Source organism: Bombina bombina, chromosome 4 (assembly GCF_027579735.1).
Source record: "Bombina bombina isolate aBomBom1 chromosome 4, aBomBom1.pri, whole genome shotgun sequence".
NCBI lineage: Eukaryota > Metazoa > Chordata > Amphibia > Anura > Bombinatoridae > Bombina > Bombina bombina.
In genome coordinates this window covers 938,405,183-938,549,361 of record NC_069502.1, presented here as the reverse complement: position 1 = coordinate 938,549,361, position 144,179 = coordinate 938,405,183, and the positions used below count along the sequence as shown (strand labels likewise).

Genomic DNA, 144,179 nt, shown 5'->3' with positions numbered 1-144,179 from the left:
AGCTTGTTGTACGTGCTCATGCACGATTTCCCCATAGAGATCAATGGGGAGAGCCGGCTGAAAAAAAGCCTAACACCTGCAAAAAAGCAGCGTAAAGCTCCGTAACGCAGCCCCATTGATTCCTATGGGGAAACTACATTTATGTTTACTATTGAAATTGGGGAGAATATGAGACCCTCCACAACAAGTATACACTTATAGCACTCCTGAGTCCTAAAAGGTGGGTAATCCCAATATATATTAATAATCACAGACAACTGATGTCAATTCTATTTGAATGACAAAATGGGTCAGATAGTGGTGAGAGAATAAATGAAAATATAACTTTTATTAGTTAAATTTATTAAAATTATCACACACACACAATTAAAACTACGGATAGGGGGGATTTTCAGCGTGTCGTACAGATAATAGATGCTAACAATATAGCATAATAAATGTCATAGTCACGTCCGATAGTTGAATATTATAAGGAAAAAAATAGCTAATAAATAATGGCTATAATATAGATCAAATAGTAACAGCCAGACCGGTTCTGTCAGCAGCATGCTGCATTAAGCTAATGCCTTATGTCCTCCATTGTGCAAAGGTAACAAGGTTGGTAAACCACTATACCAATATCAGAGTATTAATGAAGATATTCAGTACAGGGACACGCTGACCGTTCCCCACTAAGCGCTTCCTAAAACACAGGAGCTCACTGGACTCCTCACCATTGCCCTAACATGTTTCGCCCTATATTAGATTTCACGTTACCTACTTTGACAAACATTCCGGTGTCTTCAGATGTTAACCATCTTATAATCTATGGGGTTAATAGGCTCATTTCAAGTGCACACTTTATGGTATTTAACTCTATTACAAATACAGCATTTATAAGCAGGAACTAAACACGGCATCATTGGTATCTCATACTGCAGCTACAAACCCAGTTACCAACGCTGACTTTAAACTTCATTCCTTGGATAGTTAATTACAAGCATATATCTAAACCAATGGATTGTAGTTGATTTGTTGTTTAAACTGAGAGTTTTAGCTAATGCAGTTTATACTTAGAGTGGGCATTTAATAATCTTTGTATACATAAGCATTGATTTGCCAAAACCGGCTATCTTTATGTTAAATCAATATGATATTAATTAACCCACCCATATGTAATGAGACACAATGAATTTCCACTATGCTTAACCCTTTATGTGCCTTTAAACCTAAAAACCACCTTTTTACTATATACCCTCAAAACAAATGCCTGTGCATAAGTGGGGGCTTGCTGTTATATTAAGCTAACAAGCTTAAACTCACGTACTGACTACATGTTACCTCAATAAATCAGAGCTACCTCCCACTCAGATTTTTGATTATTTTTCTGTCACAATTTCATAACAAGCATATCGCTCAAGTAATAACAATACACAGTAAGCATGTTACTATAGTAGTTACTTTGTTTCATCATAAGCCAGTGGTTTAGTTGCAGTGTATTTATTGGGAATAATACGTTACTAGTATCTACCTTAACCTGTTATATACTGAATTTATCCCAATCTCTGGTGTACTACAAATTTATAATAAACCCAAACCACTGTTCAAGGGACATAATACATGCAAACTGTCGCCTAGATTTAGAGTTTGTCGTTAGCCGTCAAAACCAGCGTTAGAGGCTCCTAACACTGGTTTTGGGCTACTGCTGGTATTTAGAGTCAGTCAGGAAAGGGTCTAACGCTCACTTTCCAGCCACGACTTTTCCATACTGCAGATCCCCCTACGCCAATTGCGTAGCCTATCTTTTCAATGGGATCTTTCTAACGCCGGTATTTAGAGTCTTGGCTGAAGTGAGCGTTAGAAATCTAACGACAAGACTCCAGCCGCAGAAAAAAAACAGGAGTTAAGAGCTTTTTGGGCTAACGCCGGTTCATAAAGCTCTTAACTACTGTGCTCTACAGTACACTAACACCCATAAACTACCTATGTACCCCTAAACCGAGGCCCCCTTACATCGCCGCCAATCGATTACATTTTTTTAACCCCTAATCTGCTGCCCCTAACACCGCTGACCCCTATATTATATTTATTAACCCCTAATCTGCCCCCCACAACGTCGCCGCCAGTTACCTACAATAATTAACCCCTAATCTGCCGACCGCACAGCGCCGCCACCTATGTTATCCTTATGTACCCCTAATCTGCTGCCCCTAACACAGCCGACCCCTATATTATATTTATTAACCCCTAATCTGCCCCCCACAACGTCGCCGCCAGCTACCTACAATAATTAACCCCTAATCTGCCGACCGCACCTCACCGCTACTATAATAAATGTATTAACCCCTAAAGCTAAGTCTAACCCTAACACCCCCCTAAGTTAAATATAATTTAAATCTAACAAAATAAATTAACTATTATTAAATAAATTATTCCTATTTTAAACTAAATACTTACCTGTAAAATAAACCCTAATATAGCTACAATATAACGAATAATTATATTGTAGCTATTTTAGGATTTATATTTATTTTACAGGCAACTTTGTATTTATTTTAACCAGGTACAATAGCTATTAAATAGTTAATAACTATTTAATAGCTACCTAGTTAAAATAATTACAAAATTACCTGTAAAATAAATCCTAACCTAAGTTACAATTAAACCTAACACTACACTATCAATAAATTAATAAAATGCAATACCTACAAATAACTACAATTAAATAAACTAACTAAAGTACAAAAAATAAAAAAGAACTAAGTTACAAAAAATAAAAAAATATTTACAAACATTAGAAAAATATTACAACAATTTTAAACTAATTACACCTACTCTAAGCCCCCTAATAAAATAACAAAGACCCCCAAAATAAAAAAATGCCCTACCCTATTCTAAATTTAAAAAGTTCAAAGCTCTTTTACCTTACCAGCCCTGAAAAGGGCCATTTGCGGGGCATGCCCAAAATAATTCAGCTCTTTTGCCTGTAAAAAAAAAACAATACCACCCCCAACATTACAACCCACCACCCACATACCCGCAATCCAACCCAAACCCCCCTTAAATAAACCTAACACTAAGCCCCTGAAGATCTTCCTACCTTATCTTCACCATGCCAGGTTCACCGATCCATCCTCCGAAGTCTTGATCCAAGCCTCTGAAGTCTTCATCCAAGCCCAAGCGGAGCCTGGCGATCCATAATCCGGCTGAAGTCTTCTATCAAGCGGCAGCTGAAGAGGTCCAGAAGAGGCTCCAAAGTCTTCATCCTATCCGGGAAGAAGAGGAGATCCGGACCGGCAACCATCTTGATCCAATCGGCATCTTCTATCTTCATCCGATGACGAACGGCTCCATCTTGAAGACCTCCGGCGCGGATCCATTCTCTTCTTCCGACGTCCAACTGAAGAATGAAGGTTCCTTTAAGGGACGTCATCCAAGATGGCGTCCCTCGAATTCCGATTGGCTGATAGGATTCTATCAGCCAATCGGAATTAAGGTAGGAAAATTCTGATTGGCTGATGGAATCAGCAAATCAGATTCAAGTTCAATCCGATTGGCTGATTGGATCAGACAATCAGATTGAGCTCGCATTCTATTGGCTGTTCCGATCAGCCAATAGAATGCTTCCCCAACGTCGCCGCCACTATATTATATTTATTAACCCCTAAACCTAAGTCTAACCCTAACACCCCCTAACATAAATATAATTAAAATAAATCTAATTAAAACCTACAATTAATAACTAAATAATTCCTATTTAAAACTAAATATTACCTGTAAAATTAACCCTAAGCTAGCTACAATATAACTAATAGTTACATTGTAGCTATCAGGTTTTATTTTTATTTTACAGGCAAGTTTGTATTTATTTTAACTAGGTAGAATAGTTACTAAATAGTTATTAACTATTTACTAACTACCTAGCTAAAATAAATACAAATTTACCTGTAAAGTAAAACCTAACCTAAGTTACACTAACACCTAACATTACACAACAATTAAATAAATTACCTAAATTAAATACAATTAAATAAATTAAATACAATTACCTAAATAAAAAAGAAATGATCAAATATTTAAACTAATTACACCTAATCTAATAGCCCTATCAAAATACCCCCCCCCCCCCCAAATAAAACCTAGCCTAAACTAAACTGCCAATAGTTCTTAAAAGGGCCTTTTATGGGGTATTTAGCTCTTTTTCCTTGTCCAAACCCCTAATCTAAAAATAAAACCCACCCAATAAACCCTTAAAAAAAAACTAACACTAACCCCCGAAGATCCACTTACAGTTTTTGAAGACCGGACATCCATCCTCATCAAGCTGGGAGAGTCTTCATCCAAGCGGCAAGAAGTCATCCTCCAGACGGCATCTTCTATCTTCATCCTTCCGACGCGGAGCGGCTCCATCTTCGCGGAGCATCCTCTTCTTTCGACTCCTCTTGAAGAATGAAGGTTCCTTTAAATGATGTAATCCAAGATGGCGACCCTTGAATTCAGATTGGCTGATAGAATTCTATCAGCCAATCAGAATCAAAGGTGAAAAAATCCTATTGGCTGATGCAATCAGCCAATAGGATTGAGCTTGCAATCTATTGGCTGATTGGAACAGCCAATAGAATGCGAGCTCAATCCTATTGGCTGATTGGATCAGTCAATAGGATTGAAGCTCAATCCTATTGACTGATTGCATCAGCCAATAGGATTTTTTCACCTTTAATTCCGATTGGCTGATAGAATTCAGCCAATTGGAATTCAAGGGACGCCATCTTGGATGACATCATATAAAGGAACTTTCATTCTTCAAGAGGAGTCGAAAGAAGAGGATGCTCTGTGCCAGATGTCTTGAAGATGGAGCCGCTCCACGTCGGAAGAATGAAGACAGAAGATGCTGTCTGGATGAAGACTTCTGCCCATCTGGAGGACGACTTCTTGCCGCTTGGATGAAGACTTCTGCCGGCTTAGTTGAGGATGGATGTCCGGTCTTCAAGAACTGTAAGTGGATCTTCGGGGGTTAGTGTTAGGTTTTTTATGGGTTTATTGGGTGTTTTTTTTTTTAAATTAGGGGTTTGGGCAAGGAAAAAGAGCTAAATGCCCTTTTAATGGCAATGCCCATCCAAATGCCCTTTTCAGGGCAATGGGGAGCTTAGGTTTATTTAGATAGGGTTTTATTTGGGGGGCTTGGTAGTGTGGGTGGTGGGTTTTACTGTTGGGGGGTTGTTTGTATTTTTTTTTACAGGTTAAAGAGCTGATGGGCAATGCCCCGCAAAAGGCCCTTTTAAGTGCTATTGGCAGTTTAGTTTAGGCTAGAGTTTGTTTTATTTTGGAAGGGCTTTTTTATTTTGATAGGGCTATTAGATTAGGTGTAATTAGTTTACATATTTGATAATTTCTTTTTTATTTTGTGTAATTTAGTGTTTTTAATTTTTTGCAATTTAGTTAATTGTATTTAATTAATGTAATTTATTTAATTGTAGTGTTATGTTAGGTGTTAGTGTAAGACAGGTTAGGTTTTATTTTACAGGTTACTTTGTATTTATTTTAACTAGGTAGCTAGTAAATAGTTAATACTTATTCATTAACTATTCTACCTAGTTAAAATAAATAAAAACTTAGCTGTGAAATAAAAATAAAACCAAAGATAGCTACAATGTAACTATTAGTTATATTGTAGCTAGCTTAGGGTTTATTTTACAGGTAAGTATTTAGTTTTAAATATGTATTAGTTAGGTAATAATAGTAAGTTTTATTTAGATTTATTTTAATTATATTAAAGTTAGGGGCGTTAGTGTTAGGGTTAGACTTAGGGTTAGGTTAAGGGGTTAATATATTTATTTAGTGTTAGTGATGTGGGAGGCCAGAGGTTTAGGGGTTAATAACTTTAGTATAGTGGCGTCGGCGATGTTGGGGGCGGCAGATTAGGGGTTAATAAGTGTAATGTAGGTGGCGGCGACATTGAGACGGCAGATTAGGGGTTAATAAGTGTAGATAGATGTCGGCGATGTAGGGGGCGGCAGATTAGGGGTTAATAAGTGTAATGTAGGTTTCGGCGATGTCGGGGGCAGCAGATTAGGGGTGTTTAAACTCTGGGTTTTATGTTATGGTGTTAGGTGTAAACATAACTTTTCTTTCCCCATAGGAATCAATGGGGCTGCTTTACGCTCCTTTATTGCAGGCTTTTTTTCAGCCGGCTCTCCCCATTGATGTCTATGGGGAAATCATGCACGAGCACGTAAGACCAGCTCAAAGCAGCGCTGGTATTTGTGGGTGGTATGGAGCTCAACGCTGCCATATTGCCTGCTAACGCCGGGTTTTTGCAAACCTGCAATAGCAGCGCTATAGGGAGGTGAGCGGTGGAAATAACTTGCAAGTTATTGCCGAGCCGCTCAAAATGCAAAACTCGTAATATGGCCGTATATTATGAAACATTGTTACATAAAATAGTAGCAATAGAGAGATCCTTTTTCTATAGCAAACGCATCATAGATTTAAAGTACCATTTAATGCTGTGATTTTACTCTTAATAAAGATTAAATTAATTATTCAGTAGTTTAACCTATTAGACTAAAATTGTCCAGATTCCAAATTTAAAAAAAAATCCTCTGTCGTGGTCCCGTGTCAAATTACGCTTCCTCAGAGGGGTTGGTGGTGAATTTAATCTGAGCATCAAATGGTATTTTGATTCACAATATTATAATGAAGGGTAGGGGGGAATCTAATTTTTGCACAATAGCTTGAAAGTTAAATTCAGCATCATAGAGCAATAGTCTATGATGCATTTACCATGTTAAAAGGATCTGGTACTATTTTAAAGGGGTAGAAAGGTCAAAATGTGACATAGAAGCAGTTTTACAATAAACTTTCATTAGCAAAAATGCTTCTAGTAAAAGTTTTTTTCTGCATCAGACACACATATCCTGTGAGGGGGTCTGGGTACCAGTATTCAAGCTCAATAGGTAGTCCACAGCACCATAAAATCTAATCCATCTTTATTAAGAACAGACTAAAAACAATGCAACGTTTTGGGGAAACCCCTTATTCATGCAGGAGCTCAGTAAGCTGCTGTGTTTGGAATAGAGTTTGAGTATTCAAACTCAGAAATCTGAAGATGATGTTTATTGTGTCTGTCATAGAAGCCACTACTGACTCTATGAGAAGGTGTAGCGTTCGAATACTGATGCATGGGCCCTCACAGGATATGTGCATATGCTGCAAGAAAACAGTAACTGTAAAATTACTTTTATTAGAACCATTTTTGCTAATGGAAGTACATTGCAAAAGTGCTTCTATTTCTAGTTGGAATGCACCCATCACAATTTAATTTTGACCTTTCTATCTCTTTAAGTAACAATGTTTCATAATATACAGACTTATTTATGAATTCATTAGTTGGAAACATTGTATCTTCTTTATTTATCTAAATATGTAGTGTCTTTAACTGTAGGGGGCCGCAGAAATCTTTCTTCTGTCTTTCTTTTATTGATAGGATAATAAAAGTTGCGTTTTCCTTTATAAGGGGGGCAGAGCTGACCACTGGAGTAGCAGGACATAAACTGCAGGAGCTCCCAGAATAAATTTAGATTTCATGAGTTTGTCTCATAAAATGTTGTATTATTTTCAATTTACATCCAGAATCATAATAAGAAGCCTTGTCTGAGGATGTTTTTTTTTTCTTCTTCAAAGTTTAATTTAACATTTTTATTGAGGTTCCGGAATAAAAAAAAGAACAAACAAGTTAAGTATAATACATATTAGGTAAGTCCATCCACTTTACAGAGTATGCAGAGAACTTCATATATAGATGTCCTGTAAGAGTAATCCTCCAGTGACTGGGGAAATACTGGGGAGGTGAGAGGTACCTCAACTTTTTTTTTTATAGTTCCTTGGTGAAAGTCAAATGGCCCTGTACTGGAGATATGTGTTGACTGTGGGGACTTTCGACAAAGTACACAAAGAGTTATACAGAGTATACATATAATAAACGTAATACAATAATTTACAAAGTTACTGTTGTCTCCGAAGCCTAACAATCTAGTTTTTTCGAGGAGGTATATAAGAAAGATGCAAAAATGTTGAACTAGACTTCGCTTGTTTCCAAGGGGGGGAGGAAAAAAAATGGGAGGGGGGAATAGGACATGGGAGGGAGAGGGGTGGGGTTTTATGGGCCAAAAGGGTAGAGACTTTTGTTCTACTCTCTTACAATTGTCCCAGGGAGCCCACATTACTGAGTGTAGGTCTATGATCCATCTATTGAGGAATACTGCTTCTTCTATTAACTTAATGTATGAAAGAAGTTCAGACACCTTTTGGATTGGGAGTGCCGTTTGTTGTTTCCAGTGTCTCGCTTTCGTTAATTTCATTGCCATCATGAGGTATATAAACAGGAGTTTCCGGGGCTTAGGGATCTTAGGGATTTCTGAGTGAAGGAGATATGTTTCCAGACCCTCACTGGTTGGGAGTGAAAGGAGGTTGCACAAGTGCAGTACTTTTCTCCAGAGTTACTGGGCAGCTCCACCATATATGGAGGTCATCCCCTTTTCCCCTGCAATTTCTCCAACATGTCAAGGGGTTTGTTGGAGATATTTTATGCAGTCTGCTTGGGACCCAGTGCCATTGCGTCAGGAGATAAAAGTATAGCTCAAAGAGCATCACACAATGTATAGATCGTCTAGTGTCTGCTATAGCCCTCATCCAGTGTTTAGTCTCTATCTCTTTGTTGAAGTCTTTTTCCCAAGCTAGTATGTTGTGGGATTTCTGTAAGGTTGGGCATTCTAGTAGGCATTGATAGTGTATTGTTAGCGGTTTATGTCTCTTAAACCCTGCCTTCCATCTTGTTTCCCAGGTAGTCATAGGTCTGGGGTTCGTGCATAGGAGCCCCCAGCTGTTTAGAAGGGATCGGAAGCGCCCCACTTCAAACTGCAACTTGATGGGGATATTGTATTGGGTGATTAATTCTAGAGGGAATGCCAAGCAGAGTCACTGTGTAAGTCGCTGATTATTCTGATGTTAAAGTTGGTCCAGCTATTAGGGTTGAAGTCAGGTAGTCCGTGTAGTAGACCCCTGGTGCTGTGTAATAGAGGTGGTTGAGGGGCGATCATGGCTGAGTGTCGTAGTGTGTACCATTGTGCTAAGCAATCTTTGATTATTGGATTAACCAAGGGTATTGAGAATTTACAGTGTTGCGGAATCCAGATGAGATCAGGTAGTAGGAGGTGGTGGGGTAAAGAAGCTTGTTCAATCTCATACCATCTGAGACATTCACTAGGAGTGCCCCATCCGGATATGTGAGCAAGCCTAGCTGCTTCATAGTATAGTTTAAGGTTAGGGAGGCCAAGTCCTACCTTGTCAATTGAAGATTGCAGGATCTTGGGCGAGATACATGGGTGGTAGTTTTCCCAGACGTAGGAATTTAAGAAAGATTGGTAGGTGTGTAGTAGTGCAACTGGTAGTTTAAGTGATAAGCATTGGAGGTGAGTTTCAGGAGTAACATCATTTTGAAGGCTGAAATCCTACCCATCCATGAGACCTCCTTAAAGCTAGGGAGCGAGGGGGAATGTTTGAATGTATTAAGGAGCCGAGTGTGGTTGATGGTCACCACTACGGGAAGGTTATGTGAAAGATGAACTCCTAAGTGTCACATTGAAGATGGTGAATAACCTAATTGTACTATCTGAATCAGTAGATGTGATCTTCACTGATTGTGTTTGTCAGTTCACAAAACAGATTAAAAAAGAATGGGCAGGGGGAACTTTCGGGCAGCGTCCATGTTCAGACGCACAACTGCATGCTGCTCCAGCTTTTCAACAACTTTTCCTTAAATAATACATTCTAACTGGGCTGCATACAATATAAAGTATAGCTTTGAAATCTTTATCAGAAGACACATCTTATGCACCTAGTCTGGAAAGAAACCGCTCCTGGCATCATGGCTCGGAGCCATTTTAAGATCTTGGCCTGCACAATACCCCCCCCGGCGGGACACCTTAGGGCCCTGTCGTTAGGAAGCACGTCTTGTGCTTATAATCTGGACATTTACTTTTCCTAGTACGACACAATACCTATTTGGACAATTACAGTCTGCTCCATCCTTGCCTATAGTGTGTCGTTACACATATATCATGGAAATCCCCTTGTTTCCTAGAGGAGCTACGCAGCGTACTGGATGGTCACCATGCTGCCTTAGAGATGGAGCTCCATACAGCTTTTTTTGGTGAGAGTGCTAATCCGCTCTAGGTACCCGAGATCCACATGTTAAAGAGGGGGGGAGGTGGCACTTTGGGGCCCCAGCGCCTGCACTCCACCCTCGGCTTATCGGAGAGAGGCAGTGAGCATATGGTCAGAGAAACACCAACTCAGCTTGACTTCACGCCGCAGAAGGGTGCAGCGATCGCCATTGGGAGCTTCAATAACTTACCTCAAATCTCTGCTACTACATTGCAGGCACTCAGGGCAGAAACAGGATCGCACCAATTTGAGCTCCTTACCACATACCGCATACCTCCCCTCAGCCATGATGGGACCTTGGATGTCCCATGGTGACGCAGCTCAGCATTTGGTGTGGCTGCAGTCGCATCAATACTTCTTTTGGGATCCAGGAGGCTTTCTCTTCCTCTATGACTGTAGGACAATTTGGCGTCCGACCCCTGGAACTATGGTGAGAGATTGATTGCCTGCTCGTGAACCAGGCATGGGGTAAATGTTTGGCCATTAACTCTTCTGGAAGACTGGGATTTATTCACGCTGATGTGCGGAGACCTATTACTTATTGACTCCCAATAGTTATACTTAATAAAGGACAGAGTTGCACACTCATTACAGAACTCATTCCAATGTTTAATATCTATGGTTAAAAGTTCTCTTAGTTTCTTAATGCTCCATAACGTATGTAATATAGTTGAAATGCATCCATTAGATGAATGTCTCTAACCTGTTTCCATCTGAGCATTTACTATTTCATTTCATTTCATTTACTATTTCAGTTATACTTCTAATTTTTAATGGAAGATCAGTTGCACATGTATTGTTTTTCAAATATCACTGCTTTCTGTACCCTGATGCCCTATCATTTGGGGGACTGATCTGTGTTATGGGTATAGGCAACTTGTCAAACTCCATTCAAGGCACTTTAGCTTTTTTTTTATGGCTGATTAGTAACCCAAATTTACCTTTAAAGCACGCTAGCACTAGGATTGGTGCAGGCTGGACCTGCTTTGACAATATATATCAATTCTAAGTCATGGGAACATCCCTATAGGGTAGCTCCTGATATATAAGCTAATTGCATTGATTTTGTCATTTGCATTGTGCTGGTAATTTAGATTGTATGCTTAGATAGTATAGGACCTTCCGTCTTCCATTATCTCTAATATTTTACTATTAGCATGAAGACTCTAGACGTATAATATGCCCTGAATGGGGTACCCTTCATTTTGCCAGTCCCATCTAGATTTAAAAGAGTGAGACTTGTTGTTATCTACCTTTGTTGGCGTCACCTATCCTATATTCCAACATCTTATGCACCTCACAGATATATTTCCTTGTTATTGATGATCTGGCCCTAGGTTCTAGTTCCACAACAACCTGGTTTGGGTATAGCTTTAATTTTGGTTAGAGAGCATATTTATAAATTTCGAGTTACTAGTTTTGTGAAACTTATACCCAGATTTCAAGAGTTTACCTTAGTTTGTATAACACAGTAATGATGCGTCCTTTAATACATTTCAGGATGAGGGGAGTAGTGAAGCTTATCCTTTTAGGTCAATATATTACTGGGTATACTTTTTGGCTATTTCCTAAGGGGAACCCTTTTATATAGGCGTTAAGTTTTATGTCAATATCTATTTTCTGTATTAAGAAGCAGACGTTTGCACTTTAATAAGTTGTGTCTATTCTAATCATTCTAGTTATCCACTATAAACAAAAACAAAAAAGAGGTTTATTGCATGAGGTCCAAGAGCGGCCTCTTCTATGTTTGAGTACCCTCCCTAACTTGTATTTGTTTCATAAGGCCCAAGAGTGGTCTTCTGTGAAATTTGGAAGGTCAACATTCTAATTGACATCTTATTCTATCATTGCTTATAGAAATCAGTTGTCTATGTTTACTGTATTTAACTCCAATCTGTTGTATGTCATGACATTAAAACCTCAATAAAAAATATAAAAAAATAAAAATAAAAAAAAGAATGGGCAAAGGTGAGTAAGAAAATAGAGGCTTGTGTATTAGTGTCCCCACACTCGCAAATAGACCATTTCCCCAGGGTGTGCATCGCCTCTGAGCCCAGCTGGAGATGTCAGATATTAGAGGAATTGAGGAGTTACAGCTCCACAGAACAGACAATATGCAGCCAGGTATAGCCTGATCTCCCCAAACTAAGTTTGGAAGATTTTACATTCCCACCTATCTCCTACTCCAATATGCTGGGACAAGCAAAGAGGACTCTGCCTATTTTGAGTGAGGCTCACAGTGGAGCCAAGAGGTGACAGACCACTACTGAGAGAATTCAGAAGCTGATTGGCAGAGTCGGAAAACTTTATTTTGCAGTGGACTTTACCAAGATTTCCTACATCAGAAAGTGAGCAGTAAATACTAGGTCTTACACCTGCCTCATAGCAGGATTGACTGCCTTTCTTTTTGAGCAGAATCCTCTCTTAGTTCATGATAAAATAATAATTCATGAGGGCTGCTGTTTGGTTGCCAGTGGCCGGGGCAACGAGACATAATTTAATCACAATAGTCAGTCCTGATAGTGTCATGAGCTTTCATTCTATGTCTGCTCTTTAGGAATCCTTAACCTATTTAGGTATGCATGCTGCAGGTTATAGATCCAGGATATAAATAATTATTAAGCATAGGGTTTATTTCTAACCAGAAATAGCATATATTTTGCTTGTTTGGATTTTTTGCTTGTTTGGATCTATGACTACTGCCACTCGGCAGTTTAAAGATAATACCTGTCCTGATGAAGGCCCAACTGAGGGCCAAAACGTCGACCATGTATTAATGTTCTAGGAATAAAGAAAATATTTGTCTCTATACAAACCCTGAGAGTGCCCTTCTTCTACATTGTTCTTTAACTATCTCTTATAAGGATTGCACCCAGGTTGTGGCTGCTCCACCTGGTTGGAGTGCTGGGCTATACGCTATTTTGACTTTTGAGAGATATATATATATATATATATTCTAGTAACACTATCTGGCTAACCCCCATTTTAAATACTTTATGTCCATAAGAGGCCTAAAGTAGGAGAGAAATATATGCTAACTAGTCTTTAATATAAAATAAAAAATTAGGTTACTAAAATTAAAGCTTGTGCAATCATGGCACAAATGGTTGTAAATGCTTCTCTGGGATCCCCTTTGTTCAGAAATAGCAGACATATATGGCTTTGGCATTGCTTTTTGGTAATTAGAAGGCTGCTAGATGCCGCTGTGCACCACACGTGTATTATGCCCAGCGAAGAAGGGGTTAATTAGGTAGCTTGTAGGGTTAATTTTAGCTTTAGTGTAGAGATCAGCCTCCCACCTGACACATCCCACCCCTGATCCCTCCCTGACCCCTCTCAAACAGCTCTCTTCCCTCCCACACCTCACAATTGTTCCTGCTATCTTAAGTACGGGCTTTTTTTCCCATCATTTTTTTTTAATATATATAATTTCTGCAGTGTAGGATCCCCCTCCCCCCAACCTCCCTGATCCCCCACACATAGCTCTCTAACCCTCCCCCCTCTACTTAATTGCCGCCATCTTAGGTACTAGCAGCTGTCTGCCAGTAACCAGTTTGCTGCAAATTAGGCATTTAAAAATATAAATAAAATAACAATACCCATTTTTTTTGTAATGTAATGTAGAGTGGCCCTCTCTGCATCAATAACTCTGCAAATCTATTTCTGCAGTGCCCCACTCACAAATCTACTTCTGCAGTGCCCCACTCAATAGCGTGATCTTGCTATTTTGAGCGAGATCGCGGCAGAGAGATGCCCACTGTACGACACTGGTCTTTAAGGGGTTAAGTCAGTAGCTTGGAGTCTTTATTTTATCTAATTTCTAGTCCTAGTATCTTCATCATTTTTGGTTCATCACCTGGGTAGTGCTTGCTGATTGGTGGCTAAGTGTAGGCACCAATCAGCAAGCGCTTCCCAGGGTGCTGAACCAAAAATGGCCCAGCTCCTAAGCTTACATTCCTGCTTTTTAAAAAAAAATACCAAGAGAACAAAGAAAAATTGATAATAGGAGTAAATTAGAAAGTTGCTTAAAATGGCCTGCTCTCTCTGAATCATGAAAGGAAGTATTTGGGTTTCATATCCCTTTAAAACTTTACAAGCCACCATTTTCTCCAACATAGCAATTGATCTTCCTTTTCCTGCTCAGAACTTCTTTTCAACTTGATATTTGCAGTCTTTATCCAAAGCCATTTACACCTCCATTGGCAGCTTGACTGCCCAGAAACTACAGTAAATTGTGAGATCACCATCACCTGAACTTTAGATTTATTTACTTAAAGGGCCATAACAGTAAAAAATGACATGTTCTAATTTGACCCTGCACTACTGCTTGGAGTACGTTAGGATGAACCTGGTATTCTATTGAAGACTTTATGCTGTCATGCAGTAAGTGACCAGCTTCTTTTGCTGGAACACTGACAGTGGCTTCCACCTTGAATAATCTTAATGCTTTATTTCAGAAGGTAGGATAGAAATTCTGCTGCACTTCCTGCATCTGAACCAACATTCTCCCACACAAGAAAAATTTGTGTTTCAGTATGATGTCTGGTCCTGACTGAGTTAATGCGTTCCTTGATTGACAGTAATCTGGATAGTGTACTTACTCCTTTTCATTAATTAGTACATTTAAAACCTATCTTCTGAAACTGAATGCTGTGTACTCATCTTTTTTCTGTGTTTTTTTTTTTTCAATGTGGTGTCTTTTCTTTTCAGTAACACTAATTGTATTGGTTGGTTGGATTTTTCGTACTCCTGTTTATCTTATACAGTAAATACACTGATAATAAAAAGGCCCTGATATCCTGCTATACAGTTGGAGCTAAGTGCGCTGGAGCTGACGGCAATCCTCTTCCATAGGTAATCCCTTCAAATAGGGGTATAGATTTCGGAAGAACCAAATTCACAATAGTGTGATATCTTCAAACATAGGTAAAGCACTAAATGGAAAGACCTCACGAGATGGATCAGATTAAATGGCCTTTATTTTGTCTTTATTTTGATGGAACAGCATCAAAATATAGAAGAAGTGATCATAAAATGTGTTTTAAAATAAATGAGCAGCTTTAACAGTATATGGCGCTACGCATTTCAGCAGTTGAAACAAATAGTCACATACTGTCAAAGCTGTTCAGTTTCATTAAAACACATTTTTAAACTTTTTTTTTTATTTATTAATTTTTTATTTTCAAAGATAAACAGAGATGCGTACATACAACAAATCAGATCACATTTTACCACACAAGAAGAACACTGAATAGGGAACAACACGACTCAAAAGTATCATAATCACCTTATCATTTTTATGATAACCTCTTCTATATTTTGATGCTGTTCCAAATATGACACTATTGTGATTTTGGTTCTTCCAAGATCTTGACACCTCTTTCAAATAGTAACTTAAACATTCCAACACTGCTACATACCTCGTACAAGCCCCAGGAGAGACTCTGGTTGGCAGCACCTACCTACAGGAAAGTGTTTTGTTTCCATATTGCATCAATTGTGCTATAGCAGCTTTTTACAATTTTCAGTGCACTGTTTCCTAACCATGGGGTTGAATCCAATTATGTTGATCTGTTTTTTGTGTCACCGATGTGAATTTTTCAACATCTGAACAATGACAATACAAACAATAAGACCATTTCTGTATTCGAGAAATATCAGATTGGATATTGGAAGTCAAACATTTGATGCATCAAAATCAATGTCTTCAGCAATCACAATCCATTTAAACACAAGTTATAGGCTAAATATCGACAACAAAATAGACACATCAAATTTAACAATCAAAGGCTCTTGATAAATACTCAGATAACATAGATTAGAAAAAAATTATAACCATATTGGCCACAAATCTGCACATGCTCATACTCAAAAAAACAAGATGGTACTGCGTGCCCAGCCCAACAATGGTAACAATACTGAATACCTTATCATCAATACTTAAATGTAAAAACACGAAAAAGCATAACTACAAATATATATATATATATATATATATATACTAGTGTTCTCCCCAGGACCTTTTTAGCAGGTGCAACACCCGGCTGATATTACTGACCACCCATCTAAAATTTTAGCCAATTTTAACCCCTTAATGACCGCAGCACTTTTCCATTTTCTGTCCGTTTGGGACCAAGGCTATTTTTACATTTCTGCAGTGTTTGAGTTTAGCTGTAATTCTCCTCTTACTCATTTACTGTACCCATACATATTATATACCGTTTTTCTCGCCATTAAGTGGACTTTCTAAAGATACCATTATTTTCATCATATTTTATAATTAACTATAAAAAAAATATATAATATGAGGAAAAAATGGAAAAAAACACACTTTTTCTAACTTTGACCCCCAAAATCTGTTACACATCTACAACCACCAAAAAACACCCATGCTAAATAGTTTCTAAATTTTGTCCTGAGTTAAGAAATACCCAATGTTTACATGTTCTTTGCTTTTTTTGGAAGTTATAGGGCCATAAATAAGTAGCACTTTGCTATTTCCAAACCCCTTTTTTTCAAAATTAGCGCTAGTTACATTGGAACACTGATATCTTTCAGGAATCCCTGAATATCCCTTGACATGTATATATTTTATTTAGAAGACATCCCAAAGTATTGATCTAGGCCCATTTTGGTATATTTCATGCCACCATTTCACCGCCAAATGCAATCAAATAAAAAAAATCGTTCACTTTTTCACAATTTTGTTCACAAACTTTAGGTTTCTCACTGAAATTATTTACAAACAACTTGTGCAATTATGGCATAAATGGTTGTAAATTCTTCTCTGGGATCCCCTTTGTTCAGAAATAGCAGACATGTATGGCTTTTGTTGTTGCTTTTTGGTAATTAGAAGGGCGCTAAATGCCACTGCGCACCACACATGTATTATGCCCCGCAGTGAAGGGGTTAATTAGGGAGCATGTAGGGAGCTTTTAGGGTTAATTTTAGCTTTAGTGAAGTGTAGTAGACAACCCAAAGTATTGATTTAGGCCCATTTTGGTATATTTCATGCCACCATTTCACCGCCAGATGCAATCAAATTAAAAAAATCATTAAATTTTTCCCAATTTTAGGTTTCTCACTGAAATCATTTACAAGCAGCTTGTGCAATTATGACACAAATGGCTGTAAATGCTTCTCTGGGATCCCCTTTGTTCAGAAATAGCAGATATATATGGCTTTGGCGTTGCTGTTTGGTAATTAGAAGGTCGCTAAATGCCGCTGTGCAACACACGTGTATTATGCCCAGCAGTGAAGGGGTTAATTTGGGAGCTTGTAGGGAGTTTGTAGGTTAATTTTAGCTTTAGTGTAGTGTAGTAGACAACCCAAAGTATTGATCTAGGCCCATTTTGGTATATTTCATGCCACCAGTTCACCGCCAAATGCAATCAAATAAAAAAAAATCGTTCACTTTTTCACAATTTTTTTCACAAACTTTAGGTTTCTCACTGAAATTATTTACAAACAGCTTGTGCAATTATGTCACAAATGGTTGTAAATGCTTCTCTGGGATCCCCTTTGTTCAGAAATAGCAGATATATATGGCTTTGGCGTTGCTGTTTGGTAATTAGAAGGCCGCTAAATGCCGCTGCGCATCACACGTGTATTATGTCTAGCAGTGAAGGGGTTAATTAGGTAGCTTGTAGGGAGCTTGCAGGGTTAATTTTAGCTTTAGTGTAGAGATCAGCCTCCCATCTGAAACATCACACCCCCTGATCCCTCCCAAACAGCTTCCTTCCCTCCCCCACCACAGAATTGTCCCCGCCATCTTAAGTACTGGCAGAAAGTCTGCCAGTACAAAAATAAAGGGAATCTTTGTTTGTTTGTTTTTTAAAATATAGCATATTTACATATGCTGCTGTGTAGGATCCCCCTTAGCCCCCAACCTCCCTGATCCCCCCAAACACCTCTCTAACCATCCCCCTCTGACTTTTTGGGGGCCATCTTGGGTACTGGCAGCTATCTGCCAGTACCCAGTTTGCAGAAAAAAATGTTTGTTTGTTTTTTTCCGCAGTTTATTTTCTGTAGTGTAGCTTCCCTCCCACATACCAACCCAACACCCCATGATTTAGCTTTGTTATTTTTATTACATTTTATAAACCTGATCCTATAGTGCATATTTTCTGTAGTGCAGCGTTCCCACCCGTTCCCTCCCCGTGCACGCGCCCGCCCCCTCCCTATCGTGCACGCGCGCGCCCGTGCGCGCCCCCGGTCATCCCCGCCCACGATCCCGCCCCCCCTGCACATCTCCAGGGCCACCCGCCTCCCGGTCCTGCTCCCACCCACCAACGAAGGAAGCCACCGATCTCCGGTGCAGAGAGGGCCACAGAGTGGCTCTCTCTACATCGGATGGCCATACATGGTTATTGCAGGATGCCTCCATATTGAGGCATCACTGCAATAACCGGAAAGCAGCTGGAAGCGAGCAGGATCGCTTCCAGCTGCTTTCCACACAGAGGACGTGCAGGGTACGTCCTCAGGCGTTAACTGCCTTTTTTTGAGGACGTACCCTGCACGTCCTCGGTCATTAAGGGGTTAAGCTAAAATTAGCCAGTATTAAAAATGTTAAATTTTTATTGCACAAATTATCATTAAATACATTTATTTTAAATTTATTCAATTAATTTGTGCTTTGTATAGATGAAAATTATATTATATTAGCCTGCCCAGAACTACAGAAAAAAATAAACAAATTATCAAAAATAAAAAAAATAAACCTAATCCCTATGAAAATTAAAAAGTTCCTCCCAAAAATAAAAACACCCCCTAATTTAATGCTGAACTACCAATAGCCCTAAACTGGCTTTTTGTAGGGAATTGCCCTAAATTAAACAGCTTATTTGCAGTTACCAAAAATTCTAAGTCCCCCTTAACAGTAAAACCCACCACCCACCAAACCCCCCAAAATAAATAAACCTAACACTAAAAATCCTAAAGTATCTATTGCCCTGAAAAGGGCATTTGTATGGGCATTGCCCTTTAAAGGGCATTCAGCTCTTTTGTTGCCCATCCCTAATCTAAAAAAAAAAAAAAAAAAGCAAAAAAAACAACCTAAGTCTAACCCCAAAAAAATTAAAAAAATTAAACCTAAATTTAAATTAAGCTAAAATTACAGAAAACAAAAAAAATCGAATATTACAGAAAAAAAAAACCCAAATTATCAAATTTAAAAAAAATTATTCCTAATCCCTATGAAAATAAAAAAGCCCCCCCCCAAATAAAAACACCCCTTGCTCTAAGAATAAACTACCAGTAGCCCTTAAAAGGGCTTTTTGCAGGGCATTGCCCCAAGATAAACAGCTCTTTTACATTAAAAATACACAAATTCCCCCCTAACAGTAAAAACCCTCACCCACCAAACCCCCCAAAATAAAAAAACCTAAACTACCCATTGCCCTGAAAAGGGCATTTTTTGGGCATTGCCCTTAAAAGGGCATTTAGCTCTTTTACAAAATGCCCACCCTAATCTAAAAAAACAACCCAAACATTTAAAAAAATCCTAAATCTAACCCCCAGGTTGGTACTCACCGTTCCTGAAGTCCGGCGGAAAATGTCCTGTCCCATGCGGTGAAGTCTTCTTCCAAGCAGCGACCTCTTCTTTCTTCTTCCAGGAACATCCGGTGCGGAGCAGAGGGTGGAGCTGAAGACCGATGACCACAGAGCTGAAGACCGGCGACCCTGGAACTGAAGACCAGTGATCCTGGAACTGAAGACCAGCGACCTGCGGAGTCATGGAGCGTGGAGGATCCTCTTCGTACGATCGCCGACACCGACGTACACTGGATAGTGAATTCAAGGTACGCGATTAAGAATGGCGTCCCTTGAATTCCTATTGGCTGATTTGATTCTTCAAATTCAAATCAGCCAATAGGATGAAAGCTACTCAAATCCTATTGGCTGCTCAAATCAGCCAATAGGATGAGAGCTACTGAAATTCTATTGGCTGATTTGAATAGCCAATATAATTTCAGTAGCTCTCATCCTATTGGCTGATTTGAAGTTTATTCTTAGATTAGGGGGTGTTTTTATTTGGGGGGGGGCTTTTTTATTTTCATAGGGATTAGGTTTAATTTTGTAAACTTTGGAAATTTGTTTTTTTATGTTCTGTTTATGTTAGCCTTTTTTATTTTTTGTAACTTTAGTATTTTTTTGTTTAGGTATTTTTTGTTAAGTTAGGGGGTTTAGTAATTTAATTAGTTATTTGCGTTGTGGGTTTTGGAGGTTTAAGGGGTTAATACGTTAATTAGGTTTATTGCGATGTGGGGGTTTTGCGGTTTAGGGGTTAATAGGGTAAATAGGTTTATTGTGATGTGGGGGTTTTGCAGTTTAGGGGTTAATAGGGTAATTAGGTTTATTGCAATGTGGGGGTTTTGCGGTTTAGGGGTTAATAGGGTAATTAGGTTTATTGCGATTTGGGTGGTTGACGGTTAAGGGATTAAGGGGTTAATTATTTTATTATTTTGCGATGTGTGGGTTTGTGGTGTATGTGTTAATACTTCGTGTGGTAGGTTCAGGGTTTTTTTTGTTATACTTCGTGCTGGCGGTGTTTTTTTGTTTTTTTTTTGTAATGCTCCGTTTGCCTTCACTGCATCCCGGTGGATTCCGAAAATGGCAGGGTGGTGAAAGAATCTTTGCTGCATCCAGGTGAATTCTTTTGGCTGCGTGCACAGCCAACATTCTGTTGGCTATCTTGCTCTGCCAACATTACATTGAGGATGCGTGCGCAACTGCTGAAGGCGACAGACATTACAAACGCAATTATAGTATAGGTAAACACCACTCTATAAACTTGTAACACATACAAACGGACTACAGTAATCCCCAATGAAAGAAGACACTCACTGATAGTGGCAATGTTACTTGTGAGCATTGGTAAGCAGGCAGACTAACAGGGAACTGTCATAAGAGGATTCAGTTTTCAGTAACATCCAGCCATTATCAGTCCTAAAACGGTACTGTTGTGGAGAAAGTAGAAATGAAAATTGTGTGAGTTATCAAGTTCGTCTGCGTTTGAGTTGATAAGACTGTTTTGAAAAAGTAAATTGTAATCATTTTTCCAATATTGATCAAGAATTTCAGAAAGATTACAACAAACCCCATATGTTTTACTACTATGTATTAGAATACTCTTAATGCTTGATTCCCCACTACTTCTATCCTAACCACCATCCCTCCACTGCAACATACTTTAATACTAAAAACTCCTATGTAACCTCTACAACCATGAACATCTACCCTACACTATGAGGCCTATTTATCATATGTCTGTCAGACCTGATCCGACAGTGTGGATCAGGTCTGACAGACATCTCTGAATGCGGAGAGCAATACGCTCTCCGTATTCAGCCTTGCACCAGCAGCTCTTGTGAGCAGCTGGTGCAACGCTGCCCCCTGCAGACTCACGGCCAATCGGCCGCAAGCAGGGGGGTGTCAATCAACCCGATCGTACTCAATTGGGTTGAATTCCGGAGATTCCTGTCCACCTCATCAGAGAAGGCGGACAGGGTTATGGAACAGCGGTCTTTAGACCACTGCCTCATAATTGGTGTTTCTGGCGAGCCTGCAGGCTCGCCAGAAACACGGGCCCTCAAGCTCCGTATGGAGCTTGATAGATAGGCTCCTATCTCTCCAACAGAGGCTCATTTTTGAAAATGGCACCACTAATCCACAAACCTTTTTGGGTAACCTAATTACAACCCCAATCACGAAAAAGTTGGGTCAGTATGGAAAATACAAAAATAACAACCAAAAAGAGTAATTTGAAAATTCAATTCACCCTGTACTATATTGAAAACACATTATTAAAGGGCCAATAAAGCCACAAAATAATGTTATATAATTCTGCACATAGTGCAGAATTATATAACATCAGTTTAGCGCCGGCTTTCTACCTGAAAGGATTTCAGATAAATTTTCCTACGAAAAGTACTTTTACAGTACGCCGCTCCTGGCTCTACTGAGCGGGTCTGTTTGTTTTCCCTAAGCACATCGGGCATGCTGTCTATTCAAAGCTGGCCCGATCGCGCCATTAAACTCAATATAGTAGGAAAATTTCTCTAAAGACCTTTCAGATAGAAAGCTGGCGCTAAGCTGATGTTATATAATTCTGCACTATGTGCAGAATTATATAACATTATTTTGTGGGTTTACTGGCCCTTTAATACATTATTTTATGTTTGCTTTGTGAATTTAATGTATTTTTGAAAATATACACTCATTTCAAATCTGATGACTGCAACACGTTCCAAAAAATTTGGGACGGAGGCAATTTAGGACTAATAGCGATATGACAAGTTGAAATAAGAAGGTGATGTGAAACAAGTGAGGCAATCGTGAAATCATAGTATATCAGGAGCTTCCAAAAAAGGCCTAGTCCTTCAAGAGAGAAGCGTCAGAAAATAATCCAACACTTTAAGAACAACATTCCCCAAAGACAAATCGGTAGGATTTTGGGCATTTCATCTTCTATAGTGTACAATATAATTAAAAGATTCAAGGAATCCGGTCAAAACTCGGTGCGTAAAGGGCAAGGCTGAAAACCACTTCTCAATGCATGTGATCTCTGATCCTGCAGACGTCACTGTCTCAAAAACCGTCATGAGTCTGTAATATCCTGACATGGACTCGGGAATACTTTGGTAAACCTTTGTCAGTTAACACCTTTTGCTGCTGCATCAACATATGTAAGTTAAGGCTTTACTATGCAAAGCAGAAGCCATACATCAACACTGTCCTGAAGTACCGCCGACTTCTCTGAGCTTGGTCTCATCTGGGATGGACAGTAGCACAGTGGAATTGTGTTTTGTGGTCCGACCAGTCAACATTTCATTGTTGAATTCTCTGGGCCAAAGAGAAAAAGGACCATCCAAGCTGTTATCAGTGTCAGGTCCAAAAGCTAGCGTCTGTAATCGTATGGGGGTTTGTCAGTGCCCATGGCATGTGTAACTTGCACATCTGTGTGGGCACCATTAATGCAGAAAGATATGTATATATTTTGGAGCAACTTATGCTGACATCCAGACGTCATCTTTTCCAGGGACGTCCCTGCATTTTCCAGTAAGTCAACGCCAAGTCACATTCTGCCCAGATTACAAGCGCATGGTTGCGTAAGCAGAGAGTGCGGGTGCTAGCATGGCCTGCCTGCAGTCCTGGCCTGTCTCCGATTGAGAATGTGAGGTGCATTATGATGCGCAAAATAAGGCAACGAAGGCCCCATTCAGCTGTGCAGCTGAAGACATGCATCGTGGATGTATGGGGGAAAATTCTGCTTATTAAACTTAAACAACTGGTGTCTTCACTAGCCAAACACTTAATAAGTGTTATTAAAATAAAAGGTGATGTTACACAATGGTAAACAGTTGACTGTCCCAACTTTTTTGGAGAGTGTTGCAGTCATCAGATTTGAAATGAGTGTATATTTTCAAAAATACATTAAATTCACAAAGTAAAGCATTAAATAATGTGTTAATAATGTGTTTTCAATATAGTACAGGGTGAATTGAAATTCAAATAACTATTGTTTGTTTTTTTGCATTTTCCATATTGTCCCAACTGTTTCGGAATAGGTTGTAAACAATTAGGATTGTTACAGTGTCTATTAATATAGAAGAACCCTAATGCAGTGAGTATCTGAAAAATTAAATTCTGGTGTTGATAATGTTCTGGAGGTGATAATGTTGGTTGGGGGTTAGCAGTGAGATGTTTAAGTAGAGGAGTTAGCTTTATTAATAAGGGCAACATATGATTAGGTTATGTAGGGAGGGCCATTTAGAGAGAGTTTAAATTTAAGAGTAGGGGATCAGACACTGGGTATTTTTGGTTTGGGGGCGTCATGTTTAGGACAGTAACTTTGATAAATCAAAGGATAGTAGGATTAATAAGCACACATGCAAAAAAGAATAAAAGCAGTATTATAACATTTGCCAGTCCCAAGTAGCGAACTAAAAATAGCGATGCACAAAAAACAAGTACAAAACTGCACACAGAATGCTAAAAGGCTAATTTAAAAATATAATATTTAATTAAATAACCCCATAAAATATATACCAGTATATATCAACACATAGCACATGAATAATAAAAATGAAACAGTCCATCATCCAGTGTGAAACAAATCTGTTGTGTGGGTCAAATGTATCCTAAAAGACAAAAGATAATCCCCTCATGGTGAAGTATATTAACATATATGGTCCCAGCACCCACTGGAACTACTTACTGAATCACCTGGGTAAAAGGCATTGAGGTCCGTTCCAGGACTGTGTTGCCGCTCAGCTCCCGAAACAATCCGGTGGGATCCTTCTAGTCTCCACCTAGCTCTTCAGTTGAGGACCTACGTCACCAGGATTATCCACTATCCAACGCTTCACACAAATCTTTGTAAATCTATGTGGAATTTCTCTTATAATGTCCGGAAACAAATTACAATGTAGCCACCGCAATAAATTACTTTGTACCCAGCTGTCAATAAGATTTCATTAAAGTAAGCACATGGAGCTCTTCAACGTATAGTAAAGGTTAGCTCATTGTTCACCCCTTAAGCCATTTGGACGTAGGTACTACATCACAAAGTACTTTGTCTAGCGTAACCTGTTGACTTCTGGCTCATGGTGCGGTCCCCACTGTCAGCTTTGACAGTAAAGACTGCAGCCAGAAGCAGAAGGCATCTGCCTTCATATAGTATAAAAAACAACCGATCATTCTTCCTTTACCATATGAAGGCACTGTGTCACTGTCTGTATTGATTTGCGGTGATGCCGTGGCTGGTGTGGGAGCCAAGGATGGCGGGTGGGCGGCGCATTGCAGGAAGGGGGAGGGGAGGGTTCCCTACACTACAGAAAAAAATGTTTGTTGAGAGAGGACAAGGGATGGGCCACTACACTACAGAAACAGGTGAGGCCTGTTTTGGGGGTGAGAGGGAATCGCTACACTACAGATTTTTTTTTTTATTACTAAATAATACAGAAAATAAAAAAATAAGAAAAATAGGGAAGTGAGCAGTTTGGAAAGGGGGATCATAGGGTGGAAGGTGTCAGATGGGAAGGTAGTCTCTTCACTACAGCTAAAATTAATCTTACAAGCTACCTGATTAACCAGTAGTAATAGTATGGAGGTTATGTCAAACACCTTTTTGACAGGTGGACACGCCCCTTTCTCCTCCCTTAACCCCACCCCTTTCTACTCCCACTTTTACGCAACTTTTTAAAATCAATTTGATATAAAATTAATATAAAAAGGGATTTTGATACAAATTTGATATAAAATTGATATTAAAAAGTGTTTTTAATACGAATTTGATATAAAATTGATATGATTTATTTTTAATTAGGATCTGGATTAAAAGGTTATAAGAGGGTATAAAGCTTAATTATTTTGATATTGTTGATTAGGAGATTTATAAAAGACTATAAAGTTTAATGTTATTTAATTAAAAAGGTGTAAAGTATACTTTGATATTGTATTCTATTAAAAGGGATATAAAATCTTAATATATATATATATATATATATCTCCTCTATAATGTTCAATAGGTTTAATAATGCATGTCAGGACTTGCTATGAAAAGGAAATAAAATGTAATAGGATTAAAAGGGGTATAAGAGTATATAAGAGTGTATAAAACTCAATTGTTTTGATATTTTCTTTTATTAGGAGGTTATAAAAAAAAAAGTGGGGGGTAATGTTTGTTAACATTTGTTATAAGATTTCTGGGAATCAAAACATTTAATTCAGTATTGCACATATCAAAATCACTTTTTTATATAAATTTTATATCAAATTGATATTAAAAAGGGGCATAAAAGTGGGAGTAGAAAGGGACGTGGTTAGGGGAGGAGAAAGGGGCGTGTCCACCAGTCAAAAAGGTGTTTGACATAACCTCCATACTATAACTACTTTAACCCCTTCACTCCTGGGAATATTGGAAGTGTGGTGCGCAGCTGCAGTTAGCGGCATTCAAATCACCAAAAAGCAATGGCAAAGCCATGCATGACTGCTATTTCTGAACAAGTGATATATAAATAATTTCAGTGAGAAAGTTTATGAAAAATTTAATGATTTTTTTTAAATTTGATTGCATTTGGCATCAAAGCGGTGGCATGAAATATACCAAAATTAGCCTATATGAATACCTTAGGTTTTCTACTAAAAAAACATAATTTATGTAAGAACTTACCTGATAAATTAATTTCTTTCATATTGGCAAGAGTCCATGAGCTAGTGACGTATGGGATATACAATCCTACTAGGAGGGGCAAAGTTTCCCAAACATCAAAATGCCTATAAATACACCCCTCACCACACCCACAATTCAGTTTAACGAATAGCCAAGTAGCGGGGTGATAAAGAAAGGAGGAAAAAGCATAAACAAAGGAATTTGAAAATAATTGTGCTTTATACAAAAAATCACAACCACCATAAAAAAGGGTGGGCCTCATGGACTCTTGCCAATATGAAAGAAATTAATTTATCAGGTAAGTTCTTACATAAGTTATGTTTTCTTTCATGTAATTGGCAAGAGTCCATGAGCTAGTGACATATGGGATAGTAATACTAGACGAGTCACTAGTGTGGGAGGGATAAAATAATAACAGCCATTTTCCGTTGAAAAAAATTAATCACAACCCAAAATATAAGTTTATTCTCATAATGAAAAGAAAAAAGTTAAACATAAGCAGAGGAATCAAACTGAAACAGCTGCCTGAAAAACTTTTCTACCAAAAACTGCTTCCGAAGAAGCAAATACATCAAAACAATAGAATTTAGTAAATGTATGCAAAGAAGACCACGTGGCTGCTTTGCAAATCTGATCAACTGAAGCTTCATTCTTAAAAGCCCACAAACTGGACACTGATCTAGTTGAATGAGCTGTGATTCTCTGTGGTGGGGCCTGACCCGACTCCAAATAAGCCTGATGAATCAAAAGCTTTAACCAAGATGCCAAGGAAATCGCAGGCGCCTTCTGACCTTTACTAGAATCAGAAAAGATAACAAATAGACTAGAAGTCTTCCTGAAATCTTTAGTAGCTTCAACATAATATTTCAAAGCTCTTACCACATCCAAAGAATGTAAGCATCTCTCCAAAGAATTCTTAGGATTAGGACACAAAGAAGGGACAACAATTTCTCTATTAATGTTGTTAGAATTCACAACCTTAGGTAGAAATTTAAATGAAGTTGGCAAAACTGCCTTATCCTGATGGAAAATCAGAAAAGGAGATTCACAAGAAAGAGCAGATAATTCGGAAACTCTTCTAGCAGAAGAGATGGCCAAAAGGAACAACACTTTCCAAGAAAGTAGTTTTATGTCCAAAGAATGCATAGGCTCAAACGGAGGAGCCTATAAAGCCTTCAAAACCAAATTAAGACTCCAAGAAGGAGAGATTGATTTAATGACAGACATTTTGCGCCCTCGCGAGCCTAATTTTGCCCACGAAAATTAATGAAAAAGCAGTCAATTGAAAAAAGATTATACCCCAGGTAAGAAAAATATTTTCCTAAATTAGTTTTTCTCCAAATATTAAACTGATAGTCTGCAAAAGGAAATATACATAAACCTGACTCATGGCAAATATAAGTACAATACATATATTTAGAACTTTATATTAATGCATAAAGTGCCAAACCATAGCTGAGAGTGTCTTAAGTAATGAAAACATACTTACCGAAAGACACCCATCCACATATAACAAATAGCCAAACCAGTACTGAAACAGTTATCAGTAGAGGTAATGGAATATGAGAGTATATCGTCGATCTGAATAAGGGAGGTAGGAGACGAATCTCTATGACCGATAACAGAGAACCTATGAAATAGATCTCCCGCGAGGAAAACCATTGCATTCAATAGGTAATACTCCCTTCATATCCCTCTGACATTTACTGTACTCTGAGAGGAATCGGGCTTCAACATGCTGAGAAGCGCATATCAACGTAGAAATCTAGCACAAAATTACTTCACCACTTCCATAGGAGGCAAAGTTTGTAAAACTGAATTGTGGGTGTGGTGAGGGGTGTATTTATAGCCATTTTGAGGTTTGGGAAACTTTGCCCCTCCTGGTAGGATTGTATATCCCATATGTAACTAGCTCATGGACTCTTGCCAATTACATGAAAGAAAAATATATAGAGAGTTAATAAGTAAATAAAAAAAAACAATGTTATATTTTTTTTTAAATAGAGTGATAGCAAAAATGCTAAAAAGTATCCGGTATTTTGAGCAAGTTTTTCTCTAAAATGTATGTTCATTAAAGGGACACTGAACACAAATTTTTTCTTTTGTGATTCAGATAGAGCATGCAATTTTAAGCAACTTTCTAATTTACTCCTATTATCAATTTTTCTTCATTCTCTTGCTTTCTTTATTTGAAAAAGAAGGCATCTAAGCTATTTTTTTTAGTTCAGAACCATGGAAATCACTTGTTTATTGGTGGGTGCATTTATCCACCAATCAGCAAGAACAACTAAGTGTGTTCACCAAAAATGGGCCGGCATCTACACTTACATTCTTGCATTTCAAATAAAGATACCAAGAGAATGAAAAGAATTTGATAATAGGAGTAAATTAGAAAGTCGCTTAAAATTGCATGGTCTGTCTGAATCATGAAGAATGAAGGTTCCTTTAAATGACGTCATCCAAGATGGCATCCCTTCAATTCCGATTGGCTGATAGAATTCTATCAGCCAATCGGAATTAAGGTAGAAAATATCCTAATTAGTAGAATTAGTTAAATTGAAAACTAAATGGGTGGGAGAGATATCTGCAATAATATATGATAAAAGGAAAAGAGGAGTTGCCATATTGTTTAATAAACAACTCTCTTACCAGATTATATCACAGGTACTGGACACAGAAGGAAGAGTTCAGATTTTAGAAATTCTGATTAATAAGTGTCATTTCATTCTGTGCAATGTATATGGCCCAAACTCCTTGGATAGAGGATTCTGGGAGAATCTGAGTTTGAAGTTACTCCCTTTTATCGGGAAAAATATTGTTTTGGCCGGAGACTTAAATATGGCATTCACCCCTAGTATAGACAGGTCTAACCTTATGCAAAGATCTAGATATAACAGGAAAGCTAAGGTTTTACAGAATCTGCGATATAAGCTTGCACTTAAATATATATGGGGACTGCAACACCCTGATAGTAAAGAGTACACCTGTGAGTCTAGGACATTCAAATCCTTTTCACGAATAGATTACTTCCTAATATCTAGTAACATGCTGGGTCTGGAGATTAAATCAGATATAGACGAGATTGTTATCTCCGACCATGCAATTATTTCCCTGGAGATTAACGCAATTTGTTCCCCAGGCTTATATAACTCGCGTTTTTTTCCCCTCAATACCTAGTTAATAACTCCAAATTCAAGAATTGGTTACAAGTCAGATGGAACGAATTTTACCAGTTTAATGCTGCATATGCCGACAAACCAGAATTTCTGTGGGAAACAGCAAAATCAGTCTTGAGGGGTGAGATTAAAGCTTATCTATGTAAATGGAAAGATTTCAGATGCTATTAAACAGGCTAAGTCAAATAAGACGTCAGGTCCGGATGCTCTCCCATCTGAGTTTTAAAAACTTCTACATGACCAAATCCTTCCCACGCTAGCGGCGCTTTTCAATGAATACTATATCAAAAATCAAATGAGGTCGAGGTTCTTCTCAGCGTCGAATGTGGCGCTGATCTTAAAAAAGGATAAAAATCCAGAAATATTGTCTTCCTATAGGCCTATATCGTTATTAAATCAAGATTATAAGCTTTTAACTGCTATTATTGCATATAGACTTAAGCATATACTGGAGCCATTAATACATCCGGATCAAGCAGGCTTCATAATCGGAAGAAATTCGGTGAAGAACCTCCGAAAAGCGATGCTGGTTATTGATCATTTTTGGAATAGATCAATAAAGAAAAAGTCACACTTTAGCACAGATTTAGCCCTACTCACAGTCGACACTGAGAAGGCGTTCGACTGCATAGTATGGGACCACTTGTTTAGCGCGCTTAAAGGATTTGGTCTTATAGGGACATTTTATCATTTTATACGTGTATTATATCAGACTCCAGCATCTGCCATTATTGTTAATGGGGAAGTAACTGAGAGTTTCACTCTCCAACGAGGTACACACCAGGGCTGTCCCCTGTCCCCTCTACTTTTTAATCTATCACTAGAGCCACTGGCGATATTATTAAGTAAAGAGCTAAAAGGAATTAAGTTAGGGGATGAGAATCTTGTGACATCATTATTTGCAGATGATATTTTACTTTTTTTAAGCAATACTAAACAATCCATACCCCAACTGTTAAAGATTATTGAAATATTTAGCTCGATCTCAGGCCACAAAATTAACTGGGGGAAATCAGAATTGCTTTGGATTCATAAACCTAAGAACCATACTTTACATCCTTTTAAAGAAGTACAAGAAATTAAGTATTTAGGTATCATTCTAAGTAAGAATCCTTCACTATGGTATGATTTAAACTTCCGGAAATGTATGGATATGTTCGAACAGAAATTAACAGCATGGCATAATCTCCCCATTTCTCTCTCTGCGCGAGTAATGTTAATTAAAGCAATCTTATTTCCAAAATTACTGTACTTATTCCAGAATCTTCCTCTTTTAATTATTAAAAAAGACTTAAAATTTTTACAAACGCTATTCACCAGATTTATATGGCATGGGAAGAAAGCCAGGATCTCACTGGTTAAATTATCATATCTTAAAGCACATGGTGGCTTGGCATTGCCTAATATTCAGTTTTACAACTATGCTGCACTTGTTAAATTTGTACTAGATTGGATATCAGAAAAAGAATATGTTTCCTTTCTTGAATTAGAAACACATCTGGTAGCTCCATTTTCTCTGAAAGCATTGATCCATATTTCATTTGCGAGTTTGCCAGTAAATGTGTCATATCTATATACATTTAAGTATATAATTCTGGCATGGCAAAAAGTTTGCTCTGAGCTACATATCAACTTTCGTAGATCCGAATTTCTTCCTTTAGTAGGGAATCCGGATTTCCCTCCGGGGCTTACATATAAAGTTTTTTCCACATGGGCCAGGAATGGCCTCAAAAATGTAAAGGATATATGCGTAAATGAATCCTTAGTAATCAAAACATTTGCAGAGTTGAGATCTAATTTTAATTTACCAAAAACTTTCTTCTATGCTTATCTCCAGGCACAACACTGGATCGGGACTTTACGAGAAGAGGATGAAACTAGACCCTCATTGGGGGACTTAGACGACGTGATTAGATTATACCACGCTGGGAAAGTTTCCATCTCAATTCCCTATAATTTGTTCATTAAGTATCATGGGTTGTTACATATTGGTGATTTAGAGAGGAAATGGAACAAGTCCCCCCTAAGTTTCACTAGAAAACATATTCTACAAAGCTTTAGATTAATTTATCAAACTCAAGTTTTTATAGATTGGAAGGAATCGCACTTCAAGTTAACAAATCTATTATACATTACACCAGCCAAAATGACAAAATGGTATAAAAAAGAAGTTAAGTGTCCTAAATGTAATGCTAGGGATGCAGACGAAATACATTGTTTCTGGAGCTGCCCTAAAGAGTCGCAGTTCTGGAGTAAAGTATGTTTTTGGGTGAATAAGGTGAATGCCTGCAGTTTTACTCTCGAGCCGAGACATGTCTTTTTCCTTGTAAATCATGAGGAACCTTACTCGAATATCAGGCTCATAAACACAATAATTTTAGTGGGACGCAATGTCATTCTCAGGAATTGGAAATCCTCCCAGGAACCTAAATTCAAGGAGTTGCTAAACAAAATACATAACCAGATTACTATGGAACAATTTAATTTAATTTAAGAGACGCTAGGAATAAGTCAATACAAAGATTTTTTCTTAAATGGGAAAAAGTAATATTAATCCTTCCTGTAGATGCACAACTACAGCTAATTGCCCCACTTAGGGGATCTACCTGGTTTATTCAACAATTGGAGCTTGGTTTACTTCCATCTAATTGGCAAGTATAATTTTTTTTCGGAGGGGACCTCTTTTGCTTGTGTATTTTTCTGTTTCTCTTGTTGTTTTCCCCATATCTTTCAATCTCCTCCCCCTACATTCTGGGGCTTGGCTGATTGACCATCATAGGAAGCCCCAGGTAGTTAGCGAGGTTAGCTGCTATTAGCATCAAGATTTAGATGTTATCTTTCTTTTCTGCATTGACGCTTGCACCATGGTTGGTAGTTTTCCTTTTTGCACAATGGTTTATACCTATTAAGTTTACTAGGTGTTAATTCACTGTGGTAATGAAGAAATGTTTTTTTTTCTTTTGTTTTTCCCCTATTATGTAACTAAAATGATGACAATTGACTTCCCTTTTTCTTTCTGTACCCTGGATTGATACTTCAATAAAAAATAAAATTAAAAAAAAGGTAGAAAATATCCTATTGCCTGATGCAATCAGCCAATAGGATTGAAGTTCAATCCTATTGGCTGATCCAATCAGCTAATAGGATTGAGCTGGCATTCTATTGGCTGATTGGATCAGCCAAAAGAATGCAAGCTCAATCCTATTGGCTGATTGCATCAGCCAATAGGATTTTTTCTACCTTAATTCTGATTGGCTGATAGAATTCTATCAGCCAATCGGAATTGAAGGGATGCCATCTTGGATGACATCATTTAAAGGGACCTTCATTCTTCAGTTGGACTTTGTTGGAAGAGGATGCTCTGCGTCGGATATCTTGAAGATGGAGCCGCTCCGCGCCGGATGGATGAAGAAAGAAGATGCCGCCTGGATGAAGACTTCTGCCCGTCTGGAGGACCTCTTCTGGCCGGCTTCGATGAAGACTTTGCCCAGCTTCATTGAGGACTTCGGCTGGGTGAAGACTATTCAAGGTAGGGTGATCTTCAAGGGGTTAGTGTTAGGTTTTATTAAGGGGGGATTAGGTGGTGGGTTTTAATGTTGGGGGGGTATTGTACTTTTTTTTACAGGTAATAGAGCTGATTACTTTGGGGCAATGCCCTGCAAAAGGCCCTTTTAAGGGCTATTTGTAATTTAGTATAGGGTAGGGCTTTTTATTATTTTGGGGGGCTTTTTTATTTTATTAGGGGGATTAGATTAGGTGTAATTAGTTTTAAAAACTTGTAATTATTTTATTATTTTATGTAATTTAGTGTTTGTTTTTTTCGTACTTTAGATAAAAAAATTTAATTGTATTTAATTGTATTTAGTTTAGGTAATTAATTTAATTATAGTGTAGTGTTAGGTGTAATTGTAACTTAGGTTAGGATTTATTTTACAGTTAAATTTGTCTTTATTTTAACTAGGTATCTATTAAATAGTTAATAACTATGTAATAACTATTCTACCTAGTTAAAATAAATACAAAGTTGCCTGTAAAATAAAAATAAATCCTAAGCTAGCTACAATGTAACTATTAGTTATATTGTAGCTACCTTAGGGTTTATTTTATAGGTAAGAATTTAGTTTTAAATAGGAATAATTTAATTAATGTTAGTTATTTCATTTAGATTTATTTAAATTATATTTAAATTGGGGGTGTTAGGGTTAGACTTAGGTTTAGGGGTCAATACATTTAATATCGTTGCGGCGACGTTGGGGGCGGCAGATTAGGGGTTAATAAGTGTAGGTAGGTTGCGGCGACATTGGGGGTGGCAGATTAGGAGTTAATAAATATAATGTAGGGTTCAGCGACGTTGAGGGCAGCAGATTAGGGGTTCATAAGTATAATGTAGGTGGAGGCGGTGTCCGGAGCGGCAGATTAGGGGTTAATAATGTTATGCAGGTGTCGGCAATGTCGGGGGCGGAAGATTAAGGGTTAATAAGTGTAATATTAGGGGTGTTTAGACTCAGGGTTCATTTTAGGGTGTTAGGTGCAGACATAACTTTTGTTTCCCATAGGAATCAATGGAGCTGCGTTAGGAGCTTTACGCTGCTTTTTTGAAGGTGTTAGGTTTTTTTTCAGCCGGCTCTCCCCCATTGATTCCTATGGGGAAATCGTGCACAAGCACGTTTTACCTGCTTACCGCTAACGTAAGCAGTGCTGGTATTGAGGTGAGATGTGGAGCTAAATTTTGCTCTACGCTCACTTTTTTGCGGCTAACGCCGGGTTTCTAAAAACCCGTAATACCAGCGTTGTCTGTGGTGAGCGGTGAGGGAAAACTGCGCGTTAGCACCGCACAGCCTTACCGACAAAACTCGTAATGTAGGCGAAGGTTATTTATAAATGTTACTCAAAGGGACAGTAAAAAATTAAGTTTCATAATTCGAACAGAGCATGCAATTTTAAACAACTTTCCAATTTACTTCTATCAAATGTGCTTCATTCTCTTGGTATCTTTTATTGAGAAGTAAAACTAGGTAGTCACATATGAGCTCACGGGTAGGCAATAAATGTGTGTCTTTAGTACTTTAAGGGACATTCCAGCTAAAATTGGAATCCATATGGATGAATTTCAGATTTGAACAGAAGCATTTTTGTAATATACATGTATTAGCAAAAATGCTTCTATTAAAAACTATAGCTGTTTCAAAGGTGTATTTAAGTATGCACCGTGCACCAGCATTTTAAACACAGCACTTGGTCAGAGAGCCTAAGGTGCTTGTACCATCTAGAAAAAGGGGGGGGGGGGTGATGGCACTCCTATAGGTATAAGGGGTAGGGCTTTTAATCGTACTGTCTTGGCCTTATTGATAATACATATTGCCCTTGAGGTGCTGTGCACTAATTTTAATTGATTCTCATACAAATAAAGAAGTTGCAAAAAAGTGTACACATAGATAGCACTCTCTTCCCTAAAGTCTTAAATTATAGACGTATGTGTGGTTACTTTGCGTAAGAGAAAAAAACTTATTAAAACATCAACTTTATTTGTAATAAATTAAAAATTGGGCTCATTTAAAAACCCTAGAAAACTAGTGGTTGATATGTATAATTCCACCTAGGTTGTATCAAATCTAGTGGAATATAAGAATAAGAATGTCAGATAGATGTAATTCTGGTTAGCTCAGGGTATTTATACCTGTATAATGTAATTGAATGTATGCTTACAATAGGGCCTATTTATAGTCCTTGTTACGTGTTGATAAGATATAAATGTAATATTCAATTACTTATGTTTATTACTCAGTTTGTCAAAGCAGTTGTCCTCAGAGTACATATATAATTTTATTCAAAGATAACAAGCTATATAACTTGTCATTAGTTATCAACTTATAATCGGTTTACAGAAAAATCTTGTTAGTAGTCTCAACAGCAAAGGTGCTATTAGGTAATTGTAATTAAATATCAATATAGAAATATTCTTGTATAAGACCACTGTAGAGTGTTAGGTCATATCTAGTATTTTACTGATTATACTTTAATCTTCTATATAAGATATCATAGTAATTCTGTAGATAATAATTATGTAGTGTTTCAAAGATAAGTTCAGTAACTCCTGATGTTATGGTCTATATTTGAACTTGGTAAATTTGTTCCCTGTGACCACTTGTACCATCTAGTAATGACTCAGTTTGCTAATTGCTGATATGATACAAGCCCCACTGGCGCTCTCAGCAGCTGCAGATTTTAAAATGCTTGTGCACTAAGAATATCTAGCTATGCTTCACATGCATGTCCAGAGAAAAATTTTAACACTACAACAGTGATAGTTTTTACTAGAAGCATATATGCCAATACATGTATATTGCAATTATGTTTTAATTTAAAGATGCCCTTTATCTTTGTGCATTTAGATTTTGACCAGAATGTCCCTTTAACTTTTTAGCACTGTTATGATATTCTATTCCCTCCTAACCACGCTGGGCTTTAGTGCCGCTAGGACAAAATAGAACGTCCTAGCCTTTTGGCTGTCCTAAAGCCTACGGCGCTTCCAGGATGTGATTGTGGTCTGGAGAGCGTGCTTAGCGTCATAGGGATGCCCCCCGACCCGACCCAATCCCATCATTGGTCCCTGTCATCAAAGGGTTAATGGAAGCAATGTTTTTACAAATTGTATAACAAAGCTACAAATTAAGTTGCAAAACACTGCTGCCATAGAGTACTAAAGATGTGCACACTCCTGAGCTCTTATAAGCCTACCTAATTTTACTCTTCTTCAATAAAAAATACCAAAATGTCAGTATATGGCCGGGTTATAATACAATATATTTAATAATTATTCTTTAAAATAAACCCCCAATAAAAATGCATATACCAAGACAATAAAATTAATGTAAATTCCTGAATTCTTTATATTAGTTAAAATTTATAGACACATTGAAATATATTTGTAGAAAACCAGATATGAATCAATACTATACACATTTAAATTATTAAAATATGCTATGCAAAGATCATAAAAGTTTACCTTTAGAACTAGCCTTATTCACAATTGAGTTTCATTAAAATCTCACAATAATATAGCAAGATGTAAGCCACTAACATTCAGAATTATACTTTAACAGTGCTTAATTAAACAATAGAACAATATACACTCTAATTAAAACACCAAGAGTTATATATATATTCTTAATGTAAACAGTCAGTTTAAATGCCAATGGCCTCTATTTATCAAGGTCTGGCGGACCTGATCTGACAGTGCGGATCAGGTCAGCCAGACCTTGCTGAATACGGAGAGCAATACGCTCTCCGTATTCAGCATTGCACCAGCAGCTCACAATTGCTGCTGGTGCAACGCCGCCCCCTGCTGACTTGCGGCCAATGGGCCGCCAGCAGGGAGGTGTCAATCAACCCGATCGGGTTGATTTCCGGCGATGTCTGTCCGCCTGCTCTGAGCAGGCGGACAGGGTTATGGAGCAGCAGTCTTTGTGACCGCTGCTTCATAACTGCTGTTTCTGGCGAGTCTGAAAACTCGCCAGAAACACGGGGCCTCAAGCTCCATTCAGAGCTTGATAGATAGGCCCCAATGTATCTATGTTTAAATAAATTCTTATTTACCTACAGTTAAGACAAATTCTAAAATATATTTATATATTTGCAAAGATAAATTACTTAGCATACAAAAGACAAGCTAAACACTGTACAGGACTATGAAACACAAGGTTAAAATACAATTTGTTCTTTTAGACCTGCTATTTGATTATAATTACTAAATACCTTTGATTTGAATATTACTTATATTTAGCAACCTCTTATACTTTACCAAAAATCACCAAATCGATATTCAGCTTCCAATATTTCTCAACAGGTCCAATTTCACCTCAGAATACAAAAATAGAGTTTTGCAATGTGGAGAAGTAAGGGTAGCTATTATGCCTTTTAATAACTGTATCAAACGCAGCCAATTTCAGTTACCAGTTAGCAGACAGACAGCAGCCACCTTTTACTATCATATGCTTTGGGTTTTATCCTGTGATATAACCCCACCCCTTTTTGTTCTGTACCATCATTGGTGAATTGGGTTGGCCCTTCGGATCTGAAATCCCATAGGTCAACTTAGGAGACGCCTCCTTTCATTGACTTCCTGGCAATGCATGGTTACTATGGAAACGCATCTTTAACAGTCAAATCTTTTGGCTGTAATACTGGATTTTGGCCATCGGGGGCAGCAGACAGAGACAGTTTCATTTTAATTGTTTCTATACAGTAAAAACATTTCTTTAAAAATGTTCATTTAAAATGCCATAATTTCTTTATATTAATAAGTTACATGTTTAAATACACATGGGTCACACAGTATAATTTTTCCTGATCATTTTAAAACCAGATGTGAATGTATTTCACTTATAATGTATAAAATGCATTTAAACCATATTTTCTATGAAACAATTTAAGGATTATAATATCTTTATCCTGGATTCAATTTCCTTCTTCAGCCATCCGCTCAACATAACATACATGCTTTGAGATCAGCAAATATATGTGGTTTTCACACAATTATATCTACATTGGATGATTATCCCATACAGATTAATATTTCATATCTGTATGTTTCTTTTTAAGTGTATAAAACACATAGGATATTATTTAAAATACCAATTATCTGTGTACTAACTAGGTGCCTGAAATGAAAGAAATAATTGTTAGAAATGTTAAACATTCATATATCTATTTGCAATATTTATCAATCTCAGCAAATATTTATCTAATATGAATGTTATTTGTCTCTGCTTCTTAGGTCCACAATCTCCCATATTCATATGAAACCCAGCATTTTACACATTGTTCTACAAGAGACAAAATTATATCAGCTGTATATAAAAAAAATTGAATTCAATTAGCTACACTGTAAACATGTGTTTTTGCCTGGCCAAACTTCCATTGACTAGAATTTGTGGATTCAAACACAATAGGGGCCCCATATCTTTGCATAGATTTAAGCCATGTCTGATAAGTTTATCACTCATTTTGGGTATACACATCTGAGGGGTTTCAAAATGCTAATTTCGCTTTTGAAGTAACTGTCTGTTAGCTCATAATATGTTAGCTTATCAGGAAATAGTGCAGAACTTTGTCTACAACAGAGGTTGGTGGTTTAACATTTGATCATCAAGTAAATGTTAATTATTACTTTCCTGGGTTTTAAAACCAGTTTTCATTAAAGGGACAGTCTACACAAAAAAAATTCTTATTTAAAAAGATAGATAATCCCTTTATTACCCATTCCCTGTTTTTGCATAACCAACACAGTAATGTTAATATACTTTTTACCTCTGTGATTACCTTGTATCTAAGCCTCTGCAGACAGCCTCCTTATCTAAGTGCTTTTGACAGACATGCAGTGTAGTCAATCAGTGAAGACTCCTAAAGAACTTCACGGGAGTGAGCACAATATTATCTATATGACACACATGAACTAACACTGTCTAACTGTGAAAAACTTTCAAAATGCTCTAAACTAAGAGGCGGTTTTCAACTGTTTAGAAATCACTTTGAGCCTAGCTAGTTTTAGCTTTTAAAAATGCCACCAAGGGAACAACGTAAATTTGATGATAAAAGTAAATTGGAAAGTTGTTTAAAATTGCATGCCCTATCTGATTCATGAACGTTTAGTTTTAACTTTACTGTCCCTTTAACTGACCAAATGCTTAGTTTCTTTGTTCTCACCTGGATGCATTGTAATCAGGAAAGGGAATCCTCACGCTTGATCCAAGATTTACAACACACAAAAATATAGATGGTTTCAGAGTAGAAATAGGGGTCAGTGACAATCTGATAGGGATTTTAGCTTCACACCTCAGCAGGACATCTTTGGAAACAATCCTTTGTTTTCAGATGTGGAATACATAGAGTGTGATGCATGAGCATGCTCAAACTTACTAGTTGAGAGATTTCATACTTACTTTATCTTATATATATATATATATATATATATATATATATATATATATATATATATATATATATATATATATGTGTGTGTATATATATATATATATATATATGTGTGTGTGTGTATTTTCCACTGACATTTACAGATGCCCAGACAAAAAGAACTAAGCAAATTTGATAACAGAACTAAATTAAAATTCTATGTTCTATCTGAATCATGAGAGTTTAATTTTTCAAACCATCCAATGCTCAAATCAACTGAACAATTGAAGATAAATTGATTTAATGATAATCTGCGTAACAAAGTTTGGAAAAGTATGTTAACTCATTTTAGATGGGTGGCTGGAAAAATCAGCCGGGTGGTGTGCCCATTAAATCTGGGTAGAACACTGTTAAATAAGAATAAATAAATTGCTGTAAAACCAAAACCTTTAAAAAAACAAGAGGGGTGGAACATTCCTTACTTACTTAAACGATTCTTGTGAAAGGAACTAAAAGTGCAAAAAAAATGCTCTAATATGTTGAGGTTTCTATTATTGCACTACTGCTGCCTTGCATCTATGTTTGCGTGATTTATATATTTTACATTTCCTCCAAGTCTTTAAGTTTATATTTAAATGTTCGTTTCCTTATTGTTTTCAGACATGGTTTTACGAAACAAACGTACACATAGCATACATTTTAGCTGGAACATATTGTGGAAAACGGCCCCAAACAAGCAACACGCCCATGAAAATACCCACACAGCTGTAAAGTCATATTTAAAGGGACACTGAACCCAATTTTCTTCTTTCGTGATTCAGATAGAGCATGCAATTTTAAGCAGCTTTCTAATTTACACCTATTATCAATTTTTCTTCGTTCTCTTGCTTTCTTTATTTGAAAAAGAAGGCATTTATCCACCAATCAGCAAGAACAACCCAGTTTGTTCACCAAAAATGGGCCGGCATCTAAACACATTCTTGCATTTCAAATAAAGATACCAAGAGAATGAAGACAATTTGATAATAGGAGTCAATTAGAAAGTTGCTTAAAATTGCATTCTCTATCTGAATCACAAAAGAAAAAAAATTGGGTTCAGTGTCCCTTTAATTGTCTTACACAAACTGTTACTGCAGTTAGAAAAAAAATCCTCCTACAATGTAATTATGACAGCCTACCACTAGAGGGCACCGTATACATTTTTTTTCTACCCACGTCAACAGACGTACTCCTGGCAGCTGACGAAAGTGGTACGTGCCAATACCAATGCAATCAGAAACCGGAAAAGCTGATGCGTGGTCGCTATGGAAGGCCCACGTGTGTCTGCATTCGCTATATATCAGCATGAAACTAAGCAGCAGGTCAGTCAGTGCAAAGTTTTAATCAGTGTTTATCGTCGTAACAATTATGGGTTAAGATAAATAGGGCAACTCAGAAATCAATCACAGAGTCGGGGGCAACTCAGAAATCAATCACAGAGTCGGAGGCAACTCAGAAATCAATCACAGAGTCGGGGGCAACTCAGAAATCAATCACAGAGTCGGGGGCAACTCAGAAATCAATCACAGAGTCGGGGGCAACTCAGAAATCAATCACAGAGTCGGGGGCAACTCAGAAATCAATCACAGAGTCGGGGGCAACTCAGAAATCACATAGTCGGCACAATATTGGGTTGCTGCAAAAATATTTACGCCAATGCTGAGTGCGTTATGATCTCAGCTTATGATCTCAGCATTGTACTTTGAAATGCTGTAGTGTTTTCATGATATGTAATTACCGTTATTTTCCAGACTATTTTATTAAAAACTTTTAGAGATAATGTAGGAACATTGGTCACTTTCATTGAACATATTATCCATGCAATATGAGTGAGCGTGTGACATCAAATGCAGTAAAAATATGAATACTTTATTCAAAATCTATGAATAAATATATCTGATCTTTATATGACTTCACTGTAGGTTATCGGTGAATACAAATGGGTACTGCAGTGCCAACCAAGTCACAGTCTGTATTATATGTAGTAGCTTTCATCAATATACACAATGTAGCAGTAAATAGCGCTGTGGTAATAAACCCAAATTCTGTAACACCCATGACCTGTAACATCTTGTGCCAGAATTCAATAAGCTGAGAATCAATCATGTAAATCAGTGATGATTGACTAACTTCCTAACACAATATTTTAATTTTTATATATATATATATATATATATATATATATATATATATCTCCTTTAATTAATAATATATACCAGTGTTCTCCCATACCCATTTTAGTATGTGCACCACCCGGCCCAAATTATTATTAAATTAATTTAAGTTAAATTATGCAAATAATTTGTTTGTTTTTTTGGATATCAAAAATGTAATAATATTACGAAGTATTACACTACCCCCACCTGGCTACTTTATAATGCCACCCAGCTAGCAACATGTACTGTGGAGAACACTGTATACAATAAGTCCAGTGGTACAGGACCACATTTAGGTTAGGGTGCAGCGTTTACCTTCTATCTGCTGTTGTTTTTTTCCAGAAGGCCATATTCAGCAATTATTTAGCAAACAAATACTGAATCCCAAAAATATTCCCATACCTACAAATAAGCATCCTTTTTACTGCATTTGTTGTTTGCGCTCAACAAATAACTGATAATAATAATAGCCAATATCTGCCCACCATTTGCAGACAACAAGGCTGGTCATGGTCTTAATGCTATTAGATACATCTAATAAGGGAAATATATGCAGCAGAGTTAGTCTTAAAGGGTCAGTAAACTTACAAAATAATGCTATATAATTCTGCACATAGTGCAGAATTATATAACATTATTTTAACAGCAGCTTTCTAATTCAAAAGCATTGCAAGATTTTTTATTCCAAATTTGGACTTACCTGGTCTCCGCTCCAGGATCTACTAAGCGGGTCTAGTTTTTAAAAAGAGCTTTGCGGGCGCGCTGTCTAGTCACAGGGTGCCCGATTGCGCCATTGAACGTAATGTAGCTCGCTCCCACTCTGGTCTGGTAGCGGGAGCAAGCTACATTTGGTTCAATGGTGCAATCAGGCGCTCTGACTAGACAGCGCACCCGCAAAGCGCTTTTGAAAAACAAGACTCGCTTAGTAGAGCCTGGAGTGGAGACCAGGTACGTCCAATTTTGGAATAAAAACATCTTGCAATGCTTTTGAGTTAGAAAGCTGCCGGTAAGATAATGTTATATAATTCTGCACTATGTGCAGAATTATAGAACATTATCTTCTAAATTTACTGTCCCTTTAATATGTCAGCAGGGTGAATTTCAAGTTCTAAGAATAATAAAATCCTCTATTTACAAAGCTAAAATAAATAATGAAAGTAAATTGCAAAGTTGTTTCATTATTCTTTAGAATTTAAAGGGCTATAAAACCCAAACGTTTTATTTTGTGATTCAGACAGAACATACAGTTTTAATAAAAGTTTAAATTTACTTATCAAATTTGCATCGTTCACACAGTATATTCTTTTTGAAGAGATATCTGGGTATGGAATAAAATTGCTATCAAAAAGGAAAGTATGTGTGATTCTTTATCGTACATAAATTGTGACATACAAATCTAAATGTACAAATACAATTATTTTTTTGGAAGTGCACTTTTCTTTTATGGAAATATAATATATATATATATATATATATATATATATATATATATATATATATTTTTTTTATTTTTTTTTAAAGTACAGTTTGTTTTCTTTTGGAAGTACAATTTAAAAAAAATAAAAAATGGAATTACACTTCAGCATGTATCAAAACACTGTAAAAAAGAAATGCTAGTTCACATTTTGCTAAAGGACTTGTGATGTCACTGCAGTCTTTTTTGCTTTCAATTAAATGTGGAGAAATTTTGAGAATTATCACTTTTAAAATTTTAAACCGTGTTGTATGTTACATGATGTTAAAAGTTTACCTGAGATGATGCTATTGTGTTTTGTTGTTTCTCCACATTTAATTTAAAGCAAAGCAGTAGCTAGTTCCCAAGCAAACTGCTGAACTGACTTGCTGTGATAGAAAAATGGGAACTAGCATTTATTTTTTATAGTGTTTTGACACATGCTGAAAGTGTACTTCCTAAAGACAAAATTGTGTTGTATATCAAAAAATAAAATTGTACTTCCAAAAAAAACAACCCATTGTATTTCAAATTTAAGATTTGTATTCTAAAAAAATGTATTTCCCACAAAAAAGATGTATTTGTAAATTTAGATTTGTATTTGTCACAATTTATATATAATGATAAAGAATCACACATTTGCCTTTTTGACAGCAATCTTATTAGGGGTTGACAAAAAATCGGGGCAGACAATTTTTAGGGCTGATATGCCGAATTCCTTAAGGTATCGGTCCAAAACTCTTGCTGCAGTCTCTTCCAATCTGCTCCTCCGTTTTTTGTTGTTGTTCCTGTTATGTTTTCACTTGCTTCACGACCAGCCAGGGTTTCCACAGGACAATATACAGATTAATTTCAGTTGCTTATGTTATATTTATATTACACGTTTGTGATATCCTACGCTGATGCTAGAACTCGTGAAATGCTATCGCACACAGGGGCGGAGCACTTTTTTATGCAAGTGTGAGACCTACTAGGAAAACATTTTATTACTTGAGTGACGTGTCTGGAGGGGCCTTGCACGTGTAATAGAAATAAGTGAGTAGCGATATTTATTAGTATTTAGATTTATGACATTGTGTAGGCGTATTATTGAAGACCGGAAACTCAACGAGAATAAGACTGAATTGTAGGCATCTGCGCCAAAGTAGCTTTTATTGTTATATTGGGTGGTTCGTGTGTTAAATTGACTGATTTACGGATTGCTACACTAAGGAAATATAATTAACTAAAAAAAATTAGAATGTATTTCCCTAACCTTGGCAACACAGGGCTTTTTCATCCTCATAATGTGCAGACACGTTTTATTCTACAGCATGGCTTCTAATTGTAGATTGTTTGTATTCTCAGCTGACCTGCCAACTTTGCAAAATGTTTGCTAGTTTGTAAGTCTTATGAAATCACAGAAGTCACACTCTACAGTATTGTACATATCATTTTTATCTTTTGTACTGGAAGATTAATCTTGTTTAAACAAATGAAGTTCAGTGCTTTGGTAAAAAATGTAATAAGTTCAGAATGAGATGTGATTATTAAAAAAAAAAAAGCATTGCTTTGTTGTACTTTGGTAGTGTCATTTTGCATTTTAGTACCTTTTTTAATTTGACAGAAATAACTATGAGCCTTGATAAATGTAATCTGGTTTTGGATATCACACCCTGAGCTATGTGATTTTTACATACCTATACTGTTGTCCAGAGAACAGACTTCAAATAGTGTTAAACCGTCTGTAACTTTACAGTTCTGCAGGAGTAGCGTTTTAAACCAAAATATTTCATTGCATTTAAAATTATATATGGTGATGCAGGGCTTCCTGTTGGGGGAAGAGAGCGAGTAAGACGCTGAGGCTCTTGGTCTCGATGTGAACGAGACACTCACCATCCCCCATCATAGTGTGTCTTGGCCGGCGTGGTAGCCGGCCTGGACAGTGGATCTTTGGGTCCTTGAGGCGGTAGTCTTGCTTGCCCAGTGAGGCTTTGTGGCTGAAGCAACTCCACTACTCACCGGCATATACAGATTACAAAACTACAGACATTACCTAAGGCTCTCTGTACTTTTTGGGCACTGCAGCTCAAACTTACCAACTGGCAATATTACCCTCTACAGCCTCTAAAGCCGCATTACAGCTCTGCAAGCTGCACTACAATTACCTGGTTAACCAGGGGACGGGCAAATCCCGCGTCCCCTGAGCATACATAGCAGTCATTGTAACTGGCATATGGGACCCTCAGTCGGACCTCTGGTGAAGCGACTAAGCTGCACACACACAGCCCAATAGGAGGGGACAACGTACAAGCAGGCCCCCCTTGCCGGGTTCGTCAGTTCTAACCGTTATACTCCATCTCATTGGTCCCGGCGGGGGTGACGCATATCGGATGACCCGGAAATCGCACAGGCTTACTGAAGGGCCATAGACGGCGGTGGCGACCTAAGATAGACCAGCCTGAAGCTGTTTATTTGATATACTGCATAACAGAGCTGGACATATTGGACCCAGTTATAATTTTGGGTTTACCAGTAGGCCAATAAGTATTTAAGGATTGGTGCTTGTATAATTTGGGGTGTCTGACTCCAATTCTTTGCATCTATATATTCTTTTGAATTTCATTTGTAATCTCTGAGTGTCAAGTAATGCTTAAAGGCTATTTTGTCTAAATAACGGATCTAGTACAAGGGTCTATATTGTATCTAAAATACCTGAGGCTGACTGTTACCTACTATTTGAGCATATAGCAGCTGGTATAGATGATGGTGGCCCAGCCTGATAGGGCTTTGTTTCTTTAAAGTTGCACAAGAATATATACACAGATATTAATTTATTTTGCTTGGACTGCACAAGCGTATACTGTCACTAATACATGATTGAATATATACTAAGCTAAATGCTTAGTAGCACAACTTTTCATGGTTTGGTTTGAGAATCACTGTTGATATAAGATATATGGGGTTTCAATTTATAGCAGTAATAATTTTTAATCTACTATAAGGTTTGGAACTCATTAAGGTAGTGTGGCATGGGGGATTCACCTATATCCTCCTTGCATTTATAGTATAAGTACACAATGCTTTAACTTTATGATTGAGTTGGCACTAATTTAAGTGGTTGGTTTATTGCACATTTATATGCTTATTTAAAACAAAAATAAGAAGAAAAAGAAGGGAAGGGAATTCAGAAACGAGAGGGGGAAAGGGTTATTTTTGATATAAGGCACAAGTGGTTAATTAGAAGCTATAGCAGATATAATAGCAGAAGCGTTTGTAACTCTTGGATTCTATTAAGACATCCTGGCTTAGAGATCTATCTGTATTCTTTCCTGCATATACCGTTGTTAGCCAATAATATCCTTTGACTAGTATTTATTGCACTTACTCACTACATACGATAGGAGGTTGAATCATTTTTGGTATAATTTGCCACTTTGGGAAGGGCCCATGGAAAGATACATAGCTCAAGCAAAAAGCTGTTCCCCAGTTATGCCACCAAAACAGAAAGACAAAAACGGTAGTAAGAACCTTGATTCTAGCTCTGACATTTTGCAGGAGCGTAGTGCTCCTACAGTAGCTAATTTTGACATGTCGGAACTAGTGTCTGAAATTGCAAAAATACTTACCCCCCAATTAGATCAAGTTAAGAGAAATTAAGACAGAAATAAATAGCTTTACGAATTAAATTCGAAAATTTGCATCTAGGCTAGATGAAGTAGAGACAAGGGTCTCAGACCTTGAAGATAAGGTCAATGTGCAAGAACCCAATCTGATCGCCCAGAGTAAGATGTTAGCGACTTTACAAGCTAGAATAGAGGATCTGGAGGACCGCTCCAGGTGGAATAACCTCAAAATCATTGGCCTTCCTGAAATAGCCGAGTTTCAGGATATAATGCATTTTGATTTATCTACACTTCCACATTTGCTACAAATACAACCCCCTATCCTGATATTTCAGATTGAAAGAACCCATAGAATAGGCGTTAATAGAGGGACTGTGGAGGGTATCCAGAAACCTAGACCGGTCATTTTTAAATTTGTTAATTTTCAGGACAAAATCCTTTTTTAAGACATTATAGAAAGTTAAATCCTTTTATGATTGGACTGCACAAACTTATTTTTCAGCTGAGACCCTTGCAAAAAGAGAGATGTCCCCCTTTTTTTGTTAAACTGATGAATGCGAATTTTAATGTTAGACTGATTTATCTGGCTAAACTTATTGTGGTAAGAGAAGGGAAATCTCATATGCTTAATAATATAACAGAAGCAGTATGTTTCTGCAAATCAGATAGATTAGATTAGGTAGACAGAGGCTGGTTGTAAGATTAGTACAGATAGTAACGGAGCCACTGACTACGAATGAGTCTGTGTTTATAAATGGTTTGTCAGGGTATTGTGTGGTGTGGTGTGTACTCCCTTATTATTATTATTTTTTTGTACTCTATATAGTTAAAGGGGCAGTCAACACCAGAATTTTTGTTGTTTTAAAAGATAGATAATCCCTTAATTACCAATTCCCCAGTTTTGCATAACCTACACAGTTATAATTATACACATTTTAACTCTGTAATTACCTTGTATCTAAGCCTCAGCAGACTGCCCCCTTATTTTAGTTCTTTTGACAGACCTTGCATTTTAGCCAATCAGAGCTGTCTCCATGGTAAATTCACGTGCATGAGCTCAATGTTATCTATATGAAACACATGAACTAATGCCCTCTAGTGGTGAAAAACTATCAAAATGCATTTAGATTAGAGGCGGCCTTCAAGATCTAAGAAATTAGCATATGAACCTCCTAGGTTTAGCTTTCAACTAAGAATACAAAGAGAACAAAGCAAAATTGGTGATAAAAGTAAATTGGAAAGTTGTTTAAAATTACATGCCCTAATTGAAACATGAAATGTTTTTTTTGGACTTGACTGTCCCTTCAACATTGAGTAAGGTATTTAATGGGAATAGACACAATTAATCTGCTATCATGGAATGTGGGCGGGATAACCTCCCAGATGAAAAGGAAGACAATAATTTAACAACTAGGCAAATAAAAAAACGGATGTTGCATGTGACTCCTGAATGTAAGACATTGTTGTGAGCATTGCACCTTTTTATTACTACATTTTTACCTTATCATTATGTGATGTTACAAAGGTAACAAATGTATTAAATAGACATATTAAAAACTTAACAAACTTTTTTTTTTTCTCTGCAGCTTATTTGAAATGCAATTTTCATCTGCTGATATATATTATACATTTTTAAAATGTATTTTAAAATGAGTTGCAGAATTTTTTTCACTAAACAAATCTCATTGCAGAAAGTGGAAAAAAACTTCTCCCTCTGGGCTCCAGATATGTGCCGGCTCCTGATCTTATGTCCCTGCTTTTTAACTAAAGATACAAAGAGAGAGAACATTTTGTCAGTATATGGCTGTGTTATAATACAATATATTTAATCATTATTCTTTAAAACAAACCCCCAATAAAATGCATATTATTTGGAGGCCCTGCTGAGATATTTTGTCGGTAATGGCAAAAAGACCCTTCCATGATGGAAGAAATTTCTTATCCTTAACCTGATCTCTTCCAAAGTTATAAAGATAAACTTTTTAATTTATTTCATATTCCTTTTTGGACGTTTTGAGATCATAATAGGTTTTAGTGGCAGTTTCAGCCTTCTCTAAGTTCCTTTGAGCAAATGCAAAGGCATATTGCAGGTGCTTTCTTAGGTTCTCCACATATTGATGCGTATTGGCAGCGTTTATCAAGCTCTGGTCTGATGTACAGTACAGTAGATGCTGAGGTAGAACCATTCTTCTACCAGTCATCAACTCAAAAGGTGACATCTTGGTAGCACTACTTGGAGTTGCTCTTAATGCCATTAGGACTAGAGGTAATTTTACATCCCAGTCTTTACCCGTTTCACTCACAAACGTTTTGAGGATTTTAAGACCTCTGAACTTGGTGGGTACTACCCATTGCTGGATGCCAGTTTTGGAGGTTCTAATTAACAAACCATCCTGTAACTTGAATTGTTATCTGGACTTCATTAAGATTCTAAGATCTTCCTTGCCAATTTTGAGATGGGGTTGCTTTCAGAATCTTCTATGTATTTATAAAAGATGCCTACAATTGGGTCTTCTTTTTGACTAGTGATCAGGTCCTCACTAGAAGAATCCTGACTCCATTATACCAGGTTAGGCTCACTCTGTTGTTTAGCCTGGTTTCTGATAATGGCTTCTACCTGGACTGCACCCATTAAAGGGACAGTATACTGTAAAATAGTTTTTCCCTTAATGTGTTTACAATTGCTTTTTTACCAACTGCAGAGTAAAAAATGTATGAAAATTAGCTTTTTAAGGCTTATTTGTGTATATTAAAGCTCTGATTTTGTGTTTTGAAGCCACAACCTAATAAAATGGGTTGAGCTTGTAGGTATAATCAGATCTCATTACTGTATCACATTGTGTACATATACCTGCTTCTTTATCTTATATCTGTCCTTAAAACAATCACCAATACTTTTAGAGAACAATGGAAAATCAACATTTTATTACCTTATCTCTGCTATATCACACTGGGAGTGTAATTTCTTCTGCTGGCTGTGTTTACAAAGCTTATCTATAGCTGGTACGCGCGGCCACAAACTTTCAGAATAGGTGGGGATACCACATGCTAAATCAACAATTTCAAATGCAAATATAAGGGTAAAGGAGCTACTTGTAAACATTTTAATACACTCCAGCAAGTAAAGTAGATCATTGGGAACAAATTAAAGGGGAGAAAATTTTTGAGTAAACTGTCCCTTTAAGTGGTCAATATTAAGGAGTTCTCCAGTTATGGCTCCTTGTTTGGCTAATGAATCAGCAAGATCATTGCCTTCCTTATCAGGACCTAGAACCCTGGAATGACTCTTGGTCTTTTTCCAGTGTATGGTTAACCCATTGGATACCACTAGGTTATCAGTCTCGCAGAGTAACTTGCCATGCTTGACTGGTTTGTTGTTTCTTTTCTGTATGCCATTCCTTTTCCAAGTTGGCAGGTTATACCAATTCCAGCGACCAATCTGCGCTCATTTTCAATAGTGGCATGGTAAGAACAACCATCAACATAAACCCAAGGTAATGTTTGGCAATGGTCCTCATTATATATTTTATATGGGAAAGCAATTGTTCCTCCAGGAATTCATCTTCTAATAACTCTTCCCCAGGATCCTTAGCAGTACAGTCGTGGAGCTCAGCAAGCCCCTGTGCGACTGGATTCTTTTTTATTTTGCTTATAGCGAATTTCTAAAGCCAGCCTTGTAAGGAAAGAGTCCAAGGTGTTATGCGGCTATTAGACAAATTCCCATCTCTTATTATCTCACTTTGCAGAGGCTGGTGGGCCGTTTCTACAATAATTTTCTCACCCTGTATGTAGCTGAGGAAATTTTGTAGAGCCCATACAGTAGATAAGAGGGCTTTTTCGCAATCGCTAAATTTTATTTCTACTGGGGATAAAGTTTTGCTCGCATAAGCAATGACTTTGCTTAAATTATCATGCTTTTGGTATAAAACAGCACTCATGCTTATATCTGTTTAACCTGTCTCTAAGAAGAAAGGTTTACCCCCTTCGGGGTACGCTAAGCAAGGTGCTTGAGTGAGTCTTCTCTTCAGCTCCTTGATGGGTGTCTCTTGAGTCTCACTCCAGTGCCATTTCACAGCCTTCTTTAGAAGAAGAAGCAGTGATTTAGCTAATTCTGCATAATTATCAATATATTTGCGTGAATAATTTGTCATACCCAGGAATGATCTCAATTCATTTAAGTTAGTTGGGTTCTTAGAATTTATTATAGCTTCCTCCTTTTTATTCTGAGGATTTAACCCTTCAGAAGTAACTTGTCCCAAGAAGTTTACACGAGAGCGGCACCATTGTGCTTTTTGTAGGGATAATTTGACACCTGGCCTATTAAGGTGGCTGAGGACGTGTTTAAGTTCTGTGATGTGTTTTTCAAAGTCTGTGCTTTTGATTAAGACATCATCAACATAAGATAAGATCCCCCTTTCCAGTGCATCAGGCATAGCCTTATGCATGAATACAGCAAATTCATGTCCTGAATTTATGTATCCAAATGGGAGTCTTTGGAATGCATACTGGACCTTTTGGAACGAGAATGCAAGCTTATGTTGGTCCTCTTCATGTACCTTTATGGTCCAATATCCCTGTACACAATCAATGGCAGTGACTATTTTGTATCCCTGCATCTGTGCTAGGCACTGGTCAATGTATGGCACAGGCCAGCCAGACATGTACACTTGCTTGTTTAGCTGTCTTAAATCAGCGCACAAACGCCATTGTCCATTGGGTTTAAGAACATCTAGAATAGGATTGTTTATAAGAGCTGTGCATGTGTCGGATTATACCCCTTTCTTCCAGGTTCCTTATGATTTCTGCAAGAGAATGATATGAGGCTAAAGGAAGTCTGTATTGTTTAACAAAGACAGGTGGTGCATTGGGATCTGTTTGGATTCTTGCAATGTGCAAGTCTAGTCCCACAGTCATAAGAATCCCTAGTAAAAATATCCTTGTACTCCATCAGGAGTTCTCGTAGCTGTCAGCGTTCATCATCACTGGAACAGCTATTAGCTAAAGATATTTGCTCTTCGACTATTTGCTGAAATCCTGGAAAGATTTCAGGCTGTCCTATTTCATAGGCTTCTTCCAACCTAGAGGTTAGATCCCCTTGATTATAATTTACATTGCCCCCATGACTCTGGGTATTGGGGTATTCTTGCGCTTTGATCGGCTGATCAAATACTAGAGAGACTTTTTCAATTTTACAGATGCCTTCATCTGAGCTGAAGGGATAACTAGAATTGTAAATAGTCCCTCTGGCATAGATGCAAATGATTGTTCTATTAATTGTTCTTCAGTTAAATATCCTTCAGGTATTATCCCAATTATATTATTCTGGAATCCAAAAGTGTAATAACTTGATTCCAGCACATGTCCTATGGTAGTTCCCTTGGATAAGGGGATATCCTGTGGGGTCATGTTATGCACAATAACATGTAGTGGAATAGTTCCAAAATTTACCAAAGGAGTATGGGTCATTGTTATACACAGATTTTGCATTCTATGGGAGAGGCAAATTTAGTGTTTCAGAAGTTTTTAATTTCTGACCTCTTTTTACCTGTAAGGGTAAGAGGAATCTGTCAGCCCCAGCAGGGATTATATCATCGTTAGACACCTGCATATTTATAGCATATGGCATTTGCTGGTTTGATTTTAGGGCGGCATTTTCATCCAGAAATACTTTAGGGTCCCCCCTTAACCTGCTCCAGAGGCAAAGGTTAATCAAATCTATTTGTATGGCATATCTATGTAAGAGATCATTGCCAATGTATATTTGATTATGGGGAGTATGTAAAACTAAAAACAGGTAGTTCGCTGATTTATTACCTATGGATATAGATAATTAACACTTAGCTGTGATATTATAGCTTTCAGACCTGTCATCCAGGCCATGGTCACAGTGGTCTTGGGGAGAAAGATTTTTAATCACCTTAGGTTGAGAGATCTGCGCTAATAAACCTTCGCTTATGTACTGTTTTAAGTTCAGTTTAGCATATTTGGTTTTACCAAGTTCATGCACTTGCATAGGGATAAATAGGTCATCCTTAACTCTCTCAATCCCTGCGAGGTATTGAGTTTGGCCTCCCCCTTTAGGAGATTTAGGGTCCCCCTTGTGGAGAGATATGGTTAATACATCGCCATCTAAGGAAATATTTGCTATCTTTCCAGTGAAATTTTAAAAGTATTATCATCAGTGCCACTTAAAGGAGTCTGATCATCTATTTGTAGGATAGTGATTTCAGGTAGAGTTATTCTTGAAATGAATCTCCACAGCATCTGGTTTCTCTTCCACCATGTGACAATTATGCCTGGTGCGAGATATAACAGATCACTAATAATTAATAGGCCTTTTTACTTGTGACCAAAATACATTATTTATGCAATCAATTATGGTGCTCAACCTTTTCAGGAGATCACTACCAATTATTAAACGATCAGTTGGCAGATCCATTATAATGACAGGGTGTCATTACCTTGTTCCCCAGTTTCAATTTTAACCATGCTGTACCGTATACTTTTAGAGAGTCACCCCCAACACCTATTAGTGAACCATCAAATTCTTTTATTGTAGGTTTGTGGGGTGTTCGCTGATTTAGCTGTGTGTAGTACCTGTGGGATAAAATAGTTGCCTGAGATCCAGTATAAATTAATCCCATGATAGGGTTGAAAACTGAATCCTGGAGCTCAGCTAATACATATTTCTCTGCAGTTTCTACCATTTCACACATAAAATTGGCATGATTACACATCTGTGGGCTTCGCCACGGGTTACCTGAATCCGCCGTGTTACCTGATGCAGAAGAACTTTCATTCTTACCTGTCCCCTCTATAATATGGTTGACTGGGTTCTTGTGTACTGCATCTGTGGAAATAAGGTTAAGAGAATGCTGCAAAGGAAGAGATTTGTTAGAGCTTCCAGGCTGAGTTTGCTCGTCATCACAGCTAAATCGACCGTTTCCAGTCTGTAGGGAGAGAATATGATTAGTACCATTATTGACATTTATTATTCCATTTGGTATATCTCTCCCCCCTCTCTCGGGTAATACTGCAGTATTTATGACTGTGCCTGTGGCCCCCACTGCTGGCCACTGGCTGTACCCCTAAAATAGGATTATTAGGGTGCTGAGTCGTAAAAGCTTGGCTCATATTAGTAAATAGTGTACATAATTGACTAACTTTCATACTGAGTTGCCCACTTGAATGGACAAACTATCTTTACCCATGGACCGATTTTTATATCCCAGGGTATTGATTCCTGGATCCTTGGGATCCCTTAGAATCATAGCTATTTCTCCTATTTTGACGTGGTTGTCTTTGGGGTTCAACTTGTTCAGCTTTAATATTTTGGGGAGCACTATTTACTTGGGGTGTCTGGTTACCCTGAGAATATTTTTGCCAATTTTGGTATTTACTTTTACGGGGATACCAATTATTTTGTGGGAGTTCATCTCTTTGGGAATAATTGTTTACCTGGGTATGCCCCCCATCTTGAGCATAATCTCTCTGCGCCTTAGCCCGTGTTGGGGGAGGGGCAGAGTTAAAACTTTGTGGGGATGGCCTGTTTTCTTAAGCCATCTCCGCAATAGGCTTTCTTTTGTTGTTTAAAACTGCATGCTCTACCTGAATCACAAATTCATTTTTTTGGGGGTTGCACTCCATTGCAAAAGATCTTTTTACAAAATGAATGTTTGAAAAGCATTTAAAACTGTAATTTTGTCACAAAGTTTGTATTGTTTTGCCTCACTGGGGCAATGGAAAACATTTAATTTTGAAATTTAAATTACAGGGTGAAATAAATAATTTCATTACATTGTTGTGTGCCAATAATGTGATCGGAGTTGTCTTAGCTATTGTGGTCATAGTGGTAACTTGGCCAGTGTGATGGGCAAGTGTTCTGTTCTAGGTTTAAGTGCCCAGATTACGATGCGTGAGTAGTGAAGTAAGAAAAGATAGTTATCTGGTGATAAGTTTATTAAGGTTTCTCTGAGTAAAAGTGGACTGGGTTAGAGGCAGAGACACAAAGTAAAACTTCAGTCGTCATGTATTTATTTATTACTATTTTAAAATATTGCTAACTCTTGAATTCAAGCTGTACCAAATCATACTATATTCTAGTGTGTATATGTTAGGGCCTAGGTTCAGTATTTTGATTAAAAAAAAAACTTAGATAAACCGAGCTCACAACTGTCCCTATTGTGTGGGATACTCATGGTGTTGTTACTCTATACAGTTGTCATTTACATTGTTCTCCATTCCCCATAAATGTCGCAAAAAGTGAAACCAGTGTTCACATAGCCACGCCCATGACATGGCCACCCTGCTTAGCTCTGCCTTGTCTGTACTGATTTCACCAACAGAACATCCATGGCTCCACCCATGAGTTTCCCTTGCTGAGCACTCAGATTCCTGGCCCTGGGTAGTATAGAGGATATAGAAGTATAGATATGTAGGAGTGCTGTTTTATCCTAATGCTGTGTTTAAAATCCATGATAATTATGTGTTGTAGTTAGGTGATGCATAGTAAAAACGTTTTACCTAATGTACTGTAACTATTGATTAGGTTGAGAAAGTTGGGTCGGGAACTTCTGTAAGAAGATATACTGCAATACATTTCATCTTTCTCTTGATTATTTTCATAGCTCTTCAAAATAAAAACTAACTTTAATTCTTATTTCGTATTATAACCTTGTGTTGTGTTTATTGCAGAACGTTGTCCCAAAGAAGAAGAAAAATGTCACCTTAAAGTTGTCACAAAAGCATAAGCTACTGAAAAAGAAAAGGAAGCTTTTAAACTCTGAAAGAGACTTGGTGTTGCACAGCAATACTAAAACAACTTCTCACAATGGACTACTAAAAGAAGATTCACAGACCTTACTGAAAAAAGGGAAACTCCCAAGCAAAAAGGCCAAAAAAGTCTGCACCATAATAAAAAATGTCACACTTGAGACACCGAACAAAACACCGAACAAAACGGTAAACATTTTATATTTTACCATTTTCCCTTAGTAATTCTGTAGGAGCACTTGTTTTGTGAGTACATTAGCAACAACTACAGTGTGTAGCGAATCTGGTTAGGGTTTCTGGTAAACAAAATAGAACAAGAGTGGCACCAACGCTACGCTAAACCCAGTCACTCAAAGCTGAGGAAATCAGTTTTTAATCCCATAATATTTTTAAACCACATAATTTGTTTTTCGGCCTATTCTCATACGTTTTTATTTTACAACTATTCTTGTGACTAGATGGTTTTGTGTCTTTGGGGCACCAGGTGTTTTATCCAGTGTTTTAATTGGTTTAATATTACTGAAAGGGACATAACAGTGCAAATGCTCGTGCATTTTATTATTGCTTTCATAAAAGGATGTGTTTTGCAGCAATGTTTTACATTCGCAAGAGCACTAGATACGGGCACTATTTCCTGTCATGTTGTCCTCCAGACATGTGCACGCTACCTATCTAGATAACTCTTCAACAAAGAGTAACATGAGAACAACACAAATTTGATAACTTAATTAAATTAGAAACTTTTTTAAAAATTGTATTCTCTAGCTGTATCATGGGTTTCATGTCCCTTGCTACAAATGGGTTAAACACATTGTTAAAATCAGCTTCAGAGCAGCAATGCACTACTGGTGCCTAGCTAAAAATATCTGTAGAGCCAATGAAAAGACACCTTTATGTAGCCACCAATTACCAGGTATCATCTAGTAATGCATTCTTCTGTCAGGGCTTCTAAAATTTTGTGTTTGGCTCCTATAATTTCTAAATAAAAATAATCCCTCTCCTAGATCCTAAAACATGTGGGTGCCAGGCTTCTCACTTGCTTCCTGATGTAATTTTTCAAACCCTAGTTTAATCAGAAATAGTTACTATAAAGGTAATAGTTATAGTATTTTTTTATTCACTGTATCACAAGAGATCTGCATAAAAATAAATGTTTAAAAAAACAAAACATTTAAAACCTGTAATGTTAGAAAAAAATATTTGTTTGCAGTCCCAGGACAAACCACTTGGAAAGCCTAATGAATGTTTATCTTCGTTTATTTGGCTCAACATATATCAATAAATCACAGTAGCAGCACTTAGGAGTGCAGGATTCTGCAGACTTCCCTCAAGCATTTAAAGGGACATTAAACCGTTGATAACAACTACAAAAGAATAGTAACTACTCGCTATGTTATTATCATCCTGTTCCTGCAACTCTTTACAAATCGGTTCTCCTGTTTTAATAGTTTAAAGGTGCCAGATAATGAAGCTCCGCCTCTTTGTACTAGGTGCTGCCATCTTGGAGCTCAGGTAATCTCACAGCCTGTGACAGAGGCTGTGCACACTCACAGATCAGTAGTATTGCCTGTGTAACTGTAAAACTGTGTAAAAAATGTAAAGCTCACATAATGTTTCATGCACAGTAACCTGAAGTACAATATTACCGCTATAAAAAGTGGACAATATAACTGATCTGTGAGTGTGCACATCTTCTGTCAAAGGCTGTGAGAATACCTGAGCTCTAAAATGGCAGCTCCCAGTACAAAGAGGCGGAGCTTCAGTATCTAGTGCCTTTTAAACTATTAAAACAGGAGAACTGATTTTGTAAACAAATATTATTATTATTTTTAATTATGCATAATAAAACAATTTATGATGAATGGATTTTATGTTTAATGACCCTTTTCCGGAAATTTTTATAATATGTATTTTTATACCATTTAGTGCTAATAAAAGTTATTGCAGGGTAATCAATTTACTGTTATGTCTTACAGACGTTAGACAATAGAATGAAGCAGCATGTTGGCCCTCCACTACAGACTGTGCTAAAAGATCTAAGCAAGATTCAGAACAGCAAAGACCGAGCTTTCAAACTTTTTGAGTGGCTTATTGCTCCAATCTCCCGAGATGACTTTTTCAGGTACATAACAACTTATAGCTGAAACAGACTCGAAAATTATCTGTTAATATTTTATAATTGGGTTTGTAACTTGTAAGCCAGGGGAAGTTATTTGTATTAACCAACCTTCCCTACCAGTTTATGACTCCACATGTTGTTTTTTTTCTTCTAGGGACATTTGGGAGAAAAAACCCGCACTCATCCGTCGGCACAATAGCAGTTACTACAATGGGCTGTTTTCCACTTCTGAATTTGACAGGATTCTAAGAGAAGTGGGTGAAATGTCATATGCGTTGCTGTTATATGATTGTGGCTCTCTTGCTAGATAAAGATTATGAAAATGCATTTTTTTTCGTTATAGAGACTATGGGGCATATCTATCAAGCTCCGAATGGAACTTGATGCCCCGTGTTTCTGGCGAGCCAAACAGCAGTTATGAAGCAGCGGTCACAAAGACCGCTGCTCCATAACCTGTCCGCCTGCTCTGAGCAGGCGGACAGACATCGCCGGAAATCAACCCGATCGGGTTGATTGACACCCCCCTGCTGGCAGCCTATTGTGAGCTGCTGGTGCAATGCTGAATACGGAGAGCGTATTGCTCTCCGTATTCAGCGAGGTCTGTCGGACCTGATCCGCACTGTCGGATCAGGTCCGACAGACCTTGATAAATAGAGGCCTATATATCACTAAAAGATAGTAGGTGCGAAATGACTTGCTGGGAAGAACTTGCTAACACACTCAAAGAAACCTCATTTTAAAGGAGCATTAAAGGGATTAAAAGGTCAACATTTAAATGTGCATGGTTGCATTTTTAAATAGAAGTATTTTTACAACATACTTCTATTAGCAAAAATACTTCTAGTAAAAGTTATTACTGTTTTTTTCTGTGGCATGCGCACATATGTTGTGTGGGCTCGTGTACCAGTATTCAAGCTGAGAGAGATAGCAGTGGTGTGCATTGTGTCTGTGATTGTGTCATACAAGCCACTGTTGATTCTCACAGAATGTGTAGTGTGGGAATACTGGTGCATGGTCCCTCGCAGCATATGTGCATATGCCGCTGAACCACAGATCCAGGGTATCCTTTGATTAAGTATAACATTTTTACTAGAAGCATTTTTGCTAATGGAAGTATATTGCAAAAATGCTCCTATTTAAAATTGAAATGCACCCATGCACATTTCAGTTCTGACCTTTCTATCCCTTTAAAGTTAGATTTTTATGTGCATAGTCTATATCAGAAATATAAGGAATATTTTAAGTTATTTTTGCACTCAAACATTTTCACGCCCACATAGTAGCTTTTCGTTAACTAAAATTAGAAGGGCAGCCATTTATTTCAAGTAACAAAATAAAGGTAAAGGAGCTATTTGTAAACTATTTCATACACTCCAGAAGGTAAAATGCATCATGTTGAACACATTAAAGGGGAGAACTTGTTTCAATGCACCTTTAAGTTGGAATAAAACAGTAATATTCAATATAATTTTTAAAGGCAAAAAATCTTCACAGATTTACTATAAAAATGTATCACCTGATGTGCATTTAGTAGTGCTAACCAAATTAAAGGCACTGGTGTGTCATTAGTAATCTATTTCATATTTATTTATATATGTTTATTTCCCTATGTCAGCCATATATCATTTACATTAAAAGTTAATGTGCATAAATATCCAGTTTCTACGTCTTTGTGCAGATATTCTTGCTTTCCTCTAAATAACAGAGTATTTCTTACTGCACACCTCTAGGATCGTGTTGAGTTTGGTGTCAACTTGGACGTCACCAGCTATACCAATGGAAAGCGTGCGACTCACAACCCTCCAGGCAGAGCCTTACCACTGATTGTATGGGACTACTACAGAGTAAGTAAAGGAGGCTTTATAACTTTTAAAGGGACAGTGTACTATAAAATTGTTTTTTCTTAAAGGGACAGTAAACACCAGAATTTTTGTTGTTTAAAAAGGTACAGTAGATAATCCCTTTATTACCCATTCCCCAGTTTTGCATAACCAACTCAGTTATAATAATATACGTTTTACCTCTATGATTACCTTGTATCTAAGCCTCTGCAAACTGCCCCCTTATTTCAGTTCTTTTGACTGACTTTTTTAGCCAAACAGTGCTGACTCCTAGGAGCTTCACGTGCCTGACCTCAATGTTATCTATGTGAAGCACATGAACTAACGCCCTCTACTGGTGAAAAACTGTCAAAATGCTTTCAGATTAGAGGCAGTCTTCAAGGTCTAAGAAATTAGTATTTAAACCACCTAGGTTTAGCTTTCAACTAAGAGTACCAAGAGAACAAAGCAAAATTGGTAATAAAAGTAAACTGGAAAGTTGATTAAAATTACATGCCCTATTTAAATCATGAAAGTTTTTTTTTTACTTGACTGTCCCTTTAAAGGGACATAAACCCCTTTTCCTTTCATGATTTCAAATTTACTTCTATTATCACATTTTCTTTGTTTTCTTGTTATCCTTTGTTGAAAAGCAGAAAGGTAAGCTTAGGAGTGTGCACATGGCAGCAATTGTACATTAGCATGAGCACTAGATGGCAGCGCTTTTTCCTGCCAAGTAGTTCTCCAGGCATGTACACACTACCTGTATACATTTCTCTAACACAAAAAATAACATGAGAACAAAGCAAATTTTATCATAGTAAATTGGAAACTTTTTTTTTTTTTTTAAATGCTCTGTCTAAATTATGAAAGAGAAATGTTGGGGTTTATATCCCTTTGGAGACACAGACAACAAACGTCTCCCTAGTAGGCTCAAGGCGTCACTAAACATTTTCAGTCCAAGATCACCCAGAAGGTATATTTTTTTAAATTGCACCAATTGCTGTACACATAATGTAATTTATTTAGTGGAATGTACAACATGTAACAAACAGTATGTAGGTTGTTCCTCTAGGGAGGTACGTGTTCGTATAAGAGAGCACCTCAATAACATAGACAATGGTACCGAATGCTCAGATCTAGCCAGACATTTTATCAATTATCATGGGAAGAATGTCAACAGCTTTTGCTGGCAGGTCATTGAGCAAGTTAGAGCTCCAGAGAGAGGAGGTGATGTTAGCAGTAAACTTCTTTATCAGGAAGCCTTCTGGATATTCCAGTTAAAAACCTGCAAACCCTGGGGATTTAATATTGAAGGGGATGTTATAAATTTTTGGCAACGTGAGACATAATATGTACTGAGGGAGTATTTTTAATAGATTATTAGTAGCACAAATTAAGATGTCAGGTGAATTTCTTTTACTGCTTGGGCTTTATGTGCCATATGGACTTTGTGTTCTTATCGTATGGTCACAGGTTGATATTTACACCTGTCTTTTGGATCGCATACTGTGAATAATCCCCTTGCAAATGTTGTCTTCCCCATTCTTTAACATTTTCCTCAAGTTCTCACTATAGAAATATGATCAATCTGTGTATAATTATATGATCTAGGTTCTCTAAGTATGGATTATGCCCATCATACCTATTTCCTATATGTCGTGTAAATAATGAATTATTTCTTTGAAAATGGCTGACAGCTTGAGCCAATTAATGCACTGAACACTGGGTTATTTAAACCCGGAGTTCCGGTGCATTGATAAGTCTATGAGTAAGGCTAACCCGTAGCCGAAACGCGTAAGATGCTTTCCGCTCAGCTGTTCATATGCTTTGACACTGATTTTAAGTGTTTTTCATTTTTGTGTTTCGAATAAAGCTTTTTTTATGATACTTAGTGCCTTGAGACTCACCTGGTCTTTGTGCATATTGCATTTTTATATCCCTTTAATGTGTTTCCAATGACTTGTTACACAAGCTGCAGATTATAAAATGTATGAGAAATCATGCCACATAGATATCATTGTGCTCACTCCCGTGGTTACCTAGGAGTCAGCACTCATTGTCAAAAATGCAAGTCTGTCAAAAAGAACTGAAATAGGGGGCAATCTGTAGAGGCCTAGATACTAGGTGATGACAGAGGCAAAACGTGTATTAATATAACAGTGTTGGTTATGCAAAACTGGGGAAAATGTTATAAAGTGATTATCTATCTTTTTAAATAATAAAAAATCTAGAGTGTACTGACCCTTTAACTAACTGTAAGTATAGAAACTTTCAGTATAGGTAAGGATATTTCAGGCAAAATCAGCTATTTCAAATGCCAATATATATATGTAAAGGAGCTATGTGTAAACAATTTAATATACTCCATCAGGTAAAATGAATAACTGGAAACAGATTAAAGGACGGAAATTATGGATAAATTACCTCTTTAAAGATATTTGTTGAAAGGGCTTTATAAGCCTATATTTTAGTTTATTTGTGCCATAGGTGTGGGACATTTTTCATACCTTTAATTAGTTGAGGAATGACAACTATATTTTTGTTTTTAAAATGTATATTTAAAAAAATCACGTTTTCACCTTAATATCACCAATTAGTTATAAAAACAAACAATATTAAAGGAAATTTACAGTTAAAAACAACTGCTTTAAATTGATTGAACTGTTTTTCTTGACTACTATTACTTTATAACTTTATATAACCACATATGTAAGAAAAAAAAAAGAAAAGAGGAACCAACAGCTGTATCTGGAAGTCTGAGTGGCCTGCGATTAGATGTGTGTATATCTATCTATCTATCTCTCTCTCTCTCTATATATATATATATATATATATATATATATATATTTCTCTTGTTAAGTGTATCCAGTCCACGGATCATCCATTACTTGTGGGATATTCTCCTTCCCAACAGGAAGTTGCAAGAGGATCACCCACAGCAGAGCTGCTATATAGCTCCTCCCCTAACTGTCATATCCAGTCATTCTCTTGCAAGCCTCAACCAAGATGGAGGTCGTAAGAGGAGTGTGGTGTTTTATACTTAGTTTATTCTTCAATCAAAAGTTTGTTATTTTTAAATGGTGCCGGAGTGTACTGTTTATCTCAGGCAGTATTTAGAAGAAGAATCTGCCTGCGTTTTCTATGATCTTAGCAGAAGTAACTAAGATCCATGGCTGTACTTCAGAGAGGGAATGGCATGCAGGTTTTCCTGCAATAAGGTATGTGCAGTTAATATTTTTCTAGGGATGGAATTTGCTAGAAAATGCTGCTGATACCGAACTAATGTAAGTAAAGCCTTAAATGCAGTTATAGCGACTGGTATCAGGCTTATTAATAGAGATACATACTCTTATAAAAGTGTATTTTAAAACGTTTGCTGGCATGTTTAATCGTTTTTTATATATGTTTGGTGATAAAACTTATTGGGGCCTAGTTTTTTTCCACATGGCTGGTTTGATTTTTGCCTAGTAACAGTTTCCTTAGGCTTTCCATTGTTGCAATATGAGTGGGAAGGGCCTATTTTAGTGTTTTTCTGTGCAGCTAAAAATACTGACAGAGACATTCAGCTTCTTCCTGCATGATCCAGGACATCTCTGGAGGGCTCAAAAGGCTTCAAAGTCGTTTTTGAGGGAGGTAAAAAGCCACAGTAGAGCTGTGGCAGTTGTTGTGACTGTTTGAAAAAAACAAAAAAAACAAAAACAAACGTTTTTGTCTTTTATTATTCAGTTTTGGGTATTAAGGGGTTAAACATCCATTTGCAAGTGGGTGCAATGCTCTGCTAACTTGTTACATACACTGTAAACATTTTGTTAGTGTAACTGCCTTTTTTCACTGTTATTTCAAATTTTGACAAAATTTGTTTCTTAAGGGTGCAGTAACGTTTTTTATATTGCTTGTAAACTTGTTTAAAGTGTTTTCCAAGCTTGCTAGTCTCATTGCTAGTCTGTTTAAACATGTCTGACACAGAGGAAACTACTTGTTCATTATGTTTGAAAGCCATGGTGGAGCACCATAGGAGAATGTGTACTAAATGTATTGATTTCACCTTAAACAGTAAAGATCAGTCTTTAACTATAAAAGAAATATCACCAGAAGATTCTGACGAGGGGGAAGTTATGCCGACTAACTCTCCCCACGTGTCAGACCCTTCGCCTCCGCTCAGGGGATGCACGCTAATATGGCGCCAATTACATCAGGGACGCCCATAGCGATTACCTTGCAGGACATGGCTGCAATCATGAATAATACCCTGTCAGAGGTATTATCCAGGTTGCCTGAATTAAGAGGCAAGCGCGATTGCTCTGGGGTTAGGAGAAATACAGAGCGCGCAGATGCTGTAAGGGCCATGTCTGATCCTGCGTCACAATATGCAGATCATGAGGACGGAGAGCTTCAGTCTGTGGGTGACATCTCTGATTCGGGGAAACCTGATTCAGAGATTTCTAATTTTAAATTTAAGCTTGAGAACCTCCGTGTGTTGCTTGGGGAGGTATTAGCTGCTCTGAATGACTGTAACACAGTTGCAGTACCAGAGAAATTGTGTAGGCTGGATAAATACTATGCGGTACCGGTGTGTACTGATGTTTTTCCTATACCTAAAAGGCTTACAGAAATTATTAGCAAGGAGTGGGATAGACCAGGGGTGCCTTTTTCCCCACCTCCTATATTTAGAAAAATGTTTCCAATAGACGCCACTACACAGGACTTATGGCAGATGGTCCCTAAGGTGGAGGGAGCAGTTTCTACTTTAGCAAAGCGTACTACTATCCCGGTTGAGGACAGTTGTGCTTTTTCAGATCCAATGGATAAAAAATTGGAGGGTTACCTTAAGAAAATGTTTATTCAACAAGGTTTTATTTTACAGCCCCTTGCATGCGTTGCGCCTGTCACGGCCGCGGCGGCATTCTGGTTTGAGGCCCTGGAAGAGGCCATCCATACAGCTCCATTGACTGAAATTATTGACAAGCTTAGAACACTTAAGCTAGCTAACTCATTTGTTTCTGATGCCATTGTTCATTTGACTAAACTAACGGCTAAGAATTCCGGATTCGCCATCCAAGCGCGTAGGGCGCTATGGCTTAAATCCTGGTCAGCTGACGTGACTTCGAAGTCTAAATTACTCAACATTCCTTTCAAGGGGCAGACCTTATTCGGGCCTGGTTTGAAGGAAATTATTGCTGACATTACTGGAGGTAAGGGTCACACCCTTCCTCAGGACAGGGCCAAAGCAAAGGCCAAACAGTCTAATTTTCGTGCCTTTCGAAATTTCAAGGCAGGTGCAGCATCAACTTCCTTCGCTTCAAACAAGAGGGAACTTTTGCTCAATCTAAGCAGGCCTGGAAACCTAACCAGTCCTGGAACAAAGGCAAGCAGGCCAGAAAGCCTGCTGCTGCCTCTAAGACAGCATGAAGGAACGGCCCCCTATCCGGCAACGGATCTAGTAGGGGGCAGACTTTCTCTCTTCGCCCAGGCGTGGGCAAGAGATGTTCAGGATCCCTGGGCGTTGGAGATCATATCTCAGGGATATCTTCTGGACTTCAAAGCTTCCCCTCCACAAGGGAGATTTCATCTTTCAAGGCTATCTGCAAATCAGATAAAGAAAGAGGCATTCCTACGCTGTGTGCAAGACCTCCTAGTTATGGGAGTGATCCATCCAGTTCCGCGGACGGAACAAGGACAGGGTTTTTATTCAAATCTGTTTGTGGTTCCCAAAAAAGAGGGAACCTTCAGACCAATTTTGGATCTAAAGATCTTAAACAAATTCCTCAGAGTTCCATCTTTCAAAATGGAAACTATGCGGACCATCCTAGCCATGATCCAAGAAGGTCAGTACATGACCACAGTGGACTTAAAGGATGCCTACCTTCACATACCGATTCACAAAGATCATCATCGGTTTCTAAGGTTTGCCTTTCTAGACAGGCATTACCAATTTGTAACTCTTCCCTTCGGGTTGGCTACAGCCCCGAGAATCTTTACAAAGGTTCTGGGCTCACTTCTGGCGGTTCTAGGACCGCGAGGCATAGCGGTGGCTCCATATCTAGACGACATCCTGATACAGGCGTCAAGCTTTCAAGTTGCCAAGTCTCATACAGAGATAGTTCTGGCATTTCTGAGGTCGCACGGGTGGAAAGTGAACGAGGAAAAGAGTTCTCTATCCCCACTCACAAGAGCCTACTTCTTAGGGACTCTTATAGATTCTGTAGAAATGAAAATTTACCTGACGGAGTCCAGGTTATCAAAACTTCTAAATGCTTGCCGTGTTCTTCACTCCATTCATCGCCCTTCGGTAGCTCAGTGTATGGAGGTAATCGGCTTAATGGTAGCGGCAATGGACATAGTGCCATTTGCGCGCCTTCATCTCAGACTGCTGCAATTATGCATGCTGAGTCAGTGGAATGGGGATTACACAGATTTGTCCCCTCTGCTAAATCTGGATCAAGAGACCAGAGATTCTCTTCTCTGGTGGTTGTTTCGGGTACACCTGTCCAAGGGCCAGATTGTCCTTTCGCAGGCCAGATTGGACAATTGTAACAACAGATGCCAGCCTTCTAGGTTGGGGTGCAGTCTGGAATTCCCTGAAGGCACAGGGATCGTGGACTCAGGAGGAGAAACTCCTTCCAATAAATATTCTGGAGTTAAGAGCGATATTCAATGCTCTTCTGGCTTGGCCTCAGTTAGCAACACTGAGGTTCATCAGATTTCAGTCGGACAACATCACAACTGTGGCTTACATCAACCATCAAGGGGGAACCAGGAGTTCCCTAGCGATGTTAGAAGTCTCAAAAATAATTCGCTGGGCAGAGTACCACTCTTGCCACCTGTCAGCAATCCATATCCCAGGCGTGGAGAACTGGGAGGCGGATTTTCTAAGTCGTCAGACTTTCCATCCGGGGGAGTGGGAACTCCATCCGGAGGTGTTTGCTCAGTTGATTCATCGTTGGGGCAAACCAGAGTTGGCTCTCATGGCGTCTCGCCAGAGCGCCAAGCTTCCTTGTTACGGATCCAGGTACAGGGACCCAGAAGCGACGCTGATAGATGCGCTAGCAGCGCCTTGGTTCTTCAACCTGGCTTATGTGTTTCCACCGTTTCCTCTGCTCCCTCGACTGATTGCCAAAATCAAACAGGAGAGAGCATCGGTGATTCTGATAGCACCTGCGTGGCCACTCAGGACTTGGTATGCAGACCTAGTGGAGATGTCATCCTTTCCACCATGGACTCTGCCTCTAAGACAGGACCTTCTGATACAAGGTCCTTTCAATCATCCAAATCTAATTTCTCTGAGACTGACTGCATGGAGATTGAACGCTTGATTCTATCAAAGCGTGGCTTCTTCGAGTCAGTCATTGATACTTTAATACAGGCACGAAAGCCTGTTACCAGGAAAATCTACCACAAGATATGGAGTAAATATCTTTATTGGTGTGAATCCAAGACTTACTCATGGAGTAAAGTTAGGATTCCTAGAATATTGTCTTTTCTCCAAGAGGTCTTGGACAAAGGATTATCAGCTAGTTCCTTAAAGGGACAGATTTCTGCTCTGTCTATTCTTTTGCACAAGCGTCTGGCAGAGGTTCCAGACGTCCAGGCATTTTGCCAGGCTTTGGTTAGATTTAAGCCTGTGTTTAAACCTGTTGCTCCCCCGTGGAGCTTAAACTTGGTTCTTAAGGTTCTTCAAGGAGTTCCGTTTGAACCCCTTCATTCCATTGATATTAAACTTTTATCTTGGAAAGTTCTGTTTTTGATGGCTATTTCCTCGGCTCGGAGAGTCTCTGAGCTATCTGCCTTACAATGTGATTCTCCCTATCTGATTTTTCATGCAGATAAGGTAGTTCTGCGTACCAAACCTGGGTTTTTACCTAAGGTGGTTTCTAACAAGAATATCAATCAAGAGATTGTTGTTCCATCGTTGTGCCCTAATCCTTCTACAAAGAAGGAACGTCTTTTACATAATCTGGACGTAGTCCGTGCCTTAAAGTTTTACTTACAAGCTACTAAGGATTTTCGTCAAACATCTTTCCTGTTTGTCGTTTACTCTGGACAGAGGACAGGTCAAAAAGATTCGGCAACCTCTCTTTCCTTTTGGCTTCGGAGCATAATAAGCCTAGCCTATGAGACTGCTGGACAGCAGCCCCCTGAAAGGATTACAGCTCATTCTACTAGAGCTGTGGCTTCCACCTGGGCCTTCAAAAATGAGGCCTCTGTTGAACAGATTTGCAAGGCTGCGACTTGGTCTTTGCTTCACAATTTTTCAAAATTTTACAAATTTGATACTTTTGCTTCTTCGGAGGCTGTGTTTGGGAGACAGGTTCTTCAGGCAGTGGTTCCATCCGCTTAATCCTGCCTTGTCCCTCCCATCATCCGTGTACTTTAGCTTTGGTATTGGTATCCCACAAGTAATGGATGATCCGTGGACTGGATACACTTAACAAGAGAAAACATAATTTATGCTTACCTGATAAATTTATTTCTCTTGTAGTGTATCCAGTCCACGGCCCGCCCTGTCCTTTTAAGGCAGGTCTAAATTTTAATTAAACTACAGTCACCACTGCACACTATGGTTTCTCCTTTCTCTGTTTGTTTTCGGTCGAATGATTGGATATGACAGTTAGGGGAGGAGCTATATAGCAGCTCTGCTGTGGGTGATCCTCTTGCAACTTCCTGTTGGGAAGGAGAATATCCCACAAGTAATGGATGATCCGTGGACTGGATACACTACAAGAGAAATAAATTTATCAGGTAAGCATAAATTATGTTATATACACACACACAATGTACATATACAATCATGGCCCAAAATTTCGGCACCCGTACATTTCTGTTAGATAATGCACCACTTCGCCCAGACAATTGTTGCAATTACAAATGTTTAGGCATTCTCATGTTTATTTCTTTTGTTTGTATTAGTAGGACACAAAAAAGAGGAGAAAAAGACCTTGCTAAAATAGAAAATGTGGGTTGTTCTATAGTACTGTATAGCATTTTGAAATGTACACATATCGCCTATGTACTATTTTGTGTATTTTCTGTATAAGTTTATTGGCCCAATAAAAAACTATTTAAAGAAAAAAACAAAAAAAAGAAGAGGAAAAAAAAGCCAAATCTGACACATTCCACGCAAAACTCCAAAAATGGACTGGACAAAATTATCAGCACCTTCTCAAAATTGTAAGAAATAATTGCATTCCGAGTTTGTGATGCTCCTGTAATTTGTAATTAAACTCACCTATATCAACTAACAGGTGCTGGCAATATTGAAATCACAATGACAACCAGTTAAATGGGGAAAAATTATGATGTGCAATGTAGGGCCCAGTGTCAGAAAGTTGGGTCTCCATCAGAGGTCATGGGTCTTACATCAGGACAATGACCCAAAGCACATGTCAAAAAGCACCCAGAAATGGTTTAAGACAAGGCGCTGGAGAGTACTGAACTGGCCAGCAATGAGTCCAGATCTCAGTCCCATAGAGCACCTGTAGAGAGATCTCAAAACAGCAGTTGGGAAAAGGAACCTTTCCAATCTGAGAGACCTGGAGAAGTTGGCGAAAGAGTAGTGCTCCAAAATTCCAGTAAAGAGGTGTAAAAAACTCATTGATGGCTACAAAAAGCGATTGATTTCAGTTATTTTTTCCAAGGGGTGTGCTACCAAATAATAAATTGAGGGTGCCAATAATTTTGTCCAGTCCATTTTTGGAGTTTTGTGGTGTCATGTGTCAGATTTGGATTTTTTTTTTCTCCACTTTTTTTGTGTCTTACCAATACAAACAAAATAAATAAACATGAGAATGCCTAAACAGAAAATGCAGGGGTGCCAATATTGTGTGTGTGTATGTGAGTATATATATATATATATATATATATATATATATATATACACTTTAAAAAAATATATATATTTATATATAAGTGGAAGAGAGATGACTAAAAGAATTGGGAAGTTAGTCTCAATTCTAATTTGATTTGCAGCAACAAAGGGTGCAGACCCTCAAAAAAGTAATTATACCAAAATAGAAGAAAGATTAGACAGGATTTTGGAAAATGCTGAATAAAGCGAGGGAATACAGCACTCTCTTAATTAATTATATCACATTTATTATAGTAATAAACACAGCTCAAAGATCTATTGCATTGTGAATGAAAAAATTCCTATACACAAAACCACATTAGAGAGTACAAAGAGAAATTGACGTGAGGATAAACACATCTCCTGGAAAGACCGGTAACGGAGTGTCTGACAGGCACGTCTGGACAACCTCATTATTGGGGTTTTCCCCGCACTCAGCTGACCGCTGACCTTTGAAAACATGTAGCCCGACGCAGGCAATTGGCGCTGGACCAAGCGCACACAGACACAGGTTCCAGAAGGCAATGCGGATAAGGCCCTTTTTAGGGTGCTAGTATGCACGAGACGGTAAGAACTTTTCCGTATCTCTTGATGTTTTGTTTCAATCTGTGGCAAACACCGGTAACTACGGTTACTATTGACTCTTGTACTACAGTCTTTTTTTTCCATCGTAGGCTGTGTGTAATCTGAGACAAGTTATTGGTTTTATCACCGACATTTGGGTATCAGGCCTAAAAGGCTAGTTTTTGATGAACTAGATACCAATATAACGTTTTCTTAAGACACGTGTTTTGATTTGGGACATTGCTTACAATCCTAGCGTATACCGCTGTATACATTCTAGTGGGTTTTGCTTACCTTTGCTTAAGATTGTACTCTCTAATTATGTATTTATATGAAACTTCATATGAATTTATATTGGCTGGCCAGCACAGTGCATAGAATGTTTTAAAGGTATGGTTTTGTGTATAGGATTATTTTCACTCACAATGCAATAGTTCTTTGAGCTGTGTTTATTAATATAATATAATAGATTTGGTATAATTAATTAAGAGTGCTGTATTCCCTCGCTTTATTCAGGATTTTCCAAAATCCTGTCTAATCTTTCTTCTATTTTGGTATAATATTTATTAGCATCAAAGGTTCCAAACATTCTGGTTGCAAAGTTTGACTTAGTGCTGATCACCTTGTCCTGATTATTTTTTCCCCAGAATGGCTGCTCTCTGAGGCTGTTAAATCCACAGACATTTTCTTCTACTGTGTGGAATGTTTTGTCGATTCTGCAAGAGCTTTTCGGAACCATGGTTGGAGCAAACACGTAGGTATCATCATCGACACGTAATCATATTTTACATTCATAGTTCATGATCTCTGGGGGGGGGGGGGGGATAATGTTTTTCAGAGGTTAAAGGGACATAAACCCATTAAAAAATATTGCCAATGTGGAAAGAATTAATAAAAACATTATTATGCCTTATAGGGATGTATTTTCAATCTTACCATTAATTTGTAGATATTTTGAATCAAATATTCTAGTCATTACACTCCCTCCATGTGACTCATTATACAAAGTCAGCCATGGAGGTCTTTACAGGTAGCCCTTGGGAGCAGGCGCCGCCATATTCTTTTTCTGCGCAGTGTGACATCACCGCTCTGTGCACACGCTATCTACATACACAGCGCTTGTAATGTGATGCTACAGAGCCAAGCATGCTAGCAGAAGGGAAGACAGGAGAGTAATTTCCATTGCAACCAAGAGTGAACATTTACTAATTATGCACACAAATCATTTAAATATCAGCTGTGATTGGTGCATGTGGCTTGCTCATTACAGAGAGTTCAGCAAGGGGCTGTCTAGCTGGAGAATTGATTGATGCTCTCTACAGGATAAGTTATATCTAGGTAAGGATTTCACTTAGAAAAAATATAATAAGGCAAATAAGTTATTTAAACTACCCTTAATGTAGTTCCTATTATAATTGTACAGAATTTCATAACCCTTTAAGCAATACAAGGCCCCATATTAACTTGTACTTGTTAAACCTATTAGGCAAATTGACGTTAAAATAAGTGGTAACAGTAATTTATTTTTCTTTTGGAGCTCTGTAAATCACAATGGGAGACCATTCTATTATTTAAAAAGTTAAGTTGGCGTGAAAGATGGATGATAGCCGTCCCCCATTCATTTAGAATAACACGCGGTTGTATGTTTCTGTTATTGATAAATGACAGGTTGTGTGCAAACTTCAAACGCATACATTAACTTGGGATATATTCACAGACTTATATCACCCAGACTGGGGGATACAGGATTGGCATTAGAGGCTTTAACTCCTTGACTGCTAAGGATGCTGCTTTGTCCTTCTTTGCATTTGTCACAGATTGTGAAGGACAACAACATGTTGTCATTTTTGAAACCCCCATTTTTCATGTTATAGTTAAGAGGTCCATCCTTATTCTTTCGGTCCTGGTGATGTATGTTATAGCATGCAATATGGACGAGTGCTGGCACAAGTCCCTTCTGCTTGTGTTGTTTGACGAGGCACTAACTGCTACCAAATTTTAACCCTAAACATTATAGATCCCTCATTTTGAAGGAGGGGAGTCTACCATTTTAAATTAGGTGTAACATGTCCCTCAAGGATGAAAGTTATCATACAAATAACCATTGCCTTGAGCACTAGTCAAAAATAGTTTCAGGAAAAGGACCTTTAATGGAGCTCCTATTTTTTTTTGTCCCAGAAGGACTTGTGGCTCATCATTTGAATTGGGAGAATCTTTTAACTTAGAGGTCACTTGCTTCCCAATGATGCAGATGACATATCCTCTGAGGGCCCATGCACCAGTATTCAAAAAACACAACTTCTCAGAGAGAGCCTGATATTCTAAAGCTTGCCGGCATGGAGAGAAATCATGCAAAATCTTTGGGATTTTTTTGTTTTTTATACTTTATATTGTAATTTGGGCGTCTCTGCTTCACATTAGGAATCCTGCATAATGAGGTAAATATCTTTCAAATTAAAATTTGTGTTTGTAACATTTTTTTAGGGACCTCTCCATACTGACGAGATGTCTTAGATCAGGGTTCTTCAAACTACGGGTTGCGACCCATTACTGGGTCTCAAGTACCGTGCCCTCTAGTAAGCATGAAACTGATTAGTGCATAAGAGCTCAGTTCAGAGGAAGTCCAGCAGGTGGCGTTTCTAAATTCTGAAAAAGCAATCATACTGGGCTGCAACTCTGGTATGAAGGAAGAAGCTTTTACTACTACTCTCTGTACTAACCGGTGGAAACAGCTGAAGGAGGAGCGCCCTGCAGGAGTACAGTTCAACTGCACATCGTATATATCTTCTGGTGTTTGCAGCAGCCAGCCCCTCCTACTTTACCTCTAAGAGCGACTGGTGTCCCAAGTAATAATTTCCCCTCCTTTCCATCTCATTGCTACTGGTGTTTTACAGTCCCTGGACCCCCCCCCCCCCCCCCGTCATTCTCTTTGACTACTCTTAAGTACTAGGAAGGGTAAAGTGAAAGAGGTGATAACATATTAGTTTTTAATTTCTTCAAGCAAGAGTTTTTGTTTTAAATGGTACCGGTGTGTACTATTTACTCTCAGGCAGCAGATGGATGAAGACTTCTGCCTGGAGGATGATGATCTTAGCATTTTTCCCTAAGATCCAGAGCAGTTCCCACAGAGGCTGAGGGGTACAAGAAACTTCAGTGTGAGGAACGTTTTCATGCTATATAGCAGTGAGGTATGTTCAGTCATTTTTTCTGGAGAGACTGTGTATTTCAGAAAGGCTGACAGTATCCCCATGAGGGTAAGGGTAAGCAGTAATCCTAAGAACTATAGAAAGGCATTACTAAGTTTGCATAAGGGGCTAATTACAATAATGGTTGACACTGAGTTTTGAATGTTTGTGGGTAAACGTTTTATGAACTGGGAGTGCTGTTAACGTTTTGTGGGCAACTTTATTGAGGGTACACTTGGCTTATTTTTTGGGTCTCAGAACCCACATGGCTAGTTTAAAACCGCTCTGGTGCGGTTCTTTGAGGCTGTAGAGACATCGAGTGAGATGGGCGGGGCCTATTTTCGCGCCTCAGATGCGCAGTTGTTTTCACTCAGCAAGCAGCAAGCTCCAACTCCTGAGGGCCCTTGTGGATGTTTTGGGCCAAATTGAAGCTTTAACCCCATATTTACTATCCCTGAGGGCAGGTAGGCGCCACAGCAGGGCTGTGGCAAGGTGCTGGGGGTGTTTTTTTCCGGATTTAGGCCTAATTTCAATCTGGTTTGCTCATTAAAGGGTTAAATTTCCTTGTGGGGCAAACTTAACTACACATATTGAGGCTGCTTGCAAAAATTTGAAAAATTTGGTGCATTTTAAAGCAGTTTTGCAGAACGTGTATGCATTTTTTCTCTTAAAGGCGCAGTACCGTTTTTTAAGATTATTTTTTTCACTAAATAAAGTGTTTTCATGCTTGTTTGTAGTCATTACTAGCCTGTTCAACATGTCTGACATTGAAGAAAGTCATTGTTCAATATGTTTAGAAGCCATTGTGGAACCCCCACTTAGAATGTGTCCCTCATGCACTGAAAGGTCAATACATTGCAAAGAACATATTTTAGCTACTAAAAGTATGTCGCAGGATGATTCTCAGTCAGAAGGGAATCAGGTTATGCCATCTAATTCTCCCTAAGTGTCACAACCATTAAAGCCCGCACAAGTGAGGCCAAGTACTTCTAGTGCGTCTAATTCTTTCACCCTGCAAGATATGGCCGCAGTTATGAATACTACCCTCACAGAGGTTTTATCTAAGCTGCCTGGGTTGCAGGGGAAGCGCAGTAGGTCTGGTGTGAGAACAAATGCTGAGCCCTCTGATGCTTTATTAGCCATGTCCGATGTACCCTCACACTGTTTTGAGTTGGGGGTGAGGGATTTGCTGTCTGAGGGAGAGATTTCTGATTCAGGAAAGATGTTCCCTCAGATAGACTCAGATATTACGGCTTTTAAATATAAACTAGAACACCACCGCTTATTGCTCAGGGAGGTTTTAGCGACTCTGGATGATTGTGACCCTATTGTAGTTCCAGAGAAATTGTGTAAAATGGACAGATTTCTAGAGGTTCCTGCCTACACTGATGTTTTTCCGGTCACTAAGAGGATTTCGGACATTGTTACTAAGGAGTGGGATAGACCAGGTATTCCGTTCGTTCCCCCTCCTACTTTTAAGAAAATGTTTCCCATATCAGACACCATTGCGGGACTCGTGGCAGACGGTCCCTAAGGTGGAGGGAGCTATTTCTACCCTGGCTAAGCGTACAACTATACCTATTGAGGACAGTTGTGCTTTCAAAGATCCTATGGATAAAAAATTAGAGGGTCTCCTAAAGAAAATATTTGTTCATCAGGGTTTTCTTCTCCAACCTAAAGCGTGCATTGTTCCTGTAACTACTGCAGCTTCTTTTTGGTTCGAGGCTCTGGAGGAGGCTCTTCAGGTTGAGACCCCATTAGATGATCTTCTGGATAGAATTAGGGCTCTCAAGCTAGCTAATTCTTTCATTACAGATGCCGCTTTTCAATTGGCTAAATTAGCGGCAAATAATTCAGGTTTTGCCATTTTAGCGCGTAGAGCGTTATGGCTTAAGTCCTGGTCTGCTGATGTGTCATCAAAAGCTAAGCTTTTAGCCATCCCTTTCAAGGGTAAGACCCTATTCGGGCCCGAACTGAAAGAGATCATTTCAGACATCACTGGAGGGAAAGGCCATGCCCTTCCTCAGGATAAGACAAATAAGATGAGGACCAAACAAAATAATTTTCGTTCCTTTCGAAACTTCAAAGGTGTTCCCTCTACCTCTTCCCCTGCTGCAAAGCAAGAGGGGAATTTTGCTCAATCCAAGTCAGTCTGGAGACCTAACCAGACTTGGAACAAGGGTAAACAGGCCAAGAAGCCCGCTGTTGCCACCAAGACAGCATGAAGGGGTAGCCCCCGATCCGGGACTGGATCTTGTAGGGGGCAGACTTTCTCTCTTTGCTTAGGCTTGGGCAAGAGACGTTCAGGACTCCTGGGCTTTAGAAATCGTAACCCCAGGGGTATCTTCTAGATTTCAAAGATTCTCCTCCAAGGGGGAGATTCCATCTTTCTCAATTGTCTGTAAACCAGACAAAAAGAGAGGAGTTCTTACGCTGTGTAGAAGACCTTTTTACCATGGGAGTGATCTGCCCAGTTCTGAAAACAGAACAGGGGCAGGGGTTCTACTCCAATCTGTTTGTGGTTCCCAAAAAAGAGGGAACCTTCAGACCAATTTTAGATCTCAAGATCCTAAACAAATTCCTCAGTCCCATCCTTCAAGATGGAGACCATTCGGACTATTTTACCAATGATCTAGGAGGGTCAGTATATGACCACCGTAGACTTAAAGGATGCGTATCTACACATCCCTATACACAAAGATCATCTCCAGTTCCTCAGGTTCGCCTTTCTGGACAAGCATTACCAGTTTGTGGCTCTTCCCTTCGGGTTGGCCACAGCTCCCAGAATTTTCACAAAGGTGCTAGGGTCCCTTCTGGCGGTTCTAAGGCCGCAGGGCATAGCTGTGGCACCTTATCTGGACGATAACTTGATTCAGGCGTCGACTTACCAACTAGCCAAGTCTCACACGGACATCATGTTTGCTTTTCTAAGATCTCACAGGTGGAAGGTGAACGTAAAAAAGAGTTCACTTATCCCTCTCACAAGAGTTCCATTCCTGGGAACTCTGATAGATTCGGTGGACATGAAAATTTTTCTGACGGAGGTCAGGAAATTAAAGATTTTAACCATCTGCCGAGCTCTTCATTCCATTCCTCGGCCGTCAGTGGCTCAGTCTCCTCAGATAAATCTGGATCAAGAGACCAGAGACTCTCTTCTTTGGTGGTTGCCACAGGATCATCTGTCCCAGGGAATGTGTTTCCGCAGGCCAGCATGGGTCATTGTGACGACGGACGCCAGCCTATTGGGCTGGGGTGCAGTTTGGAATTCCCTGAAAGCACAGGGTTTTTGGACTCAGGAGGAGGCTCTCCTCCCGATAACTATTCTAGAACAGAGAGTGATATTCAACGCGCTTCTGGCGTGGCTTCAGCTGGCTTCGGCCAGATTCATAAGATTCCAGTCGGACAATATCACGACTGTAGCATATATGTCATCAGGGGGGAACAAAGAGTTCTCTAGCGATGATAGAGGTTACCAAAATAATTTGATGGGCAGAGACTCACTCTTGCCATCTATCAGCAATCTATATCCCAGGAGTGGAGAACTGGGAAGCGGATTTTCTAAGTCGTCAGACTTTTCATCCGGGGGAGTGGGAACTCCATCCGGAGGTATTTGCACAATTGATTCAGCAATGGGGCACACCAGAATTGGATCTGATGGCGTCTCGTCAGAACGCCAAACTTCCTTGTTACGGGTCCAGGTCAAGGGATCCTCAGGCAATACTGATAGATGCTCTAGCAGTACCCTGGTCGTTCAACCTGGCTTATGTGTTTCCACCATTTCCTCTCCATCCTCGTTTGATTGCCAGAATCAAACAGGAGAGAGCTTTGGTGATTTTGATAGCACCTGCGTGGCCACGCAGGACTTGGTATGCAGACCTGGTGGACATGTCATCTCTTCCACCATGGACTCTGCCACTGAGACAGGACCTTCTTATTCAAGTTCCGTTCCAGCATCCAAATCTAGTTTCTCTTGCGGCTGACTGCTTGGAGATTGAGCGCTTGATTTTATCCAAGCGGGGTTTCTCTGAGTCGGTCATAGATACCTTGATTCAGGCTCGAAAGCCTGTCACTAGGAAAATTGATCATAAGATATGGCGTAAATATCTTTATTGGTGCGAATCCAAAGGCTACTCATGGAGTAAGATCAGGATTCCTAGGATTTTGTCCTTTCTCCAAGAAGGATTGGAGAAGGGGCTATCAGCTAGTTCCTTAAAGGGACAGATATCTGCCTTATCAATTCTATTGCACAAGTGTTTGGCAGAGGTTCCAGACGTTCAGTCGTTCTGTCAGGCTTTAGTTAGAATCAAGCCTGTGTTTAAACCTGTTGCTCCGCCATGGAGTTTGAATTAAGTTCTTAAAGTTCTTCAAGGGGTTCCGTTTGAACCTATGCATTCCATAGATATTAAGCTTCTATCTTGGAAAGTTCTGTTTTTAGTTGCTATCTCTTCGGCTCGAAGAGTTTCTGAATTATCTGCATTGCAATGCGACTCGCCTTATCTTGTTTTCCATGCTGATAAGGTGGTTTTGTGTACCAAACCTGGATTCCTTCCTAAGGTTGTTACTAATAGGAATATCAATCAGGAAACTGGTGTTCCTTCTCTGTGTCCTAATCCTTCCTCTATGAAGGAGCGTCTGTTGCACAACTTGGACGGTGTTCGTGCTTTGAAGTTTTACTTGCAAGCAACCAAAGATTTCCGTCAAACGTCTTCTTTGTTTGTTGTCTATTCTGGAAAACGTAGAGGTCAAAAAGCTACGGCTACCTCTCTTTCTTTTTGGCTGAAAAGCATCATCCGTTTGGCATACGAGACTGCTGGACAGCAGCCTCCTGAAAGGATTACAGCTCACTCTACTAGAGCGGTAGCTTCTACATGGGCTTTTAAAAATTATGCTTCTGTTGAACAGATTTGTAAGGCTGTGACTTGGTCTTCGCTTCATACCTTTTCCAAATTTTACAAATTTGATACTTTTGCTTCTTCGGAGGCTATTTTTGGGAGAAAAGTTCTTCAAGCAGTGGTGCCTTCTGTTTAACCATCTGTCTTGTCCCTCCTGTTCATCCGTGTCCTGTAGCTTTGGAATTGTATCCCACAAGTAAAGGATGAATCCGTGGACTTGTCGTACCTTATAGAAGAATAGTAAATTTTTGCTTACCTGATAAATTAATTTCTTCTATGGTACGACGAGTCTACGGCCCGCCCTGTCATTTTAAGACAGATTATATTTTTTTATTTTAAACTTCAGTCACCTCTGCACCTTGTAGTTTCTCCTTTTTCTTCCTGTACCTTCGGACGAATGACTGGGGGGTGGAGCTAAGGGAGGAGCTATATAGACAGCTCTGCTGTGGTGCTCTTTGCCACTTCCTGTTAGCAGGAGGATAATATCCCATAAGTAGAATCCGTGGACTCGTCATACCATAGAAGAAATTAATTTATCAGGTAAGCATAAATTTACTTTTTTAACACTTTTTAACACTTTCAAGTTTTACTAAAAATAATAAAGTACGGACACAATTTAGTCACTTTGCCAAAAATTGTGGCTATTTTGTTGTATATTACTTCAGAAATTGTCAGATGAAGCATAAAAATAGGGCCGTGAAGGTATTTGGTATTAAAGCACTGGAGCCTGGGAAAAAAAGTTTGAAAAACCCTGTCTTAGATCATCTCGCCTGAGCGGAGAGCTTTAGAGTATCAGGCCCAGAGTCAGCAGTGCTTTGTATGACACAAATTATGTCTTTAGAAGCAATACACCCCCCCGCCAGGTCTCTGAGCTGATACTGGTGCATGGCCCTCACAACATATATGCGTATGACGCACAAACAGTAATGAATTATACCAGAAGCTGTTTGGCTGATGGAAGTATATTGCAAAAATGCTGATATTTCTAATTGAAATGCACCCATGCACATTTAATTTTTGACCTTTCTATCCCTTTAATTGTATTTATATTGTTTTTCGTATGTATGCATGGCTTCTATTTCCTCCCTAACCTATAGATTCTGTGTAAATGTTTTCAACAGCCAGTCTGATTTATTTTGTTTGTTGACAGCTACCTGACTCCTGCAGGCACTCAAGGATTTGCACCACATTACGATGATATTGAGGCCTTTGTTGTTCAGCTGGAAGGGAAAAAACACTGGAGAGTTTATAATCCAAGGTCAGTGTTTTACCGTATGAATCATCCTGAAAGCGTAATAAAGGAAGATGCTACAGGATCACTTAAAAAATAAAATGCAAAGTGAATGAACAAAAGAAAAAAATAAATCAAATCAATATTTTGTGTGACAATCCTTTGCCTTCAAAACAGCATAATTTCTTCTAGGTACAATTTAGCAGGTCGACTGATAAAAAGACAATGCAATAGCAATTAGTCTGAACTTTTAAGTAGTAGTTTTTTTTCTGATAATTTTTACATTTTATGTCTATTTCCTCTTCCCCTGTATCATATGACAGCCATCTACCAATTACAAATACATATTCTGTGAATTCTTGCACATGCTCAGTAGGAGCTGGTGACTTAAAAAGTGTAAATATAAAAAACAATCGGAAAGTTGTTTAAAAATGCATGCTCTGTCTGAATCATGAAAGTTTAATTTTGATTTGAGTGTCCCTTTGATGACTTTGGTTGTATGTTTGGGGTCGTTGTCATGTTGCAGAATAAGTTTGGGGCCAATCAGATGTCTCCCTGATCCTGTTGCATGATGGATAAGTAGTTGCCTGTACATATCAGTATTGAGGAGACCATTAATCCTGACAAAATCCTCAACTCCATTTGCAGAAATGCAGCGCTAAACTTGCAAGGAACCTTCACCATGCTTCACGGTTGCCTACAGACATTCATTCTTGTAACACTCTCTAGCCTTTTGCGAACAAACTGCCTTCTGCTACAGCTAAGTATTTAAACTTTTACTCATTAGTCCAGAGCACCAGCTGCCTTTTTTCTGTTCCCCATTTCCTGTGTTTTCTTGCATAGTTGAGTCACTTGGCCTTGCTTCCACACCAGAGGTATGGCTTTTTGCCTACAAGTATTCCATGAAGACCATTTATAACAAGACTTCACTGGACAATAGATGGGTGTACCAGGGTCCCAGTGGTTTCTGCTAGTTCTGAGCTGATGGCACTGCTGAACATCTTCAGATTGTGAAGGGAATTAAGCATGATGTGTGTTTTATCTGCTGCACTAGGTTTCTTTGGCCGACTAGTGTGTCTACAGTCCTTGCGTTGCTAGTTTCTTTGTGCTTCTTCAGAAGAGCTTAGACAGCACATCTGGAAACCCTGATTGCCTTTAAATTTCTTCTTGGGAGAGACCTTGCTGATGCAGTATAACTACCTTTTTGTCTTATTGCTGTGTCTAGTCTTTACATGGTGTATGATTGCTTACATTAAACTGTCTTCAGCAACCTCACCTTGCTGTTCCTCACCCAGTTTTATTTCTCATACACAGCCGTTTCTGTTTTAGTTAATGATTGTGTTTTAACCTACATATTGAGTTATCATTAGCACCTGTTTGATATAATTGTTTAATCATGCACCTAACTATATGCCTACAAAATTCCTGACTTTGTGCAAGTGAACCTAGAAGAATTTTGATGGCATAGGTTGGTCACACGAAATATTGATTTGATTTTGATTTTTCTTCTTTTCACTGTTTGCTTTTTTTTTTTTTTTACTGATAAAAATAAAATATTAACATTTCTATTTTTTTTTAAAAGCATTCTTACTTTATAGTATTTTTTCCACACCTCCTTAAAACTTTGCATAGTAGTGTTTATATACGATAGATAATATATAATGTGTTATTTTATCTATGCCTGTCTTATACAAGTGTAGTAATGTGACTTCCCTTGCCAGGACCTGGCTTTGTACAGGCTTCTATCTAAATAATATGTCTGTATATAATGGTTATATGTGTTTTTTGTGTGTTTTAAAGCTAGCAATGTCTTAGTTTAATAGTTAACTTTTTATTACAGGAATAATGCTGAGTGGCTCCCACAATTTTCAAGCGGTAAGAAAATTGCAGTCACAATATCTTTTCATAAGTTAGAGGCATTCATGTTCACAGAGAACATTGAATCCCAGTCAAAGCAAGTTATATGTAATGGAGCATATATATCTATTTTATTTTATTTTAGCCAATTTTACTGATCAAGATATCGGTAAACCAGTTCTGGAGACCATACTTGAAGCTGGAGATCTTTTGTATTTCCCCAGAGGTTTTATTCATCAGGGAGATTGTTTGCCTGATGCACATTCTCTGCATATAACGATTTCTTCATATCAGCGGAATTGCTGGGGAGATCTTCTGGCAAAGGTGAGGGATTTTTTAGTTTTGTTTTGGCTATCTATAATGTGTGTGTTCCCATCTGATCCTTAGTATCTGTTTAACAAAAGCACTTCTTGATGGTTTCATTATCCTTTTAAATAGCTGTAAATAGTTGTCAAAAATGAAACTTTTCTGATTCAGATGTGTATGACTTAAAAAATTAAATTTAATTTCTAATTAATCTTGTGAGTGCCTCTTAGAACCCTAAAAAAACATTGATGGGGCCAAATTAATAATTTACCTAATAATCAAGTAAGGGCCACATATGGCCTCAGGGCCGGTACTTTGAGACCACTAGTTTAAAGGGACATTATTCAGTAAATCTAGAAAAATTACGTATACAAAGTAAAAATTAGCCAAGTGTATTGGCTGTTTACATATGGAAGATTTACATGCAAAGTTAGATTTTCTATAAGGTAATGGGGGGCTGCAATGTAAACCTAGGTTTCCCCTTTTCTAGCTCTTCTGTTGAGAACAATTAGGGGCAGATGTAAAAGAGTCAATAAAATAGGGTGTTCAAACAAGGCTATGTAGAATATAGTATTGCTAAAGTAATGCTATACAAAAAAGTTGAATCATTATAGTGTTATTAGGCTGCAGCCATCAGTGATAACAATGTGCACAATGCCTCCTTTCAGGTTCTGCCAGTAGCTCTGCGGGTTGCTAGTGAGGAAGACTTGGAATTTCGGAAGGGGCTGCCGCTGGATTACCTGGAATTCATGGGTGTACAGAATGCTGATGAGGTTTGTGCACCTATATAATGTGAACCCAGATATCTGTCTTTTTAAAAATTAGACCCTTTAAGGTTGTAATATTCAGTGGTTAAAAAACACCCATTAATGGAGTTTAATTTCTGAATGTCCCTGCTTTTCAATTGTGTGTACATGATGTGCATGGGTAGCTTGTGTGTGTATTTGGCACTGATGTTTTCCTGTATTTCTTTTATGTTAAATTAAGTATATTAGTGAATGTAATGTTTTCCTTTTGATCTAGAAGGGATGACAACATTCTTTGTTCAGCCAAATACCTCTGAAGAGATTGTGTTATGCAGGAACACTCTTTATTCTGACAGGGAAAAACTTTAATACAAGAACAAAAATGTATAATGCGTTTCAGCCACAGAGATATCTGTTACTTTATTGGCTGTTAAATATTTGTTTTCTTGTTTGGGAAAAACTTTTAGTTGCTTGGCAGAATATCATTTTTACAGAAAAGCTTCTTGGCTGTTGCGACTACCTCAGTTTCCCCCCTTAGAAACAGGGGAGGAGTGGGGCTTATACACACAAACACCATCATGTGATTACTCACTCTACACGTTTCTATCTCCCTAGTATTCATCTGATTACCTACCCCACATATCATTTCTATTGGCGGAGGAAGGTTCTTCTATAGAGCCCCTATCATCTGAATTAAATAGAGGGTATGCCAAAAAGGGAATGTTAAAATTAAACTTGCATAATTCAGATAGAGCATGTAATTTTAAGCCACTTTTAAACAACTTTCAAATGTGCTTCATTCTCTTGGTATCCCTTGTTGAAAAGAGAATACTGACATATCTTATACTAGTGGGAGCCGATTGGTGCCTGCACACATTTGTCTCTTGTGATTGGCTAACTAGTTTTGTTCAGCTAGCTGCTAGTAGTGCAGTGCTTTTTACCTTCTCATTTTCTGAATACATTTCAAGATGATGCAAAGTGACAAAAATAATTTTATCTTCCCGTTACCATTTAATCATTTTTATTAAACAATATAAATATAGAATCTTCTTTTTGAGGAAGGTGAATTGATGAAAAATGTGAGACCATTTGTATGAAATATATTTAGTAGATAATAAATTCTGTGATGCTATTTATCATGTTAGCCATATAAAATCACATAAACATTTGTATTTATGTGGGTATAACAGAGAGAGACACACACATTTCACATGGTGGTCTTTTCCCATATCAACCTATTCCATAAACTAAAAGTTATCTTCTAAAAATGCTTGGTCTGCTGAAAAAAACAAGATATGATTTCTCTGGGTACCTCACAGAAACAACCATTTTCTGTAAATGCAAAGAGTGCCAAGCACCCAGTACAGAGATGTGAAGTGGCCCAGCGCTAAAAGATTTAAAAATAAAAAATAGAAAAATTTAACACTTGCAACTGAGTTAATTTTTAGGTAAACTATTAATAGAGATATTCAGGTGATCGTTTCTTGTCGGCTTTTTTCACTTATGGGTATTATAGGGTAAATTTATTCATCTGCATTTGCAGCTTGTGGCATTGCGGAGCCTGCAGACACAAATTTAAGAAGCAGGAACTACTTGTTTGGCCTCTCTGCCACCTCAGAAGTGGCAAAACCAATCACCCCAAGGGATTGCCATGCCCTGCTCTTGTGCAATTAATGGCATGTGACAATGGGGTGGAATTGCACAAGAAAGCTTTAATATCTTGACTACTTTGTAATTCTTATCACTGTCTCTAATAGGATGACCCGCGCAGAGGTCCGTTTATTCAGAAAGTTCAGGCGTTGGTGAAAAAATTATCTGTGTATGCTCCAATTGATGCAGCTGTTGATCAAAAGGCGAAGGAGTTCTTGCATGACTGCCTTCCTCCTGTGCTTATGCCAGGTAATGCCCTGTCTTGTGGTCCTTGTTTTACTGTGTTTACAGATGTGGCCAAAACTATTGGTACCCTTGCATGTGGTTTTTAAACAACTTAGCACATTAACTTCTATTATCTAATTTGTTTTGTTCTTTTGGAATCCATTGTTGAAAAGCATATCTAGGTAGGCTCAGCAGCAGCAATGCACTACTGGGAGCTAGCTAGTGATTGGTGGCTGCACACGTCTCTTGTCATTGGCTCATTTAATGTGTTCAGATAGCTCCCACTCGTGTTTCTGCTCCTTCAATAAGGGATAGCAAATTAGTGAAGCAAATTTGATTATAGAAGTAAATCTGAAAGTTGTTTAAAATGTAATGCTCTTTCTGAGTCATGAAAGAAAAAAACTGTTTCTTTAATCATGTCTATCTCAAATATAATAATTGTATGAGGAGAAATGTCTTTCCATTTTGAATTTGATCAACTGTATTTTAAAATTTAAATTATTTTCTGATTTAAAGGAACACTAAACCCAAATGTTTTCTTTTGTGATTCAGATAAAGCATGCAGTTTTAAGCAACTTTCTAATTTACTCCTATCAATTTTTCTTCGTTCTCTTGCTATCTTTATTTCAAAAAGAAGGCATCTAAGCTAAGGAGCCAGACAATTTTTGGTTCATACCATGGACAGCACTTGTTTATTGGTGGGTGAATTTATCCACCAATTAGTAAGAACAACCCAGGTTGTTCACCAAAAATGGGCCGGCATCTAAACTTATATTCTTGCTTTTCAAATAAAGATACCAAGAGAATGAAGAAAATTTGATAATAGGAGTAAATTAGAAAGTTGCTTAAAATTGCACACTCTATCTAAATCACGAAAGAAAAAATTGGGTTCAGAGTCCCTTTAACTATGTTCTCCTAATATTGACTTTCCTCCACCCACATGTCTTTATTATCTCCTTATTTTTTGTTTTCTCACAAAATTCCCTTTGTGAGGTTTCAAACTTTATATATACAAATTACATTTAATGGACAGTAAAGTCAAATTAAACTTTGGAGCTTGTTATGAAAAACAACTTTCCAATTTACTTTTATTATCAAATTTGCTTTGTTCGTTTGATATCCTATGTTGAAGAGTAAAGAAAAGGTAGGCTGATAGGAGCTCAGGAGCATGCACGTGTCTAGCAGTCTAAGGCAGCAGTGTTTGTATCTAAGTATAACGTACAATGTTGCAAACACCGCTGTCAGATGGCTTGAGACACAGGCACGCTTCTGAGCTCATCTTATATTACTCTTTAACAAAGGATAACGATAGAACTGAGCAAAATTGATAACCGAATTAAACTGAAAATGCCATGCTCTATCCAATCCATTGGTTTAATTTTGACTTTACTGTCCCTTTAATAAATATCAATTGAAGTGACAATTTTTATAGTTGTATCCATTTTCTAAAATGTTTATTCCTCTAACTTAATAAGGGAGCATTAAACGTTTTTTTTGTTTTTAATGAATAATCATAGTGCAAATTATTGATTGCAGTATTATGGAGAAACCATTAATGCTTATGAAATATAATCTTTATTTATGAATACATTTTATAGCTTAAGTTTTAGTGAAATATTTGAAAAACATAGGTCACTTTGACAAATACTTAAGGATTTTCAAACTCTTTATTTGGTAACCTAGAAACATTTGTCATGGTCATCGTATCCGTATAACTAACAAGTTTAAAGTTCCATAAAATTAAAACTAGAAATGTACAACAGCAATTTCAAGTTTGAATGGAAGCAAAGATGCTTCTAGAAAAGTTACCATAGTTTCTTTGAGAATTATTACTGTGCATGTGACCTACTGTTGGTCTCCTGCACACTTTATACTCCTTTTATGTAGGCTCTAAGCCACAGTCTTGCCAAGCTAAGCTTCCCATCAGCACTGAAAAATGTTTAAGGGGGAATTCTTGTGCATGATCTATTACTAAATGCTTTCTCGGGTTTCTTGCAAAATATCACATAAAATTATCACAAAACATGTGAGAATTATTACTAAGATCATTTATTTAAATCTATGTGCATTGTAAAAAAAATATTAACTTTGAATTGCAATATTGTGCATTTTAAATGGGGGGTTTTGTAACGATCTACGATTACAGTCAGAAACAGCCAAAAGGTACAAGGTCGGCTTCGGCATTACCATCTAGATATGATGTGTTTTTTTTGTTTTGTTTTTACTTTAAATACACATTACATCTTCACGGTTTTGTATACTCTAAACAAATTAATTACTTCACTGTTTCACTAATAGAGATCAAATAGTATGTTAACTTAAAATATGTGTAGCTTTCCTTAAAGGGACATTTTACTCCTATGCTAAATCTCTTGAAAGTGATGCAGCTGACAAGAAAATATCACATGAACAACTCTTTATAAAAAAAAACAAGATATTTTACCTCAACCTTTCTTCAGCTCACCAGAGTAAGTGCTCTGTGATTCAGAGCTACTCTGTGTTTACTGTTTTCTGCCTGGTGGAAAACACAGCCAGTCAGCTTCACACATTGAATTACTGCACATGATAGATAAAGTCCCAGGATTGCCAACATACCCTGGCACTACCCAGGCCGTAAGGCATAAAGAAAAGGAGGGTCTCGCCACTGTTAGAGAGACCCCTGCAGAGACAGGCCTGAAAGCCCCATATAATAGGGTACGTTGCTTTTAAAAAGGGGTTAAAATCCCTTTATTGTAGGATGTGGCTACTAAGGACATTTTGAGGTAAAACATCTTCCTTTTTTTCATAGAGATGCTTGTGTGATATTTTTTAGTTGATAAGCTGCACACTTTAAACATTTGGCTATCGTGTCCTTTTAAAAAGGCCACAAGAGTTTGCTGCATATGATAGTCTAAAACAGAGCTTTGCAAAGGGAACCAGACGCTAGAAATTCTAGCACCTGTTTTGAATAATTTTATATAAAACATTCCTTGGCTTCTTAGAAAATGTACAGCTATCTCCTAGTCCTTTCTGTTTGGTGAGCTGTCAGTGGTGTGTATTGCTTCTGTGAAGACATCATTTGTGTCATACTAGCCACTGCTGACTCTCTGCGAAGGTGTAGTGTTTGCATACTGGTGCACGGGCGCTTGCAGGATATGTGCGTATGCTGCAGAAAAACAGTAAAAACTTTTACTAAAAGCATTTTTGCTAATGGAAATATATTGCAAAAATGCTTCTATTTCACATTGAAATGCACCTATTCACATTTCTCGTTAACTCGTGATATAAAACGTTAAACCGTGTTTGTTCATTGTAGCCTGGCACAAACAGATGGCTAATTTTTATTTATTTTTTGCTTCTACTTAAACCCATAGCTGAGAAATCTCACAGTGTTGTTGGAGCTCCAGTAGCATGGGAGAATGGACAAGTAAAAGATAACACTATGCAGCTTGAAAAAGGCACAAAAATAAGGCTTCTACGTAGTGGAATTATAAGGTGAGTCTGAAGCCTGACAGTACTATTAACACTTTTTTTTATGATTCAGAGCGTGCAATTTTAAGCAACTTTTTAGTTTGCTTCTATTATCATATTTGGTGCAGTCACACTGTATCCTTTAATGAAAAGCAAACCTAGGTATGCTCAGGAGCAGCAATACACTCATGGGAGTCTATGACCAGATGATGTAATGGCAAATTTCCTAAGAGGTTTAACCTACTTTTCTGTATGTAATGGTGAGATACATTCATACTATAAAATAAGCATTTCAAAAACATATACTGAATGTACACTTTCAAAATCGGAATCATATTATGCTTAAAAACTTGGTTTAACAGTACATAAGAAAGCGAACAGATGCTAAAAACCCACTTTAAAGTTGTGGTAAACTCAATGTTATAACTTTGTGATCATAACCTATGTGTCACTATAAAACTAATGACGAGTTTCTCCTTAAGTATCTATTTAAAAATATTTTTTGTAATCTACCTATTAGGTCACGGTTTATTGTGAGCCCCCGCCAGCCCCCCTCCTTTTTTGTCGTTTGACTCTGGCATCCAATAGAAACTTTAGCTGTATGGCTTGCTGATATCAATGCTCATATACACTCAGCCAATCGGGATTATTTACTGTTGCTCCCAAAATATGCACGTGTGTGAGAATTTAGCTCATGCGTGTAGGAGCAAACAGGGAATTCTCTGGTCTTGCCAAAGTTTTTATACTGCGGTTCACTGTTTACCTGGATTCGTGCCAGTAAGCGTTTACAGTTACTGAGAAATATGGCAATATACAGTAGTTTTTATGAAAATATACATAGAAAATTATTTATTGTGTGTATATTATGTTATGATACACAAATCCGTACCTTATATACAAAATTGTATAACTAGTTATAATTCTTTTTTTTTTTTTTTTTAAATAATTTTTTATTGAGGTTTAAAAATCAAAGAAACAGAAAACATCAGGCGTGATGAATTACAACAAACATATACATATGAATAGAAAACCTAGCAAACAAGTTGCTGAAAAATAGCAAGTCTGTTACATCCTGAATATGCAAATAAAGAAAATACCATAAATAAACCTCACATTTCCTATTTTAGTTTTAAACCTTATATTTCGAAAAATAAAAAAAATAAAAAATTTTTGCGCAATTTATTACAGAGATTAACTTATTACTAAAAGATCTTAGGTTACGTGAGATCCTTCTCTCACTTGACCTTACTTCTGGCCTATATAATAACATAACAAGGAAGGAGGGAGAGGGGAAAAAAGAAGAAGAGAAAAAAAAATGAAAAAATTTAAATAATCCTCTCCTTTCTGCTTTCATAAATGGATAAAAACACAAATATCTCTCTCTCGATCCCGACCCCGCCCGCCACCCCACTCCGTCCCCCCCGAAAGCTATCAACTAGTGTTCCCTCACAGTGCCCTCAATCCACGTATGTGGAAAAACATTAAGTAACGTTAATTCCGCAAAACTCACCGAGGAAAGAAAGGGGGAGAGTATCTTTTTTTGCAAGGGATATGGATAGGACAAAATAACTGGTGTCCATTTCAATAGAAACTTCTTGATCCTTCTCTCCGATACATCATAAAGATAAAATGACTCGAAGACAATTTGATCTTGCAAAAATCTAAAAACCATAGCTAATCCCGGCATCCGCCTGGCCTTCCAGTTTTTGAGAATACAATATCTAACAGTAAGAATAATAGTATTTAAACTATTTATGGTGCTCACATTAAAGGACTCTTGTGGAGGACATAAGAAGATGACATCTTCCGCTGATAAAGCAATTGATACTTTGTATAGTTTGTTAAACCAAAATATAATCTTTAACCATAATTGTCTTACCCTAGGGCATGTCCAAAACATATGAAGCAGATCAGCCCTATCATGTGAACAGCGGGGACATACACTAATAGAAGTCGGATAAAATCTGGAAATTTTCCACGGAGAAAGATAAAAATTATTGATCAATTTCATGTGAGATTCATTCCAAGCTACCGGAGCTTTACACTTACGTAAAGAGACAAAACTCTGAATAATCTTATCTTGATTTACTGATGGGATTAGCGGCAGCCAGAACATATAGATATTTTCCCTAATTACGAGACTCTGTTTGGTCAGCATGATGTCATACATCAATGATATTGAAGAATCTCCAGCCACAGCTTTTCGTATAAAAAGCTTGATAACCGACCAGTCCGAGAACGAGGGAGAGGGCCAGCTTTGTGATAGGACAAAGTGGCGAATTTGAAAATAAGCAAATAAATTGGATCTAGCCAAGTCATATTTATTAAAGATCGTATCCGCCGTTAATAATTGGTCATTCTCATCTAGTAACTGTTTGACGTAATGTAGTCCTTTATCAGACCAATCTTTGAAAACTTTTTGATGGAGGCCGGGCAAGAAATTAGGATTATTTACAATAGGCAACCATTCGGAAAATGAATAATCTATATTTAACATTGCGCAGAACTTTTGCCAGGCAAAAACTATATTTCTAACAGTAATAAGACACCTAACATTCTGAGGCAACTTCTGGACATCAATATGTAGTATAGCTTTTAACACAAATGGGGCAATCAAATGATTTTCTAATTCTTCTGATGAAACTAAATTAGTACCAGCAATCCAATCTATTGCCGTTTTGACCATGGCGGCTAAGTTATACAATTTAATGTTAGGAAGCGCCAATCCCGCCGAACCGGAGTTTTGCATTAATCTAGCCAGCGCGATTCGGGGTTTTTTATTGTTCCAGATAAATTTAGAAACTTGAGAATTAAAAAGCTTTAAGTCCTTATTCAATAAGAATAAGGGCAAATTCTGGAGTGGGTATAACAAACGCGGAAAAATGATTGATTTTATCAGGTTGACTCTGGCTGTGATAGATAATGGAAAGGTAGCCCAGAGATGTAAATCAGATCCAGTTTTTTGGAAAAGAGACTCAAAATTGGCTTTATACCAGAATTTCGGATTTTTATGCAAAACCAAACCTAGATATTTAATAGCATCAACCAATTTAAATGGGGTAACGAGGCCCTCCAACTGAGAAGTATTTATGCACATTAATTCGCTCTATTCCAAGTTTTTCTTATAACCTGAAAAGGAGCTGAAGACTTCTAACACCTGTAGAATCATAGGAATAGATTGCTGGACATTGGTAAGAAAGATCAACACATCGTCTGCATAAAGCAACATTTTCAGACGATATATACCGAATGGGACTCCAATCAAAATATCTCTGCATCGGATCGCAAAAGGTTCCAAAGCTATATTAAAAAGTAAAGGAGAAAGAGGACACCCTTGCCGAGTGCCTCTTTGTAATATTATTTTAGAAGATAAAGACCCATTAATAAGTAAAAAGGAAATTGGTTTGTGATATAATCTAATAATAAATTGTAGGAATTCCCCTTTTAAGCCAAACTTCTCCATCGCCCTAAAGAGATATTCCCAGACAATTGAATCAAAGGCTTTGATCGCATCCAGGGAAAGTATGGCAGTCACTTGCCATAATGGCTCCTTCCTCTCCTTATCCACATTCCAGGCGTAGTCTAAAAAATTAATCAATTTGCGAGTATTCTTAGCTGGATTTCTAGCTACCATAAATCCAGTCTGATCTGGATGAATGATTTTGTGTATATGAGAAGAAAGCCTTGAAGCAATAATAGCCATTAAGATCTTATAATCTGTGTTCAGAACCGAAATCAGCCTATAAGAGGCCGGGTCTTCGGGATTTTTGCCTTTCTTTAAGATAAGCGAAATATTGGCCGCAGAGAAGTAGCTAGAAATCACATTATTAGACATATAATAATAATTAAAGAGTTTTTCTAAGGTAGGCAAAAGGACCTCACCAAGACATTTATAAAGCTCCGCGGGAAACCCATCTGGTCCAGGAGCCTTATTCATCTTCAAATGATCTATGGCTTTTCTGATTTCATCAATAGATATTGAGGCATTGATCGATATTAAGTCCTCACTACTTAATTGGGGCAACTTTAACATGGACCAAAAAATATCTTGGTTAATAGTATCTGTCTCTACTCCCGAGTATAATTGTTGATAATAGGCAAGAAATGCCTCCATAATACCCTTCGTCTCCGTATATCTTCCCTTTTCAGTTTGAATCGCAGGTATAATATTTCTCTTTTTTCTAACCTTAGTGAGTCTCGCTAGATATTTAGCGGAGGAGCCGTGCAATCCTTTAAATTGAAGATTTATTCTTCCTTCCTCCTCCAAAAGTTTTTGTTTTAAGAACAAATCTCTTTCCTTCCTATTGTCTTGATATTTCTTCCAGTTTCCTGAAGTGCGCCTCAAGCAGTATTTTCTATATGAGTTCCTAATTTTATTCATGATTTGGATTTCCCATGCTTTACTCTTTTTCTTCGCTATACTAATGTATGATTGTATTTCTCCCCGCATTACAGCTTTAAAAGCTTCCCAAAAAATTTCCGGTTTATTAGCATAGCTTATATTATCAGAGTAGTATCGTTGCCAGACGGATCTCAAGAAATTAACAAATCTAGGATTAGTATGCAAATATCGAGGGAAATAAAAACTAGGCGTTTGTGTCCTGTTCTTTAGCCCAGAAAGAAGTGACAAAGAAATAATTGCATGGTCTGAAATAATGATATCTCCGATTCCTGCCTCTAATTCCTGATTGGCCAAGCTCTCCGTAATTAAAAATAGGTCAATTCTCGAAAAGGTACAGTGTGCTTTAGATTCGCAAGAAAATAATTTAATGTTAGGAAGCGCCAATCCCGCCGAACCGGAGTTTTGCATTAATCTAGCCAGCGCGATTCAGGGTTTTTTATTGTTCCAGATAAATTTAGAAACTTGAGAATTAAAAAGCTTTAAGTCCTTATTCAATAAGAATAAGGGCAAATTCTGGAGTGGGTATAACAAACGCGGAAAAATGATTGATTTTATCAGGTTAACTCTGGCTGTGATAGATAATGGAAAGGTAGCCCAGAGATGTAAATCAGATCCAGTTTTTTGGAAAAGAGACTCAAAATTGGCTTTATACCAGAATTTCGGATTTTTATGCAAAACCAAACCTAGATATTTAATAGCATCAACCAATTTAAATGGGGTAACGAGGCCCTCCAACTGAGAAGTATTTATGCACATTAATTCGCTCTTTTCCAAGTTTTTCTTATAACCTGAAAAGGAGCTGAAGACTTCTAACACCTGTAGAATCATAGGAATAGATTGCTGGACATTGGTAAGAAAGATCAACACATCGTCTGCATAAAGCAACATTTTCAGACGATATATACCGAATGGGACTCCAATCAAAATATCTCTGCATCGGATCGCAAAAGGTTCCAAAGCTATATTAAAAAGTAAAGGAGAAAGAGGACACCCTTGCCGAGTGCCTCTTTGTAATATTATTTTAGAAGATAAAGACCCATTAATAAGTAAAAAGGAAATTGGTTTGTGATATAATCTAATAATAAATTGTAGGAATTCCCCTTTTAAGCCAAACTTCTCCATCGCCCTAAAGAGATATTCCCAGACAATTGAATCAAAGGCTTTGATCGCATCCAGGGAAAGTATGGCAGTCACTTGCCATAATGGCTCCTTCCTCTCCTTATCCACATTCCAGGCGTAGTCTAAAAAATTAATCAATTTGCGAGTATTCTTAGCTGGATTTCTAGCTACCATAAATCCAGTCTGATCTGGATGAATGATTTTGTGTATATGAGAAGAAAGCCTTGAAGCAATAATAGCCATTAAGATCTTATAATCTGTGTTCAGAACCGAAATCGGCCTATAAGAGGCCGGGTCTTCGGGATTTTTGCCTTTCTTTAAGATAAGCGAAATATTGGCCGCAGAGAAGTAGCTAGAAATCACATTATTAGACATATAATAATAATTAAAGAGTTTTTCTAAGGTAGGCAAAAGGACCTCACCAAGACATTTATAAAGCTCCGCGGGAAACCCATCTGGTCCAGGAGCCTTATTCATCTTCAAATGATCTATGGCTTTTCTGATTTCATCAATAGATATTGAGGCATTCATCGATATTAAGTCCTCACTACTTAATTGGGGCAACTTTAACATGGACCAAAAAATATCTTGGTTAATAGTATCTGTCTCTACTCCCGAGTATAATTGTTGATAATAGGCAAGAAATGCCTCCATAATACCCTTCGTCTCCGTATATCTTCCCTTTTCAGTTTGAATCGCAGGTATAATATTTCTCTTTTTTCTAACCTTAGTGAGTCTCGCTAGATATTTAGCGGAGGAGCCGTGCAATCCTTTAAATTGAAGATTTATTCTTCCTTCCTCCTCCAAAAGTTTTTGTTTTAAGAACAAATCTCTTTCCTTCCTATTGTCTTGATATTTCTTCCAGTTTCCTGAAGTGCGCCTCAAGCAGTATTTTCTATATGAGTTCCTAATTTTATTCATGATTTGGATTTCCCATGCTTTACTCTTTTTCTTCGCTATACTAATGTATGATTGTATTTCTCCCCGCATTACAGCTTTAAAAGCTTCCCAAAAAAATTCCGGTTTATTAGCATAGCTTATATTATCAGAGTAGTATCGTTGCCAGAGGGATCTCAAGAAATTAACAAATCTAGGATTAGTATGCAAATATCGAGGGAAATAAAAACTAGGCGTTTGTGTCCTGTTCTTTAGCCCAGAAAGAAGTGACAAAGAAATAATTGCATGGTCTGAAATAATGATATCTCCGATTCCTGCCTCTAATTCCTGATTGGCCAAGCTCTCCGTAATTAAAAATAGGTCAATTCTCGAAAAGGTACAGTGTGCTTTAGATTCGCAAGAAAATACCTGTTTATCTGGGTTTTTTAAACGCCATATATCCAATAATTTTAGCTTTGCACAAAATAGTGATAGATATTTTGCATTCTTTGCGTTAGCTAATCTGTTTTTGTTAGAGAATCTATCAAGTGTTGGAGATAAGGTGGCATTAAAATCCCCCCCTAGAATTAAATTTTCAGCACTAAAAGGAAATAATTTGATTTGTATTTTCTCCCAAAATTCTCTGGAGAACTTATTTGGGGCATATAAGTTGCAAATTATCAATTTAAAATTCTTTATAGACACATGAATTAAGATGTATCTTGCAGCCGGATCTATTTCTACCTTATCTATTTTATATTCTAACTCTTTGTGAAACAGAATAGCAACCCCGCATTTTCTAGCACGACCGGTTGTGGAGACTACTTCCCCTACCCATTTTATCTTCAATTTAGCCGCTTCCTGCTCATTAAGATGTGTCTCCTGAAGGAGAACAATATCTGGTTTATAGCTAGCCAAAGTTTTAATAATCAATTTACGTTTAATGGGGGAAGATATCCCTCCTATATTCCAAGATAAAATCTTAATACCTTCCGCCATCTAAAATCCAGCTAATTTAGCCATTTTACAAGAAATAAACCGCTCGGGGTGGGTTGAAGGCCTGGGGCGAGGGAGGTAGGGGAGGGGCGGCGGCGGAGAGGGGCGAGAGAGAGAGAGGAAAAGAAAAAAAAAAAAAGGGGGGGGGGGGGAGGAGGGGGAAAGGGGAAAGACATAATACATAAAAGGTACAAAAACAACAGCCTCACAACTTCTATTGACATATGTTCCTTATTATCTGGGAGAGAGAAACACATTTCCACATAAGACAGCCAACTTTACCCTGTCTCTATAAATTTTTTAACATCTGCTACCTCTTCAAAAGAAAGTTTAGTACCTTTGTCCTCAATAATTATACGTGCTGGATATACCAGACGAGCTTTAATCCCTTTATTTATCAACTGCGAACAATATGGGGCCATCAATTTCCTTTTGGCAGATGTCTCATATGAAAAGTCTTGAAACAACAGAATCCGATTCTTTCCAAATATAGGAGGATCATTATTTTTAAAAAGTTTCAAAATTTCAACTTTATCTTGAAATTTTAGTAATTTAAAAATACAGATTCTGTTCCTCGAGACTCCATCTGAAGAGGATTTCTTTTGGCCCAACCTATGTGCCCGTTCTATCGCCAGGGGTAACAACTCAGGGGCAATCCCTAACGTTTGTGGTAATGTAATTGAGGTGAATTTTAATAAATCCTCAAATTCTGGTGTTTCTGGGAGACCCACTATCCTAATATTGTTCCGCCTGGAACGATCCTCCAGGCGTGACTGCATACTTTTAATTTTAGCATCCTGTTTCTGAATTAAGTCCCCATGAATATGAGTTATATCTTCAACCTCAGAGATTCTGGTCTCAGCCTCAGTTAGTCTGTTTGAAAACTGTCTGATTTCAGAGGACAATGAAACTAATTCAGCAGAGATAGTCCCTAGTTCTTTCTTAATTACCTCAAACTGAGGAGAAAATATCTCTGTTAACTGTGCAATCAGTGTATGTGAATCAGAAGACATTTTACTAATTTCTGAAGAGCTATCCAAACTGGAATCTGATATTTTACTTTTTTTATCTTTTACTTTTACAGGCATTTTGGGTGAATTCGACTTCACCTGAGTGATAAATCTATCCATAAAGGATAGAGCAACAAAAAAAATAAAAATAAATCAAGTGCACTTAAAGTGAAGACCCATACAAACAAACAAAAAATCACAAAACCCCCCTCCCAACCGTTCCCCCTATATATAATCTCAAACTTATTGTATAGCAATTATACTAGTGTTGCTACATAGTGCTTAATAGTGCAAAGTGGTGCGTATAGCCTGAAAGTCTCTACTAGCTTATCCAGATGGTATTAGCTTTTTTCCTTTTATTCCCTTCTTTTATTTTTCCTCTTTTTTTCCCCCCTTCCTTTTTGTTCCTTTCCCTTCCCCTTTTTTTCTCTTGCTATCCGTTTCTTTTTTGTATTTCTATGAGCTTGCCTCCTTCCAGGTAGAACTGCACAGGGCTTTTAACAGATCCCTTATAGCTCAGTTTTGTCTCAGATTTGTAGGGGCTTATATAACACTTCAGTCCTGGTTTACACACCCAGTTTAATTACCTGCAGCTAGAAAAAACACAGGACATTTTTTTTTTTTTTTTTTTTTTAATTAAACTGAGGCGTTTCGGGGTAGTTAACCCCTTCCTCCGACAGAAATATATATATATATATATATATATAGACACGCAGATAGAATGCAATATATATTCTTATAGACTATTCCCCTAAACCCTCTCCTTAACCCATTCCAATATGTGACCAAAATAGTGTGTATCAAAAATAGATCCCCAACAGGTGGGAGGTCTCTAGCGAGTCACCACACAATGAATGGGCTGAGTAAAAAACAATTGGGGTGGAGGACTAAGTACAGTCAAATTAAGGCAAACAGAGAGGGGCTTATTACATAGTTGTTACACCACTGTTTGTTCACAGAAAGCTTCCATAAGCCTGGATCTAATTGTTAACTCCTCTAAGAGCCAGAGAGTATACAGAAAATGTATAGGAGATTAGAAAAATACACAGCACCTATAGCAAACCTTATTACACATTACTATGTAAATGTAGGCAGACAACCCCAATTTAACACATTCAGGATCTCCCTGTGAATGATGAGGTTTGACCAAACTTGTCTTAACAGGTTAATACATAATTAAACATATTAGCTATCCCCTCAAATCTCAATTTACATAATGCATCCCTGGAAATACATTTCTAACATTTCTTTGTTCACACATAGAATTAGCCACTTTCATATATTGCCAATATTGTCCTCCACATCTATGTGGCAATCTGAAACTAGCAGTTCGAAAGTCTCACATATAGGGATAGCGCTATTAGGGCAAAAGAATCAGTATCCACCCTGACGTGGCAAAACCAGTTCACTGTAAAGATATCCCCTTTTCTTTTCTTGTGGTCTAACAGTAGGAAAAGGTACAGACACTATGTCTATTAGCTAGAGAGTCAGCCTCTCTCCTACAGCTAATATCTAATGGCTCCCGTTAGCTAGCGGGCTTCTCAGTTCTGTGGTAGCAAGGCAGGCGATGGGAGATTTTAACTTACGTGCCCCACTCTGGACTTCTCCTCTGTGTCCAATTATGGCCGCAAGTACCTAGCAGCCCGTTCCTCTGCCTGTGTAACCCGGGCACTGCTCCGATACTCAAAGTAGAAACTGTCTGGGCACAAGGCGTGACTTGATTGAGAGATCTTCACACACCTTCACTTCTCATTGGAAGAATTAAAGGGCTCGACCGCAGGGTGGCTTCCAGATTGGTCGGCTCCCTTCTTCTGCTGCGTCGCTGTTCTCACAGCTGTCCGATATGACATACACCTAGAGCAGGGAGAATCCTTCACCTTGAGCGAATCCTAGGAGGTGTAACCACCCCACAACGGGTACCACTCTCCTTCCCTGGTCAGAGCTCGGTCCTCTGCAGGCGCTCTGCTCCAGCCACCCTGTAGTGCCTCAGTGCCACTGTAACCGTGCCGGACCAAGTGCACCCCAGCCCCGCCAGCTGAATCCTTACGGTTTGCGGAATAGATATGTCCACAGGCTTCAGTTAACCGGTATAAACGGTATTATTTAATTTGTTTCTCTCATGTCCCGTTTTTATTTTTAAGGGTGAGGTTGCGGCTCGGACTAGAAGCCGTAGAAAACAGTCCTTGGAAGTTTTCCAGCCTGGGCCAGATTTTATTTGGCCGACTCCCTAGGATGCAGCAAAGCACCAGCAGCGGGAGAAATGGCCACAGGAGTTCGTTGTGCACAGCTGCTCAATCTCCATGCTCCACGCCAGACTCAGCGTGTGCTGCTGAACAGCTCCTCCCACCGGAAAAACCACATAATTCTTATATGTGTGTATGTTATGTTATAATACATAAATCCGTATTACATTTTATATCTAGTTATATATGAGTGGCACGCTAATAGTTGCGCTCTAGAGATAGAGTAGCGAACGTATTACAAGTTGAAAGTAAACCCGATCGCTTAAGCACAATTGAAGTTAATGCGCGTCAGAGTAGCGCAAATTCTGAGCTCTGGTTAACAGTTACGCTCCAATAAAAAGTTGCACAAAACACATTAATAGATACATGTAAAAGTACGCTTACACTCATAACAACATCTAATAATAATAAAAAAAATATTGCACAAAAAAATTATAAAGGCTCAAAGATATGAGGTCTCAGGTGTTAGAAGAAAACAAAAAACAGGCAAAGGGCTTTAACATAGAGATACATACATACATATATATATATATATATATATATATATATAAACTAAAGGTGTACAGGGAGTGCAGAATTATTAGGCAAATGAGTATTTTGACCACATCATCCTCTTTATGCATGTTGTCTTACTCCAAGCTGTATAGGCTCGAAAGCCTACTACCAATTAAGCATATTAGGTGATGTGCATCTCTGTAATGAGAAGGGGTGTGGTCTAATGACATCAACACCCTATATCAGGTGTGCATAATTATTAGGCAACTTCCTTTCCTTTGGCAAAATGGGTCAAAAGAAGGACTTGACAGGCTCAGAAAAGTCAAAAATAGTGAGATATCTTGCAGAGGGATGCAGCACTCTTAAAATTGCAAAGCTTCTGAAGCGTGATCATCGAACAATCAAGCGTTTCATTCAAAATAGTCAACAGGGTCACAAGAAGCGTGTGGAAAAACCAAGGCGCAAAATAACTGCCTATGAACTGAGAAAAGTCAAGCGTGCAGCTGCCAAGATGCCACTTGCCACCAGTTTGGCCATATTTCAGAGCTGCAACATCACTGGAGTGCCCAAAAGCACAAGGTGTGCAATACTCAGAGACATGGCCAAGGTAAGAAAGGCTGAAAGACGACCACCACTGAACAAGACACACAAGCTGAAACGTCAAGACTGGGCCAAGAAATATCTCAAGACTGATTTTTCTAAGGTTTTATGGACTGATGAAATGAGAGTGAGTCTTGATGGGCCAGATGGATGGGCCCGTGGCTGGATTGGTAAAGGGCAGAGAGCTCCAGTCCGACTCAGACGCCAGCAAGGTGGAGGTGGAGTACTGGTTTGGGCTGGTATCATCAAAGATGAGCTTGTGGGGCCTTTTCGGGTTGAGGATGAAGTCAAGCTCAACTCCCAGTCCTACTGCTAGTTTCTGGAAGACACCTTCTTCAAGCAGTGGTACAGGAAGAAGTCTGCATCCTTCAAGAAAAACATGATTTTCATGCAGGACAATGCTCCATCACACGCGTCCAAGTACTCCACAGCGTGGCTGGCAAGAAAGGGTATAAAAGAAGAAAATCTAATGACATGGCCTCCTTGTTCACCTGATCTGAACCCCATTGAGAACCTGTGGTCCATCATCAAATGTGAGATTTACAAGGAGGGAAAACAGTACACCTCTCTGAACAGTGTCTGGAAGGCTGTGGTTGCTGCTGCACGCAATGTTGATGGTGAACAGATCAAAACACTGACAGAATCCATGGCTATATTGGTCACTGATTTGTTTTTGTTTTGTTTTTGAATGTCAGAAATGTATATTTGTGAATGTTGAGATGTTATATTGGTTTCACTGGTAAAAATAAATAATTGAAATGGGTATATATTTGTTTTTTGTTAAGTTGACTAATAATTATGCACAGTAATAGTCACCTGCACACACAGATATCCCCCTAAAATAGCTATAACTAAAAACAAACTAAAAACTACTTCCAAAACTATTCAGCTTTGATATTTTTTGGGTTCATTGAGAACATGGTTGTTGTTCAATAATAAAATTAATCCTCAAAAATACAACTTGCCTAATAATTCTGCACTCCCTGTATATGTATGTGTATTTATGTGTATATATGTATTTACAGACATATATGCACAAATAATCAAATAAATACATACACACACACATATATATATATATATATATATATATATATATTTCTCCAACATAGGTGTGTCCGGTCCATGGCGTCATCCTTACTTGTGGGATATTCTCTTCCCCAACAGGAAATGGCAAAGAGCCCAGCAAAGCTGGTCACATGATCCCTCCTAGGCTCCGCCTACCCCAGTCATTCTCTTTGCCGTTGTACAGGCAACATCTCCACGGAGATGGCTTAGAGTTTTTTAGTGTTTAACTGTAGTTTTTATTATTCAATCAAGAGTTTGTTATTTTAAAATAGTGCTGGTATGTACTATTTACTCAGAAACAGAAAAGAGATGAAGATTTCTGTTTGTATGAGGAAAATGATTTTAGCACCGTAACTAAAATCCATGGCTGTTCCACACAGGACTGTTGAGAGCAAGTAACTTCAGTTGGGGGAACAGTGTGCAGTCTCTTACTGCTTGAGGTATGACACATTCTAACAAGACGATGTAATGCTGGAAGCTGTCATTTTTCCCTATGGGACCCGGTAAGCCATGTTTATTTCGATGGTAAATAAGGGCTTCATAAGGGCTTATTAAGGATTGTAGACTTTTCTGGGCTAAATCGATTCATTTTTAAAACATATTTAGCCTTGAGGAATCATTTTATCTGGGTATATTGATATTATAATATCGGCAGGCACTGTATTAGACACCTTATTTCTCTGGGGCTTTCCCAAAGCATAAGCAGAGCCTCATTTTCGCGCCGGTGTGGCGCACTTGTTTTTGAGAGGCATGGCATGCAGTCGCATGTGAGAGGAGCTCTGATACTTAGAAAAGGCTTTCTGAAGGCGTCATTTGGTATCGTATTCCCCTTTGGGTTTGGTTGGGTCTCAGCAAAGCAGATACCAGGGACTGTAAAGGGGTTAAAGTGTTAAAACGGCTCCGGTTCCGTTATTTTAAGGGTTAAAGCTTCCAAATTTGGTGTGCAATACTTTTAAGGCTTTAAGACACTGTGGTGAAAATTTGGTGAATTTTGTACAATTCCTTCATGTTTTTCGCAATTGCAGTAATAAAGTGTGTTCAGTTTAAAATTTAAAGTGACAGTAACGGTTTTATTTTAAAACGTTTTTTGTACTTTATTATCAAGTTTATGCCTGTTTAACATGTCTGAACTACCAGATAGACTGTGTTCTGAATGTGGGGAAGCCAGAATTCCTGTTCATTTAAATAAATGTGATTTATGTGATAATGACAATGATGCCCAAGATGATTCCTCAAGTGAGGGGGAGTAAGCATGGTACTGCATCATTCCCTCCTTCGTCTACACGAGTCTTGCCCACTCAGGAGGCCCCTAGTACATCTAGCGCGCCAATACTCCTTACTATGCAACAATTAACGGCTGTAATGGATAATTCTGTCAAAAACATTTTAGCCAAAATGAACCCTTGTCAGCGTAAGCGTGGCTGCTCTGTTTTAGTCACTGAAGAGCATGACGACGCTGATATTAATATCTCTGAAGGGCCCCTAACCCAATCTGAGGGGGCCAGGGAGGTTTTGTCTGAGGGAGAAATTACTGATTCAGGGAACATTTCTCAACAGGCTGAACCTGATGTAATTGCATTTAAATTTAAGTTGGAACATCTCCGCATTCTGCTTAAGGAGGTATTATCCACTCTGGATGATTGTGAAAAGTTGGTCATCCCAGAGAAACTATGTAAAATGGACAAGTTCCTAGAGGTGCCGGAGCTCCCAGAAGCTTTTCCTATACCCAAGCGGGTGGCGGACATTGTTAATAAAGAATGGGAAAGGCCCGGTATTCCTTTCGTCCCTCCCCCATATTTAAAAAGTTGTTTCCTATGGTCGACCCCAGAAAGGACTTATGGCAGACAGTCCCCAAGGTCGAGGGAGCGGTTTCTACTTTAAACAAACGCACCACTATACCCATAGAGGATAGTTGTGCTTTCAAAGATCCTATGGATAAAAAATTAGAAGGTTTGCTTAAAAAGATGTTTGTTCAGCAGGGTTACCTTCTACAACCAATTTCATGCATTGTCCCTGTCACTACAGCCGCATGTTTCTGGTTTGATGAGCTGATAAAGGCGCTCGATAGTGATTCTCCTCCTTATGAGGAGATTATGGACAGAATCAATGCTCTCAAATTGGCTAATTCTTTCACCCTAGACGCCACTTTGCAATTGGCTAGGTTAGCGGCTAAGAATTCTGGGTTTGCTATTGTGGCGCGCAGAGCGCTTTGGTTGAAATCTTGGTCGGCTGATGCGTCTTCCAAGAACAAACTACTAAACATTCCTTTCAAGGGGAAAACGCTGTTTGGCCCTGACTTGAAAGAGATTATCTCGGATATCACTGGGGGTAAGGGCCACGCCCTTCCTCAGGATCGGCCTTTCAAGGCGAAAAATAGACCTAATTTTCGTCCCTTTCGTAAAAACGGACCAGCCCAAAGTGCTACGTCCTCTAAGCAAGAGGGTAATACTTCTCAAGCCAAGCCAGCTTGGAGACCAATGCAAGGCTGGAACAAGGGAAAGCAGGCCAAGAAGCCTGCCACTGCTACCAAGACAGCATGAAATATTGGCCCCCCGATCCGGGACCGGATCTGGTGGGGGGCAGACTCTCTCTCTTCGCTCAGGCTTGGGCAAGAGATGTTCTGGATCCTTGGGCGCTAGAAATAGTCTCCCAGGGTTATCTCCTGGAATTCAAGGGACTTCCCCCAAGGGGGAGGTTCCACAGGTCTCAGTTGTCTTCAGACCACATAAAAAGACAGGCGTTCTTACATTGTGTAGAAGACCTGTTAAAAATGGGAGTGATTCATCCTGTTCCAATAAGAGAACAAGGGATGGGGTTCTACTCCAATCTGTTCATAGTTCCCAAAAAAGAGGGAACGTTCAGACCAATCTTAGATCTCAAGATCTTAAACAAGTTTCTCAAGGTTCCATCTTTCAAGATGGAAACCATTCGAACTATTCTTCCTTCCATCCAGGAGGGTCAATTCATGACCACGGTGGATTTAAAGGATGCGTATCTACATATTCCTATCCACAAGGAACATCATCGGTTCCTAAGGTTTGCATTCCTGGACAAACATTACCAGTTCGTGGCGCTTCCTTTCGGATTAGCCACTGCTCCAAGGATTTTCACAAAGGTACTAGGGTCCCTTCTAGCGGTGCTAAGACCAAGGGGCATTGCAGTAGTACCTTACCTGGACGACATTCTGATTCAAGCGTCGTCCCTTCCTCAAGCAAAGGCTCACACGGACATTGTCCTGGCCTTTCTCAGATCTCACGGCTGGAAAGTGAACGTGGAAAAGAGTTCTCTATCCCCGTCAACAAGGGTTCCCTTCTTGGGAACAATTATAGACTCCTTAGAAATGAGGATCTTTCTAACAGAGGCCAGAAAAACAAAACTTCTAGACTCTTGTCGGATACTTCATTCCGTTCCTCTTCCTTCCATAGCTCAGTGCATGGAAGTGATCGGGTTGATGGTAGCGGCAATGGACATAGTTCCTTTTGCGCGCATTCATCTAAGACCTTTACAACTGTGCATGCTCAGTCAGTGGAATGGGGACTATACAGACTTGTCTCCGAAGATACAAGTAAATCAGAGGACCAGAGACTCACTCCGTTGGTGGCTGTCCTGGACAATCTGTCTCAAGGGATGACGTTCCGCAGACCAGAGTGGGTCATTGTCACGACCGACGCCAGTCTGATGGGCTGGGGCGCGGTCTGGGGATCCCTGAAAGCTCAGGGTCTTTGGTCTCGGGAAGAATCTCTTCTACCGATAAATATTCTGGAACTGAGAGCGATATTCAATGCTCTCAAGGCCTGGCCTCGGCTAGCGAGGACCAAGTTCATACGGTTTTCAATCAGACAACATGACAACTGTTTGCGTACATCAACCATCAGGGGGGAACAAGGAGTTCCCTAGCGATGGAAGAAGTGACCAAAATCATTCTATGGGCGGAGTCTCACTCCTGCCACCTGTCTGCTATCCACATCCCAGGAGTGGAAAATTGGGAAGCGGATTTTCTGAGTCGTCAGACATTGCATCCGGGGGAGTGGGAACTCCATCCGGAAATCTTTGCCCAAGTCACTCACCTGTGGGGCATTCCAGACATGGATCTGATGGCCTCTCGTCAGAACTTCAAAGTTCCTTGCTACGGGGCCAGATCCAGGGATCCCAAGGCGGCTCTAGTGGATGCACTAGTAGCACCTTGGACCTTCAAACTAGCTTATGTGTTCCCGCCATTTCCTCTCATCCCCAGGCTGGTAGCCAGGATCAATCAGGAGAGGGCGTCGGTGATCTTGATAGCTCCTGCGTGGGCCACGCAGGACTTGGTATGCAGATCTGGTGAATATGTCATCGGCTCCACCTTGGAAGCTACCTTTGAGACGAGACCTTCTTGTTCAGGGTCCGTTCGAACATCCGAATCTGGTTTCACTCCAGCTGACTGCTTGGAGATTGAACGCTTGATTTTATCGAAGCGAGGATTCTCAGATTCTGTTATCAATACTCTTGTTCAGGCCAGAAAGCCTGTAACTAGAAAGATTTACCACAAAATTTGGAAAAAATATATCTGTTGGTGTGAATCTAAAGGATTCCCTTGGGACAAGGTTAAGATTCCTAGGATTCTATCCTTCCTTCAAGAAGGATTGGAAAAAGGATTATCTGCAAGTTCCCTGAAGGGACAGATTTCTGCCTTGTCGGTATTACTTCACAAAAAGCTGGCAGCGGTGCCAGTGGTTCAAGCCTTTGTTCAGGCTCTGGTTAGAATCAAGCCTGTTTACAAACCTTTGACTCCTCCTTGGAGTCTCAATTTAGTTCTTTCAGTTCTTCAGGGGGTTCCGTTTGAACCCTTACATTCCGTTGATATTAAGTTATTATCTTGGAAAGTTTTGTTTTTAGTTGCGATTTCTTCTGCTAGAAGAGTCTCTGAACTATCTGCTCTGCAGTGTTCTCCTCCTTATCTGGTGTTCCATGCAGATAAGGTGGTTTTACGTACTAAACCTGGTTTTCTTCCAAAAGTTGTTTCTAACAAAAACATTAACCAGGAGATTATCGTACCTTCTCTGTGTCCGAAACCAGTTTCAAAGAAGGAACGTTTGTTGCACAATTTGGATGTTGTTCGCGCTCTAAAATTCTATTTAGATGCTACAAAGGATTTTAGACAAACATCTTCCTTGTTTGTTGTTTATTCAGGTAAAAGGAGAGGTCAAAAAAGCAACTTCTACCTCTCTCTCTTTTTGGATTAAAAGCATCATCAGATTGGCTTACGAGACTGCCGGACGGCAGCCTCCCGAAAGAATCACAGCTCATTCCACTAGGGCTGTGGCTTCCACATGGGCCTTCAAGAACGAGGCTTCTGTTGATCAGATATGTAGGGCAGCGACTTGGTCTTCACTGCACACTTTTACCAAATTTTACAAGTTTGATACTTTTGCTTCTTCTGAGGCTATTTTTGGGAGAAAGGTTTTGCAAGCCGTGGTGCCTTCCATTTAGGTGACCTGATTTGCTCCCTCCCTTCATCCGTGTCCTAAAGCTTTGGTATTGGTTCCCACAAGTAAGGATGACGCCGTGGGACCGGCACACCGATGTTGGAGAAAAAAGAATTTATGTTTAACTGATAAATTACTTTCTCCAACGGTGTGTCCGGTCCACGGCCCGCCCTGGTTTTTTAATCAGGTCTGATAATTTATTTTCTTTAACTACAGTCACCACGGTACCATATGGTTTCTCCTATGCAAATATTCCTCCTTAACGTCGGTCGAATGACTGGGGTAGGCGGAGCCTAGGAGGGATCATGTGACCAGCTTTGCTGGGCTCTTTGCCATTTCCTGTTGGGGAAGAGAATATCCCACAAGTAAGGATGACGCCGTGGGACCGGACACACACCGTTGAGAAAGTAATTTATCAGGTAAACATAAATTCTGTTATATATATATATATATACATAACTAAAGGTGTATGTGTATTTATGTGTATATATGTATTTACAGACATATATGCACAAATAATCACATAAATACATACACACATATATATATATATATATATATATATATATATATATATATATATTTCATATAGGTGGCGAAAGTCCACAAGCTTGTTACTGATGGGATATACGTTCCTACTAGGAGGGGGCAAAGTTTCCCAAACCTCAAATACCTATAAATACACTTCCCACCTCACTCATACCTCAGTTTTAAAAAAAAACATTTCCTCCTTAGGAGGTGTGAAGCATGATGTGCTTGATTTCTTCAGTGAAAGACGCTTCTAAGCATATTGAAGCCCAGTTCCTCTCTAAGTGCAGTGTTTGTCTGAGGGATGTGAATGGAGTATTACCTGATGATACCATGTTTTCACCTATGGGAAAGCTTTTCATAAGGCTCTCTGTAAATCGGTAGCAGGGATTCATCTGCTGCCTCCCTTTATAGATCAACAATATAAACTTGTTCCATTACCTCTGCTGATATGTTTCAGTTCTGGTTTGGCTGTTTCCTATATGTGGATAGGTGTCTTACACGGTAAGAATATACTTTTTTTTTTTTTTTAAATAGATTTTTATTAAGGTTGTTAGGTAACCCATCATTGATCAAACATTTTACAGGAATATTGAAAGTCATATCTTTCACTATTGTGACATAACAGTATAATACATAAACATGTCAATTCCACATACAGCTAAATATTGTCAGGAAAGACAATAAAATACATTAGAAGAAATAACAGTAATTATAGTGAGCGTAATACATTGAAACCTCTTTTTACACATTATCAATCCCTCACATTCTATACAGGGTCACTCATGGACCCGGATGAATGAGAATTATATTTAGAGGGAATTCTGATGATACAGACTGTCACTTTTGGACCTTTAAATTATAGCAGAATTATTGAGTAATATAAAACTTTTGAACCTTGGAAATAATATAAACTAGTATAAAGGATAAAACAGCATACTATTGAATAGGCAAGTGAATATCATGGAGCTTATGCAAGAACAGACAAGTGTGAATATCATAGTGGCATACCTAAAATTCTGTAGTAGCTAAATTTCTAGTGAGGAGTATTTCTAAAAGTGAATAATTAAGATCAGCTACGTATAGGTCTAATAATCTAGACTGAAAACATTAAACTTCGTTCCTGGGTTAAACTGAGTATAACTAAGCTTCCTATAACTATCATTAGGACATCATATCTGACTTATATGCTTTACTCTTCCAAATAAATTATATAAATTCCCTCAATAAAATAGTATATAATAAGAAGATGGCTTTTGCCTCTTTGAGGTTGGTTATTTATATGAAACCTAGGGCTATATGAGGTATAGTTGATGAAGATAGTCTTGGCTGATATCTTAAGCTTATATATGTGTGAAACTGCTTTCCACTTACTACCAGCTGGCAAAGGGGGGATTGTAACATGATAAATAAATAGATATAAGGCAGTCACCACAGTTTTTAGGTTATATATGTCCCTATCTACATTGTGCCTACTGGAAGTAGCATATATTGGAATCAATGAAGTTCCAAGGATGTTCCTTATAGATCATATCTATCATGTCCATAACATAGGCTGAAAGTGTCCAGGGAAATTCAAACAGGCTCATGTTATAAACAATTGAATCAGCACTACATAACTCATAAAACAAAGCAACATTTGAATATTTAGAACATTTGAACCAACTGTGTAACAGGGATTAGCTGAAATCAAACAAACATAGCCATGAATAGGCCTCGACAATTATTTAGGTGCTGCTTGGGGATGCTAGTCTAATGGCATGTGTTATGATAGTCAGCGTGCGTCCTCAGATCTCTTCTCATAGTGCACAGGTAAGCGAGTTGCTTAATAGCACAAGAGGCACCAGATGCCGGCGGGCTACATATAGTGTCAAGGCGCTCCTTAAAGGGGTAGTCAACACCTGGCAGAACTTAATACCATCATTTAGATACTCTGAATAAGATGCACCTGCACCACCTCACATGTTAAATACCTCTAACGATATGGAGTAATCGTCCACAGCACATACGTTTTTCAGCTGTAGACATGGCCGCCAAACTCCACCCAACATAACATAATACGTTTCTTTTTAAAAAAAAAATAGCCAATCAGAATAGAATCCTTTTTTCAGATTCTTTACCCGCGGTCATGGCGATTCCCAGCAGCAATTCAAATTTCTGCTTGTGAGCGAACAGGAATTTCTAATGCGCATTAACAAGAACACAAACGAGCATTGAGTTCCATAGAGAAGGGGGGCGAAGGAAGAGGGGGAGGAGTTGGGCGGCTATGTCTACAGCTGAAAAACGTATGTGCTGTGGACGATTACTCCATATCGTTAGAGGTATTTAACATGGGAGGTGGTGCAGGTACATCTTATTCTGAGTATCTAAATGATGGTATTAAGTTCTGCCGAGTGTTGACTGTCCCTTTAACATGACGGCCCAGACCCTGTGCGTCATGATATGTAATATCTCCAGATAATATATGTTCCTCAGTTGTAGATGGGCCTCAGTTACCTCCAAAGCCACCGGTGATCTGGTAGCTATCTCGAGAAGAATCCTTAGCTGCTGCTGTAGCTGAGAGTAATGTTTCTTGAGCGACTGTCCCACTGCCTGCTCCCAAATGTTTATCTAGTCCATGTTAAGTGGCTTAGTAGAAGCGTCGGACCTTCTCCCCTACAAATTGTAAATATCCACAATAAGCAAAGCTCACAACAGTGATCTTGCAGAATTGAAAAAGCTGCAGAAGGCTATAGTATTCAGAGCAATGTTTGGCTCTTAATTAAGCCCCTTGCCTGGGGGGGATTTGAGGCCTTAGCAAGCGTGATCTCCTTAGGTCTCAACGGCCCAGATTTCAACATCTATTTTACTGGCAAACTTTGTAATACTGCAGTTAGCATCTAGACATCTTATCTTGCACTTCACACTCTTGGATGGTAAATTGGAAGGCTGATATTCAGTGGATTATATGTGTCTATCCATGATACAGAAAATGCTGCTGTCCATTACAGCTGCCTGGGCACGCCCCCAAGTATATACTTTTATTATATAAGACACTCTCAGCTATGTATTGGGCACTTTTTAAGTAAAGTTGTTATATATTGTTGGTATACATGTCTTGAGTCAGTTATTCAGTGCTCTTTTTTAGCAACTTTATTTGTGACTAACTATTTGTCAAGGTTGGTAGAGTCTATGAAACATACAGGTTTTTTTGTAGATAGTAATTTATTTATAAATTAGGATGCCAAGTATTATGTTAGTCTCATGGAATGTTGATAATCACATTTTATGCAGCTATAATAGAAGTATTCATTAAAGCAGTGATTTTCAACCTTTTTTTTGCCGTGGCACACTTTTTTACATTAAAAAATCCTGTGGCACACCACCATCCCAAAATTTTAAAAAAATCAGATTGTAGCCTAATACAGCATATATATATATATATATATATATATATATATATATATATATAATATACACATACACACAAAAACATACATACTGTATGTATTGTGCTGTTATGCCATGCCTCCTACAAACTACCCCTGCACTGGGAGTAAAAAACAAGCAAAGTTTAAAAAAATATGTCACACTGTTGTCAGTCTGCCGTGGCACACCTGAGGATCTCTCATGGCACACTAGTGTGCCACGGCACACTGGTTGAAAAACACTGCATTAAAGGGACATAAAACAAGTTGGGATAGAGGCAAAATAATATATGTACTTTAATTACTTTACCTGTAAATTTGTACTGCTGTGCCTCGTCATTAACCCTTTCTTTCTCTTGTTAAGTGTATCCAGTCCACGGATCATCCATTACTTGTGGGATATTCTCCTTCCCAACAGGAAGTTGCAAGAGGATCACCCACAGCAGAGCTGCTATATAGCTCCTCCCCTCACTGCCATATCCAGTCATTCTCTTGCAACTCTCAACTAAGATGGAGGTCGTGAGAGGACTGTGGTGTTTTATACTTAGTTTATTTCTTCAATCAAAAGTTTGTTATTTTTAAATGGTACCGGAGTGTACTGTTTATCTCACTCAGTATTTAGAAGAAGAATCTGCCTGCGTTTTCCATGATCTTAGCAGAAGTAACTAAGATCCTTTGCTGTTCTCACATATTCTGAGGAGTGAGGTAACTTCAGAGGGGGAATAGCGTGCAGGTTTTCCTGTAATAAGGTATGTGCAGTTAAAATATTTTTCTAGGGATGGAATTTGCTAGAAAATGCTGCTGATACCGAAGTAATGTATGTAAAGCCTTAAATGCAGTGATAGCGATTGGTATCAGACTTATTAATAGAGATACATACTCTTATAAAAGTGTATTTTAAAACGTTTGCTGGCATGTTTAATCGTTTTTTACATATGTTTGGTGATAAAACTTATTGGGGCCTAGTTTTTTCCACATGGCTGGCTTGAATTTTGCCTAGAAACAGTTCCCTGAGGCTTCCCACTGTTGTAATATGAGTGGGAGGGGCCTATTTTGGCGGTTTTTTTTGCACAGCAAAAATTACAGATACAGACATCCAGCTTCTTCCTGCATGATCCAGGACTTCTCTGAAGGGCTCAAAAGGCTTCAAAAGTCGTATTGAGGGAGGTAAAAAGCCACAGTAGAGCTGTGGCAGTTGTTGTAACTGTTTTAAAAAACGTTTTTGTCATTTGTTATTCCGTTTTTGGTATTAAGGGGTTAATCATCTATTTGCAAGTGGGTGCAATGCTCTGCTAACTTATTACATACACTGTAAAAATTTCGTTAGTGTAACTGCATTTTTTCACTGTTATTTCAAAATTTGGGAAAATGTGTTTCTCAAAGGCGCAGTAACGTTTTTTATATTGCTTGTAAACGTGTTTTAAAGTGTTTTCCAAGCTTGCTAGTCTCATTGCTAGTCTGTTTAAACATGTCTGACACAGAGGAACCTACTTGTTCATTATGTTTGAAAGCCATGGTGGAGCCCCATAGGAGAATGTGTACTAAATATATTGATTTCACCTTAAACAGTAAAGATCAGTCTTTATCTATAAAAGAATTATCACCAGAGGGTTCTGTCGAGGGGGAAGTTATGCCGACTAACTCTCCCCACGTGTCAGACCCTTCGCCTCCCGCTCAGGGGACGCACGCTAATATGGCGCCAATTACATCAGGGACGCCCATAGCAATTACCTTGCAGGACATGGCTGCAATCATGAATAATACCCTGTCAGAGGTATTATCTAGATTGCCTGAATTAAGAGGCAAGCGCGATAGCTCTGGGGTTAGGAGAGATACAGAGCGCGCAAATGCTGTTAGAGCCATGTCTGATACTGAGACAGTATGCAGAACATGAGGATGGAGAGCTTCAGTCTGTGGGTGACATCTCTGACTCGGGGAAACCTGATTCAGAGATTTCTAATTTTAAATTTAAGCTTGAGAACTTCTGTGTATTGCTTGGGGAGGTATTAGCTGCTCTGAATGACTGTAACACAGTTGCAATTCCAGAGAAATTTTGTATGCTGGATAGATACTATGCGGTGCCGGTGTGTACTGACGTTTTTCCTATACCTAAAAGGCTTACAGAAATTATTAGCAAGGAGTGGGATAGACCCGGTGTGCCCTTTTCCCCACCTCCTATATTTAAAAAAATGTTTCCAATAGACGCCACTACACGGGATTTATGGCAGACGGTCCCTAAGGTGGAGGGAGCAGTTTCTACTTTAGCAAAGCGTACCACTATCCCGGTTGAGGACAGTTGTGCTTTTTCAGATCCAATGGATAAAAAATTTGAGGATTACCTTAAGAAAATGTTTTTTCAACAAGGTTTTATTTTACAGCCCCTTGCATGCATTGCGCCTGTCACTGCTGCGGCGGCGGCATTCTGGTTTGAGGCCCTGGAAGAGGCCATCCAGACAGCTCCATTGAATGAAATTATTGACAAGCTTAGAATGCTTAAGCTAGCTAACTCATTTGTTTCTGATGCCATTGTTCATTTGACTAAACTAACGGCTAAGAATTCCGGATTCGCCATGCAGGCGCGTAGGGCGCTATGGCTTAAATCCTGGTCAGCTGACGTGACTTCAAAGTCTAAATTACTCAACATTCCTTTCAAGGGGCAGACCTTATTCGGGCCTGGCTTGAAGGAAATTATTGCTGACATTACTGGAGGCAAGGGTCATACCCTTCCTCAGGACAGGGCCAAATCAAAGGCCAAACAGTCTAATTTTTGTGCCTTTCGAAATTTCAAGGCAGGAGCAGCATCAACTTCCTCCGCTTCAAAACAAGAGGGAACTGTTGCTCATTCCAGACAGGCCTGGAAACCTAACCAGTCCTGGAACAAGGGCAAGCAGGCCAGAAAGCCTGCTGCTGCCCCCAAGGACAGCATGAAGGAACGGCCCCCTATCCGGAAAACGGATCTAGTGGGGGGCAGACTTTCTCTCTTCGCCCAGGCGTGGGCAAGAGATGTTCAGGATCCCTGGGCGTTGGAGATCATATCTCAGGGATATCTTCTGGACTTCAAAGCTTCTCCTCCCCAAGGGAGATTTCATCTTTCAAGGTTATCAGCAAACCAGATAAAGAAAGAGGCATTCCTAAGCTGTGTGCAAGACCTCCTAGTAATGGGAGTGATCCATCTAGTTCCGCGGACGGAACAAGGACAGGGATTTTATTCAAATCTGTTTGTGGTTCCCAAGAAAGAGGGAACCTTCAGACCAATCTTGGATCTAAAGATCTTAAACAAATTCCTCAGAGTTCCATCATTCAAAATGGAAACTATTCGGACCATCCTACCCATGATCCAAGAGGGTCAGTACATGAGCACAGTGGACTTAAAGGATGCCTACCTTCACATACCGATTCACAAAGATCATCATCGGTTCCTAAGGTTTGCCTTTCTAGACAGGCATTACCAATTTGTAGCTCTTCCCTTCGGGTTGGCCACTGCCCCGAGAATTTTTACAAAGGTTCTGGGCTCACTTCTGGCGGTTCTAAGACCGCGAGACATAGCGGTGGCTCCGTATCTAGACGACATCCTGATACAGGCGTCAAGCTTTCAAATTGCCAAGTCTCATACAGAGATAGTTCTGGCATTTCTGAGGTTGCATGGGTGAAAGTGAACGTGGAAAAGAGTTCTCTATCACCACTCACAAGAGTCTCCTTCCTAGGGACTCTTATAGATTCTGTAGAGATGAAAATTTACCTGACGGAGTCCAGGTTATCAAAACTTCTAAATGCTTGCCGTGTCCTTCATTCCATTCCACGCCCGTCAGTGGCTCAGTGCATGGAAGTAATCGGATTAATGGTAGCGGCAATGGACATAGTGCCATTTGCGCGCCTGCATCTCAGACCGCTGCAATTATGCATGCTAAGTCAGTGTAATGGGGATTACTCAGATTTGTCCCCTCTACTAAATCTGGATCAAGAGACCAGAGATTCTCTTCTCTGGTGGCTTTCTCGGGTCCATCTGTCCAAGGGTATGACCTTTCGCAGGCCAGATTGGACGATTGTCCTTCTAGGTTGGGGCGCAGTCTGGAACTCCCTGAAGGCTCAGGGATCGTGGACTCAGGAGGAGAAACTCCTCCCAATAAATATTCTGGAGTTAAGAGCAATATTTAATGCTCTTCTAGCTTGGCCTCAGTTAGCAACACTGAGGTTCATCAGATTTCAGTCGGACAACATCACGACTGTGGCTTACATCAACCATCAAGGGGGAACCAGGAGTTCCCTAGCGATGTTAGAAGTCTCAAAGATAATTCGCTGGGCAGAGTCTCACTCTTGCCACCTGTCAGCGATCCACATCCCAGGCGTAGAGAACTGGGAGGCGGATTTTCTAAGTCGTCAGACTTTTCATCCGGGGGAGTGGGAACTCCATCCGGAGGTGTTTGCTCAACTGGTTCATCGTTGGGGCAAACCAGAACTGGATCTCATGGCGTCTCACCAGAACGCCAAGCTTCCTTGTTACGGATCCAGTTCCAGGGACCCGGGAGCAACGCTGATAGATGCTCTAGCAGCTCCTTGGTTCTTTAAACCTGGCCTATGTGTTTCCACCGTTTCCTCTGCTCCCTTGACTGATTGCCAAAATCAAACAGGAGAGAGCATCGGTGATTCTGATAGCGCCTGCGTGGCCATGCAGGACCTGGTATGCAGACCTAGTGGACATGTCATCTCTTCCACCATGGACTCTGCCTCTGAGGCAGGACCTTCTAATACAAGGTCCTTTCAATCATCCAAATCTAATTTCTCTGAGACTGACTGCATGGAGATTGAACAGTTGATTCTATCAAGGCGTGGCTTCTCCGAGTCAGTCATTGATACCTTAATACAGGCTCGGAAGCCTGTCACCAGGAAAATCTACCATAAGATATGGCGTAAATGTTCTTCACTCCATTCCGCGCCCTTCGGTAGCTCAGTGTATGGAGGTAATCGGCTTAATGGTAGCGGCAATGGACATAGTGCCATTTGCGCGCCTTCATCTCAGACTGCTGCAATTATGCATGCTGAGTCAGTGGAATGGGGATTACACAGATTTGTCCCCTCTGCTAAATCTGGATCAAGAGACCAGAGATTCTCTTCTCTGGTGGCTGTTTCGGGTACACCTGTCCAAGGGTATGACCTTTCGCAGGCCAGATTGGACAATTGTAACAACAGATGCCAGCCTTCTAGGTTGGGGTGCAGTCTGGAATTCCCTGAAGGCACAGGGATCGTGGACTCAGGAGGAGAAACTCCTTCCAATAAATATTCTGGAGTTAAGAGCGATATTCAATGCTCTTCTGGCTTGGCCTCAGTTAGCAACACTGAGGTTCATCAGATTTCAGTCGGACAACATCACAACTGTGGCTTACATCAACCATCAAGGGGGAACCAGGAGTTCCCTAGCGATGTTAGAAGTCTCAAAAATAATTCGCTGGGCAGAGTACCACTCTTGCCACCTGTCAGCAATCCATATCCCAGGCGTGGAGAACTGGGAGGCGGATTTTCTAAGTCGTCAGACTTTCCATCCGGGGGAGTGGGAACTCCATCCGGAGGTGTTTGCTCAGTTGATTCAACGTTGGGGCAAACCAGAGTTGGATCTCATGGCGTCTCGCCAGAACGCCAAGCTTCCTTGTTACGGATCCAGGTACAGGGACCCAGAAGCAACGCTGATAGATGCGCTAGCAGCGCCTTGGTTCTTCAACCTGGCTTATGGGTTTCCACCGTTTCCTCTGCTCCCTCGACTGATTGCCAAAATCAAACAGGAGAGAGCATCGGTGATTCTGATAGCACCTGCGTGGCCACGCAGGACTTGGTATGCAGACCTAGTGGACATGTCATCCTTTCCACCATGGACTCTGCCTCTAAGACAGGACCTTCTGATACAAGGTCCTTTCAATCATCCAAATCTAATTTCTCTGAGACTGACTGCATGGAGATTGAACGCTTGATTCTATCAAAGCGTGGCTTCTCCGAGTCAGTCATTGATACTTTAATACAGGCACGAAAGCCTGTTACCAGGAAAATCTACCACAAGATATGGAGTAAATATCTTTATTGGTGTGAATCCAAGAGTTACTCATGGAGTAAGGTTAGGATTCCTAGGATATTGTCCTTTCTCCAAGAGGGTTTGGACAAAGGCTTATCAGCTAGTTCTTTAAAAGGACAGATCTCTGCTCTGTCTATTCTGTTGCACAAGCGTCTGGCAGAAGTTTCAGACGTCCAGGCATTTTGTCAGGCTTTGGTTAGGATTAAGCCTGTGTTTAAAACTGTTGCTCCCCCGTGGAGCTTAAACTTGGTTCTTAAAGTTCTTCAGGAGTTTCCGTTTGAAACCCCTTCATTCCATTGATATTAAACTTTTATCTTGGAAAATTCTGTTTTTGATGGCTATTTCCTCGGCTTGAAGAGTCTCTGAGTTATCTGCCTTACATTGTGATTCTCCTTATCTGATTTTTCATTCAGACAAGGTAGTTTTGCGTACCAAACCTGGGTTTTTTACCTAAGGTGGTTTTCTAACAGGAATATCAATCAGAGATTGTTGTTCCATCATTGTGTCCTAATCCTTCTTTAAAGAAGGAACGTCTTTTGCATAATCTGGACGTAGTCCGTGCCTTGAAGTTTTACTTACAGGCTACTAAAGATTTTCGTCAAACATCTGCCCTGTTTGTCATTTACTCTGGACAGAGGAGAGGTCAAAAAGCTTTGACAACCTCTCTCTCCTTTTGGCTTCGGAGCATAATACGCTTAGCCTATGAGACTGCTGGACAGCAGCCCCCTGAAAGGATTACAGCTCATTCTACTAGAGCTGTGGCTTCCACCTGGGCCTTTAAAAATGAGGCCTCTGTTGAACAGATTTGCAAGGCTGCGACTTGGTCTTCGCTTCACACCTTTTCAAAATTTTGCAAATTTGACACTTTTGCTTCTTCGGAGGCTGTTTTTGGGAGAAAGGTTCTACAGGCAGTGGTTCCTTCCGTTTAAGTTCCTGCCTTGTCCCTTCCTTCATCCGTGTACTTTAGCTTTGGTATTGGTATCCCACAAGTAATGGATGATCCGTGGACTGGATACACTTAACAAGATAAAACATAATTTATGCTTACATGATAAATGTATTTCTCTTGTAGTGTATCCAGTCCACGGCCCGCCCTGTCCTTTTAAGGCAGGTCTAAATTTTAATTAAACTACAGTCACCACTGCACCCTATGGTTTCTCCTTTCTCGTCTTGTTTCGGTCGAATGACTGGATATGGCAGTGAGGGGAGGAGCTATATAGCAGCTCTGCTGTGGGTGATCCTCTTGCAACTTCCTGTTGGGAAGGAGAATATCCCACAAGTAATGGATGATCCGTGGACTGGATACACTACAAGAGAAATAAATTTATCAGGTAAGCATAAATTATGTTTTTTTAGTTTCTCTAGAGCTCTAACTCCCCCGACACATTTCCTTTTATGGCTGTAGCTATAGCCACCTTTGTTTTGGTAAAATGCAGAAGTGAATAGGGATTATCTGCTGGAGCATACCTGGAAGCTGTGAACTCAGTTGAAATAAATGCCTCTGTCTAAACACTGATAAGGAGGGTGGAGTTAGCTGCTCCAGACAGCACAGCTTTGTAACTAATTTTCTTTATTTTTGAAAATTATTTTAAAATACTTGTCAGTAATTTTTAAACAATTTTTTTATGCAAGCAATTTTAACTTAATTAGCCCTTTTTAAGATATGCACAGATTTTAACCTGTTTTATGGCACTTTAAGCTTTATTTAGGTACATTTTGTGTTCTGTATTTACAATCAAAATTCTTACCTGCTTTTTAGAGTGAGAGGTGTATTAGAAATTCACTACAGCTTTGCATGTTGTGCATGTGATGATGCTATTTATGTCATAGCGTGCGTGTCTTTATTTGGCGCCAAAAATTTCCAGCAAAAAAAAAATTCCCGTCAAAATTGCAGTTATAAGCTCCGCCCCCAGCCCATTCAGTGTTCTCAGAAAATACTTTAAAAGCTTTCATGCAGCATTTTATCAATCAGTTTTCTTTATTTTTTGTTATTTTTTTTTATAAATTTTTGTTCTGTTTCTAATTCTCTCAAGCCGGTTATATATCATATATAGGAGCATGGATATAAATTTGCAGAATAAATTTATTTTTTTCAAATTTAGTTTTTTTGAAATTATGTCTGAACCTGCCTCTGATGTTACCATAGGATTTGAGCTGCATGAAAACGTATATACCAAAGCTAAGTGTGTTTGTTGTAATAAAGCTGATCTAAATCCTTCAGCTCAATTATGCGGCTCTTGTTTTGACAAATTGTTAAATGCTAATAATATATCTATGAGTACAAATACACCCACTGTTATTCCATCTCAGTTTAATGTACATAGCATTACTGCAGAAATGAGATTTATTGCTGCAGCTATAGAGAAGGTAAGGACTGCTATTCTGCCTTCAAATAAACATAAAAGGGTTTTGCAACATTTTCCTAAATTTAGTGAATTAAGTTCTGACCTTCAGCATACTGATGTATACTCTACTGATGGGGTTTTCTCTGATTCAGAGGATGCCACATCAGAGACAGATATAGACAAATCTTTTTTATCTAAGATAGAATATATTCGTTCTCTTCTAAAGGAAGTTTTGTTTACTTTGGGTATTGAGGAGTCTAAATCTCCTGATGATAAAGCTAGTATTCGTCTAAATTCTGTATTTGAGACTACTGTTATTACTCCTGAAGTATTTCTATTCCTGACGCTATCTCTAATGTGATTGCTAAAGAATGGTCTAAGCCTGGTACCTCTTTTAACCCTTCTTCTAGGTTTAAGAAATTGTGTCCTTTGCCTGTAGCCAATTTAGAACTTTGGGAAACAGTTCCTTAAAAGGACAGTAAAGTAAAAAAAAAAAAATTCATGATTTAAATTGACCAATTTTACTTTGTTCACTTGGTATTCTTAGTTGAAAGCTAAATCTAGGAGGTTCATATGCTAATTTCTTAGGCCTTGAAGACTGCCTCTAATCTGAAAGCATTTTGACATTTTTCACCACTAGAGGGCGTTAGTTCATGTGTTTCATATAGATAACATTGAGCTCAAGCACGTGAAGCTCTTAGGAGTCAGCACTGATTGACTAAAAATGCAAGTCAGTCAAAAAAACTGAAATAAGGGGGCAGTTTGTAGAGGCATAGATACAAGGTAATCACAGAGGTAAAACTTATATTATTATAACTGTGTTGGTTATGCAAAATTGGGGAATGGGTAATAAAGGGATTATCTACCTTTTTAAACAAACAAAAAAAATCTGGTGTTTACTGTCCCTTTAAGTTGATGGGGCAATTTCCACTCTTGCCAAACGTACAACTGTTCCTATGAAAGACAGTACTTCTTTTAAAGATCCTTTAGATAGGAAGCTTGAAACTTATCTAAGAAGGGCCTATTTACATACTGGCTATATTCTTAGACCTGTTATATCTATGGCTGATGTTGCTGCTGCCTGTACTTTTTGGTTGGACAGTTTAGCACAGCAGTTGTCTTCAGATTCTGAATTATCTAACATTACTGTTTTTACTTCCACATACAAATAATTTTATTTGTGATGCTATATTTGATGTTATGAAGATCAATGTCAAATCCATGTCACTAGCCATTCTAACTAGAAGAGCTTTTGGCCTAAATCTTGGAATGCTGACATGGTGTCTAAAACTAGATTATTATCTCTCTCCTTTCAAGGTAAAATCTTTTTGGTTCACAACTGGATTCTATTTTCTCCACTGTTACTGAGGGCAAGGGAGTTTTTCTGCCCCAAGACAAGAACTCTAAGGGTAAATTTAAAGCGCCATACATTTTCGTTCCTTTCGTCAGAATAGAGAACAGAAAACCACTCCTTCCCCTAAGGCCTCTGGCTCTAATTGGAGACCATCTGCAAATTGGAATAAATCCAAGCCTTATTAAAAAACCAAATCCTGCCACTAAAACTACATGAAGTTGCGGCCCTCAAGCCAGTTCTTCTGGTAGGGGGCAGACTAAAGCTATTTCAAAGAGTTTGGACAAACTCTGTCCAAAATCAGTGGATTCAGAATATAATTTCTCAGGGGTATCGAATAGGATTCAGAATAAGACCTCCCTTGGGAAGATTCTTTCATACCCATGTACAAAAAAAAAAAAAACAGTAAACGCTCAAGCCTTTCTGAAATATGTTTCAGACCTAGAACTTTCAGGGGTAATTATCACAGTTCCAAAGCAGGAACAAGGATTGGGGTTTTTATTCAAATCTATTCATTGTACCAAGGAAGGAAAATTCTTTCAGACCAATTTTGGATCTGAGAACTTTAAATCGTTTTGTAAGAGTCCCAACTTTCAAGATGGTGACTATAAGGACTATTCTGCCTTTTGTTCAGCAAGGTCACTTCATGTCCACAATAGACTTACAGGACGCTTACCTTCACAATCAGATTCATCCAGATCCCCAAGGCAGAACATAGTGCGATCTGCGATCTTATCGCAGAAACTGGAGCCTGTCTGCAGAAAAAGAACGGCCAGGTCCGTTAAGCATAGAATTTTCTTCAACAGGATTTTTTTTTTCTGGCCAGTGCAATGCTTTCAAAATGACATCCGGTACATTTTTAGTGCAGTATTTTGAAATTATTGGCTAATGGCTGCTCTGCTCCTGAAATTGATACATTTTAGAGGCAAGATTAATGTTACTTTAACCCGCCAGAACTCTGTGACTGTCTGCAACTGCGAGGTAACTGGTAAGTGTAGAAGCTTTTCTATTAGTGCAGCCATTTGAAACTCCTTTCCCTATTATCGTGTAGGTGCTTATTGAATTGTGTTTTTACTGAATGGACACTGGGGCAAGTAGGCACGTAGTTAATAATATGTTAAGAGGCTCACAGCCTGCAGTACCATCTTGTTGCAACTGAAGCCAGCTTTAGGGCTGCCGGTAAGGAGGGATCTGTCGGGGGAAATGGATTCAGGGGGCCCCAGCATCCTCAGACCAGAGGGATCCCCTCCGGACTTGTGAATGCAGCGCAAAGACAGGACAGGCTCCTAAACTTCCCAACAAATACAGCAGATGAGGGAACTGAGCACTCTGTGTCCCTCCTACAGTGCCGGAGAGAGGAGGAGAGCAGGGAGTGTTAGAGGATTCGGAATAACATTTATTTACAGCATACTCTTTACTGAGAGGACAGTCTGGGGCAGGCACGCACGTAGTTAATAGAATAATATGTGTTAAGAGGCTCAGGCTGGGGATGAAAGGGAGGCACTTCTCAGTGTCACATCTCACATGTATTGCGTGCTTTCAAAACTTTCAAGATGGAGACGATAAGGTCCATCCTTCCTTTAATTCAGGTAGGTCAGTTTATGACCACTATAGATTTGAAGATGCTTACCTTCATGTTCCAATCCACAGGGAACACTTTCAGTACCTGAGGTTTGCATTCCTGGACCAGCACTTTCAGTTCATTGCCCTTCCGTTTGGCCTAGCTACTGCTCCAAGAATCTTTACGAAGGTTCTAGGGGCTCTTCTAGCCGTTGCTAGAACTCTGGGTATTGCAGTAGCCACATACTTGGATGATATTCTGGTGCAAGCACCATCCTTTTGTCTTGCGGAATCCCTTCTCAGTCTACTTCGATCACATGGATGGAAGATAAACTTGGAAAAGAGTTCTCATATCCCAAGTACCATGGTGGAATTCCTGAGTACTAATAATAGACTCCATATCCATGAGGATATTTTTAACAGACCAGAGACGTTTCAAGCTAACTTCGGCATGTCTTGCACTCCGGACCTCTTTGAGTCCCTCTGTGGCTCAATGTATGGAGGTGATTGGTCTCTTATGGTGTCCTTCATGGACATCATTCCTTTTCCCAGGTTCCGTCTCAGACCTTTACAACTGTGCATACTGAGGCAGTGGAATGGCAATCATTCAGATCTGTCTCAACAGATTGTATTAGACAGCCGGTCGAGAGAGTCGCTCTCTTGGTGGCTCTGTCCAGATCATCTGAGGGACATGCTTCTTAAGACCATCCTTGGAGATTGTGACTACAGACGCAAGCCTATCTAGATGGGGAGCTGTTTGGGGTGCCAGGAAGGCACCGAAGTTGTGGACTCAGGAGGAGTCCTCCCTCCCAATCAATATTTTGGAACTACGGACAATTTTCAAGGCCTTGAAGACTTGGCCACTTCTTGGTTCGTCCCAGTTTATCAGATTCCAATCAGATAATATACCCTCGGTGACTTACATCAACCATCGGGGGGGGGGGGGAACGAGAAGTTCCTTGGCGATGAAGGAAGTATCTCAGATTCTGGAGTGGGCAGAGGACAACAGCTGTTCGCTGTCAGCAGGGCCGGACTGGGAATAAAAAGCAGCCCTGGAAAAATTTTTAGACCAGGCCTATAATCCGCCAAAGACACACTTATATATATATATATACATATATCCTTAATTAAATTATAAAAAAAGGCATTATTTGGAGACAATTAACCCTGTAGCTGATAAATAAATAAATTAAATATATTATGCAGCACAGTGCTGCATAATATATTTAGTTTTGAAACTTGTATAACTATTAAAACTAAGTACTTCAGTTTAGCAATTAGGTAAGTCTGACAGAGATTGTTGGCATTAGAAGGTCTGTGTTGTAGATAGGATCGTTTTTACAACACACAGAGGCATGAAAAATTACCAAAGCTCATGAGATGAAGAGGAGCAGAGAGTTATAGCAAGAGGTCAGGAGCTCATTGCAGCTTGTTAGTTTAGAGGAATTCAGGACCCAGAGGTTTTTTATTTCCAATTTTCCACATCTGTTTTTGTTTTTATTTAAACCATGCTCTGTGCTTTTTTTCCATTTGAGACACATACATTTTATCAGTAGGATCAGAGAAAAAAACACTAACTTACTAGGCTAGCTACTAGATCAGATGAATATCTTCCCTTCTGTCTTCTAGTCGTCACAGTCTAGACCTGGCTAAGTAGTAAAGATTTTAGACACACACAGAATCCCCTTGCTGCTACAGTTCCTTATGCTCTGTGTGTACAGGAAGCGTAATTGGAGCAAACCACTGGGCATAAGTCTGGAGGGGGTGCACGCTGAAACGGCCAAACGGCCAGACAAAGCACAAAAAAGAGAAGGGTACAGCTGCACAGAAAAGAGGCACCAAAGGGCTGTTAAAAATAGCTTTATTTGATCAAAGTTAAAATGTAAAGTACATAGTCACAACCATCCTGACTATTTTTGTGCCGTAACAGGCACTTAATCAGTGCCTGTTACAGCCCAAAACTAGTCAGGATGGTTGTGACTATGTACTTTATATTTTAACTTTGATCAAATAAATCTACTTTTTATTTTAACAGCCCTTTGTTGCCTCTTTTCTGTGCAGCTGTACCCTCCTCTCTCCTCGTCACTGACAGAGTGACATTCAGTCCACTGCGCTCATACCCGAAGCGAAGCCCTGTATTAAAAACTGCCTTCACTGCAGTGCGCACAGGTCTCACAACCCAAAGGCCGGCCCTGCATGTGCTGAGTTCTCTGTGTAGCTGCCAAGTTAACTGGCGGCCCACTGTCCAAGCAGCCCACCGGGATTTTTCCTGTTATCCCGGCGGCCCAATCCGGCCCTGGCTGTCAGCGATCCACATTATGGGTCTGGACAACTGGAAGGCGGATTTTCTCAGCAGGCAATCCTTCCATCCAGGGGAATGGTCTCTCCATCTCAAGGTGTTTGCAGAGATATACAACAAGTGGGGAACGCCGGAGATAGATCTCATGGCATCCCGTCTCAATACCAAGCTACCCAGGAACGGGTCGAGGTTGAGGGATCCCCAAGTGGATCTAATAGATGCACTAGCAGTGCCCTGGAGGTTCAAACTCATATCTTTTTCCTCCATTACTTATTCTTCCTCGAGTGGTGGCCCACATCAAGCAGGAGTGGGTATCAGTAATCCTGATTGCTTTATCGTGGCCGCGAAGGACGTGGTTGGCGGAACTAGTGGGGATGTCCTCTTCTCCTCTTTGGAAGTTACATTGTCGCAGAGACCTGCTGATACAAGGTCCATTTATTCATCAAAATCTAGATTCTCTGAGGCTGACTGCGTGGAGATTGAATGCTTAGTCTTAGCCAAGAGAGGTTTCTCGGAGAGTGTCATTGATACTCTTATTCAAGCTCGTAAACCAGTTACTCGGCGTATCTACCACAAGATGTAGAGGACCTACTTATTGTGGTGTGAAGAGCGTATTTTTTCCTGGCACATAATTAAGGTTGTTAGGATCTTATCTTTTTTCAGGATGGGCTGGAGAAGGGCCTTTCTGCTAGTTCCCTGAGGGGACAGATTTCGGCCCTGTCTGTTTTATTGCACAAGAGGCTGGCTGAGCTTCCAGGCGTGCAGTCTTTTGTTAAGGCTCCTCCTTGGAGCCTAAATCTTGTTCTTCGGGTTTTGCAACAGGTTCCATTTGAGCCTCTGCATTCCGTTGTCATTAAATTGTTATCTTGGAAGTTTCTCTTTTTATTGGCTATTGCCTCTGCATGCAGAGTTTCTGAAATCTCTACTTTGCAATGTGAGGCAGTTTTACATACTAAATTAGGTTTTTTTCCTAAGGTTATGTCGGATCGTAACATCAATCAGGAGATTGTGGTTCTATCCTTGTGTTCTAATCCTTCTTCATCGAAGGAACGCTTACGTCACAATTTGGATGTGGTTCGCGCCTTGAATTTCTATCTTCAGGCTACTAAGGAGTTTAGACAATCTTCCTCTTTGTTTGTTGTCTATTCGGTGAAGCGTAAGGGGCAGAAGGCTACTTCGACTTCCCTAGCGTAGCTTACAAGACAGCGGGACATCGCCCTCCTGAGAGGATAACGGCTCATTCCACTAGAGCAGTGGCTTCCTCTTGGGTCTATAAGAATGAGACCTCTATGGATCATATTTGTAAGACGACTACCTGGTCCTCCTTACTTACTTTTTCAAAATTTTACAAGTTTGATGTTTTTGCTTTGGCTAAAGCAGCTTTCGGGAGAAAAGTTTTGCAGGCTGTGGTGCCCTCAGAATAGGGTCCGCCTCTTTCTTTTTGTTCCCTCCCGTTATTCATTCAGTGTCCTCTGGAGCTTGGGGATAGTTTTTTCCAACAGTAAGGAATGAAGCCGTGGACTCTCCCTATCTTAGGAACGTAAACATTATTTATGCTTACCAGATAAATTCCTTTCCTTCCGGATAGGCAGAGTCCAGGCCCCCCCGTTTTTTCTTGTCTATGGGCGGTCCCCTATTATTTATTTTATTCTTTTGGCATTATTTATAACCTAATGTTTCTCCTACTTTTCCTTGTTCCCTCGGCAGAAAGACTGGGGTAATGAGGAAGTGGGAGGGATATTTAAGCCTTTGGCTGGGGGTGTCTTTGCTCTTCCTGGTGGCCAGCTGTTGTATTTCCCAACAGTAAGCAATGAAGCCGTTGACTCTCCCTATCTTAGGAACGTAAACATTATTTATGCTTACCAGATAAATTCCTTTCCTTCCGGATAGGGAGAATCCACGCCCCCCCTCCCCCGTTTTTTCTTGTCTATGGGCGGTTCCCTATTGTTCATTTTATTCTTTTGGCACCATTTATAACCTAATGTTTCTCCTACTTTTCCTTGTTCCATCGGCAGAAAGACTGGGGTAATGAGGAAGTGGGAGGGATATTTAAGCCTTTGGCTGGGGGTGTCTTTGCCTCGTTCTGGTGGCCAGCTGTTGTATTTCCCAACAGTAAGCAATGAAGCCGTGGACTCTCCCTATCTGGAAGGAAAGGAATTTATCTGATAAGCATAAATTATGTTTTTTTACTTTTTTTATTTTTCCCCAAAACTTATACCGTTGGAAAGGTTAGACGATTACCTTTCCAACGGGGTGGGTCTTGGGGGTCTGTAGCTGCTTAGATGCCTGAGATACAGGCTTTCCCTATATTGTTCATTGTAAATTTTAAATAAAGTTGCGCGTTGACGTCACCACACGAAACGTGAAGCCCCGGTGATGCCTGTCACTATACAGGCCAGAACGCCGGGTGGGAGTCAGTGGGAGCCCCCAGATTGCCCTCAAGGTGGGTGAGTGCTAGCGACGGCTCTGAGCCGACAGCACTTGACTGGGACAATTTGCTACGGCTCAGAGCCGTCGTTAGCACTCAAAGGGTTAAAGAAAGAACCGTATATTCGGTTTTAAACAGACAATGTCACAACAGTGTCATATGTCAATCATCAAGGGGGGACTTGCAGTCCCCTAGCAATAAAATAAGTGTCTCTAATACAGGTATACCTCACTTTACAGCGCTTCGCTAATACAGCGCTCTGTGGAGCTGAAGTTCAGCCTCCAAGGATTTTGAAACAGTGCTGTAATCATTGTGAGATTGAAAGAAAAGTGACTGGCACCATTTTGTTATGCTTAGTTCACTCTGTTTACAGCATTACAGTGCAATCTGTGTGTCAGTGCTATAGTCTGGCAAATTTTACTACAGTAATTGTCACTATTTTACAGGTACAGTATTTATTGAATCCTAATTGAATACTGTGCTGTGCTATTGTTAAACTAAACGTAGCACTGTTGCACCCCTAATATATGTTAGTTCAAACATGTTTTAAAGTCTTTGAACACACTGGCAAGTGAAAAGAAAGCTAAAACTGCCTTGTTTCACTTTAAGGCGGTTTTCACTTTACAGCGGGGCTCCGGTCCCTAACCCGCTGTATGAGCGGGGTATGCCTGTACTTTCTTGGGCGGAATCCAACTCTTGTCTTATCACTGCGATTCATATACCAGGTGTAGACAATTGGGAAGTGGATTATCTCATCTAGCAATCTCTACATCCTGTGAAGTGGCCTCTCCATCCGTATGTGTTATTTCAGATTGTGCATATGTGGGGTCTTCCAGACATAGATCTGATGGCCTCTCGTCTAAGCAAGAAACTTCCCAGATACCTCTCCAGGTCCAGGGATCCCCAGGCGGAATTGCTCTCTCTTGCGAGTCTTCTTATCTGATTTTCCATCAAGATAAAGCTGCTTGCGCAGACTTCGTTTAAAGTTATGAATTCTGAAAACATTCATAGAAAAATTATTGTTCCTTCCTTGTGTCCTAATCCTAAGAATACTCTTGGAGAGATCTTTACATTCTTTTTAATGTTATAAGAGCTTTGAAATATTATGTTGATGCTACTAAAGATTTCAGAAAGACTTCAATAGTCTATTTGATAATTTTTTTGGTTCCAGAAAAGGTCAGAAAGCCTCTGCCATTTCTTTGGCATCTTGGTTAAAACTTCTGATTCGCAAAGCTTATTGGAGGCGGGGCAGCTCCGCCTCAGAGAATAACAGATCATTCTACAAGATCAGTTGCCACATCTTGGGCTTTCAAGAATGAAGCTTCAGTTGATCAAAGCTGCCACTCTTTGCATGCCTTTACAAAATGTTACCATTTTGGCGTTTTTGCTTCTTTGGAAGCAGCTTTTGGTAGAAAGGTTCTTCAGACATCTGTTTCCATTTGATTGTAGTGCCTATGATTTAATTGTTTTTAAAAATGTTTTGGGGGTTATGATTTTTTGTATAAAGCACATTATTTATTCTGTTCCTCTTTTTTTATGATTTTACTCCTTATACACCTCACTAACTTAGAAAAAGTCCCAGAGGGGAAGCAGAAGAGGCACGCTAAAATAAGTTTATATAATATTTAAATGTTACCAGATAGTGGTTTAGAACAAAAGTTTCTAAAAGTCCCATATACAGAGTCTTTGGTGACTTCGATCTTCGATTAGTGTAGCAGGGCGGCTCCTCTTGAACCCAGAATGCAGGGCAATCTAAATGAATGTAAGAGCAGAAAGAGGGCGTCTCATAGTGTAATCCGTCTCATATGATATGATGTAGAATAGTGGTAAATGTGCTTACCAGATGTATAGGCATCGTACTGTGACCGGTGCAGCAGAGCAGACTAGCACTCAACAGTGGCTAGTACACTGAACGGGGTCTCCCTGTTAGATTTTTCACTGTGATCCAGCACTGCACGGCTTCTAGTGTTGATACAAACAGTTTCTGTTATCAAACCGTAAGGTGAGAAGGAAAAAAAGCAGGAGGACAACTTCCAATAATATAAAAGGAAAAAACACTTTGTTACAAAGCAACGTGTTTCTCGACCGAACACTGGTCGTTTCTTCAGGCAATAAAAAGCTGTATATCCATCCTGTAACTAGCTTGTGGACTCTCGCCACCATGAAAGAAATTAATTTATCAGGTAAGGTTCTTACATAGATTATGGTATATATATATATATATATATTTAAGTGCATTGGAGACCTTTGCAGTGAGGTAGATGAAAACATATGCAATATATATATATATATATATATATATATATATATATATATATATATAGTTTTACATGTTATCTAATTAATTGCAAAGGGCTCCAATGCACTAATATATATGTCTTTATTTGTGTATGTATGCATTTGTCTTTATATGTGTGTATATGCCTGTAAATACATATATACACATGTAAATATATATATACACATATAAATACATATATACATATATAGACATATAAATACATATATCCACATGTAAATACATATATACACATATAAATACATATATAGATACATATATACACATATAAATACATATATAGATACATATAAATACATATATACACATATAAATACATATACAGACATAAATGATTCACTGTATATATGGTTGACGTTCAGAGAATGCTTTTAGAGCATGTAAAGTTTACCATCACTTTAAGCAATTTAAGCACCTATAGCATACATGCCATGGGTTTAATAGCATTTGCAATGCAGAAGTATCATGATTAGAACATGTGGTTTTAAACAATTTTCCAATTTACTTCTGTTATCTAATTTGTTTCCTTCTCTTGGTATTTTTGTTGAAACAATGCATACCTACATAGTCTCAGGAGCAGCAATGCACTAGCTGCTGATTGGTGGCTGCACAAATATGCTTCTTGTCATTGGCTAACCTAATGTGTTTAACTATCTCCTAGTACTGCATAGCTGCTGATTGATGGCTGCACAAATATGCTTCTTGTCATTGGCTAACCTAATGTGTTTAACTATCTCCTAGTACTGCATAGCTGCTCCTTTAGCAAAAGATACCAAGAAAATGAAACAAGTTTGATAATAGAAATAAAATGAAAACGGCTATGCTCTATTTGAATCATGAAAGAAAAAAACTTAGTTTTTGTGTCCTTAAAAGTTTATATGCTCCAATTTGTACATTTTATTTTGGAAAAAGTCTGCCACAGTAGATCCTTGGTGAGCTCTAGTCACTCCGGTGGGGCATTGACTTCAGAGTGCCAGAAGTGAGTAAGGGGTTTGCAATGATCTGTCTAGTGTATACTTTTTACATTTAGTGTTGTAATTTTGCAGATTGTGCAGTGAAGGCGAAGACTGTATGCTCTATTACTCAACCGATAACTCCAGAATATACCACAAGGAGGAGCCAAAGTGCATGGAAATCGAGCTGGAGGTAATGTGTGATAAAGCAGTTGATATACAGAACCATAAACATGGTATAGAAGGGAATGTTCATAGCACTAATGCCCATTCTAATTAATACATAGTAGAAATCCTTTTGGAATACATTGTGTAGCAGCTCAGATGATTTTTGTTGAAGTTGTCCCAATCAATCTGAATAATTGCTGATCAAATTAGTAAATTATAAATGCTTCTTCTTGAAAGCAAGACAGAACACTGGCAGCTAATTCAGTGTTGATTTTGGGATAATATTTTTATATACAGTTCTGATGTGCACATTTACATGGACATTAAATACTTTGGTATTGTAGTATAAAATGTTTAGTTCTATGTAGTAAAAAAATAAACAATATACATTCATTATTTATTATTTTCCTGTTATTTAAAAGAACCATTAAATTCAGTAGAATTGCATAATTGACAAATGCATGATAAAACTGACAATACAATAGCACTTCCTTTTGAATTTTAAATGAATAGTAGACATTTCTCCAACATTGGTGTGTCCGGTCCACGGCGTCATCCTTACTTGTGGGAATATCTCTTCCCCAACAGGAAATGGCAAAGAGTCCCAGCAAAGCTGGCCATATAGTCCCTCCTAGGCTCCGCCCACCCCAGTCATTCTCTTTGCCGTTGCACAGGCAACATCTCCACGGAGATGGTTAAGAGTATGTGGTGTTTAGTTAAATTTAGTTCTTTCAGTTCTTCAAGGGGTTCCGTTTGAACCTCTACATTCCATAGATATTAAGTTGTTATCTTGGAAAGTTTTGTTTTTGGTTGCTTTTTCTTCTGCTAGAAGAGTTTCAGAGTTATCTGCTCTGCAGTGTTCTCCGCCCTATCTGGTGTTCCATGCAGATAAGGTGGTTTTGCGTACTAAGCCTGGTTTTCTTCCAAAGGTTGTTTCTAACAAAAATATTAACCAGGAGATAGTTGTACCTTCTTTGTGTCCGAATCCAGTTTCAAAGAAGGAACGTTTGTTACACAATTTGGACGTAGTCCGTGCTCTAAAATTCTATTTAGAAGCTACAAAAGATTTCAGACAAACATATTCTCTGTTTGTCGTCTATTCTGGTAAAAGGAGAGGTCAAAAAGCGACTTCTACCTCTCTTTCCTTTTGGCTTAAAAGCATCATCCGATTGGCTTACGAGACTGCCGGACGGCAGCCTCCTGAAAGAATCACAGCTCACTCCACTAGGGCTGTGGCTTCCACATGGGCCTTCAAGAACGAGGCTTCTGTTGATCAGATATGTAAGGCAGCGACTTGGTCTTCACTGCACACCTTTGCCAAATTTTACAAATTTGATACTTTTGCTTCTTCGGAGGCTATTTTTGGGAGAAAGGTTTTGCAAGCCGTGGTGCCTTCCGTTTAGGTAACCTGATTTGCTCCCTCCCTTCATCCGTGTCCTAAAGCTTTGGTATTGGTTCCCACAAGTAAGGATGACGCCGTGGACCGGACACACCAATGTTGGAGAAAACAGAATTTATGCTTACCTAATAAATTACTTTCTCCACGGCCCGCCCTGGTTTTTTAATCAGGTCTGATGAATTATTTTCTCTAACTACAGTCACCACGGTACCATATGGTTTCTCCTATATTTTTCCTCCTGTCCGTCGGTCGAATGACTGGGGTGGGCGGAGCCTAGGAGGGACTATATGGCCAGCTTTGCTGGGACTCTTTGCCATTTCCTGTTGGGGAAGAGATATTCCCACAAGTAAGGATGACGCCGTGGACCGGACACAACGTTGGAGAAAGTAATTTATCAGGTAAGCATAAATTCTGTTTTCAAGATTTACAATTTGCCAGCCCCCCATGTCATGTGACAGCCATCAGCCAATCACAGACTCATATTCCCATACACTGTGAATTCGTGTACATGCTCAGTTGTAGCTAGTGGCTCAAAAAGTGTGCATATAAAAATACTGTGCCCAGTTTGACAATGGAAGTAAATTGGAAATTGCTCTATCTGAATAATCTAAATAACTGTACCTAGTTGGCCTCAGCAGAGTAGGAAACATAAAGGGACATTATATACTAGATTTTTCTTTGCATAAATGTTTTGTAGATGATCCATTTATATAGCCCATACAGTTTAAAAAAATAAAAATAAATAGTTTTGCTTATTTTTAAATAACATACCGACGTATACCTACTCCAGCTTGCTCCTGTTTGTGTAAAGGGTCTTTTCATATGCAAAAGAAGGGGGAGGGGGGGGGAGTGTCTTATTTCCCACTTGCAGTGGGTGTTCCAGTAACCTTTTAAACAGAGCTAAACTGGAAGCTTCTAAGTAAGTTTTTAAACAGTTTTATACTAGATTTTTATATCAGTATCTGTGCATCTTATTCTTTATAGTAGTGTCTATTACATGCAGTTATATGAAAATTGGTGTTTACTGTCCCTTTAAGTTACTACATGGTGGTTACACTAGCTATTCAATATGTAAACAACTATTATTATTTTGAAAAATACATCATAAAAATTATTATTTTCTGGCTAATCTTTGCTTTGAATTCATAATTCTTTTTGGCATTTTTTTATTGTTTGATGTCCCTTTTAATGTTTCGTGATTCAGAGCGTTCAATCAAATTTACTTCTAATATCAGTGAAAATTTCTTTTAAACTTAGCTCCTTTATAAAAGAGCATACTGGGGTGTACCGGTTGTCTTGAAAACTTTATGGCACCAGCATTTGTATCCGTGTTCTACTGCCCCAACGCCATGGGAGCGTAATCTGAAGTCTTCTCTCTTTAATTGCAGCATGTGAGCGCAGTAGAATATCTCATCCACTCTTATCCCAAATATGTGAATGTTGAAGATCTTCCTTGTACGAGCTTTGAAGACCAGGTATGGACACTTTGTGCTTTCCCATCTTTGCTGTAGTGTTTTAGTGTTCACATAATTACATGTGTAGCGTTCTTTGTAAAACAAATGAATACTAGGTATGTGCATCATTTCGAATTCAACATTAATTTCTAAAATGGATGCAGGCTGCAGCATTCTGCACGTTTCAGCGCCGGTTTTATCTGGTCAAAGTGCAACACGCAAATATTTGTGCAAATGCAGATTATTTCGATGTTTCATTTTGACACACAAAAAAAAATCTGCCGCTGAATTCTGCTGCCTGTGGCTATATGCACCACTCGTTTTCAGAATTAAATGCAGAATACAAAACAATACACATGCCTAATGAATACATCGGTGCATGTCTATATTCAGTAGCTTTAAAGGTCTGTAAAATCTTTATGCCAACAGAAACCCTTTGAAATAAATATAATCTGGGTCTCCCTGTGTTTTTTTTCTGTGTGTTGTGCTATCACGGTTTATAGAGCATATATACATATACCCCATGCGCCAGCAATTAAACACTCCTACTGCTCATATAATTATATATCTTGTGTTGTATTGGTAAAGCCTCAGTTTGCATCCTCACTAACGTAATCACAATGCACATCCAGATGGTCTTTGCAGTATGTAATCACTGTTTTTATTCCAGCCTAACTCTATTTAAATGTAAATCTATCAAAGACAGATCAAGACAATCTCCCCTATAACCTTGAGCAGCATTAAATGTAAATGAAACACAAAAATTTTCTTTCATGATTAAGACAGAGAATACTATTTTAAACAACTTTCTAATTTACTTCTATTATCTAATCTGTTTCATTCTCTTGGTATCATTTGTTGAAGGAGCAGCAATGCACTACTAGTTTCTAACTGAACACATGGGTGAGCCAATCACATTCAATATATATATATGCAGCCACCAATCAACAGCTAGAACCTAGGTTCTCTACTGCTCATGAACGTGCCTAGATAAACCTTTCAGCAAATGATAATAAGAGAAGGAAGCAAATTAAACAATAGAAGTACATTTGAAAGTTGTTTAAAATTGTATTCTCTATCTGAATCATGAAAGAAAAAAATTGTGTTTCATGTCCCTTTAAGCTTTACTCTTTCCTGAATATTATTCATTCAATTGTTAAGTAAATTATTTTGTATGTAAGTCTGTCTTTTGGCTCCTGAAAACATCTCTGTCCTTACATAGCCCTCTAATGCTGCCCCATCCTTTTTTTCTTTTGCGCCTTCTCACCTGTACTAGAGATAATTGTGATGTTAAAGGAGTCATTACAGAAGTAGACGCTCAGTAATATAGGAAGACTATATAACGAGTCTTCTGCATGTGTCTTTTGTGCTGGAACTGCACTCTGATCAATAAGTTCATACAGAAGTAGACGCTCAGTAATATATGAAGGCTATATAACAATTCTTCTGCTTGTGTCTTTTGTGCTGGATCTTCACTCTGATCAATAAGTTTATACAGAAGTAGACGCTCAGTAATATATGAAGGCTATATAACAATTCTTCTGCATGTGTCTTTTGTGCTGGAGCTTCACTCTGATCAATAAGTTCATACAGAAGTAGAAACTCAGTAATATATGAAGGCTATATAACAATTCTTCTGCTTGTGTCTTTTGTGCTGGAACTTCACTCTGATCAATAAGTTCATACAGAAGTAGACTCAGTAATATATGAAGGCTATATAACAATTCTTCTGCATGTGTCTTTTGTGCTGGAACTTCACTCTGATCCATAAGTTCATACAGAAGTAGACTCAGTAATATATGAAGGCTATATAACAATTCTTCTGCTTGTGTCTTTTGTGCTGGATCTTCACTCTGATCAATAAGTTTATACAGAAGTAGACGCTCAGTAATATATGAAGGCTATATAACAATTCTTCTGCATGTGTCTTTTGTGCTGGAACTGCAATCTGATCAATAAGTTCATACAGAAGTAGAAACTCAGTAATATGGGAAGGCTATATAACAATTCTGCTTGTGTCTTTTGTGCTGGAACTTCACTCTGATCAATAAGTTCATACAGAAGTAGACTCAGTAATATATGAAGGCTATATAACAATTCTTCTGCTTGTGTCTTTTGTGCTGGAACTTCACTCTGATCAATAAGTTCATACAGAAGTAGACTCAGTAATATATGAAGGCTATATAACAATTCTTCTGCATGTGTCTTTTGTGCTGGAACTTCACTCTGATCCATAAGTTCATACATAAGTAGACTCAGTAATATATGAAGGCTATATAACAATTCTTCTGCTTGTGTCTTTTGTGCTGGAACTTCACTCTGATCAATAAGTTCATACAGAAGTAGAAACTCAGTAATATATGAAGGCTATATAACAATTCTTCTGCATGTGCCTTTTGTGCTGGAACTTCACTCTGATCAATAAGTTCATACAGAAGTAGAAACTCAGTAATATATGAAGGCTATATAACAATTCTTCTGCATGTGTCTTTTGTGCTGGAACTTCACTCTGATCAATAAGTTCAGATACAACAAGCAGAGCTAAACTGCTTTCTCACCTTATGTTTGACTGTAAGTATCAGAGCTTCTCTATCTCTTGGTCGTTGCAGGGACCCGAAAAATAGTGTTGTAATCCAGGAAAGGACCAAATCTCCAAGTAGAATGGGCTTGTAGTGATTTGAGATATAATTCCCTAAAGCTCCTAGGGAAATGGGGGGGGGGGTATAGAGGGCTGTCTCCACAATCCCACCCTAAACAAGCCTTAGTGTTCAACATGGGCAGTGCCTTATGCTGATATGTTAAACATTAAATAGGAGGAAGAAAAGAGAAGCATAATATGGCACACAAAAAGGAAGAGAGTCCACTAGGTAGTGATGTGTGTGGAATGTACTGTTTAAAACATAACTTTTATTATGATTCACTGAAATAAAAGGAGAGGTGGACTGAACACCGCTAAAATTAGAAACTTAAAAAGTGTGTATAACCCAATTAATTACACCAGCTCCTCTGACAACAAAAAAAAAACGGTACAGTGATCAATTTGTACTGGTTTTGGTGCAACACTAGCTTGTAACAATTAGGCTGCTCTACTGAACAAAGGTAGGGGATATAGGTAACTGGTACGTACCAATATAAGCCCAGTGAAAACACCCCCAAATTAGTTTATCATAATTATTTTATAACCTTAAATAGATTTAGGCAGTGTGTGTGGAATTTGATACAATAATACTAGGGGTAACACTGCTATTGCCTAAATAAGGAAAGTGGCGCAAGCGGCTATATACCTAGTTCCCCAGTTTGATGAATTAGGACTAAACGGTATAGGCAGTCAGCACAGTTAAAGAACTCATATATCCAGCCAATTACTAAGAACCCTGGTCTAATACCAAGGGGTTAACTATACAGGCAATAGGATAGCAACGTTACAAACCCATGTATCCAAGTCTATGATAGAGCAGTGCCTTAAAGGCCAACAATTTAAGCTAGTTAGAAGCGAAGAGAGAGGAGCAGTGCGAACGCCTGATGCGCGTTTCGCAACTGCTTTTTCTGACTGCCTATACCGTTTAGTCCTAATTCATCAAACTGGGGAACTAGGTAATTAGCCGCTTGCTCATGGTTGATCCACTAAAGATGTGGGGTCTCTTACCTAGTATTCCTTAAAACGTATATAACACGGACCATAGGGGACTACCAGTAATAGAACACTGGAAGTTTGTCTATATGATCCACTATCCTTATTTAGGCAATATCAGTGTTACCCCTAGTATTATTGTACCAAATTCCGCACACCCTGCCTAAATCTATTTAAGGTTATAACATAATTATGATAATCTAATTTTGGGGTGTTTTCAATGGGCTTATATTGGTACGTCCCAGTTACCTATATCCCCTACCTTTGTTCAGTAGAGCAGCCTAATCGTTACAAGCTAGTGTTGCACCAAAACCGGTACAAATTGATCACTGTACCACTTTTTTTTGTTGTGAGAGGAGCTGGTGTAATGAATTGGGTTATACACCCTTTTTAAGTTTCTAATTTTAGCGGTGGTTTAGTCCACCTCTCCTTTTATTTCAGTGAATCATAATAAAAGTTACGTTTTAAACAGTACATTCCACACACATCACTACCTAGTGGACTCTCTTCCTTTTTGTGTGCCATATTATGCTTCTCTTTTCCTCCTTCTATTTAGGGCTTGTAGTGAACCTCCTCAGCACCATGTCCCCAGGAAGAATGACCCTGAGGGTTACCAGGAGTATCACAGTGACCCTACATATCGCCTTGTCACCAGGGGAGAATGACCCTGCGGGGATTTGGGAAGTAGTGCAGTAAAATTGCAAAGCAGAAGGTCACTAAGCAAAATGACTCTGTTGGGACCTACAATATGCCACAGTGGTTTCTTCTTTCCTCACTAAAACAACATATTCCTTCAGCTACCCAGGCAGATTTCTGGTGATTGAAGTTCCCAGGTGCAGCATAGAGGAGCTTCAGAAATTCATTTAAATTTCAGCAACATAAAGCCAAGCTACAAGCATTGAGGTCCTGCAATTCTGGCGGCAGGGGCACCCAGACACCTTGATTTTAGATCCCTGATATAGGTGTTTTCATTAAAATTCAGTTTTGCGTTATTGTATGTGTTTGGTATCTACTACAGTACATCAGTACATAATCCAATTTGCATATATAAATATAAAAAGTCAAATAGCCTGTAGCCCAGCACTCCAACCAGGTGGAGCAGCTACGACCTGGGTGCAGTCCTTATGGGAGATAATTGTAGAAATCAGTGTAAAAGAAGGGCACTCTCAGGGTTTGTATAGAGAAGAATATTTTCTTTATTCTTAGATCATTAGTACATGGTCGACGTTTCGGCCCTCAGTTGGACCTTCATCAGGACAGGTATAATCTGAAAGACATACATATAGACAAATGCTAGAAACATAAAACAAATGAACACACAAAGTGGCACAAACAGACTATGCAGTCTGAAATGGGAAACTTCCAACTTTCAACAAAGGATACCCAAAGAACAAACCAAGGACCTACATGACAGAAATACAAAAGAAAGTACTATGCTAAAATAAAGATAACAATAATAACAAAGATGGCCAGAGACTATCAGGGATAGTGTGATACAAACCATACAAATAATATACAGGGAGTGCAGAATTATTAGGCAAGTTGTATTTTTGAGGATTAATTTTATTATTGAACAACAACCATGTTCTCAAGGAACCCAAAAAACTCATTAATATCAAAGCTGAATAGTTTTGGAAGTAGTTTTTAGTTTGTTTTTAGTTATAGCTATTTTAGGGGGATATCTGTGTGTGCAGGTGACTATTACTGTGCATAATTATTAGGCAACTTAACAAAAAACAAATATATACCCATTTCAATTATTTATTTTTACCAGTGAAACCAATATAACATCTCAACATTCACAAATATACATTTCTGACATTCAAAAACAAAACAAAAACAAATCGGTGGCCAATATAGCCACCTTTCTTTGCAAGGACACTCAAAAGCCTGCCATCCATGGATTCTGTCAGTGTTTTGATCTGTTCACCATCAACATTGCGTGCAGCAGCAACCACAGCCTCCCAGACACTGTTCAGAGAGGTGTACTGTTTTCCCTCCTTGTAAATCTCACATTTGATGATGGACCACAGGTTCTCAATGGGGTTCAGATCAGGTGAACAAGGAGGCCATGTCATTAGATTTTCTTCTTTTATACCCTTTCTTGCCAGCCACGCTGTGGAGTACTTGGACGCGTGTGATGGAGCATTGTCCTGCATGAAAATCATGTTTTTCTTGAAGGATGCAGACTTCTTCCTGTACCACTGCTTGAAGAAGGTGTCTTCCAGAAACTGGCAGTAGGACTGGGAGTTGAGCTTGACTCCATCCTCAACCCGAAAAGGCCTCACAAGCTCATCTTTGATGATACCAGCCCAAACCAGTACTCCACCTCCACCTTGCTGGCGTCTGAGTCGGACTGAAGCTCTCTGCCCTTTACCAATCCAGCCACGGGCCCATCCATCTGGCCCATCAAGACTCACTCTCATTTCATCAGTCCATAAAACCTTAGAAAAATCAGTCTTGAGATATTTCTTGGCCCAGTCTTGACGTTTCAGCTTGTGTGTCTTGTTCAGTGGTGGTCGTCTTTCAGCCTTTCTTACCTTGGCCATGTCTCTGAGTATTGCACACCTTGTGCTTTTGGGCACTCCAGTGATGTTGCAGCTCTGAAATATGGCCAAACTGGTGGCAAGTGGCATCTTGGCAGCTGCACGCTTGACTTTTCTCAGTTCATGGGCAGTTATTTTGTGCCTTGGTTTTTCCACACGCTTCTTGCGACCCTGTTGACTATTTTGAATGAAACGCTTGATTGTTCAATGATCACGCTTCAGAAGCTTTGCAATTTTAAGAGTGCTGCATCCCTCTGCAAGATATCTCACTATTTTTGACTTTTCTGAGCCTGTCAAGTCCTTCTTTTGACCCATTTTGCCAAAGGAAAGGAAGTTGCCTAATAATTATGCACACCTGATATAGGGTGTTGATGTCATTAGACCACACCCCTTCTCATTACAGAGATGCACATCACCTAATATGCTTAATTGTTAGTAGGCTTTCGAGCCTATACAGCTTGGAGTAAGACAACATGCATAAAGAGGATGATGTGGTCAAAATACTCATTTGCCTAATAATTCTGCACTCCCTGTATATCAATATGCATCACAGAGCAATGGGGCATACACAACTCTATAATACCGATGTACTTATATATAGGAGAATTCAAATAGTGCAAACACTACCGAGTACAGAGAACCAGACTGTAAATGAGCAAACAAAAGAAGAAATGTATACAATTAACTGAATAAGCCAGCAGGACATGAGACCAAAACATAGAAAAAATAACAATAGCAGATGCGTTTAACGCCTGCTATGTGTATACCCAAACACGTAAAGCAGATAACGACAGAGCACAAAAGGCAGTCAAAATGTAAAAATAGTATATAGAGACATGGCGGGTGATAATAGCCAGTAATGTACTTATGATAGAAGTAGAATGAGTGAGGACCAGGTCCCACATAATAAGACAACAAACGCAAACGTATAAAGTAGCGTGCGTGGATAGCAATAACAGAGGAGCCAGCAAAGAAACAGCGCCAAACTTCACATAACCCATAACTGTGTAATACATACGTGCAACAAATAACAATATATACAATAATTCAAGCGGGTATAAACTAGGAAGTGATTTGTGTCGGCTCTGAGTTGTGTCACTTCCTAGTTTATACCCGCTTGAATTATTGTATATATTGTTATTTGTTGCACGTATGTATTACACCAGGGGTGTCAAACTCAAATTACTCGGGGGCCGCATCAGCAGTTTGGTCACCCTCAAAGGGCCTCAAAAGGGCCGGTTGTATCTAGGACTATGTGTCCACTCTTTATTATCATAATAAATTATTGTCACTGCATTCAATTATTACTGTTTTTTCTAATAATGTGTAAGTAATAACAAGCATTTACACACAAACATACATTCACACATTTACACACAAACACACATTTACACACAAATACACATATTTACACACACATACTTACACACACAAACATACATTCACAGATTTACACACAAACATACATTCACACATTTACACACAAACACACATTTACACACAAATACACATATTTACACACACATACTTACACACATACTTACACACACAAACATACATTCACACATTTACACACACACAAAAACTTTATTACTGCTCTGATTTAGGTGGGCAATAAACTAATGATAATGCAGTGTGAATATGTTTTCCCATGCATGCAAGCATAACAGGCAGGGATAAGGTTAATAAAATCTGTGCAGACTACAAATCAGTCACAGACAGTACAAGTGTAGGAGCAGACTCCCGAGATAAAGATTTGATTTATTACCTGGGGAAGGCTGAGAGCAGAATAAGACAATCTGCTGCCTCTCTGGTCTCTGCTGCTAGCCCTTTTCCCGCGCGTGCAGATAGAAGCTGGGAGGAAGTGATGAGGGAGCAGGAGGTCAGTGTCTTGTTCTCACTCAGTCACTTCCTACCAGCCAGATCTCGGAAGCCCCTGTTCAGGATCCATAGCGCAGCCAGCAGCACCTGTCTCTCCTACATACAGCGATTGTAAGTGGATACTCAGTCTCGCAGCCGCTGTATGCAAGTGAAGGCTGGCGGCGGCTACACGGGCCACATGACGAGGTCTGGTGGGCCGGATTCGGCCCGCGGGCCTTGTGTTTGACACCCGTGTATTACACAGTTATGGGTTATGTGAAGTTTGGCGCTGTTTCTTTGCTGGCTCCTCTGTTATTGCTATCCACGCACGCTACTTTATACGTTTGCGTTTGTTGTCTCATTATGTGGGACCTGGTCCTCACTCATTCTACTTCTATCATAAGTACATTACTGGCTATTATCACCCGCCATGTCTCTATATACTATTTTTACATTTTGACTGCCTTTTGTTCTCTGTCGTTATCTGCTTTACGTGTTTGGGTATACACATAGCAGGCGTTAAACGCATCTGCTATTGTTATTTTTTCTATGTTTTGGTCTCATGTCCTGCTGGCTTATTCAGTTAATTGTATACATTTCTTCTTTTGTTTGCTCATTTACAGTCTGGTTCTCTGTACTCGGTAGTGTTTGCACTATTTGAATTCTCCTATATATATATAAGTACATCAGTATTATAGAGTTGTGTATGCCCCATTGCTCTGTGATGCATATTGATATATATTATTTGTATGGTTTGTATCACACTATCCCTGATAGTCTCTGGCCATCTTTGTTATTATTGTTATATTTATTGTAGCATAGTACTTTCTTTTGTATTTCTGTCATGTAGGTCCTTGGTTTGTTCTTTGGGTATCCTTTGTTGAAAGTTGGACGTTTCCCATTTCAGACTGCATAGTCTGTTTTTAATTATATTGGTGATGGTGATATAGGTTGTTTGTGTCACGTTGTGTGTTGTTCCATTTGTTTTATGTTTCTAGCATTTGTCTATATGTATGTCTTTCAGATTATACCTGTCCTGATGAAGGCCCAACTGAGGGCCGAAACGTCGACCATGTACTAATGATCTAAGAATAAAGAAAATATTCTTCTCTATACAAACCCTGAGAGTGCCCTTCTTTTACACTGATTTTTATATATATATATATATATATATATATATATATATATATATATATATATATATATATATATATATATATATATATATATATATATTAGAATGAATGTTTCACAAAATTCTATAATTACAAAAGTATATATAAAACAGTGTACAGATCTCATTTATTTCTGTTTTTATCTATGTACAATGACATTTTGTTAGACTGTTACTGAATTTTTTTATTTATTTTTTTACATTTTGTGATGCATAAAATTGAATGGTGTTTTTTATATACAAATTGTTTTATTTTTTTTTACCTGTGAACACAAAAAAGGAACAGAGCGCAACCGCAACTCAAGGTAAAACTTTTATTTTTATGTCATGCGCTAAAAAACGAATTGCACTTACAAGAAGTTGGCAATATTAAAGCCTTTAGGTATTAACAATCCGCTGGATCACAGTTTTTCTGTTAGCTCCTCACACTGGGATCAGTTCTGGCGTCTCCGTGAAATCCCCAGGATCAGATGTCAATAACCCAAATGGTGACAGATAAGCAAGTACTTGTAAGAAGTTACCATACCCTGAGTCTTGAGAAAGTCCCGACTAAGGAGGACGAAACGCGTAGACGTTAATAGGGACACTGTTGATGGACATTTACATTCAGTTGTTCTTACAAGTACTTGCTTATCTGTCACCATTTGGGTTATTGACATCTGATCCTGGGGATTTCACGGAGACGCCAGAACTGATCCCAGTGTGAGGAGCTAACAGAAAAACTGTGATCCAGCGGATTGTTAATACCTAAAGGCTTTAATATTGCCAACTTCTTGTAAGTGCAATTCGTTTTTTAGCGCATGACATAAAAATAAAAGTTTTACCTTGAGTTGCGGTTGCGCTCTGTTCCTTTTTTGTGTTCACAGCTTCCCGTAGTTTGGGCGCTCTTCAGCGTCTAACGAGCATCAAAGCAGCACCGCTCTCAATAACAGAGGCAGGAGGATCTTTACTCTGACATTCGAATATATGTGCAAATCTACCATACTCCTGGGGACATCGAGGTGAGATAGGTAGCATTTGTTATGCTACTTTTAAGTTTGTGTTAAAAGTTATGTGTGATAGTTAGATTGTGTTTTATTTTCACTTTTGAATATTGCGTTACATTTGTCAATACAATTGATATTCAATTGATATTCAATTTTGTTCATATCTACTGTATTGGTATAGTGTGTATAAGGAGTGCTTAGCAATTGGCTCACTTAAAACTATATTTCACATTGTGAATTGTTACTGTGTATGCAAATCCTGTAAACGTTCAAGTGTGTAGAGTTCAGCCGGTTGATAATAAGTTACAATAGGCTCTACAGCAGTTGTCAGTTAGCGCAGTGTTAGGGTAATAGTATAGATTTTTTTTTACCTATTTGTGTTTTTATTTACTGCAGCTTTCAGTGGCCAATATCCTGTTTGAAAAAGGTTTACTGACTACCAAGGAGCGTTTAGTGCCTTCATGAGATTTCTATGAAAAAAGACTGATCAAAAGAACTTTTAAAGCAAAAGAACCCCCATCCACAGAATAAGCATCATACGGAAGTCAATAAGAAGCGTTGATCTATAGGATAAGCATTGTACTTAAGTCTTATATGGTTTTACGCTCAGTATTTTTCCAGCGGCACTACGGCTCCTGGGCTCTTGTGACCTACGCATCATGGAAGCAGAAACGTCTGCAGGGAAAGCTGTACTAAGGACATCACTGGTCTGTGCCATGCTTGATGCTAACCAGGCTTCAGCCTTTTTCCCTCTGTGCCTGCTTAATAAAGACAGTGAAATTTTATAATTTATCAGGTTTTTTCCCCCTGACCTTTATAATGTTTTGTAAACAAAGTGATATTTACTTTATTGTACAGATACAGCACATTTGTTATTGCATTTTTGCTGTTTATAAAGATCTGTATTAAACATACAGATCACTATGCATTTCAAGGAATTCATTTAGCAGAATGTATTTAAAGTCTGCCAACTGTTTGTATATACAAATATCCATGATGCAGCCTTATTAGCTATTTATACGTGTTCAAGAATGAAACAACGTAGTGGTTTAATAAGGTCCAATTATTTGTCTTTAATTAAACAGACATTAAACTCAAATTGTAAGCTTACAGAAAATAGTTAATTAAGAAAAATAAAGCTTTGCAATATACATTCTTTATTTTGCCTGGTTTTGCTGTAAATTACCAGTGAAAATGGTTGATCATTGAATTAGGATAGGCTGGAGAACCTTTGTCATAGTTAAATGGGAGACTGTACTGTAAAATATTTTTTTAATGACTTGTTATACCAGCTGCAGAGTGTAAAATGTATAGGAAATTGATCCATGGATTGAATTTGAATGGGTTGCAGAAAGAGCAGACATCCTTATCTTTTTTTCTTATGTACAAAGACCTCCTAATCTTATCTTGTTGTGTATATGTTAAGGCTAATGTTGGAAAGTCATTAACCATTTCCTGACGGGCCAAATTTATTATATCGGATCAAAGTTCCTATGTAAACAAATTGAATTCACGCGATCGTGCATGCGATCATGAGATTTCAATGATGGGATCTGGTCAGGGGGGAGTGCCTATGATGCTAGGCACGCACTCCAAGTCGCAAACCCATTCAGGAAGCAGGTTTGGCTTTAGTACAGCCAAACAGCTAGGACGTTCCATGCCGTCCTAACAGCGCTAAAGCTCAGCGCAGTTAGGACGGCATGGGATGTCCTAACGGCAGGAGGGGGTTAATGTTAATATCAACATTAACTGAATCATGTTGTTAAAGTAAGAAAAAATATTTCTCACTTTAACTAGTTAATGTTCACATTATTGAGCAAGGCATAGTATATGTCCCAAAAAACTTTCAAATAAGACACCCGCGTCTGGATTACAGATATAGGCTAAATATATATATATTTTTTTTTTTAAATATTTCTCTGATTTTCTGTGCACCCAAACGCAGGAGGATGATGTAAGGTGGGGATTAAAGGGACAATCTACTCTAGAATTGTTATTGTTTAAAAATATAGATAACCCCTTTTATTACCCATTCTCCAGTTTTGCATTACCAACACTGTTATGTTAATTAAATTTT

At 38.7% G+C, this 144,179-nt stretch overlaps 1 protein-coding gene across 1 annotated transcript; it reads left to right on the top strand.

Moving 5' to 3' along the window:
* The first annotated feature begins 40,719 nt into the window (after nucleotides 1–40,719).
* On the top strand, nucleotides 40,720–143,255 carry RIOX1 (ribosomal oxygenase 1). The gene is made up of 15 exons (XM_053711918.1): nucleotides 40,720–40,826; nucleotides 55,413–55,679; nucleotides 57,467–57,612; nucleotides 57,764–57,863; nucleotides 59,340–59,453; nucleotides 70,488–70,594; nucleotides 79,068–79,175; nucleotides 80,989–81,023; nucleotides 81,151–81,329; nucleotides 81,980–82,084; nucleotides 83,815–83,956; nucleotides 87,286–87,406; nucleotides 128,978–129,077; nucleotides 131,840–131,926; nucleotides 142,499–143,255. Exons 1-15 carry the CDS (start codon nucleotides 40,770–40,772, stop codon nucleotides 142,565–142,567), a joined length of 1,737 nt encoding a protein of 578 aa, XP_053567893.1. The 5' UTR covers nucleotides 40,720–40,769; the 3' UTR covers nucleotides 142,568–143,255.
* The last annotated feature ends 924 nt before the right edge of the window (nucleotides 143,256–144,179 follow it).

Excerpts from the sequence above, each read along its gene's own strand:
- RIOX1 (XM_053711918.1), top strand. The coding sequence starts at position 40,770 with ATGGAAGGCCCACGTGTGTCTGCATTCGCTATATATCAGCATGAAACT. Across the intron at positions 82,085-83,814 it reads GTGTACAGAATGCTGATGAG|GATGACCCGCGCAGAGGTCC; the intron begins GTTTGTGCACCT and ends TGTCTCTAATAG. Across the intron at positions 83,957-87,285 it reads TCCTCCTGTGCTTATGCCAG|CTGAGAAATCTCACAGTGTT; the intron begins GTAATGCCCTGT and ends TTAAACCCATAG.